Source organism: Lampetra fluviatilis, chromosome 4, assembly GCF_964198595.1.
Source record: "Lampetra fluviatilis chromosome 4, kcLamFluv1.1, whole genome shotgun sequence".
In the NCBI taxonomy this organism is placed as follows: Eukaryota; Metazoa; Chordata; class Hyperoartia; order Petromyzontiformes; family Petromyzontidae; genus Lampetra; species Lampetra fluviatilis.
This window is the reverse complement of record NC_136278.1, coordinates 30,200,446-30,344,624: the sequence shown is the minus strand read 5'-3', so window position 1 is coordinate 30,344,624 and position 144,179 is coordinate 30,200,446. Positions and strand designations below refer to the sequence as shown.

The 144,179-nt window shown below is 47.3% G+C and overlaps 3 protein-coding genes across 6 annotated transcripts; 1 reads left to right on the top strand and 2 right to left on the bottom strand.

Annotated features, from left to right (window-relative positions):
- Positions 1 to 41,884: 41,884 nt before the first annotated feature.
- LOC144931735 (uncharacterized) lies at positions 41,885 to 124,589 on the bottom strand. Of its 4 annotated transcripts, none has more exons than XM_078855968.1 (8): positions 123,555 to 124,589; positions 80,470 to 80,535; positions 64,338 to 71,128; positions 60,025 to 60,167; positions 56,660 to 56,835; positions 50,655 to 50,747; positions 45,481 to 46,631; positions 41,885 to 44,614 (listed from the first exon to the last, which is right to left on the bottom strand). In XM_078855968.1, the coding sequence occupies exons 1-8, from the start codon at positions 123,592 to 123,594 to the stop codon at positions 42,512 to 42,514; spliced, it is 10,563 nt and encodes a 3,520-aa protein (XP_078712094.1). In that variant the 5' UTR covers positions 123,595 to 124,589; the 3' UTR covers positions 41,885 to 42,511. The 4 variants fall into 4 exon arrangements, with proteins under 4 accessions (XP_078712094.1, XP_078712096.1, XP_078712095.1 ...); XM_078855970.1 differs by lacking the exon at positions 123,555 to 124,589 and adding an exon at positions 121,550 to 121,560; XM_078855969.1 differs by lacking the exon at positions 50,655 to 50,747.
- Positions 124,590 to 128,772: 4,183 nt separating this feature from the next.
- On the bottom strand, positions 128,773 to 133,515 carry LOC144931352 (androgen-induced gene 1 protein-like). The gene is made up of 6 exons (XM_078855155.1): positions 133,286 to 133,515; positions 131,191 to 131,337; positions 130,981 to 131,082; positions 130,537 to 130,652; positions 129,480 to 129,631; positions 128,773 to 129,271 (listed from the first exon to the last, which is right to left on the bottom strand). The coding sequence occupies exons 1-6, from the start codon at positions 133,445 to 133,447 to the stop codon at positions 129,231 to 129,233; spliced, it is 720 nt and encodes a 239-aa protein (XP_078711281.1). The 5' UTR covers positions 133,448 to 133,515; the 3' UTR covers positions 128,773 to 129,230.
- Positions 133,516 to 138,122: 4,607 nt separating this feature from the next.
- On the top strand, positions 138,123 to 143,725 carry LOC144931351 (androgen-induced gene 1 protein-like). The gene is made up of 6 exons (XM_078855154.1): positions 138,123 to 138,436; positions 141,756 to 141,908; positions 142,020 to 142,121; positions 142,434 to 142,549; positions 143,105 to 143,256; positions 143,444 to 143,725. The coding sequence occupies exons 1-6, from the start codon at positions 138,278 to 138,280 to the stop codon at positions 143,470 to 143,472; spliced, it is 711 nt and encodes a 236-aa protein (XP_078711280.1). The 5' UTR covers positions 138,123 to 138,277; the 3' UTR covers positions 143,473 to 143,725.
- Positions 143,726 to 144,179: the final 454 nt, after the last annotated feature.

The window sequence follows — 144,179 nt, the reverse complement described above, 5'->3', positions numbered from 1 at the left end:
ATGCCCCACCAATCGGGTTATTGTATTGTTCAATGGCATACATGCCACTTTTAATCCTTCATCTGAAATGTGCACTCTTGCAGTGACTGGGCGACATTGGTCGGTCACTTTAGAAAACTTGGCAGAGTTTCTCTTCCGCTGCTCGGATGTGAGCCACGAGACCCGGCCTCTCTTGGCTGATTCTGCTGTTTTCTCTTCCTGCCTGTACAGCTCAACCACAGAAGTACAGACGGATTCATACCAGTGATCAAACCGACTCGTGGGGATGTCTGTAAAGTGTGGTCATTGACCCAAGGCGCAAACCATCGTTTGGTGTTTTATGGGGGAAGTATGGCTCATTCCTTCTCGCTTGAGCAATTTGAAACGACGTGAAATTAATCATCTGTGTAAGAAGTGGCCGGGTGGCGCATGGGTCAGAGCACTAAGCGCGTACCACTGAGATGTTAGGCTTGAAGCTTGGGTTTCAGCTACCCGTGATGAGACCGAGTTAAACTGAACAATGTTTTATTTTCTTGGTTCTTTCGGTAAAGTCACGTAGAAGGGAAATAATAAAATAATACAAATAAAACATAATAAAATAATTCTCACGACGTTTCGGCCACAACGCAAGCAGCCGTCCTCAGGTGAAGACCAGGTCTGTCGGGGAGACAGCGTCTACGTGACTTTACCGAAAGAACCAAGAAGATGAATCCCTGCAGTCACGAAAGCTTTAAATCGAAATTTAATGTTTTATTTCATAAGGTAAGGCCCACTCAGCTATGTAGTTCTTTTTCAGAAGCGACCTGGCCACAAATGCGTTGATGGTGTCAGCCAAGCCACTACACGTGAGTTTGATTTGCTTTTATTAATTTGGGTAAATGACAGCGATGAGAATAATGCATCTATCGGTTTGACTCCCACGTGCCAAACGTTCTGTGGAGCAGAAGGTGTGAAATGTTCTCGCTAATATGTCGCTAAAAACTGGATGACCTGAATGGATTTGGATACCACAATGGCGAGATGTTAACTATCTCGCCTGGTATGCAGGAGGTCGTGGATTTGATCCCAACCCTCACGCCTCCTGTATATTTGGAATTTGCATGTTCTCCTCATGGTCGCGTGGATTTTTCTCCGGGTCCCTCGGGTTTTCCCTCTGCATTTAGAATCAACATCACGCGTTTAGAGTATGTGACTGATATACATTTCCACGTAATAAGCCACTTCGTTGAGCTATCATTTGTGGCCAGGTTGCCTCTGAAAAAGAGCTTCTTCATCCACAGGGCATATTTCCAATGTGGAGTTGCCCTGGTCTACAAGGGTTCCAATTCGACATTTCAATCCATAACAATGACTCAAAGAGCACATGTATTATGATTTATAAAGACGTCTAATCATCAGCCACGGTCGATCCACTGCTAAATAAAAACCTCCCAAACCGCCACCAATCTCCCGCGACCGTCACGATGTATCAATTCATCCAGCACATGCGTTGAATGAAATTTCTCCATCTCTTCGGTGGACAGATTTCTCTCGGGTGTTCCTCTTTCTCTCAATCTAAAATCTGAGCATTTACCTCTCTATACATCTTTGCATACTTTAAGAAGTATAGTTTAGCTAAATACACATTAAAACTGCGTGCACATTTGCCATGTACTGAATACATTTCACACTCAGTGCTCCTCTACGTTGAATTCCTACATAAACACATGCACTTAATCGGAGTGGATAAATGTCATGTTTATATTTCAGAAGTCCCTTTTTATTTGAAACCGAAAACAGCACAAAAATAATATTTTTCAAAAATCTAATGCGTATAGTTTTCATATAAACGTAAAAAATAATTCAAATCCCTAGGTATAGAATTAAATATTTTTGAAATCCCATATGCCCTACGAACACAAGTATATTTTCTTTACTGTGATTTGCAGATTACAGCATATGAAATGTAAACTGCCCACTAGGGCAAATAAATAGTTGCAGTCTCAGCATTCAAACACAACGAATTTAATCATTTATGTAGCCAATGAACGGGTCAAGTGTAAATTAATTCACCTGTGCGGCCACAGTAACCAAGATCAGACACGTGCAAAGACAAAGATAGCTTCACAGACTTTTGGGGGAAAGTACTTTTAGTGAGCACCTATGACCACACCCAGCCTTTGTCTCCCCAGCACTAATGTTTACACACCCACCGCGTACTCAATTTAGGCTGAGTGGACCTAGGGAAAGCCCAGGACCGCTTCAGATATTCGCCACCAATGTTGATGCTGAATCGATCTCGGGTCGCCGGGGTTGCAGAGGACTGCGCTAATCACTGCGCCACCGCCCCCCACGGCCGCAGTCACGAGACAAAAGACACGGGGCAGGCGTGCGGTTCACAAAACGCACGCGACGCGCATCACACAAAGAGGCAACTCGGACCCCGCCGGTTGTGTGGGAAAATCTGCGCAATGCGAGCGATGAATCACGGTGCCAGTTGGCAGGGGGGGGGTCAGTCAGTGGCGGCTGGAACTTCATGTCGCCACGCTCGTGCAACCACCGCTTTTATTCTCGCACTTTTAATTTGTGGACCGCGGCGTTCCTGTGAGCGATTTCTCGCACAGGTCGAACTGATCAAATAAGGACGTGGCTCTATGAGCTGGTTATTGACCGGCGGTTTTTGGCACGTGTTAATACGGGCGATGAGTGTTTTGGCTGCTCGGCTTGACCATGCACAGATAATTATCTGCAGTCACTAAAAATGAATAACACATGCTTGAAAGTGGAACAAAATGCAGCAGCAGCAGCATCAGCCTTTGCGGATGTAAGCTCGCCGTGCCAGTCCCATCTGTTCTCACTGGATGCAAATTGATAACTTGATTCCAGGACAAAAGAAAGTGGTGACCGACTGCATTGGATGGTACGAAAGGGAATTTTTTTTTTATGTTAAAACAAAAACAAACGGAGTGGGCGCTTGAGTTATCCACCCGTACACTGTGGGCAACATACGGTACTATGTCAACAACGTCTACGCTGCCCAACTTCTATCAACTCGTATTAACCGGCAAAGTGAAGGACCGTCAAATAATCCCCATGGGCCACGCGGCCCTCATGCGGCAGTGTATCGTTAAAGAGGCTGCACGGGCACATTTTGTACCCACTTCCACATTCATCCGGCAGCTGGCTTTGAAAATGAAAGAAGGCAGAGGGTGCAGAACGTTGTTTAACGCTTAACAGTTCGCTGCAGGGCCAGAATCACTCTTCTGTATTGTTGACTGCGGATGTTTATTGGGCTGCAATGATAAAAATGTAGAGGGAGCGAGGGTAGAAAGGGGCTGCGATGCTGTGTAACTCTAAGATCCACGAGTTAGAAGAACGTCTTCTTGGTTCTTTCGGTAAAGTCACGTAGAATGGAAATAATAAAATAATAAAGAATAGGTCTGTCGAGAAGACAGAGTCTGAATCATTCATTAGGGTTAGGGTTGAATGATTAATTCAGACTCTGTCTTCTCGACAGACCTATTCTTCACCTGAGGACGGCTGCTTGCGTTGTGGCCGAAACGTCGTGAGAATTATTTTATTATGTTTTATTTTTATTATTTTATTATTTCCATTCTACGTGACTTTACCGAAAGAACCAAGAAGATGAATCCCTGCAGTCACGAAAGCTTTACATCGAAATAGAAGAACACCGTTTATTATATAACAGAAACATTGATTTGTAAAAATGTGTTAATCCACTGCTGGATGAAGGCCTCCCCACATTGTGCTCATCATGAGGGATATTTGAATCAGCATATCTATTTATACTGGAGGAATCCGATGATTTATAAAGCTCGTTTTCACATATATTCAGTCGGGGCACGGGGTCAGAATATCACAACAATAACAACAAAGTGCTGCTGCATTCAGCTTGGTGAAAGAATCATCACCAAAATTTGAATATTTATGTATACTGGAGGAATCATCCGATGGCTATAAAGCTTTTTTTCCACAGATGTCCAGAAAGGATGGGGGAGGGGGGAGGGCCCAGCTTCGAATGTTCGAGTGCCCATTTGAACTGCGCCACATGCGTCTAACGTGGCCTCATTTGCCGAGTGAGCGGAATCGGGATAGAAGGGTAAGCGAAGCCGAGCAGTCGGACGGAGTGAGCTGACGGGCGCCCAGGTGTGACCCAGTGGCACCACGGGTCGAGTATGAGCTCCCCCTTCGCTTTTCATCCGTCAAGTCACGTACGCACGTTGAACTTCTTTCGCGCCGTACCTGGCCAAGCGCGCTAACCGGAGGTGTGGAGGGAAGGACAACAAACTAAACACGAAAAAAAACAGTTCCAATGGCGACGACAAAAAGCAGTCACGTGGCGGTCACGAACTTCTTCTTTTACGCGTTACTCTCCCTGGTCACGTAAATCGCGTCCCGTAGGCCGACGTTTTACTGCCTTGAACCCTCCTTCATGCCATCAATCCACCTCTCGCATAGATGGCCCCGACTCCTCGCTTCCACATGGCGGTACAAGGCCTTTGACGGTAAATTTTTATTCTTTCAACATGCCGATCCCATATAAGTCTGCAAGCGATCAATACGATCACAACGATCGCTTGTGAAAAGATCAAAGTGTCCCCGCTTCCAAACGTTTATCGGTGTTCATTTCCATTGCTGGTCCCGAAACAGTGGTGGAAAGGACACTTTCCGATGCCACATATATTGGACAGACTTTTTGGAAGACAACGATTGTTCAACTGCCAACAAGTGGTGTCTCATTGGGGGGTGTTTTCTTATTTTACCCACATGGATCGTAACCTCGTCCTCCTTGCAGCTGGGATTCCTCCTGCTCTAGCAACCGAGTGGTGTGCTGGCACGTGACACAAACAGTGAATTACACTATTGACTGGCATTGCATGAAACATATGGCCGATGCATTCCTCGTTGTTGCGAGATTACACTCGAGCGAGCAACAAGGTGCAGTGTTCACACTTGTCTCTGTCCTCCCTGTCTCACACGCAGTGTTGGGATCTTTGAGTTAAACAGCTTGACCCTGACCATTCAGCTGGTATGAAAATTTATTCTGCAAAATACTTTCCCCCACCCCACCCCACCCCAATTTTAGTCACGACTGATGAGCAAAGCTGAAAACGAAATTCTCCGAGAGGAAATTTAGTCTACGCGCGGCTTTATTAACCTTTGTGCATGCTTTAGGGAGTAAAAATGTTAAATAAACAATTGGGATAATTGAAGTTAATCTAGCTGGCATTTAAACAAAATATTTATCCCACCATTTTCAAACGACATTAATCCAATCGAATGTATATTTTATGTAGTACATTTATAGGCTGCTGAACTAAGAATCATAATTAAATTATTCACGATAAAAAAAAGGGGGCAGTAAAATAAACCTGACATCTTTCTGAGATCAAAAGGTTCTGTTCGTCGCATTATTTGTCAATTAAATACAATCTTCGAAACATCGATTCAGAACGTCTGTTTATTTAGAACCCACTGAATTGCTCATAATACAATCATCCACGACGGCGACAAACATGTTAAATTTCGATTTAAAGCTTTCGTGACTGCAGGGATTCATCTTCTTGGTTCTTTCGGTAAAGTCACGTAGAAGGGAAGTAATAAAATAATAAAAATAAAACATAATAAAATAATTCTCACGACGTTTCGGCCACAACGCAAATTCTTTTGTCAAGGCGCCCTTCCCCCCTTCCAACCCAGCTTAAATATACGCTCCAAGCGTGGTGCTGTTTCATTCAGACGATGTCGCCTCGACAGACCTGGTCTTCACCTGAGGACGGCTGCTTGCGTTGTGGCCGAAACGTCGTGAGAATTATTTTATTATGTTTTATTTTTATTATTTTATTACTTCCCTTCGACGTGACTTTACCGAAAGAACCAAGAAGACTAACACGTTTTTGCATAATTCGTAGCCTTTGGCTCTGAAGAGGCCTCATTGTGCCTGTGGGTAGCTCTTGCTCATAACATTTGGTTGCCGTGCAGCATTCACTGAAGACGTCAAACTCGACTCGTGAGACTCAGAAAGTCGAAACCCCTCCACGGGTTTGCCTGCTGGAACACTTTAGCCCAGGAGGCTCATGGGCTGATGGAGTCACATTATATATCACGTTAAGACAATTTTAAAAGAGGTTTTTAACAAAAAATGTTACATACATTCTCAATCTCTGAGAAAATGGAGGGGGGGGGGGGGAGAGCGGGTGGGGGGGTCCTTCTCCATGATGGGGCTGGCATGCGCGCGTGCAGAGGAATTTTAATGGTTTAAATTTTTAATGGTTTGAAATCCGAGAGGCGGGCGTCTTGAAGACAGAATCTGTTTAACGACACGGAGATGCTGCCACTCAAACCACATTTCAACAATGCCCCTCGCTCTTTCAGTCAGGTTCCAAAACACACCGCCACACCCGAACAGAATCTTTCGTTTCAGGGCCAAAGAGGGCGAGTGGCCCCGTGTCCCTCCCTTCCCAGTTTGTTTGTTTGTTGTTGTTGTTGCAGCAGCAGAGTTCGACGCGGCCCACGCTCAGTCACGTGCTGCACTTCAGGGCAACTCCACACTCACCCCTCTCTCTCTCTCTTTCTCTCTTGTTTTCTTGATAGAGAGAGCCCCCCCCCCCGCGCGCTCTCCTCGTAAATACGCAGCTGCAATTCGTCGTTTGTTTTTTGGTCCCCATTGGTACCTCATTTGTCATTAAAAATATGATAATTGGTTTTTTACCCTTTTATTTGGCAACAAAACTGACACCTTTTTTTACGAGGAGTCATGTGTAAATGCTTACCCCGAGCTCTCATACTCTGATGGTGCATTGTTTTTGAGTTGTGCGCCTTTTGGCGTCATCTGGTCCAACCCATGTGAGACTAGGCTCTAAGGAAAGCTGTCTCGGGTGTGGACCAATCAACTTCAAGGACAGTGCATACATTATCAGAGTTATGTTTTTTGTTTGCATTATGACTGCAGGTATTGTGGTCTATGCAAACATGACTCCTCGTAAAAAAGGTGTCAGTTGTGTTGCCAGATAAAGGGGTAAAAAAACAATTATCATGTTTTTTGGTGTTACGCTGCCACAGTAATGGTATTTAACGCGTGGCATCATCCTCCGCTCTGTAGCCGTACAAACAATGAATAAACAACATAAAAGGCATGGAAAGGTATTCAGTGAGTGTTCGCCGGGCACTTAATCTCAACGCAAGTGAAGTACTCAACGGGCATACCCTGAACATATATATCTATTCTAGATTTGAAGCTTTCGTGACTGCAAGGATTCATATTCTTAGGTTTTTTCGGTAAAGTCACGTAGGTAAAACATCAAAATTAATAAAAATAAAATAAAACAAAAATAAAACAAAGCAAGACCTCCCAGACTCTATGGTCTTCCCATAAGGAAGGCACCCCGCTACGACCCATCGTGTCGACGATAAACTCTCCTACGTACAAACTAGCCCGTTTTCTATCAGATACTCTGCTCCCCTTCACAGGCAAGACCTCTTCGGCAGTACTCAATTCAATCCAATTAGTCTCTATGGTTAAGGACATGGTACTATCCCCTGATGACATCATCGTCAGCTTTGATGTAGTATCTTTGTTTACCAAAGTCCCAGTACCGGACACCCTAACAATAATTGAGGACTTAGTCCAACATGGATTGAATTCTGATGCACCTGCGCTGGTTAGGCATTGCCTCACCAACACCTATTTTACCTGGAATGGCACCTTCTACAAACAGAATGAGGGTACCCCTATGGGCTCCCCCTTGTCACCAGTTATAGCCAACATGTTCATGGAAAAGTTTGAATCAGACGCCATCCAGACATCCACCCTGCGTCCTTCCCTATGGAAGAGGTATGTGGATTACACTTTCGTCATCTGGCCACATGGCCTCCCAGCATTGAACCACTTCTTGGACCACATCAATTCTAGACACCCTCCATCAGATTCACCATGGAAGTGGAGAAAGACGGTAAACTACCATTCTTGGATATTCTGTTTGAGAGGAGGCCTGACGGATTCTTGGGACATTCTGTCTACAGGAAAGCCACCCACACAGATTCCTACTTGAAACCGGATTCCCACCACCACCCATCTCAAAATAATTCTCTCATCAAAACGCTATACCATAGAGCCCATGGCATTTCTGACCAACACCACCTGACCGGTGAATTAAGACATGTACATCAGACCCTCAGGATGAACGGATACTCTGACCGTACTATCCGCCAAGCTGTCTCTCCCACCACACAGGAACAGCCACATGACACTCCGACCAAAACTATCACGTTACCATACATAGCAGGCGTGACCAAAAAGATCTCCAAAATTCTAAACAAACATAAGATCCAAGTCCGATTTAGTACAGTGAATAAAATCCGTGATCTGATTTCATCTGTGAAGGATGTCGTTCCTGACTTACATTATCCTGGAGTCTACAAATTGAGTTGCATTTGTGGTGATTGCTACATTAGAGAAACGAAACGCCATGTTTCTGATCGTGTCCGCGAGCACAAGTCAGATCTGAAACACGGCAGAACTGATTCTTCGGCCGTTGCCGATCATTGCTACAACTCGGTGGGCTCTCATGAAATTGTCTTTTCCGAGACCAAGGTTCTCTGCAAACCTCCCGGCTACCATCAAAGGTTTGTACACGAAGCCATACAAATATACAAACACAGACATAATTTCAACCGTGATGAGGGGTACAAACTTAGTAATCATTGGAAAGATGTTATCAACCACGCAAAAAAGACTTAATTACACTTTTTTGGACCATCTTATCTGACAGGCACTATCTTACTTTACTTTACCGAGTGTTAACATCCCTAGTGTTTAACAGTACTCTCTTCATTGTTCAGCCAGCACTGGTATAAACATGGGCATTTTCGTTCTTTTTTCTATCATGTGTATCAGGCCTCCCCCTCCCCCTCTCTGTCCAATGCGTTGGCGTTGTGCAACAGCAACCGCTTCCACGCAGTCGTGCATTCTTTGGCCCCGCCCCCCCTCCCCCTCCCGATGCGTTGTGCAACACCAACCGCGTCCACGCCGACGTGCATTCTTTTGGCCCCGCCCCCCCCCTCCCCCTCCCGATGCGTTCCATTCATTGGCTACCACATTCTGATGAGCCCCCCCCCTCTCCTCCCCCTCAACTTGCTTTTTAAGGGATTACATCTTGAATCATTGCCTCACTTGATGCAGCTAATTCGGCTGTGACGGTCCCACCTGATGACGGAGACTTGTGTTGCCTCCGAAACGTCGTGATTTTTGTTTTATTTTATTTTTATTAATTTTGATGTTTTACCTACGTGACTTTACCGAAAAAACCTAAGAATATATATATCTATCTTTTTTTTTTAAAGGACCATCCTTAAGGTATTTGACTTGTATATAATAGACACGTGCTATAAGCAGGCACAAGCTCGGATTTTGAATATTGGCACAGCTGTGTACAGATGTGCTTATATTCAAAGTGTGCTTCTATTAGAAGTTGTTGTCCCCCCCCCCAACAGTGTATTGTGAGCATGTGTTGTAAAACAAAGGAACGCAGCTGTGGGGAAAGATCAACATTTATTCAAATAAAAAAAATGTTCGGACACTGTCATATACAAATCTCACAAATAACCATTTACTCACATTCATTAAACAAAACAGTTATTGAAAACTGTGGTTGATATACGCGATAAACGACTTTCTTGGAAAAATATATTGTACTGCAAAAGAGCTCGTAAAAAGTCATCAAACAGTGGCATTATTTAAGCAATACAAACAGTATACGCGTTTAGGTGCACAGTACACTCATCTTTTCCAAAAGTGTCGGGCACACAAGTACAGAGGCGGCACGTTCATTTGGGTGAACTAGACGGTCGCCTAGGAAGCCAAGCTAAGTGGGGCGCCAACTTCGAGGGAAAAAAATACAAGTAAAAAAATACTACTACGATGACGAAGATGTCATTATTTCAATTCCCGTGCGTGTACAGAAGGAATATTAATTATAATGCATTTCTCAACATTTCTGAGAGTATATTGGTTGGACATATTGACGGACGGGTAGACAAACCGAATAATTATGCCTCTGTTAAAAACAAATACACAAAAAAAAACATTGAATGGAAAATAGTGGTCAAATGTTTCCCAGTTTACTAAAAACCTCAGCCGAGATCTGCCCTTAGGGTTTGGGGGGTGGAGGTGCCCATTGCTCGGTTCGCCTGGGAAGCCAGTTGCAGGCAGCAGCAGCGAGTCTAGGTCCGCCCTCTGCACAAGCACATCCCCCCTTCCAGTGGAGACAAATATTTGAATATTTGTCTCCACGGTGATCCAACGTTAACCTGCACTTATATATCATTGGAAAGCCCAGTGATTGAATTTGACCATATTTTCTCAGGTGCTACAACACGAATTTGTCCCATTTTTTTTTTTACAGAATAATGACAGAATTGTAGACTCGTTTAGGGGACAACACAGCCAAATTTGGGATGTCTGCTTTCACATGCTTGTCATTTTTGAACGACATTTGTCCTGTTTAAAATATTTTCACCACTCTTCACACCTCTACGTGGGAGACATGTTTTACCAAACGGCAGCGTTTACCTTCAGTAAAGTTCAGCTGCAATTTAACATTTTCTTTGAGCTAAATATTTTGTAACAAAATGCTGCTGTTGAGCAGAACATCAACAAAAACAACAACACGTGGTTTGCCACCAACTTGAAAACACCCAGAATGCTTTTCACAGCTGTGAAATGACTGCACACATCATTTTCCAGATGCTGCCACTACCACTCCGCAAACTTTAGGCGATCTGTCGTTTATTTACAATTATCTGAGTAAGAGACACCCAACAAAGTTCCCTGAGCTTGTGGCTCATTACTAATAATCTATAACAAATAATGCAGTGGAAGCTGGAACTTCCCACACTTACTTCGCTGGCAATCTTGAAACTCTTGATACAGTACTTAAACAAGCGTGAACCAGCAGCAACTGTCATTCCAACAACCCCCATGATGAAGGAAGATGATGACCAACTGGCAGTGTGAACTGGAAATTACATCCCACAGCTGACTCGAAACACTCAACCCACAGAGGGCACGTTTAATCATCTGGCAGTGAGCAGGAAATCGCTGCAACTCAGTTTCTAAAGAGAAATGTGCAAAGTCAGTAATGTCCTGGGAGAATGTAGTTCATTTAGAAAAATAAATATGGAATTGTACATAAAACTATGGCTCCTTTTAGTATCCAATAAAATAAAATAATTGGCAGCTGCGAGCCTGCCTTATTATCTTGCTTTGCTTAACAATGTCGTTTGCCATCCATAAGAAATGTGTTACATTGGCAAAAATCACTCAATTTGAAATAGCAAAACTCTATAAACAACACTGATGAAAGCGCACGCTTCAAAACTGTAGTTATGTCAGCAAAAGTGTGTTTGGCAGGCCGCTTCATTTAAGTGTGTTGAGGTAGATGAATCTGGACCATACTTAGGGTGGTTTACTAGGACCAATGAATGGAGGAGGACAACGATGTGGGGTCTGTGGGGTTAACCGAGAGGTGACCAGGGGTTTATGAGCTGAAGGGGCAGACGGGGTGGACAGCTTGACATCAGGTTGCTACCCAGGGTTGTTAAGTGTCCTCGCTAGAATTTGTGGACGGCAATGGGTGATTCTTTTAAAGAATTGACAACACCATCCATCTTGTAACCCAAACTGTCTTACCCCCCTCTGACTTATGCCCCAGAAATTAGGAAGACCGCCACTTGTGCTCTCACGCGAGAGGGTGACCTTATGGTTCAGAGTAAATGTGGCCTCCTTGTAGAGCCAAGCAAGAAGAAGCCGGGAAGCCATTGCTTCATAAACAAAACCTTATATTCACAAACGGGTAACTTCTACAGCACTGTTTTTTTTATATTAAACACATTTCTTTCACGTTCGACAACACGCTTCAACAGACAATAGAACATAATTAATACAATTATATACGTTTGATATAAATGTTTTTTGTACGATAGAGTATTATATATATGTATATATAGAATATACGTGGCATAAAGCTTCTTATTAGAATTGTTTCGTTTATATTTACGGAGTATAATTATGCAATTGGTCAATACACTTTTTTGAGTAATGGAAGTAATTGCTTGTAATTTAAACTTGATTTGAAGCTTTCGTGACTGCAGGAATTACTCTTTGGTTCTTTTGGTAATTTATTTGTAAATAGTTCTTTGTAAATAGTTGTATTGGGTTAACATGAAATGTCATACGTGAAATGTCATATAGACCAGGGATTGATTTCATCCGCAACCTGTCCATGGCTGAGAAAATATATTTCCCCTGGCAGGGCAGGGCAGGGGATAGTGGCTTCTGGGAAATATTTCATGAGAAGTGAAAGCATGACATGAATGGTCGGCGGATTTATTCTACCCTGTTGCTGAAACTTTTCGGCGTGGTATGTAAGGCTCGCATTTTGTTGTTGTAATAAAAAAAAAACATAATTGAAAAAAAAACATGACATTAACAAATGCTGTAACAATGTTTTTGCCCTATATATTTCTTTTAAATTAATATTTTACAACAACAATAAAATAATAACCCCTTGTTGCGAACTGGAATAACACGGGAGACGGTGGCCACGACGGTTATCAAGATGCCGTTGCTCATGGCGCTGCGATGCTCTTTGCTCTGTGGCTCCGTGGAGTGGGTGGATCTTCGTTGTGACTTCCCTTTTCGAATTCTTTCGACCACGCCCGTGGCAGCTGAAGTCTGTGCTGGCTGACGATGCGCTGCGTCGAACGTTGCTGCCAAATGCGCCATCCTCCGTCGCTTTTCCGTTCAGTGTCTCGAATCACTTTCTCCAGAAGTTTTAGCTTTCCTCCCTCTGACAATCATTTATTAAGATTCATTGCCCTGAAAAAACCCCAACATATCACCAAGTCCCACACGCAGTAAATAAGCGGACCCCCTAACAATCAGGTCGGAGTTGGGTGGGTGTGTGGGTGGGTGGTGGGAGGGGAGTGGTAATATGTAATCATTTTTTATCATCACGTTGATCACGCTGCAATTGCTTTTCTCTCTCTCTCTCTCAAAGTGGCCCACGGCAACACCCGAGCATCCCAGAAGGCAGCTCAAACTGCGATCGCTCTCCCGGGATCCCAGAATGTGCACGCATGGCCACGTGCACTAAGAGCTTGGGGGAGGCTCCTGAGTCCGGCAGAAAAGCCTGCAGGGCCTGTCGCTGCGCATGGAGCAGGCACACCTGTCAGTGGCTGCTCGGCGCTGCAGCAATGCCTCATCGTCGTCGACGCTGCCGAGGGTCGATCTCCTGTCGCGATGAGAGCCTCCGACACCGTAGGGCACAGTCCTCCTGCGACGGGGTGGGTGGGGGGGTGGTGGAATGAGTGGCGGCACGAACGGCTAAGACAGGCACTTTGGTGGAATCGGAGTTATGGCTGATATATACAGCGTGCTGCAAAACATGTTAACACTTATAACGGACTATCGGACTATCGTTTTTAATAGAAAAAAATAACGGACAATAATACACCGTAACATGATAACAAATGTAACGTTAAGAGCTTCAAAAAGTCAAAGAGTCTCCGCTTGTTCGCCATCATTGTCAACACATGGCCTGGAATCTTCTCCAGGTGGTTTCCATAGCCCGGAGGCATCACATTTCTTGTGATATTGTTGCAAATTCTCTGAAGTGTTAATATATTTTTTTAAAGCACTGGCAGCCCTGACATTTCTTGCTCATGCAACTGCTGGTGAAAGGGGCCTCCTGTTTACACGACTACTAATATGGCTATGTGTAACACCATTTCTCAAGCTACTGCTGAATGAAGGCCTCCCCCACGCTGCTCAGTGTGCGGATGGTTCCGCTGTCTCTCGCCGCCATTAGCCATTATGTGGGAATCGAATACGGGTCGCCGGGTTTATAGCGCCAATGATCTAATCACTGCGCCGCCACTCCACCCCGATGAAATAGGCGAAGGTGCAGCTCTGCAGTCACTTTCTCAAGCCACTTCCGGTGGAAGGACTGCCACTCCTACACTCTGGCCAGATGACTTGGGAGAGCTTGGATTATCCACACCTTGCCCCACCACACAGGACCTGCTGATCGATTAGCTGTGGCGTGCCCATTCATACTCCCGTGGAAAGAAACGTGCACCCGTTGTTTCAACTGCCTTTGCTTAGAGATTGAACCGGTGACCTCTATGATTGCAAGTCCGGTGTGATAAATTATTTCGATTTAAAGCTTTCGTGACTGCAGGGATTCATCTTCTTGGTTCTTTCGGTAAAGTCATGTAGAAGGGAAATAATAAAATAATAAAAATAAAACATAATGAAATACAATTCTCACGACGTTTCGGCCACAACGCAAGCAGCCGTCCCGGTGTGCTAACCATTATACCATAGCAGCATCCCTCAGCTAAACAGCAGCATTCAACTACAGAAGCGAGAGTATATTCACTGGTACATGAAATACTTCTGTCATTGACAGTGAACAGCGTCAAGAAACAATTGATGGACAAGCTCTTCGTGCATTTTAGAAGTTGTATTTCCGGATTGCATGTCGCGACAATGCACACGAGGTTTTTTTAGCGTCACAATTTAAGTTGCCTGTCAATGTCGGGTGGTGGGGGTACTGAACGACACATCACCGTGGCCAAACCCAAAAATTAATTATCAATCAACGATTATAGCGAGGACGTTATCGATAACAAACGATCACTGACGATGATGTTAATAACAACGACGTTATCGATAACAAACGATCACCCTGACGATGATGTTAATAATAGCGACGTTATCGGTAACAAACGATCACCCTGACGATGATGTTAATAATAGCGACGTTATCGATAACAAACGATCACTGACGATGATGTTAATAATAGCGACGTTATCGATAACAAACGATCACCCTGACGATGATGTTAATAACAACGACGTTATCGATAACAAACGATCACCCTGACGATGATGTTAACAGCGATGACAGCCGCTCCGTGTTGCCGCGACGCCTTACTCACTCGGGCGAGTTCACCCAGATGACTCCCAGGTGGCAGTAGTAGACGCATTCCCGGTCCAGGTAGGACTCACAGGTGCAGCGCTTGTGCCGCGTGTGCGTGCCCGTGCGCTCCTCTCCCCGGACAGCGACCCGCAGAGTTTGCTCGCCGCTCCGACTTTGCGCCCTGGCACCTGCTGACAAGTGGCACGTGGTCGCGCAGCTCGAGGCCGAGAACTTCGCACGCCGGGTAATGACACTGCTCGGTCACTTAAGGGCGCCACGATTACGAGTTGTTAACTACCTCGCCGGGTATACAGGGGGTCGTGGATTCAATTCCGAACCTGACGCCTGCATGTTTGGAGTTTGCATGTCTCTCTCCCCGTGGTCGCATGGATTTTTCTCCGGGTTCTCCGGGTGTTTTCCCTCCGCATTTCGAATCAACGTCGTGCGTTTAGAGTATTTGGCTGCTATAAATTCCCACGTGATAAGCCACTTCGTTGAGCTATCATGTGTAGCCAGGTCGCTTCTGAAAAAAGCTATTGATCTCAGTAGGCGTTACCTCGTAACATAAAAATAGTTTATAGTTCATAGTATGGACTATGTTGAACTTATTTTGCACCGTACGTAGCCAATCGGAGGTTCTAATTGAAAAAGCAGAGGCCGCTGGTGGTGGCTCTCGGACGCGGAATGGAAAATTAAGCCAACGCATCGGAGCGGCGGCGGTGTGACACACGGTGCAGTAAGCTGTCAAGGGCATTTCCATCGACTTATTTTAGCCGCGAAGTGAAAATGCGGGGACGCTGTCGTGGTGTAACGGATAGCGCACTCTGGACTTGCGTTCCAGGTCGCCGTTTCAAGTTCCCGGCGAAACAGCTGAAACAACAGACCAGATTCTTAATTTACACCCCTCTGCCTGTGGTCTGCCTGGCAATTATCGCTAAACCAAAGTGAGTTGAATTTCTATGTAAAGCTTTCGTGACTGCAGGGATTCATTTTCTTGGTTCTTTCGGTAAAGTCACATAGAAGGGAAATAATAAAATAATAATTAAACATAATAAAAGAAAATTCTCACGACGTTTCGGCCACAACACAAGCAGCCGTCCTCAGGTGAAGAACAGAGCTGTCTGAAAAAACGACGCTGTTTTTCAGACAGCTTTAATAATGTTTGATTTTTATTATTTTATTATTTCCCTTCTACGTGACTTTACCGAAAGAACCAAGAAGACAAAGTGAGTTGCTCAGCGGGTCACCTGTGTGTTGGGTAAAAGTGTGGGTGCTCTCGCCTCTTCCAGGGTGTAAACACATGAGGCCAATACCCTCTTAGAGGGGTCTCTCTAGAGCTCCCTGTGGTGGAGGCCCTTCCTCCTCCTGTATTGTCGCCAAGCGATAAGTGCGTGTCCACTTGCAGAACCCATTGAGATCCCCCAAATCGCGAAGAATTCAGGAGAACGCTACTACTGTTCAGTGAAGCAACTTGATTGTAATATTTCAGTCACAGTCTGCGTTATTTCGTTTCAAAATAAGTTACGCACAACTTTCACTTCGTGGCTTTGAATGTTTTTTTTAGTGCTGAATGGCTTCTTGACAGTTGAAATAAAATGCCATATGGATGTTAAGGTCGAGTGGTGCTTGCACTGTGCCATGAACCCGGTTACCTGAGTTCGATACCTGTCCATGGCTAACATCAGTAGTGAGTGACATCTTAATTAATCCATGACCCTCGCCTTCCTTGACATAACAACCGTCGTTCACTACTAAGTGGCGGGGACGTCACCATGGCGTTTTGTACATTGCTATGTGCATTGTGAGGCCACGTGAAGTGTCATAGGCCCGCTTGCAGGAGGTCACGGGACAGACCCATGTGCCGTGGGTCCACTGAGATGGCTGGCAGATGCACCGATTGTATTCCCCACTCTGCCAACTCTTTGCGCTTTAGCTACCCATTGCGCTGCTCGTTGTTGTGAGCTTATTCACGAGCCATATACTGACCAGCACAATTTAATTCTGGTCGAACGGTCCCCAGGGACATACATGGTGCGGGGAGATCGTCATGCAGCAGTGGGTTTAAAAAGGGGAGTAAATTATTAGTTTTAAAAACGTATTTCTTTATACTTTCAAACCGATTCTCCAGATCGTAAATGACATCAACATGTACGCGTACAAGTATCGTCTACACATGCATGTAAATCAATTTTAAACCAAGACGTTATTTTACAATTCACAGTTTCACGACAGCTTGCAAAATGTCACCAGAGTTGTTGGTATTCGATCTGCTGCTGCTGCTGCTGCTGCTTGCGGTTGCAAACTTTCTCACAGAAATCCTATCGAGTTGCAAATCGCCGTTGTAATCATCATAATTGCAAACACAAGGTATATTTTCCGCATTCCAAGTATAACTGCCATCCAATTAGTCAACAGTGACTTTTACGTACACATTTGTTTTCAAACCCTTACGATAAAATGGCATGCAATTCTCAATATTAATTTTGGGTGAATATAATATTTCTAAGTGTATCATTTCACATTAACAGGATTTGCAATTCTGTAATCATTAAATGGTTTGACCGCTCACACTCTGAAAACTTAAAAAATGTTATACAATTTGAGAGGGTGTATTTTAAAAGTGGAAATATCAATTCAAATTATACAATATATGTTTCATGGGATATCCGATAATGGACATTATCAAAGCGCATTTGTAAAAAAAAGTAACATCTGCAGCCAAATTGGTATGAAGACTTTTCTTTTTTGGTGAAGGGCCAGGAGTGGGAGTTCACAAAATGAATGATTACTGTGTAGACAAACAATATTTAAAATATGCAATACGTGATGGTAACCCTAATGAGAAGTGCTTTCCCCATAATTACCTCTAACAAGCCATGAAACATGTCCACCACGACCACGTGATGTTTGGTGACTCGGGATATGATCGATGAGGTACGCGGCTTTATAAATTGTGTCCTAATTCCGCCCATGGACATAAACATGTTGCCCCGTAGAAGCGTATCTTGCTGTGGGAGTGTGCGATTGTTTGAAGCGGCAATCCTCTGCGGGTTCTCCTTAACCATACCCCCCCCCTCTCCCCATCACCCGCCAACCATGAAACAAAAATAAACTTTAATGCTCTTGAGGCAGCGGGTAACGGCTGAGAGGTTACGGTTTGGCCTCATGGCCTGGCTATCCCTCAACGATGCCCACAAAAAAACATTGACGCCGGCTCCACATGTTCGCAAGGTTGCACAGCGTGATGGAGAGAGCCATCTCTCAAAATGGGACGCTTAGACCCATGTTGGCGCTTGTCTGCTGGAAAACCAAAGATGTTATAAAGTAGGTAATAACCATTATTTGAAAGTTACAAAAATATTTTGAGAAGTGTTTTGATTTATCCGTTTGATGCCTTTCGTGTGAGGTTACCCACAGAAACGTGCAGGCCTGTCAGGTCCATATATCACAATGTCTTAATGGAAATCGCATACTTGGGTGAAACATAAACAACATAAATTTGCAACTTATGTCAAGTCTTCTTGCAGTTTTGCAAATATGCATTCTCTTAAAAAATATATAAACATGTACAATCAAATTATAGCACTCATGACCATGACATATTTTTGTACATGGCATGTTCACACGAATTCTTTTTTTATTTTAGTAAAAAAAAAACGAGACATCTGCAATAATGCAAAGCATAATTGTAGAAAATTACTTTTAAGGCAAATTAGGCATTGCCTTAGTTGCCTACGAAACCCAAGAGCTGGGTTTCGTGTGTTACGTTTATAAGAATTACATTTTTTAAACTAAAAGGACAATAACAACGGGCGCTTTTTAAACAAAAAAACAAGTAAAAAAATCTCTGCAATTTTCTCACGCGAACAAAGGAAACACAACGCAAGAACTCGTCAACAATGCACGACCTACCGATGAACATCAGGAGCGGAGAGAGTGCAACCAGCAGAACCAGGACCACTGGCACATCCATCCTTCTGGCTTCCCCCGTCATCTTCCACGGCGCCAAGAGAGAGAAAAGAGAGAAGAGAGAGAGAGTCGGCACCTTCCCTCCTTCGATCGCTGCGCGAGGAGCGAGGTCGACTGGGCCAAAAGTCGACACCTCTCGAGGAAGTTCTTCTCCTCCTCCCTTGCAACTCGAGCGTGGGAGTGGCCGTGCAATTCGGCCCCAGGCTGACGAGGTCACCAACGCAATCACCTGGATGGACGAAGCCAGGTGTTGGGAACTTTTTTTTAATTCTACCTCTCTCTCTCTCGTGTCCGTCGACGTCCACATTGACACGCATGCGTGCCGATATGCTGTAGCTAGCAAGTGGCACCGAGCAGTTTAATACTAGCCCCCCCTCTCTCCCCAAATACCCGTCCCCCTCCCAACTCTCTGGTCCAGCCCCAACGGAGGAGGCATTTCTTCTTGTTTTTATTTAGTTTTTATTTTCGTGCATCCTCTGCACTCGGGGTGGGGGGGGGGGGGTGAGGAGTTACCACCGCACCGTGCGCATGCCAGTATTCAGACCTGTTTGCGTGCACCGATCTTCAGAGCAAGGCCGTAATTATAATAAATATTGGGGGGGGGACACACATCCCCACAACCCCCCCCCCCCAATATTTAAATATTCTCACAATATCCCCCCCCCCCCAATATATTGATATAAAACATATTTTGAAAAAAAAATTGCTATGTTACGACAGGCAACCACGCACCGCCGTCCAAAATAATAATTAGCAAATGTAATCATGATCATAATTAAACTTAAATTGCCATTATTATGACTACCGGTTCTAGTATTATGGTGTAACTGCAGTTCTGCGTGAGGTTTGTCCAAGTGGTGTTGCCGTACCCCAGCAGAAGCCGCCGCTCGACTGCTGTGGGAAGGTACAATCAATGTCAAACACTGCATTGTCTCTCCATTTCATTACTTTCAAATGTATAAAAACGTGGGAAACTAGAATGTAAGATGAGTGTCACGTAGGCTATCTCACTGTCGAGTGTAAACAAAGTTTTTGGTGAAAACGGGCCGATCTGCGATTGCTAATCAATCAACCATCACTAATGTTGGCTATCATAGCTAAGTAAGTTACTTGGAAAGTGAATTAGCCACATTCACCCAGCGACCAACAATGGAGCTCACGGGCGTATTCAGCTAACTTCAATGTCTATTACGTTATATTTGTCAGTAAGCTTGTACACATGATTGTGGTTATGGTTGTACTTTATGAATCCCTAATCTCTGCCATTACATACAATGGAACAAGAAAAGGTAAAAAAGAGAAAACAGAGCACTGTAATACAATACACTATTAGACATTATTGAAAGAAAAAAGTCCATCCCATGTGTTAGTGCATTTCTTTTATATTTTAGGCAGGAAATGGCAGGAAATGAGTTTTAAAAATTAGATTTTTTTCTGGGGACCCCCAAAGATTTGGTCCCCCCCAATGTTGACTCCATGGCAATGGCCTTGCTTCAAAGAGTCGTAATCACCGTCGGCCACGGTCAATCCACTGCTGGATAGAAAAGCTCCCCAAGCCACCGCCTGCCACCTCTCACGATCCTGGGATGTATGTACGCCGTGTAATGATTTTAACTCATAAAACGCCCTTAAACAATCCTTCTCAGGGCGCTATATAGGTATGTTGTGCGTATTTTGAACTCATTTTGCACCGCACGTAGCCGACCAACGTGCGGGGGAAGGACAACAATCTAAACACAAAAAAACTGTTTTAAAGAATTTTTTTTTTTTTCATGTAATAATACACTTAGCCCATGGATTGAAGTCGCAGACCACGCATGCATGAATAAAACATGAAGCAGTGGCGTCGTGTGGTTGGCATGGGCCCTGCTGGTGTAAGTTTAGTGACTGGCTTGTAGACGTAAGTTCCAGAGGTCGCAAATGGGTTTTGATTTCTTACCCGTACCCGTACCCGGCCGCACCAGGGTCGCAAACGGGTACCCGTACCCAGCCGGGTACGGATAGCCGGGTATCGGGTAGGGGTATCGGGTACAATACACACCCTACACCGTTACACACTCCTTTGTCTCTCGCTTATACGCAACTCTACACCAGTTGCGAGCCTACACACAACGCTAGCCGTCTGACACTCACGGCGCTGAACCGAGACAGCCAACTACCATCTGGCAGCGCAAAATATCAAGTGACGACGACACCGACGGTGGCGACGATCTTCAACAGCAACAACGACAACGGGGCTCCCACTCCAAACGACAGCCCTGAGGTCCCCTCCCGGGGCCCCTTTTATACTGGGGGGCGTGGCCTGGCCCCACCCCCGACCACGCCCCGCCTTCTGGAACCTCCGAGCGGGTTCTGGGCGTGTCCCTTCCGTAACCTTTCCCCAACATCCTTCTCTGGTCTATCACGTGACCTGCTGTCAGTCAGGGCAGCTGTAAGCTGCAGATCCCCTTCCCTTCCAGCAGCGCCATGCTACTGAGTGACCGAATCTACGTCACGACATAAGGAAGGAAATGTGGCCCCTTGTACAATTTCTCCCCCCTCTGAATAAGCTGCCATCTGGGCCTCCCTGGACTGCGGCTCCATGGCTGCAATTACATTGCCACAGCACTGACAACTATGCCATTGCCACGGAGACATAAAAATACTAATATTTTAATTAAAAAATGCGCAAAGCAGATAATTTGATGTATCCATAATTGAGGTTTTTGGGTTAGATCGTGTACCCGACACAGCCAATTAGTAAGGTTTGTCACGTAACAAACTTTACGAATTGGTTGTGGATTTAATGACACGTTTATATTAACGCGATCTAGTCCATAAAAACCTCCATTATGGATAATATTAGTCACGAAAGCATAATTGTTAAATGATGATGTAGAACGCGCATCGCACAATGAACTTGAACTCTGCTCAACATGTCAACCCCCGATGTGCCAAAACAGTTCACACTCAGCTCAATTCGTGTCTCGTGAAGCGATTTTCTAAAATAATGAATAACATGAAGAGGTTTAGGCTATAGATTGTGAAAGGTGGGCAGTGTTAGCAGATACCCAGTGAAAGCCAGTTGGTTGAACAAAGGGGAAGGGATCTAACGCTGAATCAAATCGACTGCTGCGAAAGTGCTCTTTGTTTTTTTCGGTAAAGTCACGTAGGCAATTTTTTTAAATAAATTAAATCACGACGCTTAGACATCTAAGCGGTTGTGCTTAGACATCTAGGTGGTTGTGCTTTCGCTACGTTGTCCCCACCTGAAGAAGGACGCTTGTGTTGCACCCGAAACGTCGTGATTAAAAATAAAAAAAAATTACCTACGTGACTTTACCGAAAAAACCAAAGAGTATGAAATCCTTGCAGTCACGAAAACTTCAAATCTAGAATTGCTGCGAAAGTGTCAGGCGGTTGGCGCTGCAACTTAGTAGCCCTGCAGGTGTGCTGACACCCTAACATCTTGGATCGTCCCAGCAACTTGTGCCAAGTTAGCAAGCACCGAGAGCCTTGGTCCTAAGACTAAAGCCGTCTGCCTCCTTTTTTTATTACACGCTTTTATTTAACTCACTCTGTCTGTTGTTGTATCCTCAAATATTGTAACTCAATTTTAACCTACTTCCCAATGTGGTATCGACTGCAAACTTGGTATGCTTGTGTTATACTGATGACAATACTATATTCTATCATAAAAAAAATATATATTTTTAAACATTCTTTTTTATATGTCATGTTTCGGCTTGGGTCTAATTGTCCACGGTCAACTGATGTAGCCTGTAATTGACCACGGTCTCTTACGTTCTGGCAAGCTTCGGGGCCACTTCCTGGAGTCGTGGAGTTCTTCCATTACTAGTACATTTCATAAAAGCGTGTTTAAAAAAAAGTTTTTTTAAAAATATTACTTATTTTTATACCTCCAACGTGGTAGTTCCTAGAAAAATATCGTTAGACTCAATACTGTATATAGAATAGGGTAAATCACAGTCCGCGATAATATGTGAGATGTGTATGCAGGCTGAACAAAGACTGAGGCGCGTGGGTTAGCATCTATAAGTATCCAGCAGCATCCCGCCTTGTGCGATGATGCTACGCCCAGGCAGCCGTGTGACTGCTTATCCCTACTCACGCGACGTAGTTCCGTTCAATCAATCGCGTTATATCCAATTCCCATCCACGTTATAGAAAAAAAATGTGCTCCCTAATACATTCATCGCGTTATGAAAACAAGACCGGGCGTTATTCAGGAACTGGCTGTATTCAACGAAGGCTTGGAAAGGATGTCTCTCCCTTGTCAGTACAGAGCACACGAACATTGCAGCAGTTATGCAAGTGACTAAGCAGCCTTTGGCCTTATCGCTCATGGGATGTGTAAAATATACCTCCGTAGGTATAAGTAGTTGCACAGATATACGAAGCAATATTGTTTGCTTATTTTTTTCGTTATAGTTTCTGCGACGATGCTTTGATTGTGTAATGTATAACATAGTTTTGCATTGAACTTGTAACCAAGTTTGACAGACAAGGTCCTTGCCAAAAACATCTGTAAACATCTATACACATAGATTGTGTTCATAAACATCGATACACATCTGCCAGTTGATCAGCATCGGTGACAGCAAGCCCGACTCTGCTGATGAGACACTGTGTGTTGAAACCGGTCCAGAGTTTGCTTGCATTGAACCAATACTACTGAAATTATGCAATCCCGGATTGCAATGTGTGTGTACGTATGTGTATTAAAGCTCGTTGAGGCGACTTCTGGAATTCGTCTTTTATTCAACTTATCTTACAGTTACTCCACGCTACTGCTAGGCAGCGTGAAGGGACAGATATATAGAGACGGACGCACTGCCACGTGGCAACTCGGAGCCCCGCTCCCGAGTGGCCTCCCCCCTCTGTTCGTTCCCGTTCTGACCCCGTGTCGTTCGTCTCCACCCCTATTTAATACCTGGGTCACGTGGTACGTTTCCGCCAATCCTCGTTAGCCTGCATGGAATGTTCCAGGCTCCCTCGTCATCTCCCGGGACCACGCCCCTGACTCATCTCCCCATTGGCTGTGGCCAAGGCCAGCAGAACCAATCCTCATAGCTGTCATCTTTCCATCACGTCAGGGCCACGCCCCCAGACTTCCCCCCATTGGCTGTAAACCAGGACCGGCAGAGCCAATCGCCATGACGAGTTGTGATACGTCAATGAGCCGAATATATATTCTCATATTACATATGTATCTCAAATTTCTTTCGCAACCCTACATAGCCAACCGTGCTAATCGTCGGCGGTGTGGCCCATGGGATGTGCAAAAACAAAATAAACTCAATTTCTTTTTCACGTGGAGGTGATGGACGTGGGGGGAAGGAGTACATTGTCTGCTTTATAAACGTGTTGTTGTTATTCAGGGAGGGACTGTCCTCGGCCGATCTGGGAACTGCGCTCGTGAAAGGTGGGCGAGAGGGTTCCTCGCTCTGCCCGACTATTTACGGTATCCGTGCTGGAGTCGGCGGCTCCTCTGAACTTGTTATTCATGGTATATATATGTAAATATAATGCATGAAGGCTGGGGCATTAATGCAGAGGAACACATAATTTTAATATTACAAGCACCCTCGAGCAGTCATGGACCGTGCCTTACCCTGCAGCGTTCACAAAACAGAAAAAACATATTTTTTTCGGTAAGTCAAATGCATTTTGAAGGTTTTGCGATAGCGCGATTGACACGGTCGGCCACGTACGGTGCGAAGGAAGTTCAACGTGCATACAAAGTTCAACATGTTTGTTGACTGTGATATGCTGATGATGCCGATGCTGATTGGTGGGGCACTCAACATTACAGATGGGGATGTGTTTTTTTTCCACAGTCATATCAAGTCACTTTATTTTGCAAAAATAATTATTTCATGCAAATGTACGTATCATTATGTAATGTTAAATGCATTTTACTGGAAATATGCGTGAATAATTATTGATCAGTATAATAATCAGCCCATGGATCAATTAACTGCTGTGATGAAGGCATCCCCAAAGCGTCGCAATCTCTCACGGCTCTGCAATGGAACAATCCACCCAGCACTGGCACATGCGCTGCGGCAATCCACTCCATCTCCTCTGTTGATGTTTTATCAGATGCATTCTAAACCCTCGCTGTGTATTTGACGTGACGTTTATTTTGTATGTTTTAAGTACCTTCCAGAAGCACATTATTGATTTTAGATTATATTTGATTTACGCACATGTGAGAAATACAGCAGACACAGATTAAAGTGAATGACGTGATAAGGTGAAGCTTTACAGACTTCTTAGACAAAGACCACAGGATGGGGCACACACCTGACACTTTCACATGATACTGTGCACTTTACAGACCCATTGGAATTGTACATGTATACAACATATGCATGGACACTGCTTGCAGTGCATTGGCCAGAGGTAAACACGAAAGCTGAACACAGAACCCATAGTATAAGATGTGTGGCTCCAGCTGCAGTGCATTTCACTCTAGAAAAGAAAATAAATGACCCAGACGTTGCAGGTCAAAGCCTACAAATAAATGACCCTCTGATGTTCTGTAACCAAATTCTCACAAATATTTATTCTGCTTGCGGAGTTGCTTCAAATGGAGATGAGAAGGTGAAGATCATCGAGGACAGATTGGGTGGCACGACCAGCAGTGCCGTTGCTCGGTAGCGACTCACCAGGCTATGTGCACAACGCAAAGCAATGAAATAAAAATTAATAAAAATGTAATAATAAATTATTAATTATTAATTTTAATGTAATTTTTTTCCCTACGTGACTTTACCGAAAAAACTAAGAGTCTGAATCCTTGCAGTCACGAAAGCTTCAAATCTAGAATTAAACTCGAGGTTGACTGTGCAGCTGGCACACAGAGTCAGCGCTCGGACATGCACAATCGGAAACCCCGCAAGCCCAGTGCCGGATTATCCGAGGAGCAAAAGTAGCTACATATGTAGATACTTGTGTTTCTACACATGTAGTAGCTACTACATATGATGCTACGGGCCCCGCACTTTAAAGGGCCCCGCGCTAAATGCTTTCAAGCTATCGATTCCGGTTCAGTGATTCTGCACTTGCTCTATTACTACATTAGTATACCGCCTTCAACTTTTATGAACGACTGGGTGTTTAAGGTTAGCGATATGTCGCATTATCTGGCTGTATAGCCAATTAAAACATAGATTGCTTTGCTATGCAAGTAATTTTTTAAAAATATATATTCATGTATTTTTTTAGGGCCCTTTTATAACATATGCTACAGGCCCCACACTAGCTTAATCCGGCACTGCGTAAGCCCAGAATGTAGAGTTGTTTAATGGTTCATCTGCAACATCCATTACACGTATCCCGTATTGCCTGACAATGTGCATTAAGTGCCGTCGCTTTATCACACTGAAACAAGGGCCGTGGCTTTATGTAAAAAAAAACAGAACATCTGCGCAATGAATTGCGGTGCCCCCTATTGCTGACGTGGGAGCACGCGTGTTGCACAAACCAGACCACCACCTCGACCCCGCTCCCCTCCCCGCCCGCCCGCCCGCCTCCCATTTCGGTTGAAACGGGTTTGCGTCAAGAGGAGAAATATGGGGAAGGTTGGGAGCAGTGTGTGCGATGGTTTTCCAAAGTACAAGCGCCACATGGACAAGGTTTCACGTCGTTGTTACAGGTTAGCTCACCTGCTCGCAACGCGCACATCTGTTTGCTGCTCACAGCCTTCAAACTGGGTTAACTTAGCCTCCAGCTGGTGAGAAAAATCTCGCATACCTGTTATGACTCAGGACATCAAAGTACGGAATTTCGGTTGCAATATATATAAAATAGACGAGCCTGCAACGCATTACAAAGTAGGAACAAAGTCACTGCAATGCGGTCTCCCAACCTCTCATCTCCGCCTCAACCCAGAGAACCCCCATTTTTATTTTTTTAGTGGAGGCTTTTGTGAGGGATGACAGACCCCAGTTGTAATTAGTGTGAGGATGTAAAGCATCTCTCCAAAGTGGGGAACACTCCGTTCTCATTTCCTGCGCAGGAGGCAGATGGACACCCATTCAGAAATTATTCCAGAAAGGGGACAGATGCTCGCCCATGCCCCCCCCCCCTTCACTGACCCCCCACCTCCGCCCTCTCTTATCCATCATCACCATCCTAGAACCTCCGAGAACATCGCCCAGACCCAAACATCGCACCGTCTTCACTCTGACATTCCTCCTCGAAGACTCCGGTGTAACCGTCCTCCGGCATCACAGCATCGCTTTCGTGAGTGGAAAGATTTAAAGACAAAGCCACAGTGCGACTCTGTGGCCATGGAACTTCAAAACTATTGACCGCATGGTCAACCGCTGTAGTTTGTGTTCCTTCAACGGAGGAGGGGGAAGAGGGAGGAGGAACTGCACGAACTCTCTCTCCTGAAACCCTCTCGTAGCTAGCGGACCTCTGACTTTGGCATTTAGCTTCTGAACAGTTGCCATACGCAAGAACAGAATAGAATTGCCCCAAGAATGCACCCACATCCACACTTGTAGTAAAGCCCAACATCAACAAACTGAATTAATTGCTTGTGATCGCTGGGGGGCTACGATCACGAACTATATTTAAACGACTGATGTGCAGAACAAAATACCAAAATATTAACTAAATCATGCCAAACAATAATGATTAAATAATCATAATTGCTTAGATATTTCGCAAAAAAAACACCTTCAGATACCTGAAGGCATTTCAACTGGCCACTGGTCTCATTACTTGTTCCAAAAATGCGTGTACGCTTACACACAGTCCGCAGACATCACAACCTCCACAGCGTGGCACGCACTGAATCCACAATGGCTTCAGCTGTATTAATTTCTCATTATCATAACGGTACAACCCCACGGGTATTAGCTTAACGAGAACAATATTTCTGCACCGTAGCCAATAATCACGAGCACAAATTACACAACTAAAGCCTCACTTTCGCAACACTGCATCGTCCTTGTGCAAAGACCATTTTCTCCAGATGTGGTGTTTCAGTCTCGGCCCCTTTTCCCCTGCGCCTGTGCGTCAAGTTTTACATCCACGACACATTTCCTTTCCTCGCCGCTTCATCACACATATGCAATGTACTGCGTGCATTGAAAACGCGGCGCTTACAATGTCACCGTTGAAGGTGAAAGGTTAAAAGGGGTGCGGGTCTGCGCTGGTTTTCTCACGCCACTTGCTGGCCAGCAAGGGCCTCCAGCTGGAATAACCTCGAGAGAGAGAGAGAGAACCCCCGTTTGGAGTGTATGTGGCATGATCTGTCCTCACTGGGACGGACATCTTGAAGAGGAGGGAGTGCCCACGTTTTACCCCACCACCCGCGACTCGCTTCATGACTGACTATGTGGCAGTGTTCCTCACTAAGTTTCGGAGGAGGAGGTGGGGGGGGGGCACTTTGGCCCGACAAGACATCATCGGTGCGAGGGCCGTCACACATTTGAAACTATTGGGGGGTTCGACAGCACGATGACGATGATGATGATAGGGGTGTTGTCACGTGTTGTGTTATTGTCGAGGGGCCGCGTGTCAGTGGCCGCACTAAAGGCCACCAGGGGATGCCCAGTGGCCCGCGGGCCTTGCACTGAAGAACACTGAACTTTGGTGCACTCATTTATACTGCTGGGTGGACAGAGTGGGATTTAATGAAGTTGCCCATTGTTTAACTGGCGATCTGGATTGTCAGTTCACCAAACAATGCGTTTGATGTCCGTCATTACTCAAATGAACCAGCTGAGATAGTCTGATAAATATGTTTTTGTTTGTATCGACTGCAACGTTCAAAGAGAGACTGTCTCAAGACATCTGCACGGTAACCGTCCCCCGTCCCTACCTCTGACGCCAGTGGCATTGTTGGCGATGCATCACAAGCGAGAGGGGACTGCGCAATCCATCGACTCCAGGTGCACGGGGCACAAAGCGCCAACCTTTCCAAAGAGCACCACAGCTTCAAGGCCAGCCCCGCTGCTCACCATGAGTCCAGAACCAGAGCGGGGCCGTCAATAAACCCGCAAGCCACGATGGCATTTGGGTTCACGCAACTGGGGTCAATGACACATTTGAGGCTGGCGGTCACAGTAGCTGCGAGGGTGAGGCCAGCAATGCTACATTGAGGTCAGCAATTGTGTTTATGTACCACGGATCTCCCTTGAAAATTGACTGGGTAACTGGCTAAATTGGACTTTCCATGCAAAAAATAAACAGTGAATAAACTAAACAAACTAAAAATTAGTTTACCAGGTAAAACTCACTGAGCTATGTAGCTCTTTTTCAGAAGTGACCTGGCCACAAATCATAGCTCAACGAAGTGGCTTATCGCGTGGAAATATATAGCAGTCAAATACTCTAAACGCGTGTCGATTCTGAATGTGGAGGGGAAAACCGGAGGACCCGGAGAAATATCCACGCGACCACTGGGAGAACATGCACACTCCCAATACACAGCAGGCGTCAGGGTCAGTATCGAGGAGGCTTTCACGGTTGTGCCTTGTAAGCTATCCAATGTGTTTTCGGGTTGCGCCTCGGATGTTGCTTGGCACGACGTTCAATATTTCATGGCACGTGCTGGGAACTTGTTCACAGATCATGTCTCCATCTATTAAAAACAGAATGCCTGGAGAAAATCCATCGTTTGTAGGTACGTGGTGAAACCAGAGAACCTGGAGAAAGCTCACCTCCATGAATTTGAAAGCCTGATAAACAGTTTGGTAGTTCATGCACCCACTTGCTTAACTGCTATATATATGTGTGTGTGTTTGTGTCTGCCTGTGCCTATGTGTATCTTCTTACGGCCAACAACACCAGTGACCGTTATCTGAACTGGTCCTGGGCTTCCCCTAGGTCGGCTCAACCTCAAATGAGTACCTAGTGTGGTCTGTGAATATCGCCACTAGGGAGCGTGGTGTTGTCCACTTACACACTCGTGTGCCGTGCCGGCCTTCATAGGTGCTCCCAAATAGCACTTGCCCCAACAGTCTATTAAGGCTATATAGTGGACCTTTGTCTTTGTGAGTAGGAGTGGTGGGGCAGTGATCAGTACACTGCGCTACGAACCTGGCTGATTTAAATGTCCAGCTATGTAAAGCAACACCTCCGATTATCACGGTTGGCTGCATACGGTGCGAAAGAAGTTCAACGTACATACATAGATACACCACCTCAACACCCAGCGGGTTTTAGCCATCTTATCTTAGTCGTCGCAGTTTTAATTTCTTCACAGATGACCGGATGACTTTGGTTGGTCTTGCCGCTGTTTTGAGTTCGTCAAGGTTACTTTGACCTCGCCCGCTGATGATTTATACACCGTAACTCTCTCTCTCTCTGGAGCGTATGGCAAGTGTGTGTAAATCACACGCCCATTTTTATGTCTGTGAGCCACGCGATAACTTCAGGAGTAGCGCGACTAATACCACTCATTCCACCGGAGAGCGAGCGTGGGATGCGGTTGTCCGCAACGTGGTCCATTGTCTGCTTCGGGTGTCCGCGGTCACACCGTGGGTCGTTTTTAAATCCTTTATATTAAGTTCACTTGCTTGCTTGCGCGCTTACGACCGTGCAAATCTTTCAGTCGTTTTTTAACCCACTTCCCGTGATTCAATCGAGCTGACATTTTGCACACAGACTCGTTGTGCGTGACAATTTATTTTCGTGAAAAAATTTTTCCAAAATTTTCCACTTTTTTGGAAAAAATTTTTTTTCATATTTCATTTAAAATACCAATGTCATAAAAATGGAAACTCTTACTCAAGAAAAACAGAAATGAATAATAAAATAAAACCGATGCCACGCATATAAAGGATTTATAGTGAAAAACTTTGTTTTTACGGGTTAAATTTTTAATCCTCCACTCGTGGAGGAGGTGCGTGCCTAGCGACATGTTGCTGTTCTGAAACGGTTGATGGAGCACCGTAGTTTTCTTGGCAGATCAACGCCATGCGTAGCTACAATCGTGGGGTCGTCGATGATGCTTTTATTTGGAATGTCCACAGAACTCCACGGCGTTCGCCAGCGGTCTTCATCCAATTGTCCCGCAGGATCCCAGATCGGTTTCCGGGATTTCAAACGAGTTTGTGGAGGGTCAAGTAACAGTAACTGGCGCTCATTTTAAGGCCAAGTCTACCGAAAGGGAGGCCAATGTTCAGATATTGCTCGCCACTATTCTGTTCTATTCTTCCCTACGGCATTATGTTCGGGAGCTACATGTTGATGTAGAGGTCTGCTGGCCACCAGAGGACTTACGCACAGTTCGTGTAGTTCTACTATTCCTCTTCCATTGAACCAACACAGACTAACAGGTGTTTACTCTACGGTGCATAGATTTTGGTCGCATGACCACAAATCGCACTGTGGCTTTTTTTTACAACTTCAATGTTACTAAGGAGATGCGCACATCGGCCTGTTGATGTTATGATATGACTGTTGTTTGCTGTGGCTGGGAATCGCACCCAGTTCGCTAGGTTCAAAGCACAGTCTGCTAACCACTCTAACACCACTCCCCCTTTGTTGCCATTATACACACTCTCAGACAGACAAATAGCCATCCAATAATTGTATACTCAGGCTAAATTGAAGAGCATTAGATTAATCAGCTAATGGCTGACAAAGAATAATGTTTTCCAGGAGCATTTGTTCAAACAAAACAACCTTGGATCCATGTCAGCTTCATTGAGCCTTGTAAGCAAAAGGGCTCCATAAACCAATGCCACTGGCTAAGCGGATGACACAGAGTGAAAGCTCCCACCCATCAACAATGAGGGGCCCAACGTATCAATTGCTACCATACGCAGACATTAATAATAAGAATACAAAGCTTTTCTTCAGCATCACTCGTTCGTTCGTAGCGCACAGTCAGCGAAGGGCCGTTGCACCAAACGCGTCTATCGCTGCCACATGCTGGCGTCTCGAGTGATTCGTTTGAGCCCGCGTGTCACACGGGGACGGGGCCATTCGTTTGAGGGTCGACCGCCAACTGAGGTCCGCATCAGGACGGGGCGATGTGTACAATAAAACAACAGTCGTTTTTTGTGCAAAAAAAATAATTGTCACCAAATTATTTGCCAAAATAAATTGTTTTGCTCTCAAACAAAAGCTGCATTTTTTCTTAAGATTAAAAGCTGCATTTTTTTACGCGCTTATAATCAAATCATCCCACATATGCATACTATCATCAGATCTCCTAAGGGAAACAGTATTTATGCCTGGTTAGTAATTGATGGGAAACACAAATCCGTAGGCTTTGGATTGTAAAGCAAGGCCGTAATTATAATGATTATTTTGGGGGGGATGTGTCCCCCCCAATAATCAAACATGCTCAAAATGTCCCCCCAATATATTGCTATAAAAAATATATTTTTAAAAATAATTTCGATGCTATGTAAATAAAAACAACAATTTGCTAAACCTTGGCCACAATATCTGGACTTGTCTTCATATAACAATGCATAGATTGCTGTTTATATGATTGTGGTTATGGTTGTACTTTATATCTCTGCCATTACATACAATGAAACAAGAAAAGGAATCAAAGATAAAACAGCAATGTAAAACAATGCACTATTAGACATTATTGTAAAAAATACATAAAAAGTCCATCCCATGTGTTGGTGAATTTTTTTAATATTTTAGGCAAGAAATTAGTTTTCATATTTCGATTTTTTTTTGTGGGGAGGACCCCCTGGAAGATTTGGACCCCCCCAATGTTGACTCCATGGCTACGGCCTTGTTGTAAATTGACTGGAGTTGGCAGTGAAGTAATGGATCTGTGTGGAGCCGTGTTATCATCCCCTCATTGTGGCTTTCCTCAGGTACTCTGGTTCCCTCCCACGTGCCAAACATTCCTTCATGGAATTGGCCCAAACATGCAGACCCTTTTCAGCCATTATTAACACTCAGTGAGGCTGCCTTGGATAACACATTCCAGTAATTTATAGCCCTCATGCCAATCCATTGCTGGATGAAGGCCTCCCCGTGCCCTATCAATTTTGGGAGTTCTTTCGAGCGTATATCGCCATGCTGGTCAGTGTGGGTTGGTGATAGGGGAGCAGGGTCAAGGATCAGTTCACTTGCCCACCTGTGTTTGTTGTAGCCAGCAAATAAACTATGGGTCACTGGGTTCGTAGCGTAGTGCATTAACCAATGTGCCATCGCTGCACTCCATTTAAATTGCGATCACCATTGTTATTACCATTATTATACGACCCTGCAAGAGGGAAAAAATGCGCCTTGATGATTTTAATGACGACGATGATCAAAGTACTTGGATGAGACGCGTCAAATGGGTGCCCATTTCAGAAGGAACATCAAGAGAAGAATTTCACTGGAGCGCAAAGGGGCCACGGGGACATGGCGCAATGTCCGTTAATCGTCGCATTGAGAGCCAAGCCAAAACATCGTCGACATGCTGGCACTGGTGCGTGTGGACACGCATGCACGCGTGAAGGTGGGGAGGGAGGGAGGGGAGGGAGGGGAGGGGAGGGAGGTGCCTTCGCCGCTATGGTGCTGGTAGCGCAGCAGCAGGGGATCTGGTGATGGGTTTTTGAGGGTGATTTGTTTTCTTGTTGGTGTCTATGAAGACAGTAACACACAATGAGACTAATGTTATACGGGAAACTCGCGTTATATCTTTGAAAAAAAAAATACAAACAAACGACATGATGAACGAAGTAAAGTGCCGAAAGACTGAGCATCTTTCTCGTCTGATCGTTTAAAAAAAAAGGAGGGAGGGAGGGGGAATCGGTCGCCGAGTTGTCATCTGTATGGCATAAAAACTGGGATATGACAACGTGTGATCTGTACTTCCCCATTGTCCGTGGACAATAAACCAGACGGGTTCACCTTCAGGTGCACCGGGCCCTGGCAATCTTGGCTGACAAGCATTGAGAGATGCCAGACTGGGCTCTGCAGTGTTGCACCGAAAGATAAACAGGTGGGGGGCTCAGGAAGGACTTGTACAGCGGAATTCCTGAAACGGAGGGAGCATGCCAACCAGGTGTAGTCCACTTGGGTGGTACTGTTTGTGTTAGGATACAACGTGCACATTCCACTTCAAGAGTGGCGGCATTTTTTGGGCAGACACTAAGGGGATTGACTGTTGCGGTTTACTGCACAAAAAACAACAATAATACGAGTCGTAAAACAAAAACCCGCTAGATTAAAATGACCCGTCTGGACGCCATTGAGATTGGGGGTTTTTGTTGTTGTCAAATTCGTAGCCACGAGAAGCCTTTAACATTTCTTCGCGTTAATGTCAAGCCACAACAAACTGCCACTCCTGATCACATCATCACGTTTTAAGGCTTTGGTTAGGGATTACACTTCGCGTGAATGACTGATTACCTGTACAGTAAGTTATACCACTGGTATAATAAGCAGTCATTTTTCGGGCGCTTTTTCTCATTACACCACATTGGAATTTTTGCACACAGTGTTTTAATACGTTTTTTATATTTGCTGGTTTATTCCAGGATGTCTCTGTTACGCGTCGTCGCTTTAAGATGTTCTGTGTTCATATTTTGTTTGTTGCGGTTGCACCCGACTTAAGAGCCGCATGGCTCACAGGGCTATACCTCATGAATGAAACTTGAAACTTGAGCTACTGTGCGCAGATTCTCCCAGGATACTTTCACAACATCATAATATAATTCAGTAATATAGTGCGCTGAAACAAGGGATCACAGAGCATTGTGCACAATTATTAAAAACACATCAATTAGCTTACGATCTTACATTATGAACACAATTTAGATTTTTATGAACACCAATAACAAAAAGTGATAATAATACAAATAAATGTAGATTGAAAGCTTTCGTGACTGCAGGGATTAATATTCTTGGTTCTTTCGGTAAAACTTCTCACTGAGAATTTTATTTTATTATGTTTTATTTTCATTATTTCTCTTCGACGTGATTTTACCGAAAGAACCAAGAATTAATAATACGAATAGATTTTTCTTCACAATATAATCAGCATCTACCATTTACACCCACGCATCATCCCATGCAGACAAAGGGGAATTTGAGATAATTGCTGAGTATGGAAGTGACTGTAGACCAAACGCAATTCATATAAACAATGCAGTATAGACAATATACACAACACATGAGAAAAAATAAAACCGTAAAGCTAAGAATGCTTGAGACTAATTCGTTTTTTTATCTACTTAATTTGAGTTATATACACAGAAACTGATAATGACAAGTTCCTAATTTAATCTTGACTGGATGAATTGTGGGTGCATTGACATTTCTAGGTAAGCTGGTCCATAACTTTGGTTCTGGAATAAATTTGCCAATGTCAGGCTCTGTGCTGTAAACAGCAGAAGTACCAATAATATAATTATTGCCATATGAAATCCCCAATGAGACCGGTACTCTTATTTTAACGGGAGGCCCGTGTTAAACATGAATACAGCATACTCTTTGGTTCTTTCGGTAAAGTCACGTAGATAGAAAATTAATAGATCACGACGTTTCGATCGTAACACAAGTAACCGTCAATCAGGTGAGACAATCACAGCAGGAGAAAGTGACTTTACCGAAAGAACCAAAGAGTATGGATTCCTGCAGTCACGAACGATTCAAATCAAGAATGAATACAGCACAAAGACACAACAAAGTTTGACAAAAAAAATTTAGCCACAATATTAAATAAATAAACAAAACATTCCTATTCATAGGTAATATGCAAACATGTTGAGGTACAGCAGAATTCTTCTTTCCCGCAAATGCGTACCCTCATTGTCCTTACTCGCTGTGATTGTTTGGATTTTTTTTCCCATCCTGGGATGTTGAACTGCTTCCTATAAGCTGCAATTTTTTTTTAGATGTGTGCCAACTTATTGGGATGTCTGTGATGTTTTGTGGATAAATGGAGTACATTCATAGATGACTCCCACGAACAATGATCACCCAACATATTACAATGGATACGAAGGTTAATACTGTTTTTTTTAGTTTCGAACAATTTAGAGTGTTGAAATATATTTTAAAAAACTCATTCAAGTCAAGAATTCCGAAGCTTGTATGATACTAACTGGGATAGGAGTTCATAGTGCAGACAATATATTGGGGTCAAGCTGTGATGGCCATCAAACACGAACATGAAATTTGACATATTGAACAACAACTTCAGGAACATAAGTGTCCTGAATCGTGTCTCAAGTTCTGAGTGTTTGCTTGCATGTAGAGTTAGAAAATGATTTGATGGTGGTAGTGAACTTGCATTGAGTGCGGGAGTTGTAGCACGGCTGGCATGTATGCATGTATGTGTAGTGACGTGTATGTATAGTGACAACCAAAACAGCAGCAGTCTTCAACAGGAGGCGTCTTTATTTCTTCAGGTACGAGACAGGTTTTCAAAGACTCCCCTTCTCTCGTCCCTTTCTCGAAGGTTCCTTGATCCACTGTTCCTCCAGCAAATCGCCCTTCCAGTTTCCCGAACCGATCCAAACCGACCTCCCTGTCAATCACCCTCCCTTTCTCGCCCTATCCATGTTGCATGTCTACCTTCATTCCCTCTCAATTCCCTGACTCGAATCAATCCCCTTTCAGGCCCGTTAGGTACCAATCAGAAGGGCTTGTTTCTACTTCCTGACTCTCCGTGTCACGCCGTGTTCACCACGTCAGGTGAGTTATCGTCGGCAGTGATACACCCTCCACGTGGTTCTTTCGGTAAAGTCACGTAGAATGGAAATAATAAAATAATAAAAATAAAACATAATAAAAAAATTCTCACGATGTTTCGGCCACAACGCAAGCAGCCGTCCTCAGGTGAAGAACAGGTCTGTCGAGAAGACAGACTCTCCGTCTGTCGAGAAGACAGACCTGTTCTTCACCTGAGGACGGCTGCTTGCGTTGTGGCCGAAACGTCGTGAGAATTATTTAATTATGTTTTATTTTTATTATTTTATAACCTCCACGTATGCGTGTTGACCTTTTTTCGCACCGCACGGCCATAGATCGTGGTGCAATGGAATGGGGACCCTGGTCCAGTTTCTCGACTTTTCATTGCCCTGGGGGCCCGAAGGGGGGGGGTGGGGGCTGGCGCAGTTGCACCGCCTGCACACTCTCGATCGCTGCCGCCACCGGTTCAATTTTCACTGCCACCTCAGGTCACGGGGTACAATCGCGCACGCAGCACGACGAGCGGCGCCTCGTAAACTTTGGTCAAGTCGGGGACCACCTGACCTTTGCAGGGACGTCACTCGGGGGTTCACGCGAGGACAACGCTTACCCCATGATCACTCTGGCACTGAATGGACGCCTTCGAGACTTCATTATTTGTTCATCATCGACAATGTTTCATTCCGCCGCTGCAATGAAGGCCTCCCAAAGCCGTTGCCATTTCTCATGATTCTGCGATGTAATAATAATCATCCGTCTACTACATCCACGTGAACACATTTTATCTTTCCACCTCCATATTTTCGAACGCATTCCGTTCCCTGCCAGCCACTCCATCGTGATTCTTTACCATCTGCCATCATTCCTTCTCGTGACAAGTGCTTCCCAAGCTCACCTTTTTTTTTTATTATTCCTTAATTTATTAGTCTTTTGGCTTTAAAAAACACGATTTAAGCGGCAACCCTGACAAAATACCACCTTGCTGCGCCCGGGTAAACAATGTGGCTCTGAATATATGAAGCCCTCCGACACTTTACGGCTGTGTAATTCATGCGATTGTGTCAGTTTAGAAATGTTGGCACTGGCTCGTGGAATCTTTGAAAGTTATGAAAGATATAGATTAAGTTCGGGTTATGCTGAGACCCAAAAAACAAAAAAAATACCCTGCAGGTTGTGTCATAAAATACACGTGTGAATGCCGGAGGAATTTGGAATTGTGCTGAAGAGGAAAATCCCGTGTGTGAATTTCTTTAAGCTGCCATTAATTGTTACAAAATGTAATAATTTGTGTCATTGTGGAGAATGTAAGTAATCATACAGTTAATATATCTGTCGCTCCACGTAATAAATAACATAATTTTGACACAAACCTCCGGCCTTACGGCCTTTTGGGAGTGCATAATTTCAGCAGCATTGATCCATGGCTGCTGAACGTAAGTTTGAGTGCAATGTTTGTCAAAAAACCGATCCAGGGTTTGCTTTATTGGATTCAAGTTGCTGAAATAATGCACTTCCAGAAGGCCATGGGACTGTTGATTTGTGAAACAAAAATTCTGTGTTTGATGTGCGGCGACAGATACAAATGAAGGAGACATTGCTCCCATATTTTGCCCTTGGTTTTAGTGTCTCAAGCAAATGTCGCAAGGCATAGTGGCACAGTGATTAACACACTCGTGGTGACCTGAGTTCGCTTCCTGGTAATGCCCTAACGTCGGTGGCAAGTGGCATCTAAACCCCTTCACCGAGCCGTACCGACCAGCGTAGTGAAGTATGGTCAAACAAACCCTACGATCAACATAAAGTGGGGAGATCTTAATCCAGCAAGGGTTGCACGTTATTTATTGGGGTGCCACGGTGGTGAGATGTTATCTGTCTCGCCCGGTATTGCAGGTTATGGGTTCGATCCCAACCCTGACGGCTGTGTGTTTGTAGTTTGCGTGTCTCTCTCCCCATGGTCGCGTTGATTTTTCTCCGGGTCCTCCGGTTTTTCCCTCCACATTTAGAATCAACATCACGCGTTTAGAGGATTTGGCTGCAATCAATTTCCATATGATAAGCCACTTCATTGAGCTATCATTTGTGGCCAGGTCGCTTCTGAAAAAAACAGCTATATTGCTCAGTGGGCCATAGCCTGGTAAAATTAAAAAACGTTTATTTTTATGTTTACTGTTAGATAATAAACTGTTCTTTTAACTCGTGGGTCTTGAGTTACATGAGATCACAGTCGACGTCACCCTTCTCCCCTTTACATTTTCTACAATGCTGGACTAATAAAAGCCACAGTGAACAAGCAGAGAAGCCAGCACAGCAAACAGCAGCTGTGTTATATGATCAATAAATATTAAACACTTTTTCTTTTTAACCAGCAATGTGCTGGTATGTACAAAATGTGTATGCACAAGTAGTCTATTCTATCAACACACTTGCTAAATGCAGGCCCCTACCATGCGGGTACTGGGGATGAAATGACCGTTACTTCACTTTTCTGGCAAATGCGGGAACACAGATGCTGGAGTGTAGCGCAAAACATCGGTGGCTTTTGTGGCGCTGCAGCAGCCAAGAGGGCTTTATCCAGCGCCGCTGGTCTAAAATGAGAGGGCTTTATCCTTGCAGGGGATTACGAAACGGCTGTAGAAATTATAATATTAATAAAATGAAAGAGCAAAAGTGAGGAAAGGCAAAGAGCACTTAAACCACGAATGTTGATCTCCTTTCGGCCATGTAAATATTCGGGTTGGTGATGCCACTTTAAATGTACAAACTCACCAGTTTAACACGTAGGCTTTTATGAGCAATCCAGATTTTTCTTTATAGCTCACCAGTGTATGCCTCCACAAGCACACTGGCCTGCGTTTATTATGGGAACAGCAGTGGCTGTGTTATAATCAATGTGCAAGTTAGGACGAAGCCTGCATAGGCATTCTGTAACACTCTCCAACCTGTGTTTGGTTTCATGATGGTACAGAAGCCGATGGGGTAGCTGTAAGCGCAAAAACTTTGCATATTTGTCAATAGTCATTTTCCCCCTGCTTTGAGGCTCCAAGTTTTTGGTCAACTCTTTGATTAATTGGGCTGATTTTCAACAGGACAAGTCCCAAACACCGTCACCTAATCCAGCAGTATCCCGATTTACGTCTCCCCCTTTAACGTCATCAAGCAAACGCGTCGTCACTTTATGATTAACACCGCCACCCGATTTGTGTCGCCTAAAACCCCCACACTCGCTGACGGATTCGTCCGTCCTTCCTCTCCACCACCACCACCCACCCTGTAAATCGCTTCGATTGACGTCGTTTCGATTTTCGTTGGCGTGGCACCTTTCAGGAACGCATCCCCGACGTAAACCGGGCATTGATGTACTCTACTTTGGTTCATATTGGATCATCTTAATCAGTGTTTTCATGCCCCCCCCCTCCCCATCCCCCCCCCCCCCCCCTTAATGGATGGATTGATGGACAAGAGCAACACTTTCAACCTCAGTCGCAAAGCAACAAAATGCTTGGCACAGCCACACGTCCATACGTGCAGCTTATTAACACACGCATGCTAATCAGGTCACCTTTGACACATCCCTGTGAAAGATAGTGTTGAATTAAGTGTCTCTAATGAAACACAGTGCAACCGGAGACTCACATCTCACGTCGTGTAAAATGTCAAAATGTGCGCATCTTGTTGTCGTGATGAGCGAAATTATGGATTTTCATGAAACTGACTTGAGATTTTGTGGCGTCAATGGGGGGCACTTGAACGTGTATGCTTTTTGTGGACACACTTTGTGAATGTTTTCTCACCCAAATTTGATATATATTCGTATTTAAACTAAAATTGACAGCCCTTTGTCAATGCACTGCCTGATTAAGGCCTCCCAATGCCGTATCGGTCACGGGGATCGTTGACCATACTTCACCACGCCGGTCGATGCTGGTTGCTGAATTGGGGTCTTGGACCGCGTCGTGCATCACTCACCGACGGGGTCATGGAGACACGGGCCAGGAATCAAACTCAGGTGGCCGAGGTCACAACCACTGCGCGGCCGCTCCGCCTCCCCCAAAGTCAATACCCAATAAAATGAACCAGAGGGCAGTTTTCCAGATATTTGACGCGCATTTCAGACACTTTATTATTTTTTGGGTGATCGTTAGTATAATCGTGAAGTGGACATAACTTGGGCGTAGTGTGTCAACTAATTATAGTACTGTAAAGCAGACATAATTAATTGGTCCACTTTTTTTTTATAAGAAAGTAATGATCTCAAAATACCACAATGTTGGACGTACTCAGACAAACTGAATTTGTTTTCCATCCAGCTTGGGGTGGTGATGGTGCATTCAATGTCTCGTGTGTTTCTCAAACCATTAACTTATGCTATGATTAAAGCACACTTTCTAAAACTCGACAGTACATAACCATCTTCAAAATGACACCCATTATGTGTTTGGATATTGGAAACTTTCGACTGTGAGGTTTCCCAATTCGTGGAACTGCCACTGAGCAAACCTCTTCTCACCGGCACTCAATGGGAAAACGGTCACCGATGAATAATATTGTTCTCGTCAATCACAAGAGGGCATCCGCTGCGGAGACGGAGCCATGATAACGGCTCGTGTGCTGGTGACGGGTGGATCGCTCGATCACGGCACCGTGAAGGATGACGCCGACTTCGGGAGGGCTTCCTCTAGCAGTGGATTAACCGTGGCTGACTGATGATAACGATGGTATTTGTATGGAAAATGCCCAGTTAGTGGGCAGGATTAGTCTTGATTGTGCTTGGACTTTCATGGTCATCGACCGCCGATGAGGCACCTCCATCTGCTGGTCATAAATGTGCAGTGCAATTAAGAGCCTCGATGAAGAGTACACGGGTTGTGGGTTGATGGCACAGCGCAGGAATTCTCGTGGTTTCTCGCTCTCCGATGCATGTTGTCAAGTGGTACACGATGCAACAGGCTATATAGACCCCCCCCCCTCCCCACCCCGAAACAAAACAATCCCCCATCAGAGTCGTGGGGTTGATGCTTCGGATGATGATGAATGCCTTCCTCGTGCAGACGAAGCAACCAAGATTCACTCACCCTCCGGCCAGCGATGTTGTGTCTGCCAAACGAATGGCGTCGACTTCGGTGCGTCGATGGAGATCAACGATAGGCAGGCAAGAGTTCAACTTGCGAAGTCAAAACGGTGCCGCATCACAACAACTGCCACAGGGTTTTTTTTTTTACACTGAACAAGATTTATTTACTTATTTACTGTTATCTATATAAAAATATGGACAAGTGCAGCATTGCAATTTTCAACAAGACTTCAACCTCCGTTCACAATAATAAGACCAAAAAAGTGTAAACTTTAATTTACATAAAAACCTCCATGTACGGAAACTACTTTTTTTTATATATAAAACGTTCCACAACTTCAAAGGAAACCCCGTACGCTATAATACGGTAGCTAGCAAACGACAATTACGGTTGGATTCTTCTAGAGCGAATGTAAAAAACACCACCACTGAACTCGTGACGAGAATTCACACTTCACAAGAAGTGACTCTTACTCTCTGGTGTCACGTGATAACAATGACCTCGGGGGGAAATAAATAAACACAGCTTCAAGACAACGGTGATCAAAGACGGTGTTCATGAAAAATTACTTACTATCATCGTCAGTTTTCCACCACTGTTTTTGTTATTAAATAAATATACCCCCATATTTACATACTGTCACGGCGAAACATCTTCATGTTATACAATACCAACGTCAATGGACACGCGCGTCCAGCGAATGTTGACAACGACCTACAGATACGATACAAAAACAGCTGAGAAATAGACTCGTTTTAAGTGAGCAAGGTCTTCATGACATGGCACAGCAAAATATCATTTTAAATAATCAACTTCCACATTGGTCCCCCCCACGCCCTACCACCCATCGACCTGTCCCAGCAGCATTAGCAGCAGCTAATACCCCGAGCCCTGCTCCGACTCCTTGTGGCCCTGGTGCTCCCTGAGACAAGGCGACTCCCGCCCCTCCATCTCGCTCCTCGGAAGAGCCTGGAGGCGGCCGCCGCTGCCGCCCAGGCTCTGGGAGCGCACGGAGGAGGCCGCCCCGGTCTGCATGACGGGCGGCACGACGGAGCCCGTGCCGTCGGGCCCGGCCGCCTGCGCCGCCAGGAACGTCCGAGCGCCGTGCGGCTCCGGGCTGGCGGCTGCCGGGGCACGGGCCGCGCCGGCGCCCGGGGGTGTGCGGTCCCCGGGCTCGGCGTGCGTGGCGTTCACGTGCAGCCAGAGGAGAGCCGCGCTCGGGAACAGTCGAGGGCAGCGCGAACAGGCGACCGCCGGCGTCGGGGACGTCGGCTTCGGCGGCGGCTGCGGGTGCCCGCCGTCGCCCGAGCCCGCGGGGATTGCGAGGCCGCCCGCGTATTCCCCTGCGGGGCTGACGGGCCGATCGGGCGAGGCTGCGGTCCCCTGCAGAGGCCCCTGCACGATGCCCTGGATGGGTATGAAGGTCATGGCCGGGGCGAGCGCGGAGAACTGCGTGGCCGGGAGGAGCAGCTGCACCATGGGGACTCCGAGCACGCCCTGCGCCGTGCCCAGCAGCGTCGGCAGCAGCGGCTCGGCGCCCGCCTGGCACACGAGGCCGGCGAGGGGCGGCCGGGTCGCCGCGGCGGGGAAGCCCTCTCCCGGCTGCGGCAGGAAACTCTGGAAGGGGGACGCGGCGCCGGCCGGGGAGGAGCGGTGCCCGCCGAGCGGAACCTGACCCGGCGCGTAGCACCCCTCCCTACCCTGATGAACGTGAGCGGCGAGCGATGGCTGAGCCATCGGCGGCGGCGGCGGTCCTTGGTAAGCGGGAGGAGATGAACCAGTTGCCGAGGTGACGTCTCTGCGCCGATCGACGTCGGCGAAAGGGAAAGGAAATCTGGTCTGCGAAGAGCCTTGCGTCGGCACGGGAGCTGCCATCAAACTAGCGGGTTGTTCCAAAGGTCGGAACGTCATACCGACCTGACCTTCGTGGAATTCCTTCCCAGAGGAAAACATCAACGTGGGCGAAGAAGGTGCCAGCACCCCAGCGACTGTGTTCCACCCGGCCGGGTAGGCCACGTGTAGAGGAGGAGGCATGGGAGAGTACGCGGAGGGTAACTCCACGGCGTGCGAGATGGGGGCCAAGTTGAGCGCAGATGCCTTCTGCTCCTCTGCAGGAGCCGGAAGACGAGCGCCAAAGCCCTCACGGCTCCGAGCGAGCACGTCGGGAGGGAACGGCTGCCCCGGGGCATAATGACCCGGCGGTCCAGGCTGATAGGCAATGCCCAGAGAAGGTAAATTTCGGGCGACCAAGTACGCCCCCTGACCGGCGGCGGCCGGAGCTTCGCTCAGAGCGCAGAGGCCTCCCGCCGATTGGTACACCAAGCCCGAGTGGGCGGCCGGGCCGACGTGCGGCACCAGCGGCGACGGCGGCGGGGCTTGCCCGCTCAGCAGAGCCGGACCGAGCGCCGCAAAGGAGGGGGCTGCGTCGAGAGGGAAAGTGTGCGCGGGGGCGAGGCGGCCGTACACGGACGAGTAGCCCCGCAGGGGAGACGCGCCGGTCCTGGGCAGCGTGGCGCTCCACACGGGGGGCTGCACCAGCCCGGCGAGCTGCGAGGGGCTCAGCCTCGTCGCGGCGCCGCCGGCCCGGAACCCGGCGCCTCCGAACGGCACCTCCTCGCTCGAGAGCGACGTCAGCCCCCCACCGGGGGACCGGGCGCGGTCCGGCCGGGGGGCCGCGTCGGCCCCGGCGCCCGCGTGACCGTCGGCCGTCGGCTCGGGGGTCCGACTAGCCGAGCCGCCGGGCGGCGTGGCCGTCGTCGCTTCGGCGAGGCGCGGTCTTTCAGCAGCAGGTGGCGGTGCGACGGCGCCGAGGGGAGCGACGGGAAGCAGGGAGCGGCTGGGCTGGCGGGAGTGCAGTGGCAGGTGGCTGAACACGGGGTCCTGCTTCGCCGAACCCAGCCCGGCGATGGCTCGCGATTCCGCTCTCGTGGGCAGCAGCAGGGGGATGACGTCCGCCACCAGGGTGTAGCCCGGCTGAGTCTGCGCCGCCGCACGCGCAGAGGACAAGGGGTGTGGGGGCGCGATTGACGAGACGTTATTTTGTCTGCGACTGAACACGTGTCGCGAGTTGTACCGTCGACGTCAAAAGTTAAAAGCGTTTTTTCACCCTCGATTGAGCATGGGGTAAGCCCTCGCATCTCACGCTTACGGCCCTCAGCCAGTGGGAGAAATGAATGCCACGTAAATTAAATTGGGGAAAAATAGAAAATGTTACAGTTCGTCGATCGACCGGTCGCATGTGATGGGGCAAAGTGTGGGTAGTCCCACCTCTTTCTAAGAGCTACGGCCAGTATGACAGAAAAGGCCAAAAACAACCCTCACCAACCCACACTGACTTGAGCGTTGAAGTATGGTAAAAAAAAATATCCATGGCTGACAAGGTGAGAAGGAGGCATTTTGCTCGCAGTCAATTAACAAAGAGCTGTGAATAAGCATCATGTTTGACAACGGGGGGCTCTGTTGAGCTCCCTCCAGAGACTCAATCAGCTGTCACTGTCCCTGCAGGAGGACCGCACTGGCTGGGAGACTATTTAGATTAATTTGCTGCTATAAATTTCCACATGATGAGCCACTTTGTTGAGCTATCATTTGTGGCCAGATCGCTTTTTAAAAATAAAGCAAAAGCTCAGTGGGCTTTATCTGCTAAGATAAAATTGTATTAGTCTCATTTTTTTTTGTGATTTGTTTACCTTTCCTATACTTTTCACGACTATCGTGTTTTGTGCTGTTTGATGTTGTAACGTTCTGACCCACCCCCGCCGGACATCTGTGAAAAAGAGCTTTGCAGCTCATCGGATTCCTCCAGTATAAATAAACAATTCTGATAATTCTGATTCCCATCTTACCCTGGCGTCGTCCGAATACCGAGCAGCCAGGTACGGCGCCCCAGGTGCCGGGAAAGCGGCGCCCGGCGTGACGTTGCCCTCGTCCGTCTCCAGGGGGGAGGGCGGCCCGTCCAGCGACAGCATCCTCACCACCTCGCACGGCGGCGTCCTGGGAGACATCTCCACGGGCGAGCCGTGCGCCGCGGCCTCCGCGCCTCCGAGGCCGGGCGAGCGGCACGGGACGGGCGAAGGCGGCGGCGGCGGCACCGAGTAGAGGAAGGAGCGCTCCGGCCTGGGGCAACGCGCGTACAGGGCGGCGAGCGTGGCTTCCCGTGAGGGTGCCACCCCGTAGCCGGGCGGGAGGTACTGGCCGGGCCTGCTCGGAACGTCGCCCGCGTCCGGGAAGAAGAAGGTGGCGGCGGCGGCGGACGACGGGCGAAGCACGGGCAGCAGTGGGCCTGGCAGTAGGACAGGCGACGGGGGCGAGCTCGCGAACATCGACACGGACGTCGAGGACGGCGGCGGCGGCGACATTTCGTCCGCTGGCCGAGCGTAGCGCGGGAACTGGCGGCAGCGCTCCGGCATGGCTTCCCTCGGGAATGGCGTGGCCCGACCGCTAGAGGACAAAGTTTCGAGTGGCGATGCCGATCCTCCCACGGGGAAGGAAGCGGCGGTGGCCGCGTCGGTCGTTTCGCCCGGCCGAGTCCCAGAAACGCTTCCCGCTTGGGTCAGGGTCTCCGTCGCGGGCGTGACCGACGCGTTGGCTACGGCCTGGGGTCCTCCGGACCGACCTTGGTAAGCAGAACCGGTTGCTTCGCCAGCGTCCAAGTGGAGATCGCGCGCACCTGAACTGGCGGGGGAGTGCCCGGCAGGAGACTCGCCGATGCCTGCAAACGCTTGGGACGAAAATGCGGTGGCGGTGATCGGCTTCACCGGCCGTAGCTCCTGTGCCGCTCGGGTTGGAGACTCAGAAGACCCTGCTGCTGCTGCTGTTGCTGTCCTGGAAGTGCGAACACCAGAAGGGCCTGGCTGAGGCTCGGGTTGCTCGACGGGCAGAGTGAACTGGGCTGCGTGGCGACGGCTCTCGCTGCCGCTGTCCTCCTCCTCCTCCGGCTCATCCGGCTCCTCGGCAGCGTGCTCGCTCCCTCGGTTTCCCTCGTCGCTGCCCTCTCCTAGCCCCGGAGACAAAATAAACAACGCGGCACAATAATGAGTCGATGTTAGAAAAATAGTTTAAATGCGTTCGCTTCCTTTCGTATTTTTTCGATGTAATTTAATTCCAATTGCGCTGCGGGCATCACGTCAAGGGACGATGACATTTAAACTTTACATTTAAACTTTAAACTCCAGAGGATGGAGTGCATCGCCCTGTATTAATACAGGTTGTCCTTCCCTGCACCTCCGATAAGCACCATTGGCTGCATACGGTGCGAAAGAAGTTCAACATACATATATATTTTTCGGACGTGCAATCCACATGTCCCCTAACTTATCTCCCGTCACGGCAGTTGAAGCAATGGTGCACGTTTCTTTAAAAAAATTCCACACACCTGTGACACCAGCAGCGTAAGTGGGTTCATCAACATTATTTGATGGGCAAGTAGCGTATGATGGATTAAAGTGTGGGTACCTCTCACAAGATGCCTGGCCAATGTGGAAGAGTAGCCCAAAGTGCCCTCGAGATCGGCTCTAGAAATAGTGGAGGCCCTTTCATCAGCAGTGGCATGAGCAAGGAGTTTCAGGGCTGCATCTTTACCTTTGTAATATTACACACATTACCACGCAGATTTTTTAAAACCCCAATACTCGTTATGGTTGCCCGTGCAAGTTAAATAATTTCAATGCATCAGCCCATTCCCATTCACACGCTGACTAGTGCAGTATTTCAACAAGATGAGCGCACGGGCATAACGTTCCCTTGCAAATTGGTATGGTTTATCAGCATGCATGCAGCAGCAACAGTCGACAAACTGGGCTTGCATATATATATATTTTTTAGACGCTTTTCAATTATTTTAAATTCCCCGGCACGGATGGTGGACCATGAAAAAGGCAGCTCTCTACAACAGGGTAGATGAGGTAATTTTGCAAACCCACGGCCATGAACCAGCTCCCTACCCAAGGAGACATTAGTACCGTTTAGTCTGAATCTGCTAACGAATTGAGATATCCCTAGGTTATAGTTAATTTTAAAAAACAAGAGAAGGAAGATAGAGATTCAGCCCTGCAATGTCTTGCTCGCATCACTGCTGGCAGAAGGCCTCCAGTAGACGAAGCTCGATAGGGCCCCTCGAGTAGAGAGCCCCTCTAAAGGGCCTACTCTTCCATGCTTGCCAGTCCTCTTTAGAGAATTGTGAATAACCACTGGTATTAACGTATCCATGACACCTTCAGTAGTGCTGTTTGTTGCTGACCACTGAGCACTTGGGTCTCTGAACCCTGTGATCAGCTACCATGATACAAAAAAAAAGAAAACACACACCAGCCACATTTTGTAATAGCCAAGGCGAGCATCGCTGTTGTTGTGTTTATGTAATTCCACGTGGCCTTAGAAAAATGGCTTTAGTCCGCACGCACATATGGGCCCGTAACGTGCTTGGGGTTAAGCACTCTCTGTCGCGTTCAAATTGCTTGCACTCACTGCCCCCCCCCCCCCCTGCGCCCCCCCCCCCCCGCCAGCTCATACCTCACCCCATCACTCAGAAGAGTTCGACCTGCGGGAGGCCCGGCACATTCATTATTTATTTATTGTCACACTTTTTTTCTCTCTCTCCGCCGCCGCTGCCGCAAAATCCATCCCAATTGTCCTATTCTTAGGTTTTTTCGGTAAAGTCACGTAGGTAAAAAATTAAAATTAATAAAAGTAAAATAAAATAAAAATCACGACGTTTCGGAGGCAACACAAGCTTCCGTCTTCAGGTGGAACCGTCACAGCCACGACAGCTGTATCAAGTAAATGAGAGATTACAAGAGCTACCACTCCGTATATATTTATACATTTTAATTTTAATTTTTTACCTACGTGACTTTACCGAAAAAACCTAAGAATATGAATCCTTGCAGTCACGAAAGCTTCAAATCCCCAATTGTCCTATCGGCGTCGCGTCAAGAGATGAGGAATCCGTTCACACCTCTCGCGGAGAACTGCAAAAACCCCTTCGTGCGAGCGAATGGAGCACAAGTAAGTGGATAGTACAGAGCTACAACTCTGAGATCCTTTTAAAGCGGCCGCTGGTCCAAACGGTGGAGGGCGACACTTTCGAACCCACTCTGCGTATGAGAGTAACGTTCGTCGAACGATCATTATAATCAAAGCCGATATGTTTTATTCTCGCACGTGGAATTGAGCCAGTTTGAAGTGCAGAACCAAATTGAATGTGATGAAGTTGTTTGTATCTCAGAATCTGAATATGTATTTATACTGGAGGAATATAAAGATATTTTTCACAAATGTCCAGTAGTGGTGGGTAAAAACGTCACAACAACAAACGATACAAAAACATGACAGTAGTACAAAGCACAGGAAAGGTAAATAAAACGCATACAAATGAAACTAAACCGTCCGCATCCTACCAGGCAAAGCGCACTGAGGTATTAACTTGTATTTCAGAAGCGACCTGGCCACAAATGATTAGCTCAACAAAGTGGCTTATGTGGACATTTATAGCAGCAAAATAATCTAAATAATAATAGTCATTGGTGACCCAGGACGAGACCATCAACTCGCGACACTTGAGGATTCGGTTGAGTCAAAGGAGCATGCCAGCAATTGAAGCCAGCACCTCAGCGGTGCCAGCTCATCGCCAGAGGTCGCAAACGGGTTTTGATTCCTTACCCGTACCCGTACCCAGCCGCACCAGGGTCGCAAACGGGTACCCGTACCCATACCCGGCCGTACCCGTACCCCACCTGTACCCGGCCGGGTACGGGTAGGGTACGGGTATCGGGTACCTGATTGCGACCTCTGGGATGAAGCCATGTTGCAGGCGCGGGTGGGTTGATTCTAGGAACTTGAATTGTGAGAAGAGACAAGACGTTGGGAAATGAGTGACAAACAGTTACTCACCAGTGACTCACGGCCTACCCGTACCCGCACCCGGCCGCACCAGGGTCGCAAACGGGTACCCGTACCCGTACCCGGCCGGGTACGGGTAGCCGGGTATCGGGTAGGGTACGGGTATCGGGTACCCGGTTGCGACCTCTGGGATGAAGCCATGTTGCAGGCGCGGGTGGGTTGATTCTAGGAACTTGAATTGTGAGAAGAGACAAGACGTTGGGAAATGAGTGACAAACGGTGACTCACCAGTGACTCACGGCCTACCCGTACCCGTACCCGGCCGCACCAGGGTCGCAAACGGGTACCCGTACCCGGCCGGGTACGGGTAGCCGGGTATCGGGTAGGGTACGGGTATCGGGTACCCAGTCGCGACCTCTGCTCGTCGCTTTCTCAATTACAAGATGCCAACTCAGCCTGAGAATAACTGCTCAGCGGCCAATTAATAAGAAAAATAATAACTGCCCCTGAGGTTGCATCATCAGGTTAAGGAGCAGCGGTCGCACTGGGGCCCCAGATTGTTAGGTGTGGGGATTTACCTCTACGACAAGCAGTTCACCGGCATCGATTCAAGCAAGCCTGACTCTGCTGATGAGACACCGTTTGTCAAAGCCGTCTTGAAACAATACTGATGGGTAGTGTAAGAAATGCTTTGTGGTTTTTTTTACATTGAGTGACGAATATGTGCTTGTTTATTTTGTTGATTATCAATAGGTGATGATCAGTCACTTTGGTGATGATCAAAGTCACTCCTGTGATGATCAAAGTCACTTTGGCGAAGATCAAAGTCACTCTGGTGATGATAAGTCACTCCAGGCTTATGAGAAAAAAAGACTGTCTCCTCGACAGACCTGTTCTTCACCTGAGGACGGCTGCTTGCGTTGTGGTCGAAACGTCGTGAGAATTATTTTATTATGTTTTATTTTTATTATTTTATTATTTCCATTCTACGTGACTTTACCGAAAGAACCAAGAACATGTTGAACTTCTTTCGCACCGTACGTAGCCAACCGCGCTAATCGAAGGCGCGGGGGAAGGACAACATATGTGGTATCCTTAATGTATTTCTTCAAGTCGACAAACATTTAACTAACCGAAACGATGACCATTACACGCCTGCTTAGGGTAAAGGAATGTTCACCTTCGACTGTGACCTCCTGCTCCTTGGGGGTGAGACCCAGCTCCAAACACTGCTCGCCATGCAGCTTTGACTTGATATGTTTCACTAGGTTTCCTTTGGGAAACATAAGACAACAGGACAAAAATGTAAATACAATAAGTTTACCGGGTTCCTAAGTCACTATTTAAAAATCCAAGTGTCATTCATTCGTATTTTTTTACACATTTTCGAATGAATGCATTTGAATGCAGTGAATGTTTTAATTATAAGCGGCGTGTCATGAAGTCTACCCAATTACAGTTATAATCACTGATAACAAGTAAAACAATGAAACAAAATATACACAAAAGCTCTACTGTAAAACAGTAAATTATTCAAAATATGTGTTTATATTATTTGAATTTCAAACTTATTATTCAAAACCCAGCAATATAAATTCTACCGTGATAATTTCTATGACAATCAGCTAAATCAAGACTACAATTTTAAACCTGTTTCTCAAAACGCACAGGCCCTCATTCCCATCGTTGTTGGTGTTAACCAACTGCCACCAGAAATGAGAATAGACCCATTCGCCCTCACCGATTGTTTTATTGGGAGAAAATTCACCGCGTTCGCAGGCAATTTTGCTGATGAATGCACGGACATCATTTCCAAGCTGTGTTTACAGGGTCCTTCTTGTTGCACTAATTTAAACTAAGAAACATAAAAAACAATTGCCGCTGAAACACTTATGTCAGCCACAACAAAAAAAATCCACAATTCGCCACTAAGTGGCGGTCACGTCGCCACGGCGTTTGTGCCAGGCTAAGTGCACTTTAAGGCCACCTGAAGTGTCAAACGCCCGCTTGCAGGAGGTCACGGAACAGAACCACGTGCCATGGGTTGACTGAGATGACTGGCAAATGCACCACCTCTTGCCCCGACTGTGGCCATTTCCACACAACCACGGCCCACTCGGCCACGAGCCCTCTTATCGAATTCAGGTCTTACGAGCAGAACGGAGCAGGAAGCAACAATGAGCTGACCAGCCTCGAATTCATAAATAATCACCCGTGGCCACAGCATGCCACATGCCATCTCACCTGGTAGACTGGTAGAGTTCTAGAATTGAAGCTTTCGTGACTGCAAGGATTCATATTCGTAGGTGTTTTCGGTAAAGTCACGTAGGTAAAAAATAAAAATGTATAAAAGTAAAATAAAATAAAAATTAAATAAAAATCACGACGTTTCGGAGGCAACACAAGCTTCCGTCTTCAGGTGGAACCGTCACAGCACGATAGCTGTATCAAGACTTTTAATTTTATTTTTATTTTATTTTACTTTTATTAATTTTAATTTTTTACCTACGTGATTTTACCGAAACAACCTAAGAAAAAGACTGGTAGAGCTTCCTCAAGAGCACTTTTCTTTCTCGAGAGCCACGCTCTGAACGATGTCCCCCCGGGTCACACCGTCTTCCCCCAGTATGCTAACCCCCCGATCGCAGTTCCCGAAAAAAAATCCGAGAATTTCGATGTCTCTCTTATCTTTGCTCGTGTCTCCCAATTTATGGGATTATTAGCGAACGATTTGGGCAAACATCGTGCACCCGTGGGAGCTCGCCCCACGTAGCAGTGCCCGCTCCCGGTTGACAAGACCACGGGAATCATTGCGAGATGATTTATTTCTTCGTCCTCCTCTTGTCGGTGAGCACGGCTAATAAAGATTAGAGTGCCGTGGAGAGAGAGTTATGGCCCAACGAAGGCCCGCGCGACGTTTGCACCACGTGGGCAAAGACGAAGACAAACATCTCCCGTGTAGCCTTAACAGGCTGATGGGGCAAGGGCTGTTTAGCGAGTAGCACCTATGAAGTCCGGCAGGGCACACGAGGCGATAGGTGGCCAGCAGCACGCCCGATCGCCTTTGTCTCCCCAGTGGCGATTTTTTTTACACTCCACCGCATCCGGTACTCATTTGAGGCTGAGGCGACCTAGGGGATTTCCAGGACCGGTTCAAATAATCGTCACTGGGTGTTGGTGGCCGTGAGCGGGAAAATCGAACTCGGGTCGCCGGGTTCGTCCCGCCTTTGGGGCCGTCCATAAATGACGTCACGCAATTTTGGACGATTTTTGACCCCCCCCCCTCGTCACACGGCGTCACAAAAAGTCAGACCCTCCCTCAAATGTGACGTCACAAAGCTCTGCCCCCCCCAAAAAACTATATTTCCATTTTGAAAATAAAACATGCTATAAATCGCTTTAAACTATTGTCATTGTAGTGCGTATTTATAGCAGCGCTGCACTCTGATGTTGTAGGAGTGTTGTTATAACAATTCTATATTTATTTACATTTGCTCATTTTGATGTGACGTCACATCTCTCAAACACATCTGGAGTTGAACTACACACCCCAGGGGTGCCAACTCAGCATTCTGGTCCCTTTACCTCAAGTGTATATAAAAAAATCACATTTTTAATCGATTACAACCCAAGTTGTGCTTTCAGAACCATCTGATAAAAAAAATGTACGTGATATGTCTAAAAATATATATCCTCAGAGTTGGATTTGGCTGTGTTCGGTTAAAACTGATTTCGTATGATGTTTTATGAAGCCACTGTTGGCTCAGCTAATATGGATAACTTGGTGTAAACTTGTGTGAATGACAGAAATCATTTACCAAGCCCTCAAAGTTACTGACTCGTTGCTCAGACATGGCTATTATAAACCGGAGTGGTAGGTTTTTAACTCGGATTTCAGTATGGCCTTACCTTAATCCTGGTTTAACCAAGAAGTATCAGCCTGGCTCCGAATCAGAACTTAGTGAACCCATTCTACTGCGGCAGCACAAAACACAGAACTATGCTCATTAAATGTAGTTAACTTTTACTGGTGGGAACCACCTGCTTCCACCAGCCCACAGGGGATTATTCTGTCCGTCCGTCGTGCATCCAAAAATGGGAGGGGTGGGGCTGGGTGGGGAGGGGCTGGGTGGGGAGGGGCTGGGTGTGGAGGGTGGGGCTGGGTGGGGGGTGGGGGAGGTGGGGCTGGGTGGGGAGGGGAGGGGCTGGTCACCCCGTGGTGCCCTTATAAAACTCAACGTTTAACCTATTCACGCCGGCTTGTGCCCGCCCTCACAGTCGGCCATATTTGCGGAATACACCACGCCGCCGTTGACCCTGGCCATTGACCGAACAACCCAACGTTCCTACCAGCTTCCTCCGCAGGAATGTGTTAGCACTCATAGAGGCATTCCCTCCATGTGATGGGGGCGCGGGGCAACCAATGCCACTTCCAATTTCTGAAAATAAATCTCTCTTTTAAGCCATTCATTACAAACGAATAGATCGAGGGGGTGTTTTTTTTCCACTGAACATGAAAGAAAAACAGTGAAGCGAGCAACTTTCAATGCTGTCAAGTGTCATGAAGCCACTTTAGGGAACAGCCGGCATGATGCAATTCAAACAGGCAAAGCCATGCGATGCATTCAGTGACTTTGCCGTGAAAGCATTGATTCAGAATATTTGCAAGAAGCCCGATGCAAAGTTAATATTTAATTGCCCTAATCGGCACTCTTAGGGCCTCAAAGTGGGTGAGCAAAGCGAGTAGTGAGGGCAACAAACGAATTTAATCTGCCGTCACATTTTTAGAAAGAGGCCCTCTATCAACGCCCCGAATTACGAACGGAGCATTTAACCGGCTTTCATATTTTGTAGGGGTTTTTATTTATTCATGCGATTTATAAATCCTCAATTTCCAAGGAAAAATTGACATTCCCCGTCGACCGGCTAAGTATTTTAATTTGCTCGCCGTAGGCCCAAACCGTTTTTCTTACTGCGAACAGTGCGGCAAATGTGTGACGATGCCGTACGGCCCTGACCTATTCACACTGAGCCATATTCGGACAAGCCAAGGTCAAACCACAGAATTTCAATCATTTTTGGGTTAGTGGAACAAGAGAGCAACTCGTATTGATTTTCTTGTTTATTAAAAGTGAAGCGCATCGCGGCTGCTCCTTGTGTCCTTCCCAAGGCTACAGCTACAAGTGTACAATCTCCACTACCACGTGAATCAAAGTCCGTGGGTGGTTTCATTTTCCTTTGTACAATAGATATTTGTCCTCGTGAAATTAGCGTGGGGAGCGGTGGCGCAGTGGTTAGCACACTTTTCTGTAAACCGGGCCACTTGGATTCAATTCCTGGCCAGGGCTAGTGTCAGTGACGATTGATATCTGAGCTAGTTCTGAAATCCTCGATCAGCAACACAGAGTGGTGAGGCACAGCCAAAAAACTCAGATGATCAAGGTGGTGTGGTTGGGGAGGTCTTCATCTTGTATTGAACTGACAAATGGCTGATTTTTTTAAAATTATATTACACTGTCATCAGAAAAAAAATATTGTCCAAAAATATTTGACGTGGACAGTCTAGTGCCCATAAGGAACCTCTACAATCCCTCAATAAAGCAATTGCTTAATGGATTCGCATTATCAAAAATATATATTCCTTGTACTTCAATGTCAAAGAGTGCCCATTCAAGTTCAGCAGCAACTTCGATTGACACATGCCATTACACAGGCACTCCCACACAAATTCACATTTTGGTCGTGTTTTTTTTTTTCTTGAGGCATGCCAAAACATACATTTATTTCAATTGCTACATTTTCCTGCTGCATTCTGGTCAAAAAATTAAGGGAGGCACAATCCAATGCATTGTCTTAGCATGGTTGGCACGGGCACTCGGCACAAGGAATGAAACGGTGCCCTCTGTCAAATTCCCCCCTCCCCTCTACATAACCCAGCATCTGGTGCCATCCATCCCGCGAGCCTCGGAGCAGTTGCACCGCCTGCACCCTCTCGATAGCTACGCCACGGGCCCGATGCCACTGCCACCTCATATCACGGGTGCCATCGCGCACGCAGCACGACGAGCTGCGCCTCGTAAATTTTGATCAATCGGGGACCACCTGACCTTTGCAGGGACGTCGCTTGTGAGTTCCCGCGAGGACAACGCTTACGGCAAGATTGTGCCAATGTGCAGTAAAAATGCGCTCTTCTAAAAATAAAAAATAATTCCCCCTCCCCCCCCAATTTTATCCCAATTGTGTTATCAGCATCACATCACATGAAGATGTATTCCCTCCTAGAGCAGTGTGACCCTTCATGTTGGAAAATCCCTCCAAGTGACCTCGGTTCCACACGCAGTAAAGAGCAGCCCTTCCCACCTGCTCTGTGTACGAGAGCGAGGTTCATCACATGGCAGGCAAAACCAATTTTCAACGCTGTAATTTAGCCAAATAAGTACGGAACCAAATGTAAAGCCTTTTTTGGCGCAGTCTAAAGTGCTCGGGCTGATTCCATCATCTCTTTAAAACTTGAGGATCCGGTTGAGCCAATGGAACTTGCCTGAAATGGAACCCAGAAGCTTAGTGGTGCCAGGTTTATGCTCTGACCTTCAAACCACCTGGCCACCTTCAATGAAATGCTCCCTTGGGTGACCCAGGTAATAGGCGACTGGACCAGTGAACTGGGGCTCAGATAGGATTTTCTGGAGGCTGAAGTTTTCAGGATTTTCAGGATTCAGAGGAAGTTTGTGAGGCTCATAATGCCAAATTACGCCACCAGGGGAGTGACAATGTATCCATTTGTCCTGCTCTCACGAAAATGCATAGAATCGTGTGCATGAGAACTGATGAGTGCTCATAGAGGAGTGACGCTCACAACAACGAGCAGAGCGCAGGTCGGCTAAAACGCAAAGACTTGGCACAGTGGGGAACACAGTTTTTGCAATCTGCCAGCCATCTCAGTCAGTCAACCCGTGGCACCTGGGCTTGTCACGTGACCTCCTGCCAATGGGGCTTTCGACAATTCACTTGGCCTCAAAGTGCACCTCGTATGACGCATGCGCCGTGGTGATGTCTCCACCACTTAGCGGTGTTGTTGCTCATTTCAAGTTCAGCAGTGATTTCCGTCGGTAGATGTGGTGACGACAGACCAGCCCGGTGCACCAGTTGCGGTTCTCCCAGCATCCTCGCTGTGACGCGTCTCACCGTTGCTTTTGAAGGAGACGCCGCAGACGTGGCAGTGGTGGGTCCGGGGGCACTGCGGAGAGCCCGACCGCTCGTGCAGAGCTCCGGGCTCCTGCCGATGCCCGCTGGAGTCGTCGCCGCCCGGCCTCTCACAGCCGTGGCCCCGCGGGAAACCGCGCTTCTCCGACGGAGGCAACCTGCGGCAGCGTGGGGGCAGGATAACCACGTGAACTTAAACACAAAACTAAGAGATGGGCCACCATTGGACGAGGTTGATTTCGACAACGTCGGATGCGCCGTACGCGACCTCGGCTTTCGAATGACCCTGACGTCTTTGTCACAAAGCAGTGGTCGGCGTCGATGCAGGTGATTAGCAAGATGAGGCATACCATCAAGGCGACCCTGCGCTTCGTTTAGTTTGCCTACTGGTTTGACTCCCCCCCCCCCCATCTCGGCCGAAGCTATGTGGGCCATCAAATTTGAGTGTTGGGGTCGTTTGAATATTATATAGATTTTTTACATGACCTACAACGCATTCCTTCATTGCCATTCTAAATATATAATACACACACGACCTGGACACTGGTATTGATGCCATATGGTCGCTGGCATAAGTGCTTTCAACCTTAATTGTAAAGCATTACATATTTTAATCGCCACAATGTTTATGCTTTAAATGGTATGCACAGAGACACAAATACCCGATGCATTCTGAAATTGTCCTACAGTGTTTGCTCAATCTACATGTTGTCTCAAGCTTGAGTTGAAGCTTTCGTGACTGCAGGAATCCATACTCTTTGGTTCTTTCGGTAAAGTCACGAAGCTAGAAAATACAATAAAATAGATCACGACGTTTTGGGCGCAACACAAGTGATCGCCCTCAGGCGGAAAAAATAATCCAGCAGTAGAACTGCTGAACGAGGAAGAACACATATGAGGACAATCACTTGTGTTGCGATCGAAACGTCGTGATCTATTATTTTAAATTTTTCTTTTCTTTTTCTACCTACGTGACTTTACCGAAACAACCAAAGAGTATGTTGTCTCAAGCCAAGTCTTTACAGAAAATATAATATCATAGAAAAACAAGTATCTGTTGCTCAATAAAAAAATTAAGCATGTATCTATCACTCAGATTAGCACGGTTGGTTATGTACGGTGTGAAAGAAGTTCAACATTAATACATACAATGAAAGGGATTTCTATAAAAATAAATTTTCCAGCGTCATTCATTTAAGCGGACAAACTCTGGAGAAATTTCACCTTGCTTAGTCTCATCAGCAAAGTGCGGCTTGCCAACCAATGGCGCCGAGTTGCTTAAGTTCCCAAGAATACAGCAGGCACCATTCAGCGCAGTTGGAGCAACACTGTACAAAATGTATGCACGCTGTGTTGAATTGTGGGTAATAACACATTCCTGCGGAGGGAGCTGGTAGGAACGTTGGGTTGCTCGGTCAATGGCCAGGGTCAACGGCGGCGTGGTGTATTCCGCAAATATGCCCGACTGTGAGGGCGGGCATAAGCCGGCGTGAGTAGGTTAAACGTTGAGTTTTATAAGGGCACCACGGGGTGACCAGCCCCTCCCCACCCAGCCCCACCCCTCCCACCCCCCACCCAGCCCCACCCTCCCCACCAAGCCCCTCCCCACCCTCCCCACCCAGCCCCTCCCCACCCTCCCCACCCAGCCCCTCTCCACAATCTGCTCCCCACCCAGCCCCATTCTCCCCACCCAGCCCCTCCCCACCCTCCCCTCCCCACCCAGCCCCTCCCTCCCCACCCAGCCCCTCCCCACCCTCCCCTTTCCACCCAGCCCCACCCCTCACATTTTTGGATTCACGACGGGCGGACGGACACAATAATCCCCTGTGGGCTGGTGGAACCAGGAGGTTCCTACCAGTATAATTGGAACGTAAAAAGATAGACAAGCATTCCCTTCACTCGGTTAAACACAACACTGGGCCAATGTTTTCCAGCAACATTTGTGTTTTAGGAAATGTTTTTCTTAAAAGTTTGGTTCATAAACAAATGCTGCCGGATTTGTATTTATAATTTTCTTCCAATGAGTCCATTGCCAAACTGTTACCTCGTGCTTACATGTGGTGAAATAGACCCATGCCTGTTCATTCTTGTTTTATTTTCTACGTACTGTTGCGGCAGAATTTAATTCATTTTATATGAACATACTCTTAGTTCTTTCGGTAAAGTCACGTAGGTAAAAAATGAAATAAAAATTAATAAAAATAAAAAACAAAAACAATAAAATCACGACGTTTCGGAGGCAACACAAGCTTCCGTCTTCAGGTGAAACTGTCACAGCAAAATATCTGTACGCATAAGATAGCGCGTCACTTGATACAGATATTTTGCTGTGACAGTTTCACCTGAAGACGGAAGCTTGTGTTGCCTCCGAAACGTCGTGATTTTATTGTTTTTGTTTTTTATTTTTATTAATTTTGATTTCATTTTTTACCTACGTGACTTTACCGAAAGAACTAGGAGTATGAATCATTGCAGTCACGAAAGCTTCAAATCTAGAATTATATGAACATAAACACACACTTTGGGGAGGTGAAGGTGCAGCTCATGAGGATCACCACGGCCGTGTCGGAGCCTCACTGGCTGATCGGACGGTCAATCCTCCTGGATTTGCACTCCCTCGGCGCTAGCGGACTACTGCTGTGAACCCCGCGTCAGAGCATCACAACGCAGGCCCAAGGTCACTCCAGTGTGAGTGCGGTCGACAGCTTCAAACAGCTTGACGTTATGGTGTACGCATAAGATAGTGCGTAAGAGCAAGGGAGGGTAACTGTCTTTGGGTGTTACCTTCCATTGGTCATTTCAAGCACCGCTCGCTATAAAAGCACCCTAGAAAATAATAAATGGCCAAGGGGAATATTTAACATGCGGTGTTTAGCATGAAAACGATATTAAAAAAAGACTACAACACACTTGTAGAATTGTAGACAGCATGTTTGTGCCAATTGAACATCGATTGGATATCTGTGACAAAAGCTTTATAGCTCATCAGATTCCTCCAGTATAAATCAATATTCTGATTGATGTGTGCCACTGTTCAATAATACTATCGCTACCTCTGATTAGCACGGTTGGCTCCGTATGGTGCAAACGAAATTCAACAGCCATACATACAACTTATACATGCAAAGGCCCTATTATAGAGGTAAATGCGTGCCACCAGTGGTGGAGCATGGTTGGTATTGGGCCCTGTATAAGCTTCAGATCGTGAAGGCAAATGGGGCGAAACGCTGGGACATCAACCCGAGCGACACCGGGCACAACCCGAGAACACGTCGGACAGTACGGTGCGAAAGAAGTTCAATGTGCACGCACGCGCGCGCGTGCGCGCGCGCATCGCGGGAACCAACCCTTCATCGAACACGTCCCGAGCAGACTCGCAACCCCGCGATGGAGCCTCTCCAGGAAGCGTGACCTCGACCCCGGACCCCGCCGCCCGCTCCGTGCAAGCCTGCGCGGCGTCCCCCATCTTGACCTTCATCTCTGAGCGTGGCTGAAAAAGAAAAATTAAAAAAAGGATTCATTTTAATTAGTTTGCCTTGCTCCTCAAGATAACGATGTAAGATCGTGACACGCCACGTTTATAGGCAAGTGTCCTTAATACGTCAAACCATTCTAAATATTAATTTCTGTGACAACTTGCTATAATTCTTCACGCTTGCATTTGGCAGAATGTCTTTTCACCTACCACTTACATCTCTCATCATATTCCACACGGCATTGGGTACTCATTTGCCCGAATTTGATATGCCGCTCACACCCATACTTGAAAATGCCTAATATCACAATTATACATACATATTCCATTCCGTTTTGTGAATTAAGATGGTATCTGGTGTAAAGGACATCTTTCTCTCCAAAGGACATACAATATCGATTTAGCCTTATACACCAAAAGGCTTCTGTAGAAAGCACTCCATTAATTTCAACTTTGTCATGCTTTACATTTTAATACAGTTCTTTTCGCGTGATGTTATTATCAGGGTTTTTTTCTTTCTTTCTCCGTCTCATTTTATTCTGCGCGTGTGTCCCAGCAGTACAACACCCCAGGGCAGCAGGAGTTTGAACCAACATTCTATATTCTATAGCCTACGACCAAATCACTGTAAATGCATCTGATATCGTTTTGGGTCTCAAACCCTCTGGCATGTGTCGTGACGGGCACTGCAAGATCCGAACGTGTCCGTCCGGTGCTCGCCGAGTTGCATTGGATTTCGGTTTTGGTGGCCCAACGAATAAATCACGAGGTCGCACTCATTGCACACCTAGTGCTTGCCACAAATGAACCGCAGTACCTTGCTGAGCTCGTCAAGGAGCGTAAACCATCGCCCGAACTCCGGTCTTCCTCGCAACGGCGTTTGGCTCGCCATCGAACAAGCATGGTCACCGTATCGCGCGCTTTCAGGTGCGCTTCTGCGGTCGTCTGGAATGCTCCTCCTTCCAATATTAGGAAGCCACTGGAGCTATGCACTTGTAAATAATCTAGATTGATAACTCATTTCTTTCAAACTGCTTTTTTGTGCATAGTCTGATGTCCTTCCCCAGCACCTTCGATTAGCGCGGTTGACTGCGTACTCCGACTTCCCAGGTGTTGTGGGAGTGGGGTTACGAGGTGTAGGCAGGAGCTGGCAGCGATGAGCGTTACCCCCCCCCCCCCCCCACCTTGTATACAACTTGTCGACCTTCTCCGGGTCCTCCAGTTTCTCCCCACGTGAAGCCAAACACGTGGACAAAAACATCCCAATGTTACTCAGGACCCTCCTGAAAAGGTACTGAGACCGGGTCATCAGCAAACTGTTCATTGTAAATGTTATTTCCAGTACGTCAATGGTACGGTTGATATGTTTAATAAATTAGAGCAAGTAAGCACGCACGTACACCATATGCTGTACGTATTCATGATAAACCGACGACCAAATCAATTAGAATGTTCCCGGAACCCGTCAAATCCCAGAAGCTGAGCAGGCTTTTTAGTCTGCATTGTGCCTGGAAGTGTCCCCCCTGTGCGTGCAGCAGGTTGTGCACGTTCCCGCAGGGCTACGTTGTCAACAGAGGGCAGTGCAACAAAGTCCATTGTACCGTGCTATGCTCCCCACCACTGACCAGCGTGCTGAAGTTTTGTCAAATGACCCCCCGCGACCTACACAGACGGCACGGCGAGGCCCTCGTCCAGCGACGGATTGACGTGCACGCGATGAACACGTGGACGCTCAACTCTGCACGTGTACACGAAACACCGCACTTAACGCGCGTTGATTTGGTGCGTGCTTTATTCCCGCACGTACGCACCACGCTGTATTAGGTTTGTAACATAGCAATGTACTTTATTCTTTAAATTTCGATTTAAAGCTTTCGTGACTGCAGGGATTCATCTTCTTGGTTCTTTCAGTCTTATCGACAGACCTGTTCTTCGCCTGAGGACGGCTGCTTGCGTTGTGGCCGAAACATCGTGATAATTATTTTATTATGTTTTATTTTTATTATTTTATTATTTCCATTCTACTTTATTCTTGTATTTTTTTTTGGAGCAGACAGGGAAATGCAATCGGGAGATCTGCCTACAGGTGGCTCCCAATGGCAAATGTTGATTCATGATCGTGTGCGGCAGGCAACAGAGCACAGAAGAGATTGGCGTGACCGGGCCACTGAATGTTTCCAGCCAAATCTTGCGAATGTGAAGTGAACGCCCACGACAACAATGTGTTTTCCCACCTTCACCTTGCATCCATCTGCTGTTGATAAAAACCCACCACTATCATTACACCGCGATGAGTATATATGTGTATATATACACGTATGTGTATATATATACATATATGCGTCTCGGCCACCTCATTATTGAAACGTGAGCCACCGACGCTTAACGATTCGTAGCCCGCTGAACGAAACGTGACCTTCATCGTTGCGATCCGGGGATGCACCGTTAGTTAATGCGTAATCCCCCTTGCAATCACCGCACAGACTCGGTGGGGGAGCTTTGGTAGGCAGAGCTCTCCTGCCATTGCCGCTGCCCAGGGGATGCAATCAGTCCGATGACGACGGGATGCATTGATACGCAAATGCGACCGTGCTAGTTTCCGAGGCGAGTGACGGGCAACCCCCGTTTAATTTTTTTTTGGCGCTCCGCACGCGCACACACACACGCGCACACACACACGCGCACGCACACACACACACACGCGCACGCACACACGCGCACGCACACACGCGCATGCGCACACACACACGCGCACGCACACACACACACACGCGCGCACAAAAAAATGTCACCACATGGGAACCGGGGCGCCCGGAATAAATCACACGCTGCCACGGCCGTTTTAATTCATCAGGTGCAAGATTCCTCCCCGGTCACTGGGGGACCGCGGGTGGCCTCAACCTTTGATCCGCTATACGCGTGCGTGCGTGCGTGCACACGTGCGCTTGATCCCCCCCCGCCCCCTTGGCCCTTTGGGGAACTCGATCCACTTAATGTTGCCAAAGAGAAAGAGAAAAAAGAAACCCACCCTCTCAGCTGTTGACTTCAACCGGCCCGGGAGGGAGGAGGGAGGGAGGACACTTCCGCTCGCAGCTAGCACCTTTCTTTTCCCCTCTTGCTCATTACCGGATTACTCCGCGAACCCAGAAGCGTAATTTAAATGCAGCGTGAGGCGTTTTGGGGGGCGGGGTGGAGATGAGCAATTTGGAGCCGCAAAGGGAATTCCGGGAAGGGGGGGGGGGGCTCGCTGGTCAGGCCCCCCCCCCCCCCCCCCCGTGAGCTTCAGCGCTGCCGGCTCAATTAGCGGGTGCCGCGCGTGGCCCACGTGGGCTGCAAAAAAACGCATCGCCGCCGACTACCTCCAAACCTCGCCGCCTTTGTTGAAATCATCTTTTGAGATGATAACGATTCGCGTTAGATCTCCGCCGTGCTTTCATACGGTGGCGGTGGTGGTGGCTGTGGCGGTGGCGGTGGTGGCTGTGGCGGTGGTGGTGGTGGTGGTGGCGGTGGTGGCGGTGGTGGTGGTGCCGTGCGCCGTTCGGCCTCACCCTCATCGACAGTTTCTGCTCCGTCTGCCGAGAAGCTTCGTGGGGGAACTGAAGCAGCTCGTGGACTTAAACGTCGGAAATGCATGCCAACCGACAACACTTTTGTATGACCCACAAACTCTTACGTCGGGGGAACGAGAGAGCACAACCGATCTCAAAACTGAATATTTCTCCATCAATTATGACATACATCCTTGGCCATGCTTGGCCATCAAAATGTTAAATTTGTTTTTGTTGTGCACTCCTGCGCATGGATATGTATCTGCTTGTATTAATATATTAGCATATTTAATTGCTTATGTTTCTGTTTAGGTATTTATTTACCATTTAAACTACTAATGTACAAATATTTTGACAATGTCTTATACTGCGTAAAAAAAATCGTAGATTAAAGAACGGCAAGATGTGGATTGTAATTTGCAAGCATTCTACAACGAGGGCTGAAGACTCCATTCTAGTGGAACAACATCTCCGCGACTAAAAACTAAATTATTTATGCAGCCCACCCGACCGCTTCAGTCTCCCAACACAACCCTCATTACCATTCTCCCATCCACCCTCATTAGACAGTCGCGGTCCCTTGACGTCAAGTGGAACGACCGAGCTGCGGGCAAAGCCCCCCCCCCTGTCTCCCCACCTGTCCACACGGAGACCTCCAAGAGCCAGAGTGGACCAGCCGCCGCTGTCCGGGTGCTGAAATCGCCGCCGTCGTGTACGCCCGGTTGCCCCTCGCTCTGCACCGCACCAGCGACAGCCCCAGCGTGCTGGCGCCGCAGCCGCCCAGCGCCCAGTGGCTGTAGGAGGAGGCGCCCCTGCTGGTGTGCGCCGCTCGGCAGGGCTGCGTCCGGTGCAGGTAGCACCAGAACACGGTGGTGTCCGTCTGCAGACTGGAGCTCTGGCCTCCGGGCGGAGCGGCGCTCTCCGGGTGCGACGCGGCGGTGACCTCTTCGCTCATTTGGCTCGGCAGTCTGGCGCGCGCCTGAGCGGCCGCTCCTTGACGTGTCTCCGGCGAAGTCGGGATGATGCTGCCGCCGCCGCCGCCGACAATGCCCGAGCCTTCGCAGGACGGCTGAATCTGTTCACTGGGGCCCGCTTGCTTGGACTTGTGCTGTCTCAGCTGCTCCGCTTCTGCGTGGATGCTGCGTTTCGCGTACTCCTCCTTGCGCGTGGCGCTCGTGGTCTGTGCCGCCGCCCGCGACGGACCTGGCATCGGGCGCTCTTGCCACGACGCTGGCTGCTCCACCCACCTTGACGTTCCAGCCACTTGGTCGGCAGTGGGAGTGCCGGGGACCTCGACCGGTATCTGTCGGACCAGCACGGGCTTGTAGGCCTTGCCGAAGTCGTGCTCCTGCGTGTGGACGTGCAGCATTCCCGACACCCGCTCGGCCAGACTCGTCTCCTCCCTCACGCGTTTCTGCTGCTGCTTCTCCACCGTGATGTCGAGGCTGCTGGCGGGTGACAGCAGCCTCTTTCCCGCGGCGGAGATGGGTCCCAACGGGGGAGGGCTCATCTGCTGCAGAGGGGTGGTGGGCCTCTGCGGAGGACACATGGTGGGGCTTGCCGGGCGGACGGGCATTTCGATGTTGGGAGACAATGAACTCTGCAGGGGGCCCATGAGCACGGGCTTGCTGCCCATCAACGCCGCCTGCACCAGAGCCCCGGGGAATTGAATCTGGTCAATCTGCGGAGTGGCTCTGAACTCCTCCGGCTCTCCGGCCAAATATTCCACGCGCGACAGGTTTGCGAACGACGCCGTCCCTTGAAACGGCTGCGCCGACTGTCCCGCTGATTGCCTTCCCTGAGAGGGAGACATCAAAAATATCCTCGGCCTCTCGGTCGCGCTGCACGGCGCGGTGACCGGCACCTGCTCGAGCGCCGCGTTTCCCGCGGACTCCGGCGGGGACCGCGTCGACGGCGCCGTCTCCGCCGGTGCCGCGTAGCACTCGTGCGCCGGCGTCCCCGGCCGCGGGGGAGAGAGCGCGGCGGCGCCGGGGTGCTGGGCTCCCACGCCCGTGGGCAGCGCGTAGCACGGGTGCAGCCGCCCCTCTGCCGGGGAACTCGAGCCGGGTCTCCGAACGTCCGCGCCAGGCTGCGGCTCCCGCTGCCTGGCCCCTTCCGGCGGCTGCCCGCCCTCGCCGAGTGGCAGCGGAGGCGCGGGTTGCGCGTGCGGCTTCCTCGCCGGAGGCTCGCCCGAGAAGATCATGGAAATGGGTTGCGTCGACGAACTTGGTCCTGGGACTTCAGAATCGCCAGCAGCAGGAGGAGCAGCAGCGACAGGTGCCGGAGCGCAGGGCGGATTCGGAACGGGCACGGCGGCTCCACCGGCGGAAGGCGTCGTGTCGAAATGCAGAGTTTGCGGCAGCGTGCCGTGAATGACGCCTTCCTCCAGCCGGCAGAAGACCAGCGCCGGCTGCGCGTTGAGCGTAGACGTCATGAAAATCTGCGGCAGGGTGGCGGCGTAAATGGCGTAGCCCATGGACGAGCCACTCGTCTGGACTCTGATTGGCACGAGGACGGAAGCCATCGGTTGCAGGAACGCGGGCGTGTGTGACAACACGAAGGTGTCGAGCTGCTGAGCGGGGGGAAACGCCGGAGAGGCCATCACAGGGATCCCCAAAGAGCTGGACGCCTCTTGCGCTTGCAACGAGTAGGCCACGGGGCTGCTTGGGGAGAGCACGTACTGCGACTGCTCCTGCGGCTGGTATCCAGGCACGTACTGTGGCTGTGGGTGCAGAGCTTGTATCACGTGCTGGGCGGACGGAGGTGGAGACAAGATCTGAGCTGCTTGTAGCCTCTGCTCCACCGGATGGGCCCTCGGCATCGGGTACTGGTGCCATTGCTGTTGAAGTGCAGGTGACGGCAGGTGCATGCCCTGCTGTGCCAGCTGCTGCCGCTGCTGCTGTTCGACGGAAGACTGCCTCGGCACCGGTTGCTGCAAGTGCAGCTCCGCCGCCTGGTGGAACTGCGGCACTTGCAGTGGAAGCTGTATCACCTGCTGCCCGTGCAGGGGTCTGGCCACCTGTTGAATGGACAGCACTTGGGGCAGGGCCTCTGGGAGAAGGGATCCACGCTGAGACCAGACTTGAGGATACCCCGTTTGCATCGGCAACGGACTCGGTGCCGGCGACCCGTAGCGATAAACCATTTCGGCTGGCGGCTGGGTAGCGGGCTGCTGCGGTCGTGGCTGAGAATGCTCCGCTAAGCCTGCGTGGTGATGTTCCTGGGCTTCGGTGGATGCCGAGAGCGAAGCCTGTCGGGTCAGCGGGCTCCTCCTCGGCTCCTCCTCGGCGGGAGACGCAGCCGCTTGCCGATGCATGACCGACATCGCACCGATGTCCAGCGATTTGCTCCGGATCTCCGTCGTGAACTGGGAGGTGCCAGGAGAACCCACGGCCTGTTCTGACACGGCCCTCCGGAGCTCGGAGTGGACGCTCGGCACCATGAGCCTGTGGCTGCAAGTCGGGACAGTGAGATAGTGGGTGGATTTGCTGGTGAAGTCTTGCTTTGAAGGCAGCCCGCTCGACGTCATGGCCTCCTCTCGGTCTATGGAAGTGGACAAGCCGGAGCAATGCGACAGAGAACTCTCTCTGCTTAGGCTCCGGCCGACTGAGGAATCGGTGCTCGACTCCAGCGACGATAGTCCCATCTCTGCGAGCCGGAGCCTCTTCTTCTTTGGCGGAAGCTTTTCGGCTGGAAGTTGAGACAGAGTTTCACTGCGCATTGGCCAGCAAGACTCCTCCTGCGCTTTCTCCTGCTGCTTCGCCTCCTCCTCCTGCTCCTTCTCCTCCGTGACAAGTATCTCGGGCACCTGAATGTTCGGCTGCCTCACCAGCTTGTGCAGCTGGTGCTGGGGTGACGTCGGGTAGACGAGCGGCCTGCCGGGGTCGAGCGGGGGAGCCTCTTTGTGCTGCGCTGTGGCCGAGGAAACCACTTCGCTCTCTGTGGACTCCATGGCTTCCAGCGAGCTCGGCCTGCTGAGCGACTTCGTGTGCTGAATAACAGAAATCTGCCCGCCGCCGCTGCTGCCCTCGTGCTGAGACGACCCTTCGGAGCTCGCTCTCTCGAAGCCCCCGCTTGTCTCCGCGACGGGCGGCTGGGCTTGGGCCCCGGCCTCAACGGCGGCGGTTCCCCGAGGCTCGGAGGCCGACTCGAAGCTCATTTGCGTCTCGACTTGCGGCGGCGCCTTCGCAGGCTGGGGGGGGGCCCTCGCCGGGCCGGCGGCGGCCGTGGCCGGGCAGCGCGCCGCGTGGCCGGGGCGTGCGCCCCGCGCGGGCGCCTCGGAGTGCGACGCGGGTTCGCTTGTCGCGGGGCCGAGCTCGGGGCCGAGCGCGTTCTTGCCGGTGTCTTCCGCCGCCAGGGCGTCCTCCTCGCTGCCCAGGCTCTTCTCCTTGCGGCGCTTCCTGATGAGGTGCGCGCGCTTGAGCACCGTGCCCGGGTACGACACCTTGTAGTGCATCATCTGCGGCTGCTCGCGGCCCTGCTGGGTGACGGACGGCCGCCTCCGCGGGGCGTGCAGCTCCGAGCAGTAGTACTTCTTGTGCGCTTCGAACTTCTCCAGCTTCCTGTACCTGGCCCGGCACGTCTCGCACTCGTACATGAGACCCTTGCCTCGCGGCAGCCTCTGCAGCCGCCGTGCGGCCTCGCTCGTGCCCGGCGTCTGTGGCGGCTCTTGCTCCAGCGACCTGCTCTTGGTGGCGGAGAGCTGGCCGGCGCCGCAGGAGCCCCCCTCCTGCACGCTCTCCTCGGCGGACAGAGTCTTTTTAACGCGCGTGGCAGTTCTTGCCGGGAGCTCGAACGCTTTCTGCCTGACCAGTGGACGGTGGTGCGAGGCCATGGCCGAGAGATTGGGATCGGAGACGAACACGTCGTCGTACTGGGAAGCAGACATCCGCTCGTCGAACGAGTGGCTCTCCCTCGTCATGCTCGACGCCCGGGGCTCGAAGAAGCCCGCCGTCGAGTAGCCCGCCACGGCCGGCATGGAGTTGCTGCGCGTCACGGACAGGCCCTCGGTCGCGCCGTAGCTCTGCGGCACGTTGAGCAGGCATATGGTCGACTTGGACACGTCCGCGGACATGGACTGCCGCTGCGACTCCAGGCCCGAGCCGGCGCTCGGCTCGCCGGCGCCGAGCGGCCGCAGGTCGAACTGGAACGAGTCCTTGAAGGTGTATGGCCTCGGCGAATCGATGCTGCCCTTACGAGTCAGCGAAGTCCTCCTGGGCTTCACGCTGTCCAACTCAGTGTTGTCGATGACGGCCTCGTTTCGGGAGATCAGCTTGTTGATGTGCTCTTCGAGGCTGTCACCCGTGGGTCCCTTGGAGGACGCGGTGAGGACCAGCGAGTGCTTCTGCGGCGGCATCAGGGGGCTGGGTGCAAGGAGGCTCGACCTCGTGCTCACGTTCTTGCCCAGCACAATCTCCTTGTACGACTGGGGGTTGGCGCTGCCGGGCTGCTGGTCCGCGCTCTCCGACCGGGAGAAGTACCCCGAGTCCGTGCTGCCCTTGCTCAGCGAGCTCGGCAGGTCGGAGCCCTTGCCGTGGCACTGCTGCAGCGCCAGCTCCATGTCCCGCCTCTTGCGGTCCGGCGAGCGTATCGCCAGGGCGAGCTTCATCTTCACCAGCTGGTGCGCCTCGGACCTTTGCGACGACGACGACGTCGGCGGCGGCTCCTGCTGCCTGGGCTCGGCGAACTCGACGATGCTCTCGGGTGCCTTCGCATGCTCGATGATGACGGTGGGCAGAGGGGAAGACACGCTGGGCGCGGACTCGAGCGAGTAGCTGCCGCCGTGCCTCGCGGAGTCCAGCGACCCTTGGGAGGACATCGACCGCAGGAGGTTGGGGCAAGAGGAGAGCAGGGCGGCTCTCCCCTGCTCCTCCTCCGTGTCCGTGCTCTCGCCGGCCTCGGACCGGACCTCGGTGTCAGATCTGCTGAAGGAGGTGCCGGCTTCGGACAGGCTGCCGGAGTGCTCCGCGCTGCTCGTCAGGCGAGCCTTCAGCGCGTGCGTGTGCGACTTCATGTGCTTGTAGAGGTTGCTCTTCGTTTTGAAGGAGAACCCGCACGTGACGCAGGGGTATGGCCGCTCTCCTGTGTGCGACCTGATGTGCTTCTCCAGCACACTCGGTTTTGCGCACGCCCTGCTGCAAAAAGGGCATATGTATTTTCCTGGCTTTTTTGGCTTCTTTTCCTTCTGCTGCTGTTGTTGTTGCTGTTGTTGTTGCTGTTGCTGCTGCTGCTGTTGTTGCTGCTGCTGTTGTTGCTGCTGCTGCTGCTGTTGTTGCTGCTGCTGTTGCTGCTGCTGCGCTGGCTCTGAAGGCCCGGGTGGCGGCGACTGAATCACACATGACGGCACGGCAAATTGTCCATACAGAGGAACTACGATGTGGGCTGCGGTAGGAACGTCTTGAGCTTGCGAGGAAGTGCAGGGCTGCGGCAGAGATTCGGACAAGACCTGCAGCTGAGGCTGTGGCTGGTGTGCCAAGACGAGCGACGTTTGCTGAAAAGAGGTGTGCTTCTGCTGAGGCTGTTGTTGTTGTTGCTGTTGCTGCTGCTGCGTAGCTTCTCTCGTCGACATATGTGCTACATTCGAAAAGCTACTTTGTCCTGGTAACGCAGGCTGCAGGAAAGCCATTTGGGGCTGAGCCTTAGCTGCTGGGAGCTGACCGGTGTCCCTTGTTTCTTGGCCTTGCGATGGATCTCTCGATGAGAGTTCAGAGAGCACGGCGGTGGTGGCGGCTGCGGCGGCTGCATCGGTGGTGGTGGTGGCAGCGGCGGTGGCGGTGGAAGGGTCTCTCTGGTTGGGATCAGACTCCATGGCTGTTAACAAGGCCTCGAGGGGAGCGGCCTTCGATAAATCTGCGTTGACTTCCACTACGTTGCACAGGGGGGGTTTACAGTTCTCGGCCACCTTGGCCTGCGCGTCTGGACTGGCAGGAAAGTGTAGCGGCGGCGGCAGTGCAGCATCCCTCGGAGGCTCGGGCGGTAACTCTTCCCCATCACACACCGGCTCCCCTGTTGCAGCGTTCTCGTTACCGACCGACTCCGCCTCGCTCTCCACGCGCGGCCAGGCCTGCCGTAAAACAGCGCGTCGCTCCTCGCTTATTTCGGTCGCAGGCTCATCGCTCACGCAGCCCCGGCGAGCCGGCAGGCCGGTCTCTGCTAAAACAGATTGCTTTTTGGCTTCGCTTTCCACGTTTCCATTTTGCACCGAGGCGGCAGCAGGAGCGTGGCTTTCCTTGGGATCGGTGGCCGGCTCACTCCCACGTTCTCTATCATCCTCACCCACTCCCTGTCCCCTTAAAGCTGATGACCTTTCCTTGATGAGATGTTGCTTGCTCTGCCTTTGCACTGCGACTTCACTCCTCCGGTCCTTTTTCTGGTGCTTCTTACACGCTGTCCCTTTCGTGTCCTTTGAAACGTTCACGCTGTCATTTCCTGCGAAGACACCAAAGGACACGTAAATCAACCGGCAGGATCTTTAAGCCATTGACAATTATTGACACACTGCACGTCACCGGGGTACAATTAGCCAGCTACACAGCGTACGCGGATATTATAATGCAATGACAGGCTGTGTAACAGACAGAAAGGAGCAAGAATCACTGTGGTCTCAAATTGATGTGGTCTCAAAATGATTCCCTGTACAAGTGACATTCAATTCAGCGCATGATGTGTATCAATTATTAAAAAAACAGGATAAATAATTTAAAAATATGAATTACACTATTAAAGAATGGACATGAAAAAAGGTCACTCGCAGCAAGTAGGTCATCGGTTAACAGGAAAATATAACAGTTGACTTTTCATTTTCAATTGCAGAGCCCGAAATTGACGTTTTTAAATGCGCGAGTATTTTTGTACCACCGCGCACACAACAAGAACGACAACAAAAAACGCCAACCGCCGTGTGGCGTTTAACTGAAGGATTCCGACAGCGTTGCTTTCGCGTTCTGCCTCCCTGCACGTCGACGCGAAGCTAAAGCCACGTGGCAGCACGCGTCACAACGGTAAAGACCCCCCCCCAACTCCCCAGTTCATTTATTTATTTATTTATTACCCCCTCTCCCCCCCTCCCCCCTTGCCTTGCCACAAACAAAACACACGGGGCCGTTTCACTTAACACTGACCGTGGCGTGCGGAAAATATTTTTTTTTCAAGCGGGCTTTGTGACGGCTCCGTGCAACACCCCTTTGGGACAGAACCGTTGAACGCGAAATGATTTGAGTTTCTTTTGGTTTTGGCACGCGGTTTATTTTTCATTGCCCGCGTTTACGTGACGGCATCCCCATTGTGAAATATCGGCACGTTCCAATAATTAGGATATGTATGCGGAGCTCTTTGATTCCATGCGCGTTCTAGGATCGATTGAGTCAGTAGGCGTGTGGATCTTAATCAATCCGATAATGTGTGTGTGTTTTTCTGGCACGGATGTCTCACATTAATAATAATTAAGAGAATAAACCATTACGGATGGTACTTAACTCAAACAATTAACTTAAAGCCCTACGTCAATCCGCTTTCCGGTGTTTACCTTTCAATAGTAAAGTGGTGTTGGGGTAAATTTATCACCCCGTCCCTACTGGACATCTGCGAAAAAGAGCTTTACAGCCCATCGGATTCCTCCAGAGTGCATTCACGGACGTGTAATAGAGAGTGCAATGGGTCTTGCGCATCGTGAAATCGGCGAGGCTGCCGAAATGACGTGGCTGGTTAGAAGGGGGGGCAATGTTGTCTCCTGCCTGCCACCAGCAGACAATCACCACCGTCAACCACTCCGCGCTTGAACGAGAACAAATCCTCGTAATTGCCTCCACTCAGCGGTCACACCGACGTAAAGGAACAACTGAGACAAAGGACACGAAAGCACGACGCGTAAATCGAAAGCAATTATACAGTCCCTGAAAATAGCCAACCGATTCGCTGATTGCTGCTTCTGAAGTTGCCAAGGGGATCTCGCTCGGGACGATTTGGCTTCCAGCGGTGGTGGCTTTTCATTCGCGGGATTTCTCCCTCGCGGTTCGCGCAGACGGCGGGAGCAGCAGACGCGTCACCAATGAGGCGCCCTCGCCGGAATACCACGTGCAGCACTTTGCCAGTCTGCACAAAGCCATTAAGCGTTCTCCTTCACCCACGAGCGCGTGCTTACACTCGGCGGCAGCATTAGCTCAGGTGTCGCAGACGCCACGGCCTTTAGGATGCTTTGCACCAAATTGTCTGTTGTGTAACGCTGCACTCGGAGACCCGCCCGCCTGCCCCCCCCCTACACGGCAACCCCTGCGGTGCCCTAAGAAGTACATTTACAATCTTCTTGGTTCTTTCGGTAAAGTCACGTAGAATGGAAATAGTAAAATAATAAAAATAAAACATAATAAAATAATTCTCACGACGTTTCGGCCACAACGCAAGCAGCCGTCCTCAGGTGAAGAACAGGTCTGTCGAGAGAATTATTTTATTATGTTTTATTTTTTTTATTTTATTATTTACATTTACAATGTTTCCTTGAACAACAGAAGCTATGCGGATAGTTGGCAAGTGTGTGTCCCTTACTTCACAAAACTGAGGTTCGCTGGAACTCATCTCGGCCTCTCGATCGCCACGTTTGAGGCCACGGCACCGCTTACCGACACCGCTACCGTGAAGGAACTGATGTCCTTTTGACAGGCCTGGCCAATTTACTGCGGCAGCTTGCGCGAAAACCCTGCTGTTACCCACCACAGGGTGAGAGGCAATGCGTGCGTGGGCGCGTCAGCTCCGCGAAAACACAAAATGAGATCAGCTCGCGCATGTAACGCCGTACACGTAAAAAAGAGAGATAAAGGTGCAGCCCTGCAGTTGCTTGCTCGCGCCAGTGCTGCTGGAAGGTGCCTGCCCTAAAAGAAAGCTCTACGTAATCCCCGTCTGGAGCGTCTATTTTGGCCTACTCTTCCACGATGGACAGACGCCTTGGCAGAGGTGACGGCACCCGTCCGTGTTTTTGCTCCTCCACACGCAACTTGCTCATCGGCTAACTGCGGTGACCCCATCCAGACTGCTGCTGCTGCTGCTGCTGCTGGGTGGACAGAGGCGGGGGGTTGGTTTCAGCTGGCACAGCAGGAGATTGAACTCGTGACCTCTGCAGTCCAGTGCGTTAACCATCACACCGTGGCAGCATCCCTACATTGTAGCAATTATAGATGTATTATAGATGTATACGCAGCGCAAACCGTAATCCTAAGCACGATACAGCCATGCATATGTTCCATAATTTATAGTTGCGATCGGAGCTGGGATGATTCAACGATTAAGTCAAATAATCAATCAAAAATTATATTTGCCTATAACCTACCGGCCAGCGGCACATGTGGGACAGAGGTGGTGACATTCCCCCAATTATGTTAGCCTTTCCGATTAGTTGAACCATCAACTCGGTCGAAAAATCGAATACTTAAATAGTCAGATAGTCCATCTCTTGGTCATCATATACCCACCCCCCTCTGTCATAGCGGGTGGCCCTCTCCCGTGCGGCCCTGCTGAAGCGTCAAACAACAATTTGGGGCACTATGGTGGCAGGATGTTAACTATCTCACCTGGTATACAGGAGGTTGTGGGTTCTATCCAGACCCTGACGGCTGTATATATTTGGAGTTGTACGTGTTCTCTCTGCCCGTGGTGACGTGGATTTTTATCTGGGTCCTCTGCTTTTTCCCTCTAAGTTTAGAAATACGCGTTTAGAGTATTTGGCTGCTATAAATTTCCACGCGATAAGCCACTTCGTTGAGCTATCATTTGTGGTGGCCAGGCCGCTTCTGAAAAAAAGAGCTAAACAGCTCAGTGGGCCTTATCTGGTGAAATAAAAAATAGTAAATGCTTTTAGACTCAACAGGGCTCGCCGATATTCCCTTGAACCACGGAGACTTACAGCGTAGCACGGAGGGGGGGATGTCCAGCATGGACATGCCCAATGAGGTCCCATCAGTGCCATAGTAAGGGTGGGGCGGGCGGCATGAGCATCTCTCTCGAAGGGTGCGCAGCCTGAATCTGTAGTCGAATTGTAAGCAGTGGCGGCTGGGGTAGTTTAAATTTTTTGGTGGGAGGAGGGTGGTGGTGGTAGTGGTGCTGCTGCTGCTGCTGGGAAAGCGTGATAGTGGCACCTGGTACCTTGCCCAGGGAACTAAGGTGTCTACCTACGGCTCTTAAGTTCCAGAAGGCAGCTCTCCTCGAGGCATCGTTAACATGATAAATGTCTATATCGCAACAATGAGATTTATTGATTGCAGCTCAGCGTAGCAGCCAGTGATTAATTTCAGCCAGGTACAGTCTGGAACGCTGTTTGGGAATTGTTTATAAACCTGTTTATAGGATTTGTATGAACTTGTTCAGGAGATCTATAGTACAGGTGTTTTGTATTAGATCGTAATCTAACCGAAACAAAACCTGTATTATGCATAATATTGATCGCGAAAGCCTACGTGTTAAATTGTTTATAACAGTATATAAATATAGGGTATAATAATGTAGGATTATTATGGATACGTATACCTTGTACGCTAGTAATAGTGCCTTATGGCGATAGTCGCTACTCCAAGCCAGCCTGTGAGCATTACAAAAATACCGAGTGAGTGATTAAGCTCTGGTGGCTGCACGACGTATGAATGTGATTGATTGGCGAGGAAGACAGGGATGGTGGATCACACAGAAATGGGGCGTTCATGTGCACGAGACACCGAGCCACAAGACGTGGCCGGGTGGCTCAGAAGTCAGAGCACAAAGCCGGCACTGTTGAGACCTGTGTTCGAATCCAGCTCTCAGCGACTGATGATTAAAGTGGGTAATTAATCGTAGCGGACTAATGGGTCTAGGTCCTGTTACCAATGACTGCAAAAAACAAACCATCACCTCCAATTAGTTTTTTTTTACTTAATCTTGCTAAGTTGTGGCTTTGAGATATACACATATAGATATAACATCAGTTTGACTTCCACATAAGAAGCATTTGCTGCCTAGCAGGATGTGTGGGAAGTGTGACCTGTGGAAATATTTTTCCATGGGCTGTTCTCGAACGCACGGGGGTGTTCTGTGAGTGTTCCAAGTGGGTTCTTACTTGACATCACCCTCGCAGAACAACTGGATGAACGTGTGTTTGGTATTGCACATATTTTACAATGATACAGTACCTGAATGTTGGACCAAAATTATTTCTACTAACCAAATTTGGTGGGCGATACGGAGATAAGTTGTCTGCCACAATGTTTTTTGGGGCAAATCTTGATCAAAGGAAAGCAATGTGTGATACAAAAAAAATCAATTCAGCACTCATGCCATAGGGTTCCAAAAATATTGACTTATCCATCGACCGTTGCTTGCCTTCCAGCTCAGCAAGAGTCCATGTCAAATGACCAACTAATCAACACCAATAAAGTCATCTTCTTTGACTCCTGAAGCAAAGTAACACAGGAGTTTCAACTTTCGCATTATAATTCCCGTGCGTGAGACGCTCACACCAAGATAAGTTAATTACCGCCCCAATACTCGTTCAATAATGACCACAATTAGCTTGTTTTGGAGATGATTTAATTTACAACAAAAATGATTTACTGCGCTTCAGCTGTAATGAAAACGGTGTAATTATAATGTCTTATTATTAGAAATGGAGCTTTTATGGAAATACTCAAGTGTTTTGCTTGAAAAAAAAACTTTGACCATTACTATAGGTTTAGGCAATTCACTATAAAATATGTATCCAGCAGTAAATTGCTAGTATATGGCAATACATTCAGATTTACTTCATTTGTAACGAAAACATGAAATTGATGACAATGATGAAAAAAACATGAACGTTAACGAGAAAATGAACACCAATGCAGCAGTACAACTTATGGAGCTAAAAAAACAACTTTGTTGGATAAAACCTATAGAGAATTGTACCAGTTATATAATTTCCGGGCCTACCATCCACCAAAAAACACTGACAAGTATGGTGAAGTAAGGTCAAACAGCACCCACGGCCAACACAGTAGGGAAGGCCTTTATACAAGAGTAGAATTTGACAAAGGGGCTGTACTTTGAAAAAAAAATATTACATGCATCAGAATGTGATAGAAGACAGCATTTACTTATGTTTCAATGTAGTGTATGAATGCACCTAAATGCGGCTCATATTGTTGAACATCAAATTATATGTATTGATGTTCTTTATTTATTCACAGGTAAGACCCCCTTGAAAATGAATGACCTCTGTTGCCAAAGAGGCTTGGATAATTGGGTAGTAATTAACACGCACAATGGAGTTAAAGGTGTGTGTGTTTTTTTGTCACATATAGAATCATTTTTGTCGCTATGACTCTGGCTCAGGATGTGCCTACCGTCATTAATTCTCAGAGGCGCTTTAAGATTTCACTGCAACGCTTAACAGCGTGATGCCTTGGTAATTCCCGCAACAAAAAAAAAACATTCCAACAGGTTTAAGGGTTCAAAATAGCTGCGCGACATGACTGGTAACGAACGAGAAACGAATTGGATTTTTAAAAGAAATCCAACCCCATTACGCGCGCGCGCACGCACGCCACAAACACACGCGCGTTCACATTCTCAGGCATCCCGTGCCTGCCGCTCAGAAAGAGAATATCGCCTCATTTGGGCTTCCGGCGGAAAGATATAAAAAAAATGTGGGCTATTGAAGAGCAGCACATCGCGCCGGGGAGTCAGATGACTCAGCGCGCGAGAAGCCAAGCGCGTGGGCTGTGCCACGACGGGCGCCAATGAAAAGGGCATTCTGTTATCTGTGCAGGGGAGCGGGGGAGTGCGTCTCGGCGAGGCGACAACTCGTTGCCTCTCTACGAGGCGTGCGCGCGGAATGGGGGATTCTACCTCCGTGAATAATTAAGTCCTCCCCCCCACCCCGCCAGATCGCACGCGCGCGCATGACGCGGTGGGCTTTTCCACCCACGCAACGGAGTTATTTTGAGGCACGGCCCCTGTTGCCCCCTCTTGCTCCTCCATCCACCCACCAGCCCTCACTCCTCCCCACGCTCCCCGCCAACCCCACCATCTCCCCCCACCCCAACCACCACCACCACCACTACTCAACAAACCAGCGAGGCAACCTGCCCTCCCAGATGGTGTGAACCTCTTTCCTCCTCCGCTCGAGGCTGTAAAATTGGACTATTCATTTATTTAGCCATTGTACACAAATATAGTAAATACACGCGGGTAAAGGCGCGGCCCTGGAAATTCCCTGATCTCACCACTGCTGGCGGAAAGGCCTCCGTTAGAAGGAGTTCCAGAGGAGAGGGTATTTTGGCCTATTATTCCCCCATTGGACAGACGCCTTTGAAAAGGTGAAAGTACCCATAATTGACTCCTGCACATGTGACCTACCGATCGACTGAACAGCGGTGAACCCATTTATATTTCTGAGTGGACAGAGATTGAGGGGGCGGGCGGGCGGGCGGGGGGGGGGAGGTTAGGAAACTTGCCCCATTGTCTCAAGTGCTGCACTGGGAGATTGAACCGGTGACCTCCAAATCGCAAGTCAATGGTTGATAGCCATTACAAAATTGCAGCATCTCACATACAGAGGGTGGCCCAAAAGTCAGGACACATAGGGCTCGTATATTTATTTAAATATAAAAAAATCGCATGGTGTTATTTTATTTATTTTAACACATGTCGAAACTGACCCTCATTAACATTAACGCATGCGTGAATGCTCTTCAGAAATTCATTTTTAGAACTTTTTGGGTAAGGTTCACCAAATGTGTTTTGACAACCCCCACAGGAAGAAGACGAAGATACATTCGTGATGATAATAGATGAAGTGTTAGCTTCAAGAATAAACAATAAATTTTGTTTAATGCCTGTGTTGAAATAAATTACATAACCCCCATGGGTCCTGATTTTTGGCTCACCCTGTTTACCCATTAAAATAGTTGCCTAGGGAGAAAAAAACAACAAAAAATGTAATGGTACTCTTCTGTGCATCCTTTATCGAGTGCAAACTAACACAATTAAAACCACTTTTATTAAATCTACACGGACTCGTCAATAGTACACTTACTTAACGCTCACATAGAGTACGTTTATTTATAAAGAATCAGGTGAGGGCCCATTACCTGTCCGTGTAATGGGCCCTCAATTTATCACTTGCACATTTTTAATAGCCTTTCAATGCAGGTAATTGAAGCCACAACGATCGGTAATTGCACTCTCTAAAATGAAAAAAAATATGGAGCAATCAATTTCCCCAAATCATATTTGTGGACATTTATCACCGTTTGGTGGCGACTTGAGTAAGCCGCGGCAATTGGCGAATACGGCTGTAATGGGCCCTTAACGGGGCAGTCAAGTGGCCCATTTTATTTTGACGTTCGAGAAGAAACACGGGGACCACTTTCTGGAAGGATTGCGAGCAAGTGGCCAAGCGTAGGAAAGTGTTGGCTGGGAGACAGCCCTGGACGAAGTAAACAAATGTAAATTACAGAGACAAAGACCCGCCCACCTTCCGATAGCCGTTAACAGACTGTTGGAGCGAGTGCCATCAATGATCAACTGCGAAGGTCAACACCACGCCCGGCCGCCTCTGTCTCCCCAGTGCAGATGTTTAGTGTTGCACAACGGATGGGGAGGGCAAGGACCGATCCAAATTATCGCCACAAGTTATTGGTCGTGTGCAGGAATCGAACTCGGGTCGACGGGTGCGCTAACCGCCACGCCACCGCTCCCCCCCCCCCCCCCCCACTTGTAAGTAAGTAACAAGTGCTCGCTGACAATCGCAAACGCGGCAAAGGCAAGCCATTGGCACTGCCTTGGGATCTTCAAAATCAATCTGTGGGTCGGGTGTTGAGTGATTGCGAATAAGTGCGCCACATCAATCAACATCTCCGGCATAGGACACATTATCGGCGCATTACAGCTGCAGACCTAATAATTATTGTCTGCGTTGGAAGCGCCGCGACGGAGTGCCGCACGTGTGGGACTAGCAGAATAAGAAGATGAGGAGACAGAACGGACACCGCAGAGTGCGCGGCTTAGAGATGATCACGGCTGCTGTAATTGCAGATGTAACGTATGAAGGAATTTCATGGGTAAATCCACTTGCTTGTTATCGGGCATATTTTTTATACGTATCGAGATGGATAAATAAACCATAGCAATATTTCATGCCTTTAGACGCTTTAAAATTATATATTTTTTCAATAATAACGAACTGCAATTGCCCTAAAACTTAGTGTGGATTTTTCATGTATGTACATGAGCGTGTTACACTTCGATCTTGATTTGAAGCTTTCGTGACTGCAGGGATTCCACACTCTTTGGTTCTTTCGGTAAAGTCACGTAGGTATAAAAAATAAAATAAAATAAATCACGACGTTTCGGGCGCAACACAAGCGTCCGTCATCAAGTGGGAAAGCATGGCCTGCTGCTGATGCATAAAAAATACCAGCTTTAAGTTTACATGCGTTGCTTTATTTCATTCATTCATTGTTTAAGGCCCCAATATTAAATATGTTTGGCAGAGGAGAGTGGTGGAGCTGTAGTTAGCTGTCAACCCGGTGATCAAAATTTTATTTCCAGCCACAGCTAACATCAGTAGCAAGTGATATCTGACCCAAATATTCCATTCCCACCCCACACCCCTCCTCCCACGTCTCTCTTTTCAGCAACCTACACTGACCAGCACAGTGAAGTATCGTCAAACAACCTCCACAACCAACGCAGCACGGGGAGAGCCTTCATCCAGCAGTGGACTGAAAAAGGACTGCCAATTTTTGTCGACACAGAGGAGATTGTTTCGTTACCTGTGCCGCTTGTGTTGATCTGGTTGTCGGGATCCTGCAGTTCCTTTTTGGCCTCTTCAATTTTATCTAAGCAAGAAAAATTCCAGAGTCAGAGGACAAAGTGGGCCACATTGCAGCCATTCCGACAGGCAGGCCTCCGTTGGAAAAGGCATCGGCGCGGGGGATGAGACATTGCGGAACGAAGTATTTTTCTCACGCGGAAAGAAAAACACGGATAAATCATCTCCCGGCCCTCGAGCACCGCTGTAGGGATGAAGAATAAGGTAGGCAGCTCTCCAAGAACATTCCTACACCTCAATTGTGCAAGCAATGAAAAACAATCAATAGCCCTTTCCAGAGCCATCTGGGAGCCGCGAAGGCCACAGGAAGCTGCTCACCGCCCTTGGCAAAAGGGGGGGGGAGGAGGGGGGCAGCCTTTGGTTGCTGCTGCACCTCGTGGGGGGGGGGGGGGCGAATGTGATAAACCTGAAGGTCAAGGTCACGTAATCAGCATCGCAAGCTGCCTTGGGGTCGGCGGTGAAAAATACCTTTGAGACAACCCCGCCGGGAGCCGATCGCTCCAGCTGCCCCCCCCCCCCCCCGCAGATGCGTGCTCACTATCCTGTGATCCGAGTTTTGAGTCGAGGCCTGCTCGGGCCAGAGCTGGATAATTGAGTCTGAAGGGTGCGCCGCCGCAGAGCGTTGGAAGCGGGATGCAGCTTGCGTGCATCGGCCGTGACGTTTACATCGTCGGACGCGGGCAAACGACGAGTCCCATTGACAGACACCGCCAGATATATATATGGAATATTCAGGTCCCATTGCCAAACACAGCCAGATACAGTTCCACTGATTGCTATAGGCAACCCGATATAGGCAGATACATATCATATTGCCAGACACAGTACATTGGGCTAATGTATGGAGATACGGGACCAATTGCCAGATATCGCCAGACATATTCCATACGTACGCAGATACAGGTCCTATTGCCATACATAGCTAGACATAGTCCAATTGATTGATATACGTATGCAGATATAGGTCCCATTGCTATACACAGCTTCCACCAGACACAGCCAAACACAGTCCAATTCGCAGATATAGCCAAACATAACATTCACTGCAAGATACAGCCTTCCACTCCCTCGTCAATGCCCTCTACAGAGTCAGAGCACAAACTGACTGCGCCAAGTGCGGTGTTCTGGGTTAGGCTGCGTGTTCAGCGCGGACTTCAGAATCAGAATGTTTATTTATTCTGGAGAAATCCGATGAACTATGAAGCTCTTTTTCCACAGACGACTTATGAGTGTCTGCAGAAATCTTGTTACGATCAATTAAAGCCATCCTACAATTTTAACACTTAAAACAACGGGTCGTTATGCTTCAACATGTACTATCAGGTACAAAGTATTTGTATGTAGACCTGAGAACAATTAACACGCCAACGATATGCAAGTTCGGTGAGCATTTGAAATTGTCTATTTGTAACACAAAGTTAAACTACGAAAAAATATTTTACCAGGTAAGGCCCACTGAGCTATACTAGATATTTTTCAGAATTGACCCGGCCACAATTGATAGGTCTGTAAGAAAGGTCGTGGAAGCGACTTCTGGAATCCGGTCTTTATTTGTCTTTCTTTTACAACACTCCTTCACGCTGCTGACAGACAGCGTGAGAGAGATAGAGAGAGAGAGACACGCGCGGCCACGTGGCAGCCTGGACCCCGCTCCAGTGTGGCCTCACCCTCCGTTCGTTCCAGATCTGACCACGTGTTGTCGAAACGTCGTGATATATTATTTTTATTTTGTTTTATTTTTCTACCTACGTGACTTTACCAAAAGAACCAAATAGTATGGATTCCTGCAGTCACGAAAGCTTCAAATCAAGGCATGTTTCTAAATGTGGGCAATAAGAGAACATTCAAACTCCAAATATACAGCAGCAGGCGTCCGGGTCTGGATCGAACCCACGACCTCCTGCACACAAGGCGAGGGGGTTATCGCAGCGCCCAATTTGAATCACCTTATCTTAGACGAACCTTACTTTAAAACTTCAGTTAAACAGCACCCATTAGTCCTGAGTCGAACACGCAGAGATGTTGCAGCTAACAGTGGCTGCAATGCGTAGGCTTCTGACGAAGAGCACTTAGCCAGATCGTGTGACCTATTTATTTATTTATTGCAACCCACATTAATTAAAAGGTTTTTTAAAAATATTTTATGGGTCTTTCGGTAAAGCCACGTAGATAGAAAAATAATAAAAGACGATTGCTTGCGTAGCGATCGAAACGTCGTGATATGTTTTTATTTATTTGTCTATCTTACGTGGCTTTACCAAAAGACTCATAGAATATGCATTCCTGCAGTCACGAAAGCTTTAAGTAAAGTTTCTTTTTTAATGTGTTTTAGCGCAATTAATTTGACTTTTTGTGCCCTGTCAACAAGGAATTAGCTTTAATGAATATGGCCGCAGGAGTACGCAACGAATATTGACGAACGTAATTAATTTAAAACAAACAAAAAAACACCGTGTTACCTCCGCAAACAAGCACATCGAAAACTTGATTAATTCTCGTGAATGAAAATGGTAAATAGCTGGTTCAGCTAAGTCAATTGATGAGGATGGAACTAATCATAGAGTGGAGTCAGACGAGAAACTATGGCGTTAATTTGACTGTTGATAGGTTCCCAAACTCATTGCTCAGTGAATGTACGTTGAACTTCTTTTGCACCGTACACAGCCAACCGTACTACTCGGAGGTGCCGGGGAAGGACAACAAACTAAACACAAAAAGTAGTTCGAGAAAAATGAGTTTTCAATCTAGATTTAAAGTACATAGCTCCAGTGGCTTCCTAATTTCGGATGGAAGAGCGTTCCAGACGGCCGCAGAAGCGCACATCTGAATGAACGCGTGCGATGCGGTGACCGACGTCAATTTGTCGTGCAACTTCTGTGACTAGTGGCAAGCGACGATGCCCGTCACAGGACATCGCTCAGAAACAGAGGCTGCTCGCTCCACCGGAGAATCTTTAACGGGTGCGAATCACCTGCTGACGACGCGTGGTTCAGAAACGTGATCGTTAACGCAGACAAAATGTAACGGAGGAATAACAAAGTGCACAGAGGAGCCTGGAGGGACGCACGTGTTTGGAATTACACCGAGACGCTTAAAGAAGAACGCGTGGAGCAGAGGAAACACCCAGACACGGTTGGCTACGTACGGCGCGAAAAGAAGTTCAACATTTTTCCATAATTCAAAACACCCGTTGGGAAAATTAAGTGGGCTTTTTGCGCAGGATCATACCCCGAGAAGAGATGATGGCGGACGGTCAAAAATAATCACAATGTGGCAGCCAAGGAATGGAACGCGTCCGAATGGAGACGAAGTGTTGAAGTCAGCTCGGGTGCAGGTGCTCGGTGGATGAATACATCGCAGGACCACGAGAGGTGGTGACACCTTGGGGAGGCTTTCGTATCGCAGTGGATTGATGATGTCCCTTTGCACAAACAACTGCTTACGTAGCAGCCAATATAAAAATGGCTCTACTGTACTCCAGGCTTATACAACAATGACTGTAGCCGTAGTAGTGAAAAAAGACCGGTAAGCAATTGGATGGTGGACATAGGTGCACTGGCTGTCACGGGCATGTTGCTCCAATTAAAACTTTGAAAATGGATCCTGCCATAATGCGATGGTGAGCACACTGCATTGGCAACCCAGTGGCTGCCAGTTGGTTCTCCCATGGCGGCAGTTGAAACAATGGTGCAGATGTCTTACATCTCCCCTCCTCTATTCACCCATGTTTTGTTTTTTGTTTGTTGCGGTTGCACCCGATTCAAGAGCCGAATGGCTCACAGGGCTATACCAAATAAATGAAACTGAAAACCCAGCAGTATAAATGAATGGCATGTGGTTGTCCCACCTGATGACGATTGCTTGTGTTGCGATCGAAACGTCGTGATCTATTATTTTTCTACCTACGTGACTTTACCGAATGAACCAAAGAGTATGGATTCCTGCAGTCACGAAAGCTTCAAATCAAGAATGCTATAGTCAGTTGATCGGCAACTCGTGTGTGGTGGGTTACAGTGTGGTTACTCCCACCTCTTCCAAATCATCTAGCCAGTGTGGAAGAGTAGGCCAAATACCCATGGAGAGGCTCTCTCTAGAGCTCCCTCTGATGGTGGCCCATCTGCCAGCAGTGGCATGAGAGAGAGAGAAAGTGCAAGGCTGCAACTCAAAAAACGTGAATTTAAAGGAACGCAGTGAACGCGTGCGCTCAGAACTTAGGTGTTCGGCCGAGGCACTTCTCACTCCGAACATTTGGAACAACAACTAAAAATAACCCCCTCCAGGCACCATCACTCCAAGCCAAGTTTCCTGCGAACAGGCCCATGGCTGCAATGCTACAAAATCACCGACGCGTACGTCCCTTATTCGAAGAGGCAGGTGCGTGCGTCAGGCGGTTACTTCACTAAACTTTCTTTTTATTTCACTGGGTAAGGGCCACTGAGCTATGTAGCTCTTTTTTCCAGAAGCGACCTGGCCACGAATGATTGCTCAAACGAAGTGACTTATCACGTGGACATTTATATCAGCTAAATACTCTACACGCGTGATGTTGATTCGATATGTGGAGGGAAAAATCGGAGGACCCGGAGACAAATCCACGCGACCACGGGGAGAGAAAGAGACACGCAGACTCCAAAGACACAGCAGGCATCGTTAGGGTCGGGATCGAACCCCCGACCTCCTGTATACCAGGCGAGGTAGTTAACATCTCCGAGCCACCGCGGCACCCTACATATATACCGCACACATAATGAAATTGTGACCTTTCAGACGTACACACTTTTTGGTTCTTTTCGGAGTGTAAAAAAAAACATTCCTTGAGAGGTTGTCTGCTCGGGGAAGGGCATGTTGAATAATTGAACGAGAGCAATCTGCGCTCGCCGCTCAGACCCTCTCGGGCACTTCAACATCGGCGTGGCGATGAGCCGCGTGCTCACCGGGGTGGCTGTTGCCCCGCGCGCTTGCGAGCCGCCCACGAATTGCTCAGCCCACGTGCAGCGCCACCCCTTCAACGAGGACAACCGCGATCCCACGTGCGTGCACGCAAACGCGCGCGCGTGCACGCAAACGCGCGCGCGTGCACGCAAACGCGCGCGCGTGCACGCAAACGCGCGCGCGTGCACGCAAACGCGCGCGCGTGCACGCAAACGCGCGCGCGTGCGCACGGTGTGTTCTCCGACAACTTGTGTGTTTTCATAATTGGATGTGTAACGCGTTGAATGTATTCGGGAACGCATTTTTTTGTTTTTTTTAAAACGCGGACGCGAATTGGATACGACGCGATCGATCGAACGGAGCTTACGTCGCGTGAGTCGTAACAAGCGGTCGTACGGGACGGGATGCTGCTGGATGCTTTTCGAGATGCTACCCGCGCGCCTCGGCCGTTGTTCAGCCCGCGGACTGTGCGTTACCCTATACTACATATTATTTATTGGAACGCGATTGATCCCTAACGCGGTGTTCTCCAGGAACGCAAACTACCGCGTTACAGGATCACATACTGCACTCGCGCACCCACACGGCCACAACTTTGCGCCCCAAAATGCATCGGGACGACGGAGCAAAGCGCGCCCCCCCCCCCCGCACCACCCCGCGCGCACATCCAGGAGACATCGGTCTATTAGAGGAGGAGGAGGAGGAGGTGCACACTCATTCACACAGCCCGCGCACGTCGCATACATCCATCCACATTCACCGGCGCACATAAACAACCCCCGAAATAGAGGTGGACGAAACTCGCGCGCGCGCGCGCAGCCGAATGCACGGATACACACGCACGCGCACGCGCACACGTCTCTACGCTCACATTGCTCGCGTTGTCGCAACGTAGAGAGAAAGAGAGTTTTTGCCGATTCGAGAACTGGTAGTCTTATTAATTTTCACTCGGGGAATTTTCTCATAACTGCCCGGGGCTCTTTACGACAGCGAATGCCCTTCACTATATTTGGTTCTCCTTTCTATATATTTTTTTATTATTTCAAAAAAATGTAAGTGTCTTAAATTGCACCCCCTACTATAAACGAGTCCATCGCAGTTACTCCATCGCCAGGTCACGTGTGGTGGGGTAAGGTGTGAGTACTCCCAACTCTCCCAAGAGGGAAGAGTAGGCCAAAATACACTCTCTAAGGGCTCTATTAAGCTCCCTCTAGTGGAGGCCCTTCCACTAGCAATGCTGTGAGTGAGTCATTGCAGGCCTGCACTTTTACCTATGTTTCATGTTGAGCTTCTTTCGCGCCGTACGTAGCCAACCGTGCTAATCGGAGGCGCGACGTCAAAACTTTTACACGAGACGATTATTTTCTCGTTGGGTGACACGCACGCATCTGAATTTTCACGAAAAATAAGGGAAAGCGGTTCAATCTACACAGCATTCCGTTGACAAAGGAACTTAAAGTATCACGTGCATGAATCAGTCAAACTGCTCTTGAGAGCGTTTCTCAAGAGTGGTGGCAGAGGACAGTTGCTGAAGAGAGAGGCAAAGACGTCCCAGCACGACGGCAGCTGCCCTGTGACAGAATCGAAGAGTTCCAATTCGAGTCGGCGATGACGAAAATCGTTGGCCGAGGACTTTAGGGGAGCCTGAAAATCCGCCGTTTGCGAACGCTCGCGGGCGGTCGAAACTTTTTAAAGCAATCTCAAGTGCAGTTCAATTTGTGTCATCTACGCTCAGGATCCAAGAGGGGTTGGGTGGGGTTGATCGCCCCCCTTTAAATAGGGCCCTATTTAAAAAAGAAAATCAAAACATTTCAGGAGTTTCTGCCCCGTCCCATCGGGGGAATTTTCCTTGATCCGCCTCTTGTAAACGCCCCAGTTTTTTTTTCATCCCTCCGCTAAGTTCTGCCTCGGAAGCCCTCTGAGACAGCTGGCTTGAGACACGGACCCGAAGTGACAATTTACTCCCTCCGGCATCGGCGGAGAACAACTCCGTTCGTGCAGGTGAGTGCTCCCATGCAGCTGTCCCGATAGATTCAAGATTTTTGTTGTTGTTTTGTTCGAAGCGATGGGAATGCTCCTGTGGTGGAACGGTTGGAGCGCTGGACGCGTCACTCAGAGGTCGGCGGTCCAGTCTCCCGGCGGGAGAGTTGAAACAGCGGTGCAAAAGTTTCTTAAAACCCCTCCGTCTCATCATGAGACCTCCTTTGCCAGTATTAAATAGTAAACTATAACAGGGTTTTCCCCTTTCTGGTAATAAAACAGCTGTGTCAAGATGTTAAAAAACCAAACTGAAACCTTTGCAAGGAATCATGTCTGCATTCCCCACATATACTTGTGGTGAACATGCAAACGTGTTCACCACAAGTCTGGTGAACACGTTTGACCCCTCCGCCTCCGTCCACGTGGCAGTATAAATGTAAACACCGCAGTTGGTCAATCGGCAAGTGGCGTGTGGTGAGGTCAAGTGCTGGGCACTGCCACCTCCTTCACACATCTCCAAGCCGGCCAAGTGGAGAAGAGAGGTGGCCAAATGCCTGGCGAGGCGTCTTCCAGAGCCCCCTGGAACGGAAGCCCTTGAGCCAGCAGTGACACGAGCACGCAATTGCAGGGCTGCACCTTTACCATAGAAAACAACAACTTACAAAAATAACTAACCAATCTTAATTTTGGAGCTTTCGTGACTGCAGGAATTATTCTTTGGTTCTTTCGGTAAAGTCACGTATAAAGATAAAATAATAAATTAAATAATAGCATACGACGTTTCGATTGCAACACCTGATGATGATTGCTTGTGTTGCAATCGAAACGTCGTATGCTATTATTTAATTATTATTTAATTTATTATTTTATCTTTATACGTGACTTTACTGAAAGAACCAAAGAATAACTAACCAGGCCAGCGAGCTACGCTGCCCTTCATGACAACAATTAACGTCGTTAAAATATGCAATCGGGATAAAAAAAAGCGTGTCAGCAAGCTCCCAAAGTCATCTTACGTAACGATTCGCCAGGGGTCGGCAAACCTGCGGTTCTGAAGCCGCATGCGGCTCTTTCAGCACCGCTGCTTCGTTGACGTTATTTATTAAGCACGACCGTCTCGTATTCACCGCATGCATTACGGCTCTTGAAATATCGATTTTTTTTAATCATCAAAAAAAAATGTCTCTTCTTGTTATTTCAGTAGCCGAGCCCTGCTCTTTACAGGAACGTGAAATCAGTAAAAAAAACAAATACATCGCTCAGATGGCTATCCCAAAACCTGGCTGAAAGTGACTCTCTGTAAGGCATGAAGACAACGGTAACCCATAATGCATTAACAGACTGTAGGAGCAATTGCTGTCAGAGAAAACCTACGAAGGCTGATGACCACCTGTCCATCATGGTGGTCACTCGTCCAAGCACTATTCAACTCTCCAGGCTCAAACCTGCTTAGCTGCTGAGATCTGATAATATTGTTCACAGCGTCATTAATATTCATGAGTTACAATTATACATGAGTAACTTATTAAGAAACTTACTCATTACCTGCTATAATCACCCAGAAATGTCTGTCCGTCCCGCGCGCGTGACGTCACTCCACATGAGGCCCACCCCCCGCGTGACGTCACTCCACATGGGGCAACCCCCCCACCCCTCATTAATAATCATGAGCTGAACAATTTTTCTATTGAATATTTCAAATTTACTGCAATATACACCCGTCCTTGGACGAGCAACAATGCTAGTGTCCCTTTCTATTAGTCTGCGAGGTTCATGCATGTGCATGCATGTTTGCGCTGGCTGCTGTCACCAGCAAACAGCGTTGATTTTTTTAAACGTTTCAGATAACTTACTCAAAGTTCAGGTCAATAGTTTATAACATCGAACAGTAATTACGCAGCAGCTGTTCCTTAACGACTTGAGCAGAATTTGCCAATGATATTTTGAGAACACGACGATGAATCGGGCATCCAGCCTTCAAAGCTTTCAAGAAGAAGTGTGTTACAATTTTGTGAATTACTGGTAATTCACAACGTTGGCCATTGGTTATGACACCAGGTCACATTTGCTTTCTACGTTAGAAAGCTTTACCATTTGATAAACAACCAAAATGTGTGAATTATTGACAATGTTGATTTAAAACAATGTAATGTTTAACACGTAGGCTTTCGCGACCAATATTATTAATAATCAAAGTTTTTGGGTTTAGATCGCGTTATTTATAAATGTGTCGTAACCCTCCACCACCCGACACGGCCAATCAGTAAAAAAGTGTCACGTTGACAAAAGACAAATAGTTCACTGCTTTAGCCCACCGATGTGTTGAAGCGTGAAACCACAAACTGTTTTCTATTGTTTATTACAGAGGGAAGGTTTGATTTGAACTGATGAACTTCAATGACATAAGTGGACCACCCACACTGGGTGGTGCTGGGCACAAGTCCCAAGCAGCTGATTCATGAGAAAAAATAGGCGTGCTTCCAATGTCAGCTGAAATGCAAATGCGAATAAATATAACACACTAACATAAATATCTTCTCTCATCTTATTGTAGCTCTATGTTTTTCAACTTTTCTTGTTCAAATATCTCCATTCCATCGATAGCCTTAGTCAGCATCTCTAAGAAATCTCAACTCACTCGCATTTTATGAATTGCTTAAGGCTCTCAAATGGGCCAACACCACACCTGACCACTCTACACACATTGTTTTTCAAAATGAACATTAGAACGACGACACACCCGTGTCTGTACGTGAACCTCGCCCGTGGACGGTCGCTATATACATCGGATTATTATTCAAAGATAACGAGAGAGCAACGCGTTTCTTATTCTTATTATTCTTCTTCCAAAAACACAATTACATGAATAATTATCAATACAGAATTACAAAACAACAACACAAACCCCACACATTCTGATTGCAAACGCAACAACAACAACGAAGACGAATTGCCCCTTTATTAGGATTTTTTTAAATGACCAAAAAATGAAAGGGCCCGAGTCAATCCGTGGCAGGCAAGGGCCCACGGTGCTGTCGCTACCACGCAGGGCTGCCTGCTGCTGCTGCCTGCTGCTGCTGCCTGTTACTGCTGCTTGCTGCTGCTGCTGTTGCTGCTGCCTGCTGCTGCTTGCTGCTGCTGCTTGCTACTGCTGCCTGCTGCTTGCTGCTACTGCTGCCTTCTGCTGCTTGCTGCTGCTTGCTACTGCTGCTGCCTGCTGCTGTTGCTGCTGCTGCTGTTGTTGCTGCTGCTTGCTGCTGCTGCCTGCTGCTGCTACTGCTGCTTGCTACTGCTGCTTGCTGCTGCTGCTGCATCCTCGGCGCGCTCGGGAGTGCGGGAGGGAGATAGGCGGGGGCGGCATGGGGAGAGCGGAGACGCAAACCGCGAATCAGAAGCCGCCGCGTTACGTAAGAGCGCGGTGCTCGCGGTGCCGCGCACGTGCAAGGGACCAGCAGCAGCAGCCTCCTCCTCCTCATCCCTCTCATCCCCCTCGCGCCCCCCGGAGTCTCCACGGCGACCGGGCTGGCGGACACATGCGGTGGAGGAGGAGGGGGGTAGAGGCTGGCCGTCACTCAAGTGCGGTCAATTATTTTGTTTTTTGTGCAGGTAGGGGAACATCACGTATGTGTAAGCGCGTGTGTGTGTGTTGAACTTATACTCTAAGATTTTTTCGGTAAAGTCACGTAGGTAAAAAATAAAAATAATTAATAAAAGTAATACAAATAAAATAAAAAATCACGACGTTTCGGAGGCAACACAAGCTTCCGTCTTCAATTTTATTTTTTACCTACGTGACTTTACCGAAACAACCTAAGAGTATGAATCATTGCAGTCACGAAAGCTTCAAATCTAGAATGTGTTGAACTTCTTTCGCAACCGCAAGTCGCCGACCGCGCTAATCGAAAGATGCCGGGGGGGACGATGGCGACGACGCGAACCCAGAAAAGCAGCTCTGAAGAAACGAGTTTCATCATCGAGATGATGTTAAAGTGCATCGCTCCCAGTGTCCTCCTCGTATCGCAAGACAGAGGGTTCCAGACGCGGTTGTTGACCGCCCTTTGTTCGATGGCTACCCAAAAATAAATCCGCCGATGCGAAGTCGACCGGAGTTTCCTCCTCGACGAGACCAGCGAGGGATCTCGGTTCGCCCGTGACAAGCGCGTTGTGTGTCATCACCACCACCTCACAATTGGGAGGTGGCCGTGGCCAGAAATGCCCGCGTGTCGAATCTCTCTCTGTCTCTCTCCACCACGCTCGCACGCTCCGACTTGGGCGCTTTACATCACGGTTCACTGCGTCGCTTTGAAGCGAGCGAGCGGGTCACGCCGACTGACCGGTCATGCAGCGTCTGCATTGCTGTTATAAGCCCCATCGTTACCATCATCATCATCAGCTGCATTGCTGTTATAAGCCCCATCGTTACCATCATCATCATCAGCTGCATTGTTGTTAGAAGCCTCATCGTCACCATCATCATCATCAGCTGCATTGCTGTTATAAGCCCCATCGTTACCATCATCATCAGCTGCATTGCTGTTAGAAGCCTCATCGTCACCATCATCATCATCATCAGCTGCATTGCTGTTATAAGCCCCATCTTGATCTTCATCATCGTCTGTGGATTTCTGTGAAAACTCCTGAACGCCTGTGAAAAAAGAGCTTCCTAGCTCATCGGATTTCTCCACGATAAATAAAATAATTCTGATTATGTTTTCAATTTATGACCGCCACCGTCACCGGCATCGTCTTCGTTGTTTTTTTTCCCCCTCGTGGAACCCGCGTGGGTGAATCGGAAGGTCCCCCGGCCGGGTGACCTCATTAAACGTTACATAAACGAGCAGCCATCGTGCCCATCAAATCCCTCGAGAAAACGACCGCGCGCCTCCGCTAAATAATGTCACTGCAGGACACTGCCCATGCAGTCGCTTCATATTTTACGGGCCAATTTTACGGTTACGTAAACGGCGACGGCTGCGTAACGACGTGGGTGCAGTTGCTGGAACGTGAACCAGGAATGACAGCGACTCCCGTAGTGGGAAATACAAAGTCTGGTGCAATTACTCGGCGCGGGACTGATTTGCATCAGTTAAATTGCTGGTTTATATCCAGGATGTTTCTGTTGCGCGTCGTCGCTTCAAGATGCTCTCTGTTCATATTTAGTTTGTTGCGGTTGCACCCGACTCAAGAGCCGCATGGCTCACAGGGCTATATACCTAATAAATTTAACTTGAAACTTGAACATGAGACCATTGTCCCACACCCCCACCTCCCCCGTAAATAAACACAGATTTGAGCTGAAGATGCGACAAACCGACTGACAATCAGGACATGAACAATGCCAATGTACATCTTGGAGATCTGACAATGATTTCCGTAATATTTGACGTTAAGCTGTTGAGGTATATGCTTAGAATCGCTTGTATGAGAACAGAAGTTTAGCCATTCATGTCTGTTGCACGTGCGAGTTCACGCGGACCCCTGCATCGATTCGAGACTGCGACATTCATCGCAATGGAAAAAAAACATCTCTTCGAATGAATCTCCATAAACTCGCTATCCTCGTTCATTTCTCGAATTGATACGTGAATCGTGACCCTTAATCGTGATGAGTTAAGAGATGCCTCTAGGTGTGTGTGTGTGTGTGTTACTCTCCGGCTGCCTGGGTGAACAAACGTGAGCAACGTCTTTTTGCCGAGTCCTGGCCGGCTGGCTCAAAACTTAAGTAAGAAATGAAATGGGTGAGTCAGAACACCACGATTGCATTCGCGATTTTTGAGTCGTAGTCAAAGATTATGAAAATGAGACCCTAAAACACATTCCTGCGGAGGGAGCTGGTAGGAACGTTGGGTTACTCGGTCAATGGCCAGGGTCAACGGCGGCGTGGTGTATTCCGCAAATATGGCCGACTGTGAGGGCGGGCACAAGCCGGCGTGAGTAGGTTAAACGTTGAGTTTTATAAGGGAACCACGGGGTGACCAGCCCCTCCTCACCCAGCCCCATCCTCATCACCCAGCCCCTCCCCACCCTCCCCACCCAGCCCCACCCTCCCTACCCAGCCCCTCCCCACCCTCCCCACCCAGCCCCACCCTCCCCACCCAGCCCCTCCCCACCCTCCCCACCCAGCTCCACCCAGCCCCTCCCCACCCTCCCCACCCAGCCCCTCCCCACCCTCCCCACCCAGCCCCACCCTCCCTACCCAGCCCCTCCCAGCCCCTCCCTGCACGACGGACGGACGGACACAATAATCCCCTGTGGGTTGGTGTAACCAGGAGGTTCCTAGCAGTAATAATCGAGAGGCCAGTAAATAATTACGCCGCTTCATTCGTCACTGGTTATATTTACATTTCCGAGTGTTGATCCAGCACATTTATCCGGATGAACACAAAACGCATGGAAAACTCAAATGGAAATAGGAATAATTTGCAGACCTTTTGCTGTTGTGCTAATCTCAGATGTACACGAAACCTTAACACACATTATAAACTTACATTTGCCAGCGAATGCAAATAATTTTTGCTTTGTTTCTGTTGCTTACATTCAATTAACAAAAATAATTCTGCACGCGAAGAGCAACCGCGTAGCTTTTGCTGGATTTCAGATGCGCGCAAGAGCCAATTGACTTATTTGCTACGGGGATGCAATAGTTAGCGCACCGTCATCGCACTTGAAGGTCGCTGGTTCAATCATCCGCCGTCGCAGTTGAAACAATGGGGCAAGTTTCATAAATGCCCCCGCCTCTGTCCACTCAGCAGTTCACAAGGACGAAGCGACAGTGAGTCGATCGGCAGGCCACGCTTATGGTGGAGTAAAGTGTGGGTACGGATACCTCTTCAGCAATGTCTGACCAGCGTGGAAAAGTAGGCCAATGTATCCTCGAGGGCAGGGGTGGGGAACGTCCGGCCCGCGGGCCGTATAAGGCCCGCAAAATCATTTGGGTCTGGCCCTGCCATGGCAACCTTAGGCGGGACTCGAAATTCAATAAATCTAGGAGCAAACCTGGAAAAGCAGTTGCGAGTAGCAACATCATCAATACTAGCTAACATCACACGCCTCACCAAAGAGAAGCAGTTCCAGCCATCGCATTAGGGGTGAGTTAATTAAATATTTGACCAAATATAACGGGCTAATTTTTTACTTGATAATTTTGTATGGCCCGCGAATGATGTTATAAATATCCAAATGGCCCTTGCCAGAAAAAATGTTCCCCACCCCTGCTCTAGGGGGACATCTGCTGTGCTTCGTCTAGTTAAGACCCTTCCTCCAGCAGTGGCACAAGCATTGACCTTGCAAGGCTGCACCTGTACTATTACATTACCTCTTATATAAACATGAAAAAAACATCGCCAATCTTCTTCTTGGTTCTTTCGGTAAAGTCACGTAGAAGGGAAATAATAAAATAATAAAAATTGTGAGAATTGTTTTTTATTATGTTTTATTTGTATTATTTTATTATTTCCCTTGTACGTGACTTTACCGAAAGAACCAAGAAGATGAATCCCTGCAGTCACGAAAGCTTTAAATCGAAACATCGCCAATGTCAGATTTATACACATAGTATTGTTTCCTTTAATATGCCAAGGATGAAATGGAATTAAGCTTCATGAAAGTATAATAATTAAACACAGTATGTTAAATAATGTGAATCAGCCCTTATCCAATTTCCCCTTGCCCTTTAATTTTATTGTCCCAAAATGTATATTCCGAAAATTCTATGAAACCCACAACGGTTCTTGCTATTGTCCGCACTTGCCTGTGGATAAAAGGACTCACCGGGAAGTAGGAGGGAAATTATTCCTATAAAGCACATTCAATAGTGCTTGTAACACGTGCCAAATTACGTGTGCTTCTAACAGGAGTCAAATTATATGTGCTTCTAACAGGAGTCAAGTTGCACGAGTTGGCGCAAATAACAACATGATCTCACGCCGCGTGTCTCCACGTCACCAGCACAGGTCAGCAGATTCACAATGCACTGGGTCATCTGCACCTCCCACTTTACAGAATAAATGTGTGTATCGGTGACCAGGAAATAAACGACCATAATCGGCTCTGCTCCACTCTACCGCGTAGCACTGTGCTCCAGTCTGGAGTTCCAGCTCTCACACAAACCTCATCGATACCGAAATCAACACTGCACCTCCTATCATCATCATCATCAGCGGCGGCGGCCTGAGGTGCACTCCAGTCCCGCGGCTTCCTGTGCTGGTGAACATCTCCCCATACTCTTAGTTTTTTCGGTAAAGTCACGTAGGTAAAAAAAAATGAAATTAAAATGAATAAGAAATAAAATAATAAAAATCACGACGTTTCGGAGGCAACACAAGTCTCCGTCATCAGGTGGGACCGTCACAGCCAGATTTGCTGTATCAAGTGAGGCAGGGATTCCAAGATGCAAGTTCTTAAATTTCATTTTTTTTACCTACGTGACTTTACCGAAACAACTAAGAGTATGAATCCTTGCAGTCACGAAAGCTTCAAATCTAGAATTAACATCTCCCCAGCCAACGTCCCACACACGCGACGCCGAGACGACCCGGCGGCACCACAATATGATGGAGATCGTCGCTCCGTCGCTCCGACGAGAGCTGAGAGAAGCCCCACGCCATCGGCCGAATTCCAAGAAAACCTTTCTCGATGGGTGCCTCCGCTCTAGCAGCCCTTCCAAAAAAATATAAACATCAGCACTCGGTTGTTTGAATCGTAGGCGGCTATGTACGTGGCAATAAACATGAACCTCTCCATTGAAAACTAATTTTTTCAGAACAGCTCTTCGTGTTTGGTTTGTTGTCCTTCCACCGCACCTCCGATGAGTACAATTGGCTACGTACGGTGCAACAGAAGTTCAACATGCGTACACACATTGAGGACCCGACGGCAACTATGGGGCTCACTAAACCGCGCTCGGACGCAGCGTGGGAGATGCGCGGACACCTTCCACAAACGGAGGATCAAAGAATCACCGAACAGCGACAGTGGTGACGTTAAAACCATCAAACGCTTCACCGACGACGAACGCGCCATCCTGTAACATCCTGGCGGTGTCGCTGCGATCCACACAGTGTCCTACTGCTGCCGCCTGGGATTGGTTGAACAAAAATAAACAATTACTTTGAATTCAACCATCCTGTGATACGAAATAAGGAGGAGAATCGCCAATGGAGCATTATGTTATTCAATAATGACTATGAGTAAACTGAACAACATCATGCATAACGATCACGACGACTACCCACCAACGATCAGCGGAAATTAACTCATTTGAATGAAGACTGAGACGATGATAACATTATTATTTAGTAAGTTTGTCAGAGGCAGTAGTGCATTGAGGTAGACGAAACATTAAATTTGGCTATATATGCATATTTGAAGTTTTTGCTGAGTGGCTGATCTGATAATATTAATTGGAGATTGTGTACCCCTCACCCCAACATCTTACAACTATGAGCGGACTCAAACTTTTTAGTCGACCGTACCTAGAGAATAACGAATACATGAAATACACAGACTGAGGCCTGACTAAAATTCCGTAGGTTACCGCTGAATAGACTTAAGACGATGACTAAAGTATTTTTGTTATATTTCGATTTAAAGCTTTCGTGACTGCAGGGATTCATCTACTTGGTTCTTTCGGTAAAGCCACGTAGAATGGAAATAATAAAATAATAATAATAAAACATAATAAAATTATTCTCACGACGTTTCGGCCACAACGCAAGTAGCCGTCCTCAGGTGGAAAACAGGTCTGTCGAGGAGACAGAGTCTCGACAGACCTGTTTTCCACCTGAGGACGGCTACTTGCGTTGTGGCCGAAACGTCGTGAGAATTATTTTATTATGTTTTATTTTTATTATTTTAGTTTTTGTTATGCCGACTAAAATTATGCTGACAGTGACAGAGGTCCCATGATGCAGTGCAGCAACGTGAAGACACACACACACGATGAAGATCATCCCCAATTGCCTGAGCAGACTGTCGGTACAAGTGCCGTTAGCAAGCACCGATGAAGACCGGCACGATACACGAGTGGGGTCGGTTGGCTCACACCACGCCTGGCCGCCTCCGTCTCTCCACAGCCGACGTTACACACCGCACTGGGAACTCGTTTGAAGCCTCGGGACTGGTTCAGATGATCGTCACCGGTGTTGGCCGTGAGCGAGATTGACCTCAGGTCACCGTTGTTTGTCGAGCAGCGCGAAAACCCCCTACACATTACCGCTACACACGAAGACAAAGATCCCCCCGTGTAGCCTTCACGAACTGTTGTGGGCAAGTGCTGTTCGCGAACACCTATGAAGGCCGACACGGCACACGAGGGGGTGGGTGGCCAGCACAACGCCCGGCCACCTTTGTCTCCCCAGTGGCGATGTTTACTACACACCGCACCAGGTACTCATTTGAGGCCGAGTCGACCTAGGGGGGCCCAGGACCGCTTCAGATAATCGTCACTGGCGTTTTCCATGAGCGGGTATCGAACTCGGTGTCTACAGGTTCGTAGCGCCACGCGCTAACCGCTGCACCACCACTCCCCCACAACAAAGACACACACACAGACACCACACTGAACGTCACGTGAGTGCAACACCCACAAGGCCAGCGCGATTTGCCAGGGCGGGCTTTGGGACCAGCGGCCGATGCCCTCCAACTTGTGATCACGTGGCGCAGACGTTTCACTCTTCCCTGCAATCCTTTCTCGTGTCTGTGTGTGGCTCAAGGAGCTCAATCAAGGGTTGGGTCCTTGCCCAACGAGCGTCCTCTGTTCACGAATCGTGCTAATTGTGATGTGCCGAGCATGCACACTGGAACCGGACACTGCCCCACTTTGGGTTGCATGCAGGCTGTGCCACCCCAATTACTCTTCAAATAATGCTCCACAAGTGAAAAGTACCCCCCTGTAAAAGCACAACAAGCTAAATGTGATTACAATCTAACGTGGTAATTAATGTCATTTAATTAATATTATTTAATTTATGTAATTTAATTAAAAATCATTTACTTGCCATCCGTTTGTATTACATGTGGAAAATTTATATTTGAGTGGGGGAGGGGGCGTTAATATGTTTAATCCACAATGTTGGGGTTTTTACAAATTTAAGGTGGTTCATGATCATTTTGGGGCAATGTTTAATCGCGTACGTTGATGCAATTTCCCGTCTGAATTTCTGTAAATGCAGCTGCTCGCGTTGCATGAGACCAAGTGAACTTGGCCCAACATTGGCATCTAAATTAAATCGGGTCTTCCGCATTTACAATCACCCTCAGCTGCACATGTGATACTACTTGTGACATCGTTGTTTTTTTGTGTGTATACCTATGTTCTTGTAACAAAGCACACGCTTCTGTTTTTTTAATAAAAATGCGCCGCTTTAAAAAACACACTCACACACAACAAGCCTCACTACCTCTGTCGTTACCCGTGTCGCGCGTGTCGCACTGCGATTTAATGGCGAGTTGCGTTGTTAAAAGGAAACAAGCTGGCAGAAAAAAATCACTTCACAAATGATCGCGATGCACACGTGAGCACAAGCATGACAAGGCGCGTTAGGGCCCCCCGTATAATCCCTGCAGCAACAGCATGGACGGTGTGACACCCACACATCACAATCGGGCACCACACACAATCTGGCGCAGGATAAATTAATGTTTTATATCTGAAACATGCAAAATACATATTGGATGTAAGATAAAAAAGATTTGAAACCCATGATACGTAATACATTTCCCATTCTTAAAATACAGCATATCAATTAGCATTCATTTATGCAATCATTTCATCTTCACAACTGTGGTGTAATTAAGAAAATGACTAACATATGAAGAGGACATTGGATGAACATAAATAGCGCACGACACTTTATTTTTTATTTCAAACACACACTACCATATGTTACAACATCAATGGGAAGCGAACATAAGCAGGTTACATAAGCAATGTGACAGCTCCCTGCAATACAAAGACAAAGATCTCCCATATAGCCTTAACAGGATTTTTGGTGCAAGTGCTGTTAGCGAACACCTTTGAACACCGGCACGGTACACGAGAGGGTGGGTGGCCAGCACCACACTCAGACGCCTTTGTCTTCCTTGTGGCGATGTTTAGACACCGCACCAAAGGCAAATGTCCCCCATATAGCCTTTACAGACGTTTGGGACAAGTGCTTTGAGCGAGCACTCACCTATGAGGTCCGGCAGGGCACACGAGGGGGTGGGTGGTCAGCACCACGCCTGGCCGCATTTTTCTTCTGAGTGACGATGTTTACACACCGCACCAGGGACTCATCTGAGGCTAAGTCGACCTCGGGGAGGCCCAGGAACGGTTTAGATAATCGTCACTGGTGTTGGCCGTGAGCGGGAATCGAACTCGGTTCGCCGGATTTCGTAGCGCAGCGTGGCGCTAACCGCTGCACGACCGCACCAGCAACTCGCGCACACACACCCCGAGATGCACAGATATTCTTTAAGTGCGACAGCAAGGATATTTCTTATCGGGAAGTATTCGTCGGCACGACTCTTGACGCCCGATCAGGAAGATGCGGCTCCGCGCGTCATGGGGGGGGGGGGGGAGCGGTACGAATCCAGCACTCGCTGAGCAATGCCTCTGTTGGTTTATTTTTTGTGCAGCTCAAAAACAATGCCAGACAAACGCCGGCCTGCGGACGAAAGAACAAACATTAGGCTTGGCCAGAATTATACTCAAATATATATAGATTAAACAAATTATAAATATATTTACGTTTACTCCGGCTGGGAGCTCTCTCTTTTCTTTCGGTGAAGTCACGTAGAAATAAAATAAATTAGATAATAGAATACAAAGTTACGATTGCAACACAAAGCAGTCGTCATCAGGTAGAAATTAATTTGAGAGACAAAACACAGACACGGAGACACACAGACAGACACACAAGCAGTGTCTTTCTCTCTCTTTGTGTCTCTGTGTTGTCTCTCTCTGCTTGTGTGTCTGACTGTGTGTCTCCGTGTCCGTGTTTTGTCTCTTAAATTTAGTTCTACCTGATGACGATTGCTTGTGTTGCAATCGAAACGTCGTATTCTATTATTTAATTTATTTTATCTCAACGTGACTTTACCGAAAGAACCAAAGAGTAATCCCTGCAGTCACGAAAGCTTCAAATCAAATTATAGAAATGGAGCCTTTCTGTGGGTTTTGGGAGTTGGTTCGACCATACCTCACCACGCTAGAAGTCAGTGATGATTGGCGAAAGGGGCAGATAAAGTTAGCTGTGACCGGAAATCGAACTGAGGTGGCTGGTTTCAGAGCACAGTCGTAACGCTAACCATTGTGCCAGCACTCGCTGCAACTTCTACACGAGGGTTAAATACTATTTCAAAAGCATAAAAAGGCACAAAAAACGAAAGTCGTATAACACCTGATGCCCCAAAAGGCTGAGAATTCCCCAGGCACAAGCTTCATGTTGTGTTTCTCACACGTGCATTCCAAACAATAATTTTCACCCAACTACGTACAATGGAATTACGTGCTACCCTCGACAGATTTGTCTCAGATCCAAGTGCCGAGCTCCGTCACCACGGCAGTTCCACAGTGACTACACGAGCAGACACGGGGTGGTGGGGTGGTGGGGTGGTGGGGTGGTGGGGTGGTGGGGTGGTGGGGTGGTGGGGTGGTGGGGTGGTGGGGTGGTGGGGTGGTGGGGTGGTGGGGTGTGTGGATTTGAATGGGAGCGGTGTTGTATAGGGCCTCTTGGTAGCAGAGGCTGGGTGGCAGTGGCTATTAACGGACGATGCTCTGCCGGGCAAAATTTACAGGAGCAATTGGGGCAGCAGAGGCAGCGATCATGTGGCGATTGAGGGCTGTGCCCGTGGGTCAAACCCCACTGCCGTTCGGGTCACTCCCTGCAGCGAAAGCTGGGCCTCCCCTCCGAATGCAGGAGTGTCACCATCTGGAGTGATGAAAATGCGGGCCCCACATTTAATGATAGCTTGTTGCATTGTAAAATCATTTACGCGTAAGTGGAACATTTAAGTAGTACATTTTTACAATTATTTATGAGTGCATATACGCACTCATAAATATACTGTATTGCTTTGCCAGATGCAGATAAAAAAAAAATTCTAATGCATTTACTCGGGTTTCAGCCTATAATTTCAAAGCATCTTTGCTCACGTTCGAGTGCTCATGAATGTCCAATGTTATTCACATTTGCTCAGCCCGCACAATTTAACAATGTTCGCCAAATTGAAGGCACCGGCCATGGGATAACCTGCTCCAAATGTCAGCCCATCAGACGGGCGGCGACCTTTCATTCACCACCGAATAGCCGAGGGTGGAGAACGGGGCCGCAACTTTCCACATCATTCCATCGTCAGAGTTACTCAATGTGGGGCTCTATTTGGCCGGTGTCTGCAGAAGCGCCCTCGAGAGCGCCCACTTACAAAGCTCTCCCCATTCACCTCGGCGAACAGGATTGACTGCGGACGTGCGCAGACAAAGCCACGGAGTTCCACCCGGTGGCATCTGCGCCAATTGCCGCACGTTACGAAAGATGTTCAACAATACACACGTAAATACAAGGAAGTGTTTTTTTTACCTCCTCCAATGTAATACGACGACAGCACAACTTCTGAACCAGTTCGCAAACTTCACCTGCCGCGGAAATTTGCTATTATCGATTTAAAGCTTTCGTGACTGCAGGGATTCATCTTCTTGGTTCTTTCGGTAAAGTCACGTAGAAGGGAAATAATAAAATATTAAAATTAAACATAATAAAATACAATTCTCACGACGTTACGGTCACAATGCAAGTAGTCGTCCTCAGGTGAAGACATTGAGACCCCCCACCACCACCTACGCATTCCACAAGTAGTGACTAATCCCATATCTGCATTTACCATACATATGCTAAATTCCTCTTGATATGCAAATTCCTTTGTCAAGGCGCCCTTCCCCCTCTAACCCAGCTTAAATATACGCTGCCAAGCTTGGTGGTGCTCATTCAGACGCTGTCTTTCCGACAGACCTGTTCTTGACGGCTACTTGCGTTGTGGCCGAAACGTCGTGAGAATTGTATTTTATTATGTTTTATTTTTATTATTTTATTATTTCCCTTCTACGTGACTTTACCGAAAGAACCAAGAAGATTTGCTATTATCGTCGCACAGACCACAAAGGGCTCTCCAATGAAGGCCAACATTTATACACGACGCGGACATTTAGCTTCACTCACTGGGGCAGTGAGACCAATCTGCTCCCTCCTCGAAGTTCTGGAGCGCAGTGTTTGGGAATTATGTCCGCGAGAATTTCTGTACCCCCTCGCCTACGTTGCGGCTTGTGCTCGGTATCGGGCTTCTCCTGAAATATAATAAAAGCAATTTTTTTTCTTAAAAGCTCATCTCCTCCGAGAAAGTGGCGGAAACTCCGCTTTCCGACAGTGGGACTCGATTTGCGCACAGGGTAACCGCTCTTCAATAGGCATAGAAAAAACGAGTTCATATCGGACTGTGATGGTACATTAGTGAAACCATTCTAAGCACCAATAACAAGTGAAAAACAATTACGACATCATTCTGTCATCTCTAGGGGGTGCCCGGTAGCTCCAGACCTCCCCCCCCCATCCCACAGCCCCTCCTCTCCCGCCCCCCCACGAAGTCAACACTGAGACTGAGGCGGCTGTGTGAAAGAATGCAGATTACGTAAACACCACGTGGAGGAACGGAGCGCATGCGACTGGAAAGTCACAGCCAAAGGGCAAATTCCTTGCACAGTCAAGTCCAAGAAATCCCTTTTTGGGAGAACGCGCGCATCCAGAGAACACGAGCGGAGCAAGAGAGGGAGCAAAGGCGCTACCCTGGAATCCTCGCTCATGGCATTGCTGGTGAAAGGGCCTCAAATAGAACAAGCTCCAGTGGGAGAGAACCCTGAATTGCCTATTGACTAACTTTGGTGGCACCCATTTACACTGATGGGTGGGCAGAGTCTGGGGGAGGGTGGGGGGGTGGACGTGGAAGAAACTTGCACCGTCGTTTCATCTGCTGTGCCTGGAAATCGAACTGGCCTCCTCTGGATCGCCAAGCGCAGGGTGATAACCACGACACCGCAGCAGTAGCAGAAGCAGCAGCATTCATTCTCCAATATTGACCAATAAATAAATTCGGAGTGGGCCGGATGGATGGGGGGGGGAGGGTGCGTATCCATAGATACCGCGAACGACGATACAACCGAAATACAAAGACCGTGGGGCAATCGGCGTGGCTGAGTTCCCCGTTTAAAATGTCAAAGTTAGAGACCCCGGGGGGAGGGGGGGGAGAGAAATGCACAGCAGCCGACGGCGCTGTAGGCCAATGTAACCGCTGCCACCCCGAGTGGCCCTTACAACGCTTTTGCTTTCACCTTTCGAGCGATCGCGATTTCAAATTAACAAATAAATTCGTACCAACATCGCAGCTTGATCTCGGAATGACACAAATGTCGTTTTCCTTTCAAAGCCAGTGTCTGCTATTCGCTCGCGACAACTGTGACCGCGTGTTGTCAATAACAGTCACCGTCTTCATCATCGGCCACCGTCAATCCGCTGCTGGATGAACGCCTCCCAAAGCCGGTGTCATCTCTCACGGTCCTGCAATGTGACGATCCAACTAGCACCTGCGCATGAGCTGATTTCGTGGCTCCATCTCCCCGTGTTGTCTTGTATAATTGACCTTTGGGGTCATCATCACTTATAGCCACGTGTCCTGCCCAAGCACACTTACTTTACCTAACGAGTGAACCACAACACGTGGTTGTGGATCCCGTCAAGGAGCGTCCACCATCGCGTGAACTCTGGTCGGCTTCGCAGAAGTCGCTTTTTCGCTGACCATCGAACAAAGACGGTCACCGCATCGCACGCTTTCAGGTGCTCTTCTGCGGCCGTCTAGAACGCTCCTCCTTCCGATATTAGGATGCCACAGGAGCTATGCACTTTTAAATCATCTAGATTGAAAACTCATTTATTTATAACTGTTTTTTTGTGCTTAGTTTGTTGTCCTTCCCCCGCACCTTCGATTAGCGCGGTTGGCTACGTACGGTGCGAAAGAAGTTCCACACACTGTACATACATATCAGATAAAACGGTGTCATTGCCCTGTGTGTGTTCTCTAATCCACGTGTTCCTATTTCAGTCTTCCATTGTAATTCCCAGAATGCATCGCTCCACGTGTCTTTACGCACTGTTCTGTGGTGTGTTTATTTGTGCCCTCTTCATGAGTGTGTCTCTGAACCACGTCAAAGCAGGTGATACGGACCCATTCGAAATAATAAAGCGCTGAACTGTTAATTCGCGAGTAACAGTACAGTACTTTATTATTCTTAAATTAAAATAGCCTTCTTTGAGGGGTTTCTGTCATGGTTAACCATTACGGCTCTTTCCATAATTAAAACCGCCAGGATGGTAATTAAGAGGGTGAAGACTGTTTTCTTAATATCCAGCCTTGACACCCCGCTGTTTGGCTAAACGATCCAGCACACAACAAATAAACTTGAAATGTGCGACAGTAGAAACATTGTTTTTCTATCTCCACAACACTAAATAACATGAATACGAAGATAACGATTAATAATTTAAAAGCGATAACCCATCGGTTGTTCAGGGAGAATCTGTATGTTTAATGGTCGGTATAGAATATAAATCCAATCTACAATTACCAAATGAACCAGAATGCACCTCCATCTGCTCAGATCTCAGAATTCCAGCAGGACTCATTCTGGACAACGCGTGGATGGGCAACCTCCATGCATAACAGGTGCTATAGGCTGATGTGTGGATAGAGAACGGGTGCAGCAAAATACATGATACAGGTGTGTTTTTGGGGGGGGTTAGAGCGCATAAATATATAAATGTGTCGTTAAACCCGCCACCACCCGACACAGCCAATTAGTAAGGTTTGTCACGGAAACAGAACGTGGCCAATCCGTTAACAGTACAGCACACCGGTGTGTTGGAGAGTAAACCCGATCTGATCCAAAAACCTCTGCTATGGATCCTATTGGTCGCGAGAACCTACTCGTTACGCTGCAGCAACATCCACTGCTGATCTTTACTGTTCTACGTCTGCGTCTATGCTTCAGCAACCCGCACTGATCAGGACGGTGAAGTATGGTCAAATAATCCGCATGACTCGCACGGCGTGGGGAGTTCCTCATCCAGCAGTGGGTTGACAAAAACAAGGGCCTGCGCATGTGCGTGTTGAAACAAAAAACGAAAGCGACAATTTAAACGCAACATGCTTGGACGGCCGCTACGACACGCTCAGTATTTTATGATCGATCAATCGACTGCTGAATGAACACCTCTCAAATCCCTCGGTGAGGTGAGGAGGAAAGGGCATACACAGCCTTCCAAGCTTGTCAAGAGTCACGGTTATTTACTTTCTATTTAAAGCGGCCATCCGTCGCATGCACGCACACGCACACGCACGGTGTCTCTGAATCTTTCATTCGACTGCGAAAATGGAGCGCAGATTGCTCCACGCGGCGATTTGCCCACGGTGTGTGTGTGTGTGTGGTACACACAGTGAGTCACTCCGAGTGTCCACCTCGGGTGTTATCAATGCGGCTAATAGAGCGATTGTTCTCCGTGCGAGTCGCTTTAGATTGGTCCGGCCAAACCTGAAGCCGACACCCGGACAATCTTGCACTCAGCCCACAGTGCGCCCAGTCTCAACGAAGCTGTGGTACACAGATATGCACCCTTGCGCCGTATAATAATACCTACACAAGTTATTCAAATTACTAAAACGCTTGTTCAACGAGGAGAGACTCACAGAGTAACAATACTCTTTTTCAAAATGGTCCTGATAAGTTTTCGCAGGAACCAAACGATGCAAACACTGAATTGCTTGCTTTGAGGATCGGTGCCTATCGAATAGTGCATGTTGCATATAATGGGTTTACATGACCCCTGCAGCCACTAGAAGCCGCTACATTTACCATCACCTCCGATTGGCACGGTTGGCTATGTGCGGTGAGAAAGAAGTTCAACATGCATGATGTTTAAAAGAGGAAATGGATTGCTGAATAGGATTGTGAAATCGCCAAGGTAAGGTGATTTTTACAGCCTTATTTAACACTGTATTTAAATCATTAGGGGCCGTCCATAAATGACGTCACGCACCTAGGGGGGGGGGGGTCAGACATTTGTGACGATGTGTGACGAGGGGGCGGTTTGAGAAATGTGACGTCACATCAAAATGCGCAACTTTAAATAAATATAGACAACACGTTCTACTTAATTAAATATACTTTTAAATAAATGCTTTCTCCTACAACATCAGAGTGCAGCGCCACATTAAATAAGACTACAATGACCATCGTTTAAAGCGATTTGAAGCAAGTTTTATTTTTTTTGGGGGGGGGGAGCTTTGTAACGTCATATTTGAGGGGGGGGGGGATCTGACTTTTCGTGGCGCCGTGTGACGAAGGGGGGGGGGGTCAAAAACCGTCCAAAATCGCGTGACGTCATTTACGGACGGCCTCTTACTGTAATGTATTAGTCTGTATATACCGTGTAATAATAGTCATGAAAATCTACAATCCACTGTTTGGTGATGCTGTCTCAGTGTGGGTTGGTGAAGGGGATGCCCAGCACCGGTTCAGGTGTCGCTCATCAGTGACATACATTAGCGATGGCCATGAGTTGAACTTGGGTGCCCGGTTTCACCGCACACTGACGCAGCACGCACGCTGAACAGGTCTGACCATGAACCCCGGTGCCTGCTGACATAGTGTGGGGGAGGCCATCATCCAGTAGCAGATGTACAAGGGCTGTAAAATAAAATAAAAGATAAAATTCACGAATATTTGTCTATACCTTCCAGGCTATTTATAGATGTTCAAGGGCTTATTTTTGAACAAGAAAAAAAATATTCTGTGGCTCCTATGGCGAATAGAATAAATAAAGTACTACGTGGGTCCTATGTGTCTGATATACACCGGGGGCCATGCGATATTTTACCCAACCTTTCCTCCCTATAACAATTATGAGCTTCCTCGCTGCTGACGATGAAACGCCGCGCTGCTTTTCAAATCACATCTTGGTCCCGTTAAAAACAGAGGCCGCTGTAATAAGCGCGCATAGAGTGAGGCATTCACTTGCGGCCTGAGACGGTCCATTCTAAATGAGGCTGCTGTTCATAGCCTGCCGTGACAGCCTGCGGTTATTGGCAAATGTGTGGGTTTTTTTCTTTGCGATCCAAAAATACACCATGAATCACCACCAACATTTTTCTCGGTGCTTTTTTTGGGGGGTGGAGATAATTGGAAACATTATATTGGCTTTATTTTTTTTATAAATGTTTTATGCCACCGAGCTGCGTGACTAAGGCTGGCTTTGTGTCTTTCATAATTAAATATATGCTGGATAAAGCACATCAATGTGTCCGGCTTTCATAAAAAAAAAACTCAAATAATAATCATCATCATCATTGTGCCAATTTACATTTTTCTTTTTTAAACCTAAGAACTAAACAATTCAAAATGGCCACCAACAGGCGTTAAATAAGAGGTGCGTTGTCCTTAAATGACCTCATCGTGGAAGTTTTTAAGCGGCAGATTACGCCTAAATCCGCCCACTTATCTAGTCGGCTCATTATCTGCCTCCTGCTGTTGATCCCCGTGGGCCCTCGGCGGCACCGTGGGTGCGAACGCCGACCCTCGTTCTGCCAGGGGACCGCGATGCACGGTGGGAGCTGTGGTCGAGACCCAAGGTTCTAGATTTGAAGCTTTCGTGACTGCAAGGATTCATATTCTTAGGTTTTTTTCGGTAAAGTCGCGTAGGTAAAAAATGTTAAATTAAAATTTATAAAAGTAAAATTAAAATAAAATAAAAATCACGACGTTTCGGAGGCAACACAAGCTTCCGTCTTCAGGTGGAACCGTCACAGATCACAGCACGATTGCTGTATCAAGTAAGCAATTGTGCTGTGACGGTTCCACCTGAAGACGGAAGCTTGTGTTGCCTCCGAAACGTCGTGATTTTTATTTTATATTTATTTTACTTCTATTAATTTTATTTTTTTTTACCCACGTGACTTTACCGAAAAAAACCTAAGAATAAGAATATAGGGACCCAAGGTTGCCTACCGCTGCTCACAACGACTCGCTTGCGAGTTCTCTGCTTGTTACCGGCGTGTTGTTCGGCACGGCGTTCGACGTTTCGGACACTCAACGTTCGGTTTCTTCTGAAGCTGTCATCGGCGTGGGCCGGGGGGGGGGAAGGAAATTAAACAGCGTGGAAACCCGTTTCATTTTTTGCACCGGGGGCTCACGCCAGCCACACGCTACATCACAACGTCTGTAGTTGTGCTCCGATACACGCACGTGATTGATGATGAGTCAAAGCAGCAAAGGCTTAAGTTCTCACTGAATAGTCAGGCCATGTAGAAGAAGAGACACCCCACACGTGGAGTGAATGTTTAGCTCCGGTGGAGGAAGCTCCGACTACACGAAGAGAAAAATATTGGACATTGATGACAAACAAAAAATGGTAAAACCCGAAAAGACATCAAAGAACTATGCAGATACAAACCGCAAAAAAGATACGCAGTAGGACTTTCACAAATCATCCAATGTGAATGCGGGGTTTGGCTTTCCACGAACATAAAATCCTGTTTCTCAAATATGTTGAGAATTCAAGACACCCAGAAACAATATCAATTGGTCAATCGTCAGTTATAATTATCAGCTGGCAATCGGTAATCAGCATCAGCTGGTTTGTTATTGAAGGATTGTCCTGTAACGGGTCTCAAGGTTAAGATAACGCCTAGATTCCCGCAAATCAATCTTAACGAGATCTACCCACAATGCTGTCATCCACGTTGCTGTTTCTCCCTTTGATTCACCGGGTTGACCACAATAATTCTCCCGCTTGGAATTCCGAAGATACGACCCAATCTACACACATTCACACTCCCTGAATTATCACGTCGTTCCCCTTGATCTATTGGAGGGCTCATAATCAGATTTTTGGTTCCGTTACAACGTTTTATTGTGAAAGCAAACCACAAATATTGCACCCACTTCCAATGCACCATTTTTTCACAATAATGTCTTATTCTGTCCGACTCTTACATCACACTACACTTCTGATAATAACGGAAATGTTCTTACCTTTAGCCCAGGCAATGATGCTTTCTATAAACGTTCAATCAATAACAACAGGTACACTATTTTTCCGGGCCTCTCTTTTCAAACGCACATCCTACCCCACGCTGATTTATAATACAACAGCGATGCCATCCCCCTCTCGGAATATCACCGCCATTTGAAACGACCGATTCTGAAAAAATCCCCAGCCACAATCAACCCTCACGAGTGCGCCGCCACTGCAGTGAGGTTGAGGACGCAGGGCCGACAATCTGTTGCTTCATTCACGTCTCTGTACGTGTGGGGGCATATGCGATTTGCAAAAAAAACTTCGTAATCGGTCATATGATGCCGGCTCTGCTTGGAATCCCACTCCTGCTGAGCGTGAGTCTTCTCCCGGGGTGTGGGTGACGCTGCCACCCACACCCCCCTTAAAAAAAAAACCAAAAGGGAACATTAACCACAAATCCGCCACACTCGGCAGCCCACCACTCAACGCCTTCTCTCGCCGAGATGGCGATGGTTTACTGTAGACGTTAAGAGAAACATTGTGAAAGCGAGTGGAACATCGGGTTGGCGTAAATTTGCCAGCACGAGAGTGCCGTGCCGTATTTTTATATTTGAGAAGTTCGGTGAAATACATCGCCGAGTTAAACAAAAAAAAAAACCAACGCATACGAGCGTGGAGGAGTCTTGATACATCTTACTGGGGGTTCTCTCGCATTTTTTTTTATAAAATAAAATGGTTGCAGGACCAGATGGACAATATATCGAAATGCTGTAAAAATATACATCGTTTTTTATAGAATACATTTCACGAGAATGTTTGGATAATGTCCACAAGTAAAACATTTTAAAAGAAAACTTTAGGCCCCAAAAAAATTCTGATAGTTTATCCCACAAAGTCATTTTAACAGCTATACTCTGTGTATCCCATTATTACAAACAATCTTTTACAATTTGGATTTACCACAGTGTCCAAGCGCAGCTGCATTTCACAGTGAGCGCACGACCCACCGGAGGCGTAGCGACCGAGCGTGCACGCGGAGCCACTGTCAATGTCGCGGTTGTCCGAACACTCGTGACACCCACTACTGCCGTCTGGCACACGCGTGTCCACCGCTGATCAAGGATCACGTCACCTGGTGGGAGCGACCGTAGGCTAGCCCCACGTGTACACGTGTGTGTCCCTCCCCCCCGCCACCGCCACCCCCGGAGTCCCCGACAAGACATCGTGACCGCACGCAAAATGAATTCACGTGCCCTCCATGGTCCGACAAATTCAAATGCCGTCACAACTCGCCACGCGACCGCCGCTCTGCTTGCACTCTCGACCAATCAGGGAGAGTCAACGAGGAGTGAGGGCCCAGCCACCACGAGGAGTGAGCACCCAGCCACCACGAGAAGTGAGCACCCAGCCACCGTGAGGAGTGAGCACCCAGCCACTGTGAGGCGCTACCACCCAGCCACCACGAGCCTCACCCCCAGCCACCACGAGCCTCACCCCCAGCCACCGCGAGCCTCACCCCCAACCACCCCACGCGGCAACAACAACAATAACAAAAAAATCCACGGTGGGGACTGCACCTCGACAATAATAATTATAATAATAATAATTTTCGAAGTGCTGCCACGCTGCGACTTCACGGCGCAGTTCGGCGGAGCGTGAAATGTGTCAGTGCCCGAGCTCAGGGGAGAATCATCCAGCGCGAGATGACGGTGGGGGGAGCGGAGGGGCTGGTGGTGATGGTGGCACCTCGCCACCAGTTCCAAGAGGCGTGCGACGTGGGCACATTTCCCGTGTTCGCACTGCGTTTTGCGTTGAGTGTTACGTGTGCGCACGCCTTAATTTCACCCGTCTTCTGAAGGGATCGGTGACCCAGAAACATTGTTACACCGCCAGAACACCGCATCCAGTGTACCTTTTGCTAGTGCTGTTGGTCGCTAGTCGCATGCCTACTTAAATATTCCAACTATAATTCCCGACAGCTGTGTATTCGGTTTAAGTAACAGCATCATAGGTTTTGCGAACAGAAAAAAAACCCATCTCTGTGTGGTGGTATCCCCATTGAGTCCCCAAATGCCACTCCTCCCCTGAACGATCACTTCCCCAGGGAACTTGGCGTGCAAAGCGGCCACTGTCAAACCCGCATTGCTCGACGAATGAACACCTCCCCGTGCCATTGCCACCCACCCCACGTGGTCCAGCGGTGCTGCCACCCCACGTGGTCCAGCGGTGCTGCCACCCCACGTGGTCCAGCGGTGCTGCCACCCCACGTGGTCCAGCGGTGCTGCCACCCCACGTGGCCCAGCGGTGCTGCCACCCATCCATGCACCTTGTCGTACAACGGCCGCCTCCGCGACGCTCGTGCGAATCTCGTGCAAAAAAAAAAGACGCAAAAGTGTCTCCTCGACGCCCACCCTCCGCTTCACGTGATGAGTGTCGGGCACGGCCTGTGGGCAAGGCCGATTGGCACGACGGCCACAACGGCGCACACAGTACGTGGAGGAAGCCTGCGGGGTCCGATTCGCGATTCGCGGCGGTTGGATACGTACGGTGCGAAAGAAGTTTCCGCGTACAGGGTGACACCACCGAAAAGCCCGACGGCCGGATTAATCGTGGCTGCTTTTGCAAGTAGAAAATTTCCAAGATCACAGCTCTTATGAAGTGTGTTAATAGGTGCTATGCAACAACAACAACAACAGCCTAAAACACGTGCACTAAACCAGTTTGTTAAGAATGCTTGCTGTGCTGTTTCCCCAAAATAGACAACCTTTACTTCATCATCGTCACGTTTCACCGTTGTCTATCCACCGATGGGCGAAGGTCTCCCCATGCCATCACCATCGTCCGTGGTGCAGTGGGTGCTGTACCATTCGTCTCACCCCTGCCCACCAACTCATCACGTCGCTCCTTCTCCGCGATGTCCGTCCTCTCGGACGCATTCTGTCCCCTGGCTGCCGTTCTGTCACCAGTGTCGTCTCTCGGTCATCATGCCGTCGTCTCAATGTGATGTTTCTTTTTGTGTCCGTCCCCCGATTCAACTCATACTGGGCACACGTCAATCAACAGAAACTCCACGTCAGGTCATTGTGATCGCTCCAGTATTACTGCCCTGTCTTAACCAGTACTCCCTGCAAAGGCAGTCACAAGCAAAAGTCTGCCCAGCGCGAATACAATTTCACCCAGACACCCAAATCCGTCCCCCGATTCAACTCATACGGGGCCCCCACACGTCGATCAACAGAAACTCCACGTCAGGTCATTGTGATCGCTCCAGTATTACTGCCCTGTCTTAACCAGTACTCCCTGTAAAGGCAGTCACAAGCAAAAGTCTGTCCAGAGCGAATACAATTTCACCCAGACAACCAAAATCCGGCACTAAATTTGTAAATCCCCTGTCTTGTCTGCAATGGCTCACTGCACAGTAATTCTCCAAGCGGTCCATCCGCTTGTATTCCAGCTCAGAGAATTATCCCGCCTCTCCATAGAGCCTCTCCCCATAAACACAAATAGAGGGCACGGTGTACTTTCACAAAGTGTCCTCGGAGCTGACAGCCACACAGACGAAGGCCGTGTACTTTCAAGTACAGCAGTACGCGTTAATGAACTCGCTCTGCTGCTCCGTCCGCGAACGCTGAGCAGAGAGGCAACCATGCTGTGAAAAGAACGGGGGGTTGATGGTAGGAGGGGGGGGGATACAAAAATAAGCGATTCACTGACCGCAAGCCTCCACGCCAAAACGTGGCGTCTCACTTTGTGAAAATGGGGCTCCCCGCTGAGGCATTGGACGGAGGGTGAAGACGTCTCGTCGAGAAATCTCGGCAGCATGCATATTCACCCTCACCCACCTCGACCCCCCCCCCCCCCCCCAGGTCTCTGTCTCAGCGCTAACGCATCTGTCAATGCCTCCCGGGTTTAAGGGGACGCCGAGACTCAAGCAGCGTTCCCGTGGAACGCCGTGTACCCTACTCTATTATTCAAAACAGATCCACAGTGTAAAGTCCGTGCCGAGTGCTCACGTACTACTTACTACACGTGCATCGAAACACGTTTGTCCACACGCTTTGCGGAAAGCAGATGTTTGCTTTTTGAGCATATGTAATATTCTCAAAAGCATGTAATATGCAATATGCTCAAAATCATATTACATGTGTAATATGTAATATGCTCAAAATAATATGCTCAACAGCAATGCGAGTAAACCATAGCGATTATAACGTGATGTAGGTTTGTTTTCTGAAACAAATTCAGCATCAGGTCAATTAAGTATGAGCTGAAGTTATGTCTATAAGCAGAAAGATTCCCAATTGAAATCGTGCATTTTAACCTAACTATAGTCAAATAATTTAGTTATTTTTGATAAATGGAATTCTAGAACATTGTCGTGTTAAGACAGTAGTTTTGAAAAGCAGAAATGCGTGTATTTATAGGTATGATAATGCGATTTAGGTTTAATTTGTAACACACAAATTCAGTATGAGCTAAAATTGCATCTAAAAAACACTCACAGAGATGCAACATTGATTGAGACAGTTTCCATGAATATATATTGTCACAAAATGTTTTCATTTTTGGGATGTATGAAATTCTAGAGCAGTACGGGACGTGAATTCATTGCCGGCGGTATTTCAATTCCTTTGGCCTCCCAGGACAGGCTGCAGAGAGTTGGCAATGTGTCATTTCATTATTAAAAATGATTTGCATCTTGTCCCAGTGCTAGGTCAATAAAGACCGATTTCTCTTGCCCTATACATATTCTACCGTCCGTCCCCATCGCCACAGTCGTCTGTTCCCCCCACACAATCACATGCACACTGCTCACCCTCCACTCCGATACAACCAGCCTAGAGGTAGTCAAAGAAAAACTAAGCCAATAAATTTCGATTTAAAGCTTTCGTGACTGCAGGGATTCATCTTCTTGGTTCTTTCGGTAAAGTCACGTAGAAGGGAAATAATAAAATAAAACATAATAAAATACAATTCTGTTCTTCACCTGAGGACGGCTGCTTGCGTTGTGGCCGAAACGTCGTGAGAATTGTATTTTATTATGTTTTATTTTTATTATTTTATTATTTCCCTTCTACGTGACTTTACCGAAAGAACCGAGAAGGACTAAGCCAATATTTGTATGGATGTATGTTGAACTTCTGTCGCACCGTACGTAGCTAACCGTGCTAATCAGAGGTTGTCGAGGAAGGACAACAACAACAAAAAGAACACAACAACACAAAAGGCTTCCTATGCTTATACAAATTATCTCAATGTGTCCCCCAGATCCATGGAAAAATATGGGTGCACGAACTCCGAACGTTATACGGTAAACACAAAAAAAAGAAACCCTCTACATTTGAACACTGTAACAACATTACGAATAATTGTAATTATTCTATCATCTTAATTATTACCCACAACTACGATATAATTAAGTTACATGGTTGTCCGTCATATCATAATTGCAGACAGATGACTGCGCCCGAAGCTAATGCATGCTTCGGGTCACCAGCATCACCACCGGACACACACATCTTCTTGGTTCTTTCGGTAAAGTCACGTAGAATGGAAATAATAAAATAATAAAAATAAAACATAATAATATAATTTTCACGACGTTTCGGCCACAACGCAAGCAGTCGTCCTCAGGTGAAGAACAGGGACAGACCTGTTCTTCACCTGAGGAAGGCTGCTTGCGTTGTGGCCGAAACGTCGTGAGAATTATGTATTATTTTTATTATTTTCATTCTACGTGACTTTACCAAAAGAACCAAGAAGACGGACACACACAATCACGTGATCCGCTCTCTCTCTCTCCACCGACAAGCAGGGGCCGTCCCACGTGAGCACACAGGTGATTAGCCCAAGACATCGTAATAAGCAAGCGAGCGAATACGTTTAAGCACACGTGTGCGCGTGTGGCTGATTTGATCAAAGGCACGCCCGCGAAATCTCCCCGTGAAGAACAGCCCGCGGTCAATTGTGACGTTGCGAGAAACTTACCAGCGGGTGATTTTAAGCATTCCAATAATTATTATTTTTTATGCTGTGTGGGTTTGTGGTCTGCCACGACGATGTTTTCACTTATATATTTTTTTTAAAAAGGCACGGCGTGTTTCGTGACAATGCCACGTGCAAGTCCCACCCCCCCCCAACCAAACACGCAACTGTGTACATGACATCACCGCCTAAGTGCAGAGAAGCTTAGTCCATTCTCCAAGACAGGAGGCCGAATTAAAACCACAGGAATCGCTGACCACCTGAAAATTATTTAATTAACCTGAAGTTAAACACACACACACACGCACGCGCGCACTAGGACCTGGCTTACCTTTTATTCTGCACACAGAATTCCTTCACTGTGGCAAAATGGAGGCATTTGCAGTAAGCAGTTGCAAGATCTCTGTGCTGTAATGCCTTGTGGCAGCCAGTAGTGGAATCCAGATACAGCCATTTAACCATTTAAAACCCACACCTGTGTCCATCGTTGGCCGTGCAACATGTTATTTCTGCCATAATACAGGTTTTGTTTGGGTTAGATCGCGTAAATATAAATGTGTCGTTAAACCCGCCACCACCCGACACAGCCAATTAGTAAGGTTTGTCACGTAAACAGAACGTGCCAATTCGTTGCTAGTACAGCACACCGGTGTGTTGGAGAGCAAATCCACAACATTTACAATCTGAGTACGACGTTTCGCCAGTAATTACAACTAGCATCATCAGGCGGACATCCAGATTTGTGATGCCTTCCATATACATAGACGTGGAAAAGTATGGTGATCCTGGTGGTTGCACAGGGCTACATTACATTACAGATGAATTAATATTAATGTATTCTCTTCACAATTTAACTGCATTTCCCAAGCTCACTATCGCATGTAACCCTTGTGATGCCCATTATCGCTGCTGCTGCTGCTGCTTGTAATGCCGCTTTAGAATTCAACAGATAACGCAGATGCAGAAGACTCACAAATCCGTGTGAAGGTATTTAGTAAGGCAGAGTCCAAGATGTATTATGATAATACTAATCAAGACACTACAATAGTCGAAATATGGTATAAGAAAATGTAGAGGCTATTACCAACCCACACTGATCAGCACGATAAAGTATTGTAAAAAAAACTGCTTATAACTGACACGACATGGGGAGGCCTTCATCTATCAGTGGATTGATAAAGGGATGTGTAGTATCATTATTATTATGTGACATTACAGCAGAAATTACCGTCATTGGGCTGCAATGTGTCAAGACGGCAGGACAGCAAGACATTGGATTAAATCCACTGCTCGATTGCTTTGAGTGATATCCGGTCACACGCATTACATTTCTCCAGGTACTGTTTCCGACCACATGCCAGAGAAACATACATGGAAATTTCCAAACATCGCAATGCAGGAACTCTCCTGAATAGAAATGTTATGACACAGTAAGACTTTCCGGGGGAAATTCAATCATTGTTATTATGCTACTACTGCTGGTATATCAGGATGCTTACAGAACGACCACTGCAAAGCTGGAAGGACCACACATTCCCGGCTAGCTAGGAGAGAGTCTCGTCGCTTATTCTATCGGAGGGATTGTGGGCTAAATAATTGATCCACCTGATATCAGCAGTGATGGTTGTGACCTTCTCTACAGGGCATCTTCAGAGCACAGATCAGACAGAAATTGAACAGCACTTGTTTAATCAGAGATGGTGGTGTTGGTGCTGTCCCAAAATCGCATGCGCACGCACCCCCAATTCGCTCTAAAATAATATCAACATCGATCAGCCTCTTTGGTCGTCACAGCACATTTTGATTTCAACCCCACCGACGCATGCGGTGGACGCCCCTGGGTAAAGCTAAGATAAATTAATTATGAATAATAATAATATAAAAAAAATAGCCTGCAAGTACAGAGAGGGTATTAACATGAAATTTCACTTTTTTTTCATCTCGAGCCAAACTATTGAGTGGACAAGCATCCATGAGCAGTGGCTAGTGCAGTGGTGAGTAATATCTAAACCAGTTCTGGACTCCACCCGCCCCCCCTCCACGTTCTTCATCATATTGGTTCACGTGGGTTGGTAAAGAGGGGATACATAGCCACGTAAGTTATTACCTGCCACTGATGTTCGTCCTGGCCAGGAATACAACTGAGGTCACCGGGGTGAAAACGCAGTGCGCTAACCACTGAACCACCAATACTAATATTATTTTAAAATATTATTCCAAGACAGTTAGCCAGCAAGGAAGAATAGGCCAAAAATACACTGCAGAGGGGCCCTCTCCCTCTAGAGCTATCTCTCGTGGAGGCGTCTCGACAGGCAGTGGCATGAGCAGGCAATAACAGGACTGCACCTTAAATAAAGTGCTTATTAATTATTTTATGTATCCGCAAAGACTGTCTCTGACTTTCTGAAGGAAGGGCAAACACGCTGGCGAGCCACACAAGCACATAACGAACGAATAGCAATTCCATTAGTTGAGGCTACTCGAGTAAGGCAGTAAGAACCCTGGCACCTAATATACGATCCATCATCTTGATATGGGTCTTGAAATTCCTTGCTGTCAAAATGTGCAATGTAGTGCAAATTAGAGAGTATTAAAGATCAGAAACACTTTATGGTCAAATCAACACACAAGTCCTGTAAAGCCACCAGCGGCCACTGTGTTTTATGAATGCCCTGAAAAATGGGGCACACGCTAAGTAAATTTCAGATTTAATAAGTAATATTGCGCTATAAAGGGTGCACACCTTGTAAAGGAAAATACGGCAAATAACCGCCCGCTACTGCAGTCCATTGTTGTGTAGGCAATCATCGAATGTGAAATTGTTTAATATTGAATATTACATGAAGTTGTCGATCTTGGTTAAATAATAATTAATATATATATATATTTCCATTATTGGAGAAGGCGAAGATACATCATTAATTTTCCATCTGGGCCTCGGAGCCAAGTGTTCATCTTTATGTAAATGAGTTAACCTAATTGCGTTAAATGTTAATGCTGCTACTTTGTTAACAATACGAAATATTGTAACAACAGCAACTACTGCAGCTCACAATATAGGGACCACAAGCGCATTGATGTACTGTACAACATAACTCCATCACAGCATTCAAGCACGGACCGAATGATTAAAGAAACCCACCCTGAATATACCCATTTCGCCAAATCTCACATGCTAACCCGAATTAAGCCTGCGTAGTACTTGGATGGGAGACTTCCTGGGAACGAATATGCCTGCTCGTTATTGTTGGCTTGTGCTGCCAGGTGCCGAGTAGATGGTAGAAGAGCGACGGATTCTTGAATGCATTTGTACGGATATTTGAACGTTTTCCTCTCATATTGGGGTGGGAGGGGGCGAGGTTACATTTTCTCTGGGTATTCCAGTTTCACAACCACACGGTCTCACACTCATTTATGGGATGAAACACGCATCCCAATGTAGCAGGACCCTTTTGACAGACAAAACATATCTTGAGACTCCACGAATATTTTGCTGGATAAATAAATCACATTAATAACAAATTAATGCATTCATAATAATCCCCCTCTCATTACCTGGCGAATTGGTAGCACCTACGTGGTAGAGGCGCGCGTTAATTGCGAGATGTACCGGCGGTGATCCATTTCTAGATAACGCCGCTGAATTTGAATGAATGTACGGCCCTTGTATATATATATTTTTTGATATTAACAGAGCAGCTATGTTGGACAAAGTGTACCGGAAGAGTGTTGAGACTATTTTTTTTAAAGATGTGATAGACATGTAAAGGATTTCAAATTAAATGTTTTCTCTTCCCCCTAATACAGTGCTGGAATGTCTCCCTATTATTGAAGTGCGGTAGCTGTATATTGATCGGCCTGCATTCAGTCAGCGGAAAAGCGCCCTCTGTTGTCCGATTGAAAACAATTACCCGGTGATAGTAGCCGCCTCTTCTTCTTTTTATCACAGTTAGCAACTGCGTTGTGACGGAATGCCATATTAGTATTTTGCACGTGTTGGCTATGATATAGAACAGAGATCTGTAAGTTAAACATTGTTATTCTCACGACTGATCAGGGCAGCATTCGTGCGCGCGTATAACAAGCGCATATAGGACATTTGCAATTTTTCACAATTTCTCACGGGGTAATATTTTGGTACAATGCATAGAGGTAACACAATAACTCTACCATACCAGCAATGTGACGTTGCAATGTATTGCGGCGTGGATAGCCGAGGTTTCCATTCACGATTCCAATTACTTTTGAGTGCTTTCGTTAAATTTGGCGACGCCGTGATGGGACACCGTGGGAATTCGTGGTCGTGCCGGGTTCCTGGGCTGATTACGTTAATTAACTTAATTGTTATTAAACCACAGCGGCGACTTTTACCGCACGTGTTGCACGTTTACAGAAACCTCCGATTCGCACGGACATACAGCCTGGCCCGCATGCACACACACACACAACGACACAGATTGTTGAGGCAAGCGGTGTTTGCGAGTAATCATTAAGGCAAGGCACGACACATAACGGAGTGGGTAAGTAGCCAGCATCAAGTTCGACACACACAAGCACGCACGCACGCACACACAGGCACGATCAGGGGGGTTTAATTTCTCATTGAGTATTTTTTGCGGGATTCTCCACAACCCCGGGAGATAATTTATTTTCAGAAGCTCAAACCCGGACGGCTCAAATTGAACCCGAGATATGATGATACATTGGTGACACGTCCGAGTGTGCACGCGTGTGCCACGAAAGCAGGTACACAGTGTACCTGCGTGCGATGGGTCTCGTACACGAGCAGAGTGGCCAGCCCTTCGTAATGCGCAGACTTCTAATCACATGAGAACATAATAGGTGTTTTTTTTGTTAGATCGCGTTCTAACACCCCCTCCCCCCGCCGCCTCTTATGGATAATATTTGTCGCGAAAGCCCAAATGTTAAACCGCATGAGAACAATCGATCCGTTGATTTATTTAAGCCGTTTATTTAAGCCAGGTGAGATGCCCGTGGACATGAAGTGCCTCTCTTATGCGTGGGCGACAGAGGCTGGCACAACACCGATGTTGTGTTTGTTCTTGTGCTGATGCACCACGGATATCTCGAACAATCGAGCTGGGTAACTGGCTAAACGGGATTTTTCCGTGCAACTACTAAATACCGAATTGAAATTCCCGATGGAGGCGTTAAACGCGACGCGATATAATTGCCGTGCACGGCAGTAAACAGCTGTGCAACAATTCATGGATTGCGTGGAATTCAATAAACACGATGAGTGGAGTGAACGGTGGCGCTGCGGTGAGCGCGCTGCGCCGCTGACCCGGGTTCGACTCCCCGCTCGGGCGAACATCAGTGGCGAGTGATATCTGAACCGGTCCTGTCACCAATACCCGCACTGACCAGCATGGTGAAGTATGGTCAAACAACCCTGATGGCACGACACGCCGTGGGGAGGCTTTCATCAGCAGTGGGTTAACAAAGAACGCGGTTATTATCAATTAATAACCGAACATGCCATTTACGTGACATAAAATCACAGCCGCAAAAAACCAGCAGCCAATATACTGTATCCCTAAAGGCGTATTCAACAGGGCAACGTTGAACACAAAGTTAATACGGAGCAATTAAGTGACAATCTTACCAACTTGCCGAATTCTCACGCAAGATAAGGGGCATTATAATTAATGCGCGTTAAATGATCTCGTTCAGACACCCCCACCCCGACTACGTACCCGTTCACTGCCCGGCCAACCAACCTGAACACAATGCACACGTGCTCGGAGCAAAGGCACACGACCACCGACATTAGATCTCTTAATGGAAACTTGCTGCTACCGTGCACGCTGCACACACATTCACACGCGGGGGGGTAGCGGGGGGGTGGCGGGGGGGGTGGGCTTAGAGGTTCGCATCACAATCACCGCCAGTCTCTCTCCCTCGTCTCGACGTGCACAGCACAAAGATGACACACAACACCGTTGCACGGATGGACAACGACGCACGCACACACACACACACGCGCGCACACACACACACCCTTACCTTCAGCGCATTCCCATTACGATCCGGAGGGAGGGGTCCTGGTCAGTGTGTATATGTTGCAGCACCTTTTTTGTCAATCCACTGCTGGATGAAGGCCATCCCGAAGCCGTACGGGTTGTATGGTGAGGGGTGGGGGGGTGCTATTTGGCCATACCTCACCACGTCTGGCAGTTTGGGTTGACGGAGCCCGGTTGCTATAGACTCTGTTCCTTGTGACAGCTACATTTGACGTGCACACGAACGGCTCGGAAACATGACATGACCTGCTTGCAAATGAATATCGCAGTACGTACTGCGCGCTGGGCTGGGCTGACTTCACCACTGCACCCACCCACACCCACCGCCCTCCACAAACATTGCACGGAAGCAGTGTATTATTGGTAGCAGTAGCATCAATTGCAGTGCGCATATATGTGCGTGTGTGTGTAGAGAAAACGCCATTCCTAGCTGATGCGCTGCTTTTCTTGCGACATTTCCTGCCGACTTCCAGCAAACACAGAGACACGTGCATAAATATTACATTAAGATAAATCAACCAACCAATGAAGAGCTCGCTATTGTAAACATCCAGTTCACACTCTAGACGACTGCAATGACAGCAGCAGCAGCAGCAACCACAAAAGAAGGCCCTTCGTGACGCCGTGACGGTGAAAACCACACGGGGCATTGGGAGATTGAACTCGAGCCCAACGAGTCGCACATGCGCAAAACCAGCCGCGGCTCTGGGCTGGTCCACGCATTCTCTCTCTCTCACTGGCGGTGCGTGCATCGTGGTACAAGCCTCGTGGTGTCGAGCTGAGCCAACAGCGGCAGAAGCAGTAGCAGCAGAGCTTGGCCATATCACACACGCAGCAGTAGCAGCTATACTGCCAAATATTTCAAAAACACAACAGCCAGAGCAGCTATATACTGCCAAATATTTCAAAAACACAACAGCCAGAGCAGCTATATACTGCCAAATATTTCAAAAACACAGCAGCAAGAGCGGCTACATTGTACTGACACATATTTTAAAAAAACAGCAGTAAGAGAAGCTATCCTGACCATGTGAATTTCACACACACACCAACAGTACCCACACAGCAATATGTGCTATTTTTCAATGTACCGTACACTGGATAAAATAAATAGCACAGATCCAATAATCTATACCATATACAGCTATATAGACGACATCTAACACACAGGAAGGCACGCAGACATATATATCGTCCCAAAAATATACAGCGTATTTTAAATACAGAAATATATACTGTACTGTGTAAAACACAAAGCAATGGCACATACACAGCAGTTAATACTATACCGCAAACGTGTATTACGCACACATATCAACAGCACATCTACGGCAATCTCTACCGTACATCAATACATACAGCAGAGTATTAAACGTAAACGGGTAGGCGGCACACGTCAATACATACCAATATTAACAACATTGCAATATACAGCATACGGCAGGGTACGCTTCATAACACATCGGCAGACATCCAGGCAGTCACACACAAGGGCAGAGGCGGGGCACACACCAATATGTTATACCTGACAACAATTACATGCCATAGACATGTAACAACACGGCATTGTATTACCATGCAGCAAATACACTACATCTGTGATCCACGTGGACAGACAGCACATATGATGGTGTATGGGTTGCCACACACACACACAGAGGCATACACACAGCAATTAAATCACAAGGGATGTAATGCACACATAAAAAGGCACACATGAAGCAGGGGATGTACATGGGACGGGCACACGCTAATAAATTATCGTGTGTGTGCTGTCACAAAGCCATCAATACAGTCTCTCTATCTCACAAGACAGACACACATCAAGCAAAGACTGGCGTCACACACAGCGAGATGGGCTGGCTTAGAGGCAAATAGACAGGCAGGTAAGGCATCGTACAAGCAAGCAAGCAGGCAGGCAGGGATGATGATGATGGTGGTGGTGGTGTTTGTGTTGTTGCGGTGCGCGCTGCGTTGTAGCTACTCACAGCTCAGAGGCTTCGGATTTCGCTGTTTGGTCCTGGGCATCGCTGCTGCTGCTGCTGCCGCTGTGATCTGCGCTCGCTCGCATCTATGCGCACGCAGCTCCTCTCCTCCCTCCTTGCGAGAGCTGCTGCTGCTGCCGCCGCCGCCGCATTAATTGTGCCTTCATATTTGCCCACCGCTCACATAATCATCATCATCGTGATAGCAATAATAACAATGATATTACCGTGCGTGCTTTTCTGTTTTTATTTCACACGTACCGCGCAGATAGATTTGTTTTTATTCTCCGTTATCCATTACATCGCAATCGGGTGGACGCGCGTTACAGGCAGAAGACAGCCACCCATTGTTTGGGTTCGCCCGTCCAAAGATAACGGTGATAACGCGGCCGTAATGGTAATGATTGCAATGGCTACTGTTATTCTAACGGCGCTGTTGATGACGATGATGATAAGGAAGATGCTGCTGCTGCTGTGGCTGCAGCAGTGACATGTCTCGATTGCGGAGTGACAAAAATGAGAACGTGCTTGTTCCTTCAACGCTTGTTGCATTGTGCTGTGCGCATTCGACGAAGCGAGAAGCATATGACGATGCCGATGATGGTTTGGCAGATGATGATGATGATGACGACCACGCTGGAGGTGATGATTCGAATGATGATGCTGGAGATGATGGTGATCCTCCTGCTCCTGCTGCTGATGCTGTAGTAGTTTGGTGTTGGTGGTGGTGACGATACAGATGACGCTGAGACGGCTGCTCGCCGCCAGGCTGTCCGAACTGCATTCCCGTGCCCGGGATTTCCATCCGAGCAAATGCAGCGCGGGCATGACGTCATCGGAACTCCCTCTCAGCTCTCGGAAGGCGGCTCAGGAAATCCCCGCGGGAATGGGAAGGGGAGGGCGAGGCGCGCTCCCCTCTCTCTCTCTCTCACTCGCCTCCAACCACACAACCACCACCACCAACCTCTCCTCGTCTCTGCTGCTCTCTATCGCACGCAGCTAAACAAACCCCGCTGTTGGGTTCGCAGGCAAAACGTCTGACCGACTTGACGTTGACGAGACACCGAATTCTAGATTTGAAGCTTTCGTGACTGCAAGGATTCATATTCTTAGGTTGTTTCGATAAAGTCACGTAGGTAAAAAATTCAAATGAATACGTGACTTTACCGAAAAAACCTAAGAATATGAGACACCGAATGTGGAAACGCGCTGCCGCTGATATTGTGCGCTCCCCGAAGGCAGTGGTCGGCTTTTTAAAAAAAAATGTTTTTGTGATTAGTTTGTTGTCCGATTACCTATGGCTACGTACGGTGCGAAATAAATGCAACATAGTCACTTTAAGATGTTTTCTTGTTCATGTTTTTGTTTTTTGTTTGTTGCGGTTGCACCCGATTCACAGGGCTATACAAAATAAATTAAAATGAAAAAAAATGAAAAACAAATACCTATTGGCGCCACTGGGCCGAGATGTTTACTTCCTTGCCAACTATGAAGGAGATCGTGGGTTCGATTCTGACCCTGACGCCTGCTGCTGTATATTTGGAGTTTGCGTGCCTCTCTTCCCGTGGTCGCGTGGATTTTTTTCCGGGTCCGCCGGTTTTCCCCTCTACATTTTGAAACACGCGTCTAGAGTATTTGGCTGCTATACATTTCCACATGATAAGCCACTTCGTTGAACTATCATTTGTGGCCAGGTCGCTTCTAAGAAAGCTACATAGCTCAGTGGGCCTTACCTGGTCAAATAAAGAAAAAGTGTTTATATATAGGACAGATATATGAAAACGATGTATTTTCAGCGTATTCTCTTCGGAATCAAACGACGAATTGCCATCTCCACCATGGAAACACTCTGACCAAGTGTTAAACGCGAAAGGGAATGAGCGATGACAGCATCTATTTGAGTCCATTGTGTCCTCTGTTCTGCCCCGTGTGCACACGTGGAAAGACTGCGACGTCCATGGCTTTAATTGTTCTCACGTTCAACCCCGAGTATTGCTGCCAGTTTGTACTCGGGCTTAGTTCAGTACGAGTGTAGTACCCCCCCCCCCCCCTCTCGTGGCTGCGGGCAAGCAGATGAGCGTACGCGGATTCACTGAACTTATGCAGACACGAACCGGCATATTTATGTTGTAGTTTGGACGTTCTCTGAACTGCTTAAATTAAACTCCTGGAGGATCGATAACCATTTCATTTATTTCCTTCCAGTAATCTACTGCTGAATCAAGGACTCGTGCATCATTGCTCATTTAGAGTTATTTGACCACACTTCATCACGCTGGTCAGTGCGTTGTTTTGGTCAAGGTTGGCAGGACCGATTCAAATATCACTGGCCGCTGACTGTGGCCATAAATCGGTGGAGAGCTGATCAGGTAGCCAGATAAGTGCGTGAACCACTTCGAGACTGCTTTCGCCAAGAATAATTCATGCCAATTTGCTAAATCCATCCCTCCTATGCCATGCATGCCATACAGACTATCCCACGTGTTCTGGTCATTAACAAAAGGTGGCGTGACATAGCAGTGAAATGTTTCGTGTGAATCTCTGCATGGAGATTGTATGAGAAGTGGTTTGGGCTGTCGTTCGATGATTCCACTGGGCACATGAGGCTGCCCAAACAGACCCTGACGAAGTGGCGTGCCATCAAAGTGGATGGTTGTATAAAACCCCTTAAGCGCTGTGTTTTTATCTTCAAATGACAAACTAATCGAAAAAGCCAACTTCATGTGTTTTATGCCACCGCGCCTACGTGTTCTGCACAGAGTGTGGGTGGATCATTTTGGATAAGTATCACAGCTGTTTTCTTTGTCCACTGTCGATGCTTGTTATATGTTGAGGTTGTGTTTGTTTCCGTGAAGTGCTTGGAACTGAATTGTTCATCCCCATTCTGGCCATGAAGAGGTCCATTATAACGGAGTGTCTCTTTATACAAGTCGTTGCTTTTCTCCAAACGGAAAAAAGGTCACGTTTAACAGAAATCTCTGATACTAAAACTGATTATGTTTACCGGTGTGTGCAAATATGACATTTTCTAAGACAGTTTGTTGTTGTTTGTAAATGCTAGCAGGTCTAGCATAGTGCCCGTGTCATTTTGTATTCTAACAAGGCTTTACCAAGGGAACATGCAACAGTTGTTTCCAGGTAAATTATTTCTGATTTAAATGGGTTTTATAAAACGAATCTAGCATACAGTAGTAAGGAACCATGATCAGATATTCTCTTTCAGAATGTTTAGATGAAACCCAACATGATTATAAGCACACGTGGAAGGCTGCACACCACCTAAATGGCATTGGCTACTGCAGATCAATGTGTTATGATAATCAAAAGATTGATTAGCTAAAGCACCTTCCCTTAAGCGATGATTGTGTATTGAAGTCATCTCTGATGCGAGGGTTATTTGTTTTGTAACCATTTTTAATGCGTCTTCATCACAGCAAGCTTAACATTTTCAATTAACCTGTTGCAGCATTTTTGTATGTTTTTTTTTCCAGTGTTTCTACGCATCAGTTTAACACGTAGGCTTTTGCGACCAATATTATTCATAATCAACGTTTTTGGGTTTAGATCGCGTTATTTATAAATGTGTCGTAACCCTCCACCACCCGACACGGCCAATCAGCATGTCCACAATCCAGTATTTAAAGATTTGTTTTATTTTATTTCTAACTATGTGACTTTAACGAAAGAACCAAATAGTATGGATTCCTGCCGTCACGAAAGCTTCAAATCAATACTGCAATTTACTCACTGAAGATCAGTGTTTGTCACTGCAAGGCCCGTGGCCCCCTGGCGGCCCCTGGTGGCCTTTAGTGCGGCCCCTGACGTGCGGCCCCCGACAATACACAACACGTGACAACACCCCCCATCATCATCATCAACATCATTGTGCTGCTGTCAACCCCCCAATTGTTTCAAATGTGTGGCAGCCCTCACACTGGTGTCTTATTGGGCGAAAGTGGCCCCCTTAAAAAAACTAGTGAAGAACACTGCTGCAGATTGTTCCTATATTACACTTGTCCCCCCCCCACCCCCCAATAAAATGGGTGTTACTTTGCACGTGTTACTAGATGCATGTTCCGAGTCACCAATCTCACGTGATCACATTGTCCTTGGCACCACATCCTGCCGTGTAAATAGGAATTGTCAAAGGTTCTGACCTTTGCGTTAAAAACTCTGTTGGACACTTTGATCAGGTGTGGCACAATTGGAGGGTCCCACTTTACAAAACACATTCCTGCGGAGGGAGCTGGTAGGAACGTTGGGTTGCTCGGTCAATGGCCAAGGTCAACGGCGGCGTGGTGGATTCCGAAAATATGGCCGACTGTGAGGGCGGGCACAAGCCGGCGTGAGTAGGTTAAACGTTGCGTTTAATAAGGGCACCACGGGGTGACCAGCCCCTCCCCACCCAGCCCCACCCCTCCCACCCCCTCCAGTCCCTCCCCACCCTCTCCACCCAGCCCCACCCCTCCCATTTTTGGATGCACGGCGGACGGACGGACACAATAATCCCCTGTGGGCTGGTGGAACCAGGTGGTTCCTACCAGTATTATACTGAGTTTCTTTGAAGGATCTGTGTGTGTGTACATCCCTTCTGTCAAACACTGGCTAAGGCCCTCCCCACACTGGGAAACGCGAGGGTGTTTTAGCCATACTTCACCACGTTGGCCAGTGAAGGCGGGGGAGGGGAGTCTAGATGTTGGGGCATAGTACAATGGATACTCTGACACTGCTCCTTGCTGACAATGTAGCCCCGTTACATGTGCACAGTTGTGTAATACGAACAAGCTATTTTCAAGTGGCAGAGTGCATTTGTTACGAAGCCAGTCAGTACATAGAGAGAGAGGAATGCAACATTTTAGTGATAGTAATAAAAAAACTATGTTGGGCTTTATTCCATCAAACATTTCAAATTCTTATCATATACAATAATAAGTAATATTAAAAAAATACTTTTTTTTTTAAACATGCTTTAATGAAATGTACCGTACTTTTTTTTAAAAACATGCTTTAATGAAATGTACCGTACGAGTAGTGGCAGAACTCCACGACTCCAGGAAGTGGCCCCAATGCTTTCCATAACGTAAGGGGCCATGGTGATTTACAGGCAACGTGAGTTGAGCGTGGACAATTAAATACAAGGCGAAACATAACACATAAAAAATATGGTAAAAAAAAATGTAATGATAGAATATAGTATTGTCATTAGTATGACATTAGTATACCAAGTTTGCAGTCGATGCCACATTGGGAAGTGGGTTAAAGTTGAGTTACAAGATTTGAGTGTACGACAACAACAGACGGAGTGAGTTAATAGAAAGCGTGTAAAAAGATTGTTAAAAAATATTTTTTTTTTATGATAGAATATAGTATTGTCATCAGTAAGACATAAGTATACAAAGTTTGCAGTCGATACCACATTGGGAAGTGGGTTAAAATTGAGTTACAAGATTTGAGGATACGACAACAACAGAGTGAGTTAAATAAAAGCGTGTAAAATAAAAATAAATATTTCTGATACCATCGTGTTGGCGATGGTAATGTGATTCAGTGTGCATTGTTGAAATGATGTGTCCCTGCAGTCCACTGTGTTGCACACACGTGGTTGTGTGGTTACTGTTGCCTCCTCGTCCATTGCTTTACCGTTACCAGCAGACATTGATTGCTGATTATGAAAGCTGGTTAGCCTTTGTATTCATCTTCCTTGCATATTTTCTCCACAACTTTTAGGAATACAAAAAAATCAAGTTATTTTATTTATTACATTACACCAATATGAGCTTTCGGTCTCACTTTCCACCACTTGCATTCATAACGTCTTAATCCAGAATAAAAATGTGAATGTTTTAATACAGGTTAATTGAAATGTGCAAAGACAGCAGTTGTTTATGGTGTATATGTTAACGGCGTGGCGTTCTAAAATTCACTCACCCCAAAATACATTGTTTAACTTCTCTCCCACGATGTAAAATCCAATCACAAGCATGAAGGAAGAAGAGAAAAACATGACCCTGGATTCGAAGCTCATTTCATTCAGAAATGGGTACGCCCAGATGTTAGAGTAATGTTTAACCCAGAGAATCCTGAAAACAAAGTGCATCAGGTTGTTGAGGAGATGTTACACTTATTACATGTAAAATGAACATACACGCATTCAGGACATTTGCTTTACCCTCAGAGTCATAGTGGATTTATACTGGTAGGAACCTCCTGGTTACACCAGCCCACAGGTGATTATTGTGTCCGTCGTGCAGCGAGGGGCTGGGTAGGGAGGGGAGGGTTGGGAGGGGCAGGGTGGGGAGGGTGGGGCTGGGTGGGGAGGGGAGAGTGGGGAGGGGCTGGGTGGGGAGGGTGGGGCTGGGTGGGGGGTGGGAGCGGTGAGGCTGGGTGGGGAGGGGCTGGTCACCCCGTGGTTCCCTTATAAAACTCAACGTTTAACCTACTCACGCCGGCTTGTGCAAGCTCTCACAGTCGGGCATACTTGCGGAATACCCCATGCCGCCGTTGACCCTGGCCATTGACCGAGCAACCCAACGTTCCTACCAGCTCCCTCCGCAGGAATGTGTTATACATCTCCCGAGCAAAGTTACAACGAAATACTCGTTTAATGTCGATCCAAAGTGCTGGGCAGCCAGGACATATCTGCGGTCAGAATTGGTTTCATCAGTCAAATCCAAACCCATTCACTTTCCATTAAATCGTTTTGCACACGCCAGGAACCATTATTATTTCGATGTGATGGCCATTACATTTGCATATTTAATTATGTTAATTCATGCATTCAAATCTGAGGTGCGTTTTGACGTTAGAACTGTCACGGCACATTTCATTTTGAACTTGTGAAACAATATACATTCTTAAAATGCGACTTGTGGCCATAAAATGTGTTGCGTTTGGTCACCATGATCTTGGTAGGTTTGCCTGCTAAGTGTAAATTTTACATCGGTGAACTCACCAAATAATTTTAAATATCCCTAACCACACTTACCATGACACATAGGTGATGAAGAAAGCCGCAAGAGTCGCTATGCCTGCCTTCTTGGAAGCATACACGTGTCGTGTTACATACATCTCCACCAGCACTATTGGTACAATGGTGGTGTGCTGTGAAATAAAGGGACAGATTTAAATATTGCTGTTCACTGTGGACGAACACCTCTTAGCAAATATTTGAAACTATACTTGTAGGTACACATGTGCTTATAAATGCGATCTAATTGTAGGTTATGATTCTGTGACAAAACGCACACGAGCAGATAAAACGTCACATTGATTGGGTTTTACACAATGATTCACTGAGGTGTATTAACATCAAAGTACTGTTAGCAGCAAACGCCGACTGCGTTCAGTGTATCTCCAATTAGCATAGTTGGCTACGTACGGTGGTAAAGAAGTTCAATATACATCTTAAGTCAAAATCTCAGCACATTACCATCGCGTGATCGTGCCACTGCTGTACGACAACGTTCAGTTTCTTCGGGTACACCAGCTTATGTTCGTTGCCATAAATTGTCCAGATTGAGGTCATTACAAACTGGTAAGAAAAAAAAAGAACAACCGTGAAGGTATTCATATATTTTTGAGTTTAACAACAATAAGTGTTAAGACACTGCGGGAGAAATACGTGTGCCTCTTAACTCACCACTGCCAGAGGGAAGGCCAGGGTGGCAAAAATGTTGTCTCGAAGTTGCGTCAATGTTTGCAAGACCTTCATCTTTTTTCCTTTTCCTTGGATGAGTGCCAACATATCGACCAACATGCAAAGACCAAAGTAGACCAACTGTAGAATCTGTGATATTAGAAACACAGCATTGTAATATTTGCAATACAAATTAATATTTTTTTCACATTATACAAAAGCCAAAATATGGGATGTTTTACTGGTAGGAACCACCTGGTTCCACCAGCCCACACGGTATTGTGTCCGTCCGTCGTGCATCCAAAAATGGGAGGGGTGGGGCTGGGTGGAGAGGGGAGGGTGGGGAGGGGCTGGGTGGGGAGGGTGGGGCTGGGTGGGGGGTGTGGCTGGGTGGGGAGGGGCTGGTCACCCCGTGGCGCCCTTATAAAACTCAACGTTTAACCTACTCACGCCGGCTTGTGCCCACCCTCACAGTCGGGCATATTTGCGGAATACACCACGCCGCCGTTGACCCTGGCCATTGACCGATCAACTCTGTTGTATGGAGGGTGTGTACGTATATAGACCTACGCGGGGGTAAATATTTTTCTGAGAGGGGAGGGGGGGCGACAATTTTTGATAACCTTTAAATCAACTAAAACAAAATAAAAAACAATAAAATAAAACAAATTAACAAACTCAACTGTTTACCCTCCACTTTCTATACCTTTTGGGCCTCTTATTATGTTGTTTGTGGATAAATGGACAAACGGCCCACCGGGCTTTCACATTTGCTTGCTATCTGTGTGTATATGTTAGATTTTTAAGAATAGTTTTGAAATATATATTTTTTGCCCGAGCAACGCCGGGTACTTCCCGCTAGTACATTATAAAGGGGGTAACACTTGGCGGGGAGGATCCGTGCTGCTGCAGTCAATAAATGCTCCACAACCGCCGCCAGTCATCACCACGGCCCTTGTGCCAGGCTAGGTGCACTTCGAGGCCACGTGGAAGTGTGGAGGGCTCTCTTGCTGACAGTTTCTCGGGACAGATCCTGGTGCCCGTGGCTCCAAATGAGACGACTGGCAGATGGGCCACCTGTTGCTACCTCCTGTGAATGAATGCACTTCAAAGACAAAGACAACGACACCCCGTGTAACCTTTCACGGACTGTCGGGGCAAGTTTGCTGTTGGCGAGTAGAACCTTTGAAGGTCGGCACGGCACACGAGCGGGTGGGTGGTCAAAACCACCCACGGCCGCCTTTGTCTCCCCAGTGTCGATGTTTGTTTTTATTCGACCTAGGGGAGGCCCATGACCGTTTCAGATTATAATCGTCGCTTGTGATGGTGACGGTGGTCGAGAATCAAACTCGGGACACCGGGTTCGTAACGCAGACCAATAATCGCTACACTCGGTAAAGTCACGTAGAAGGGAAATAATAAAATAATGAAAATAAAACATAATAAAATACTATTTATTATGTTTTATTTGTATTATTATTAAACATAATAAAATACAATTTATTATGTTGTATTTTTATTATTATTTTATTATTTCCCTTCTACGTGACTTTACCGAAAAAACCAAGAAGATGAATCCCTGCAGTCACGAAAGCTTCCAATCGAAATTTAATCGCTACACTCCCACTTACCCACAACACTTTACACAAAGACCACACCCCCCAACTCTATGTAGCCTAAACAGACTCTCAGTGGCGTGGAGATGGGGGGCACGTGCTTGTTGGCGAGTAGCACCTGTGAAAGCCACAAAGACAAAGATCCCCCGTCTAGCCTTAACAGACTGTAGGGGCAAGTGCTGTTAGCGAGCACCTATGAAGGCCGGAACGGTACACGAGGGGGTGGGTGGCCAGCACCACGCCCGACCGCCTTTGTCTCCCAGTGGCAGTGTTTACATACCGCACTAGGTACTCATTTGAGGCTGAGTCGACCTAGGGGAGGCCCGGGACCGGTTCAGATAATCGTCACCGGTGTTGGCCGTGAGCGGGAATCGAACCCGGGTCGCCAGGTTCATAGCGCAGCGCGCTAACCGCTACACTACAGCTCCCCACACACACACATGGACAGACACACGCACACACTGACACACGCACACACTGACCAAGTCGATGAAGGTCAGGTACTTCCATTGGCCTCCGTAGCTCAGCGAGCCGCCTGGCAGCGTGGCGGTGTTGTCCACGTGGAGGGCCACGGTGGTGCCGTACCACCCCGTGACGGCTGCGTGCAGCGCTAGGAGCCACAAGGTGTTCAAGCGGCCAGCCATGGCTTCTTTATGTCCCTCTTGTTCCTCTTCACGGCTTCCTGGGTGCTCGGTTGAAAAAAATGCAAATACGCCGGCACGGTTAATCCCACGCCACCCTAATGCGTAACTAGGGATGTACCATGTTCGGCTTTTTGAACGATAATTTTGGACCCCGGGTTTGCTCGCAACGTGTAAGTGCAAATTGATCGCTTTGCTTTGCTGACTTGTTTTTTTTTTAAGTATATGATGCGTTCTATGAGCCTAGTATTTTTTTGTCATGTTAATGAACGACCTTGCCGTTTGAAACATGCATGTTATTGATGTTGCTGCAAACAGGTTTCTATGGTATGACCAGGTGCACCACCTTCCCCCCATAGAAAATGAGCATTGCCCAATATGCTTTTCCTGTGCCAACGTAAACCTATAACCTGAAAACTCACTTCCTTCTGTGCAAAAGTGCGTTGCAGCTCATCGGATTCAACGAGTATTGATACAGATTCTGTTTTAATTTTGATCAGCACCAGGATACGGTAGCCATTGAGCCTATGAATTGTATTGTGTCAAACATGATTACTATTCTTAAATGTCAGCGGATGGGGGAAAAAAATATATTGATACCAATAAAACCCTGACCCACCTACCAATTGACATTAGTAAAGCAGACGATAGTGATTCAGCTACATTCGCAAGTAAGCCAAAGTGAACGTAAACACAATGCACAATTTAAATATACTGTATTGTAAAATGTACTACATGTGCTGGCTATAATCGTGTAGTTATGCATAGTGTAGTATGGTGCTTGTGAATCTTAACCGTGATGGCACATAAAGCAGGCTATGTTTGTGTAGAGTTTAAAATAAACACATACAAGTGTATGTGTTTTTTTCCAGCAGTATGGACCACGAAAAATTGCTGGATAGAGTATTGCTTTTCGCATTGGCAATCCAATAGCAGTGGTTTAACAGGTCCTGCCTACTGATGAGAGACCATTTAGAAACTCAAAACCTGTCCAGAGTATACAGCACTTGCTTCAACAAATGTGTTTGGAAAAGTATTATTCACAGTTGTTTACCCAGCAAAGGCTCCACTGACTTCACGTCTCTCCTTAATAAGGAGGTTCCTGCCAAGTCATCGCAGTAGCTGGAGCAATGATTGACAATCACACTCCCAATGAGAGTATTTTGCGGGTAACTTTTAAAATGTGGAAACTGTTGTAACCGTGACGCCGACACGCAATAGCCAAACTCTTCGAATGAGATGACAGAATACTTTTAATTTCCTCTGCAAAGCAGACAGCGCGTACGTAATTGTTACTACAGCCGCAGTAGTAACCAGGGCGTCCGCGAGATTCGAACCGTGGACTAAAAATATTGTAATCTGTATGTGGTAATACAGAACGGGGACCTGTTTATTTGCTGTAACTAAATATATCGCAGTCACCACATTATTCAGCACTGTTGCTTTAGCGATGAAGGGGGAAACAATGGTTATTGTATTACATGGAGTGGCGACTAAACAATGACATGTAGGAGACCCGTCTTATGTATTAGACCAGCAGTACCCCGCGTATTTCCCGTGATATTAAAATTCGTGAGACGCAAACGACACGGACTCCCGTCCCACCGACATTTCGGCTCAACATAAACACCAAACATCAACGTAAACGTGCGGTGACGAGCGTTATCAATCGATGCCGATTATTGCTAACTTTCTCAAGTGCATTTGGATGCGAAACGTGATCTCAACAATGCGCGTTAAGTAACGGGGCATAAATGCAACAAAATATAATATTCATGCACAATGAGGGCGAACTACGGAGTGCGTAGCAGACGCGAAAAGGCATTTGCCCACCTCATGTGGACTGTTCCAACTGAGTCCGAACGCCGGGGGGGTGGTGGGAATAGCCACTTGGAAATCGTCGAATCGTTAATTGGCTTAGATTGCATATTGCAAGCGCGTGTAATGAAACAACGAGGGCTGCTATTCGCGTAACTCTCAAACGTTGCCCGTTGTTGCTATCATCAAGTGCGTTCCACAACGGCACATGGCCTCCTTGACATCCGCAATTGTGGGCCGTTCGCAAGAGTTAGGTCTTCGTGTTGTCTGCAACGTAGGATCTTGTGTTTTTATTTAGTGTGCTGATCTTTAAAGGTGCATTTAAAAAAATGTGATACTCCTACTGATGCTCCTGCTGTTGTGGAGTGACTCATGCAGCCAGCAATGGCTACAGGGTTTGGTGGTACATGTTGTTTATGTCGTTTATTGTGAAAATTCGGTCACAGTACCTATGATCACTGTTACATTGCTTATGGCTTTATTTTGGTGATTTCGAAAAGTTTTTTGGTTTGGCCATGTTTGTTTGTTGTAGTACGGAGTTAGAATGATGGCTTTAATCTAAGTTGTCTTGTGGTTGTTGTTGTTGTTTGACTTGCATCCCACTGGGATTTTTACACAGCGTTGGTGTACGGTGCTTTTTTTCTGGAAGGCTTTGCAGTTTTTTCCTGGATTTTTCTGTTTGCGCATAGTCACTTTAAGATGTTTTCTTGTTCATGTTTTTGTTTGTTGCGGTTGCACCCGATTCAAGAGCCGAATGGCTCACAGGGCTATACCAAATAAATGAAACTGAAAACTGAAACTGCATCTTGGTTCCAAATATTTAGCAAATGTAAATAAAAAAAATTACTCGCGAATTTACTCCAATTGTGAGTGCGAAAAGCAATCATCATTCCCTACTGCGATAAGCTGGCAGGACCCTTCTAAAAAGAGTCAGTGAGGCTTTCCTGGGTGTAATGATAACAATGGAGTTCATTTCCATTCACATTTGTTTGAACTCTGAACTGGTTTCGACTTTGTGGGTCTCAGCAGTCAGCCCGTTAATGCTATCGACTTCCTGAACAGATGTATCACTTCATTCATTAAATGAATGGTTGCAAAAAGCGATCCAGTATTGTACATCCGGCAATATTTAGTTTCCATGAAGCAAAAAGCATCAGCTTTATCGGTGTGTTCCATACTGCTGGTAATAAAGCACAAACTATTTGTACAGTACGTGTACGTGTTTATTTAAAAGTTTGCACATACATAGCCTGGTTTAAGTGCCATTGCGGTTAAATGTTTACAAACACTGCATTGCACTACACTGCCCATACCTACATCCACAATTATAGTCAACACATGCAATCCATTTGTTTAAATTGTGCATTGTAGGTACATTCACTCGTGGTTTACTTGTGAATTGTAACTTTATCACCGTCATCAATTGGTACGGTAGGGGTGGGGAGTCAGATTTGTATAAAACATTATTTCTATCTGCTGACATTTAAGAATACTGTAAAAATGTTTTCCATAACCAAGGGTTTTTTTGGGTTCGATCGCGTAAATATAAATGTGTCGTAAAACCCGCCACCTGACAGGTATGTAGTGTATAGTGTAGTATATCGTAGCGTCGTGGATAGTAGAATATCTATAATCAAATACGGTTTACCCTGTATTCTTGTACAGGGAAATTGGGTTTTGAGGTCCATACGGCGTACAGCCGTTTCAATACGGGCATATATTTATTTGTTTGTGTTTCTCCCTTGTGATGGGACTTTGTATGATGAACTTTGAGATGTTTATAGGCACGGGATGGTCTGTATTAAGGTAGGGCACTGATGCGGGGTTGGCAGGTATAGGTTTGCCACGTAAACAAAACGTGCCAATCGTTTACGATACATTTATATTTACGTGATCGAACCAAAAAAAAACCTTTGTTATGGAAAACATTTTTACAGTATAGTTTTACGACTTCAGAACACCGGTGTGTGTTGGAGAGTAAACCCACTACAACATTTTACAATTTGAGTACTGTGACGTTTACGCTGGTGATTACAACAACAAGCTTCATCAGGCGATTTGCCAGAATTGTCAAGACGTCTTCCTTCTTTCGATCTTATTAAATAGAGTAAAGGTAATGTCACCACTGTGAGCCTATCAGGTGCGAACGGCCAGAGGGGTGGTGAACAAAACACATTCGTGGATAATATTGGTAGCGAACGCCTCCACGTTAAACTGTACTAATGTTTGACATACAATTAATGGGTTTCTGTCTGTCCATACTGGCAAGCTGATCTAACGTTAACATCTCGCCACCGTGGCGAGATGTTAACTACCTCGCCTGGTATACAGTAGGTCGTGGGTTTGATCAAGACCCTGACGACGCCTGCTGTGTATGTGTAGTTTGCGTGTCTCTCTCATCGCCATCATCTCGGTGGCTAGGAGATGTTAACTACCTCGCCTGGTATACAGGAGGTCGTGGGTTTGATCCCGACCCTGACGACGCCTGCTGCTGTATGTGGACTTTGCGTGTCTCTCTCGTCATCACGGTGGTGAGATGTTAACTACCTCGCCTGGTATACAGGAGTTCGTGGGTTCAATCCTGACCCTGACGACGCCTGCTGCTGTAGATGTGGACTTTGCGCGTCTCTCTCCCCGTGGTTGCGTGGATTTTTCTCGGGGTCCTCCGGTTTTTTTTTACTTACGGGGGAAAATGTCCACATGATGATAAGCCACTTCCGTTGAATTTATAATTTAGTGTCCAGGTCGCTTCTGCAAAAAGAGCCACATAGCTCGGCGGGGCTTTACCTGGCAAAACCCCAAAAATAGTTTAAATATTTTTTGTTTAAAATGAAACCCCCACACCCCCCCCTATTTTTTAAAGGAAGTGAACATGGTACATCCCGAGTAACGCACCGGCGTAGCGCCGTAGCCGTATCAGCTGCTATTTTGATCTTTTCAACAGAGCACCCAGGAAGCAGCGAAGACGAAGAAGAAGAAACGGAACAAGAGGAACAATAAGAAGAATAATAATCCATGGCTGGCCGCTTGAGCACCACGTGGCTACTGGCGCTGCACGCAGCCACAACGACGTGGTACGGCACCACCGTAGCCCTCCACGTGGACAACACCGCCACGCTGCCCGGCTCGCTGAGCTACGGAGGCCACTGGAAGTACCTGACCTTCATCGACTTGGTAAGCGTCGACCGTGCGAAGTGTTGGTCCCGGGCCTCCCGTGGGTTGACTGAGCCTTAAATGAGTGCACGTTGCGGTGTGCAAACATCGCCACTTGGGAGACAAAGGGTGGCCGGGCGTGGTGCTGGCAATTCGTGCGCTGTTCCGGCCACGATTCTAGTTCGTCAAGGCCACCAATGCCCAGTGAAGATTATTCGAAACCGGTCCTGGGCCTCCCCTAGGTCGACTCGGCCTCAAATGAGTACCTGGTGTGGTGTGTGCAATTATCGCTACGGGGGAGACAAAGGCGGCCTTGATAATAGGTGCTCGCTAACAGCACTTGCCCCCAGCATTCTGTGAAGGCTACACGGGGGATCTTTCTCTTTGAAGTGCATTCACAGTAGGGAGCACATATGGCGCACCTGTGTCTATCCCGTGACCCCTGTCCTCCCTTCCACACTTCACGTGGCCTCAAAGTGCACCTAGCCTGGCACGAGCGCCGCTGTGAGAACGTTACCGCCACTTAGTGTGGCCGAATGGGGATGCGGTGGTGGTTGTTGTTGCTGCTGTGCATTCATTTGTAGCAATTCGCCCAGAGCACATACTCAAAGAGTATGTGTTGTTGCAAACTCTTTGATTCTTTCGGTGAAGTCACGTAGGTGAAAATAAAAATAACTAAAATCACGACGTGTCGGAGGCAACACAAGCTTCCATCATCAGGTGGGACAACCACAGCAAAAAAAACAATTACTGTGGTTGTCCCACCTGATGACGGAAGCTTGTGTTACTTCCAAAACGTCGTGATTTAATTAAGTTATAATTGGGTTTTTTACCCTTTTATCTGGCAACAAAACGGACACCTTTTTTTACAAGGAGTCATGTTTGCATTGACCACAATACCTGCGGTCGGAATGCAAAAAAAAACACAACTCTGATAATGTATGAACTGTCCTTGAAATTGATTGGTCCACACCCGAGACAGCTTTCCTTAGAGCCTAGTCTCACATGGTGTTGGACCAGATGACGCCAAAAGGCGCACAACTCAAAGACATCAATTATCATATTTTGCTACTGGCAAAGGAGGTTCCAATGATGTTAATAAGTTATTTTTATTTACACCCACGTGACTTTACCGAAATAATCAAAGAGTATGGATTCCTGAAGTCACGAAAGCTTCAAATCAAGATTGTGTCTTCTGGTTTTGTTTTTATATAAGCCAGCCTCTGCCTCCCCTATTCATACCGCAGTACACACGCTTCTAATCATACCTGTAAACCCATAGGGTTTACTTAAATGTGATGCCTTCAAAGGGTATATTAATTCGCGGTTATATTCGAATCAGTATGATTATGCATGCCTGGAAACTTGTTACAGACCAATTTAAACCTTATTAATCACCCCGTGCCCTTATAAAACTCAACGTCCTTGCTACAAAGTGCAATCACAAGGGAGAAACACAAAGAGAATACATATTCTTTGGGTCTTTCGGTAAAGTCACGTAGATAGGTACAAATTAAACAAATATAAAATGATCAATATAATTTTTTGCCCGTATTAAAACGGCTGTACGCCGTATGGATCTTCATGGGTTGACAATCCTTACTAATTGGCTGTGTCGGGTGGTGGTGGCTTAACGACACATTCATATTTACGAGATCTAACCCCCCAAAAACCTTTGGATATTGGTCGCGAAAGTCCACGTGTTAAACAGAATACAAGTGCCCTTACATAGACGTGTGTGGAACAACGTTCACATGTATAAATATGCGGTGTTTAAATGTTGTCAATGTGTTTAACTGCTTGACAATATACGAAAGACAGATTATTTTCTACAAGTCAAATTCTGGTCGGATCGTGTGGGTGGGATGTATTGCTCTGGTCTGGCGGGCACAGGCAGAGAGGAGACTTCAGTCAGCCGAGCAGGCCACTCCAAATCCGGGTAATAATTCAGGAAAACGGGCTGCAAATGTAGGCCTAAATTAAAACCACCAGCATTAAACAAATGAAGCATTATTTTTGTGACTTTACCGAAAGACCCAAAGAAAATGACGCAATGCAACTGGAATGTTTCGTTGAGTTCCCAAAACAAACGTTATTTGCCCATTAACACGTCCGAATGCGTGTTAAGGATTTAGTTTTTCATGCCCACGTTGCCAATTCCAAGATAACGCCCCGATTTATGGAGAGAAGCCGATTCTCTTTTTTTTTTAACTCGATAACCTTTCGCAATTCACAGAAATCCTTGATTAATTTTACAATTAATGTTCACGTATGAATTACACGTCTCATTAGCGGAGCCTGGACCGATTAAACATCGCAATGTGATTGTAAACCCGGAAGTGAATGTCCGGGTGGCTCACTCCCACGTGGCTTGTAGCCCCAAGATCAAAGCAAGGAATCCCACCACCACTGCAACCAGAAATGTGTAAATTGTACGGACACTACTGTCGATTCAGTAGACACAAGGTGTACAAAATGTACAGCGTTTAAATGCAGATTATTTGTATAAATGTTTGATAATTGAGACATTTTGTTCATATGCACTATTGCGAATACTCGAGCAAATTATGTATATTCTTAATAATCAAACGTTATTTAAATCCATAGTCAATGTTTTTTTTTGGGTTAGATCGTTAAAGCCGTCACAGCCAATTTGTAAGGTTTGTAACGTAAACAGAACATGCCAATTCGTAACGTAATCTACACTGACAATCTGATTACGACGTTTCGACAGTAATTACAACTAGCTTCATCAGGCGACAGCCAGATTTGTGGATAAATCCTCTTGTTCCTTAAAGAGCGGGATAGATATAATGACGTCACGTGTTAGCCCTCCTGAAAAGGGGGGGGGGGAGGTGGGGTTAATGAATATGTAAATAAATTGCAATGGGTATCCATTGCTTGTTGGGTTATTAAATCAACGTACAGTATACATACACTGTTTTTGTACCTTCTGTGGTTTGCGTATAATAGCAGTACCTGTTGTGTCCTTACAGGTAATCCCCATTGATGTATGGTGACCTGTATAGGCATGCATTTAAACAATGTATTATTTGATTATGTTATTTAAACGCGTTATTGAATTTTGTCGATTATTGAGGATATATTTAATGCATTTAAGGAATGCTATTGAATATCAAACAAACAATTAAACATAGCAACAAATATGCCATGTATGCGATATGAATAGCTCACGGTAATTCAATGTCCCCTTGAACAAAGCACTTGTTTGATGACATTTAAGCAATGCATGGTCTAAACATGATTTAACTTTACGTGAAAAATATTAACGTTTTATTGCAATTATTCAAATGTACGCTGCGTGTTTCTCATATCACAGATTCTACAGTTGGTCTACTTCGGTATTTGCGTGTTGGTCGATATTTTGGCACTCACCCAAGGAAAAGCAAAGGCAAAAGGGAGAAATGCCCTGCAAACATTGACGCAACTGCGAGACAAAGTTTTTGCCACACTGGCTTTCCCTCTGGCAGCGGTGAGTTAAGAGGCACGCATGATTCTCCACCAGTCTTAATATTTTTTTTGTAAATCTCGAAAACGCGTGATTGCATTCATGTTTGTTTTTCTTGTGTTTTTTTTTTACCAGTTTGTAATGACCTCATTCTGGACCATTTATGCTGTTGACCGTGAGTTGGTGTACCCGAAGCAACTGGATGGGATTATCCCAAAATGGCAAAATCACGCAATGGTAATGTGCTGAATTGAAGCCTTAAGATGCAATGAACATTGTCGGCATTTTTTCTTAACTGTAATTAGTAGTTACCGTAATACACTTCAGTTTATGATTGTGCAAAAGACTAGCATTTTTACGTATTATCTGCTGCAGTGAAGTTTACTAAGAAATAACTATTATATTTAGATTGTATTTATGAACACATAAGTGTACCTGCATTTATAATTTTGCAATATGTTCGTACCTACAAGTATAGTTTGAAATATTTGCTAAGAGGTGTCTGTCCACAATGAACAGCAATATAAAAATGTCCCTTTCTTTTCACAGCACACCACAATTGTACCAATAGTGCTGGCAGAGATGTATGCAACACGACACGTGTACCCTTCCAAGAAGGCAGGCATAGCAATTCTTGCAGCTTTCAGCATCACCTATGTGTCATGGTAAGCCCACTCGGTAGTAAATGTATTATTTTTAAATGATTGGTGACTTCACCAATTTTGATTTTACACTTACCACGCAGACCTACAAAGAGCATGGTAACCAAGAGCAACGAATTGTATGGCCACAAGTTGCATTAGATAAATGAGTATTTTTGTTTGACGGGTTCAAAATGAAACAAACGTGCCATGAAATTTTGATTGACAGTTCAAACATCAAACGATCTCACATTTGAATGCACAGATGATCATAATCAGATATACAAATGTGATGGGCATCACACGTACATAATAATGGTTTCTGGTGAATCCAAAACGATTGAAGGGAAAGCGAATGGGTTTGGATTTGACTGACGAAATCAATCCTGGCTGTAGACATTTCCTGGATGCACAGCACTTTGTACAGACATGAACCGAGTATTATTGCATTTAACTTTGCTTGGGAGATTCCTACAAATGTACTATGACTGAAGGGATAAAGAAACCTACTTTCTATAGCTAATGCTTGTGTATGTTCATTTTATTTCTTCCCAACAACCTGGCGCACTTTATTTTCAGGATTATCTGGGTTAAACATTATGCTGACATCTGGGCATATCCATTGCTGAATGAAATGAACTTCGAAGCCATGGTCATATTTTTCTCTTCTTCCTTCATCATTGTGATTGGATTTTACATCCTGGAAGAGAAGTTAAACAATCAATTTTGGGGTGAGTGAATTTTAGAACACCACGACTGTAAAATATATTGTCAACTGCTGTCTGTTCACATTTCTATTCACCTGTATTAAAATTATTTAAGACGTTATAAATGCAAATGATGGAAAATTCTACTGCAAGCTCATTGGTGTAAATTAATGTAATCAATAAAGGAATCATCTTTTTGTATTCCTGAAAGGTGTGGAGAGAAAAAAGAAAGGAAGATAAATACAAAGGCTAACCAGCTTCATAATCAGCCATCAGTATCTACTGGTGACAATAAAACAATGAATGAGGATGCAACAATAACCACACAACCACATGCACAATACAATGGACTGCAAGAAAACCACTGTAACAGTACACACTGAATCATATAATTATAGCCAACACTGGCATTCTTAGAAAATAATTGTGTGCGGTAAGAATTTGAAATGACTGAATTATTGTCCAATATTGTATTTTTTATCAATAAATGTCTTTGTGGGTGTACTGGCTGGCTTCATGACAAATGTATAGGCAACTTTGAGCTACCTTGTTAGTATTACACAACACATTCCTGCGGAGGGAGCCGGTAGGAACGTTGGGTTGCTTGGTCAATGGCCAGGGTCAACGGCGGCGTGGTGTATTCCGAAAATATGGCCGACTGTGAGGGTCGGCACAAGCCGGCGTGAGTAGGTTAAACGTTGAGTTTTATAAAGGCACCACGGGGTGACCAGCCCCTCCCCATCCAGCCCTACCCCTCCACCCCCCACCCACCCAGCCCCACCCCCCACCCACCCAGCCCTCCCCTCTCCACCCAGCCCCACCCCTCCCATTTTTGATGCACGACGGACGGACACAATAATCCCGTGGGCTGGTGTAACCAGGAGGTTCCTACCAGTAAGTGTGTGTATATAATCTGGCTACAGTGTCAGCAAGGGGCAGTACCAGAG

Coding starts and splice junctions, on each gene's coding strand:
- LOC144931735 (XM_078855968.1), bottom strand. CDS start 123,594: ATGCCCAGGACCAAACAGCGAAATCCGAAGCCTCTGAGCT. Junction 46,632..50,654: donor GCAGGAGGTCACAGTCGAAG/GTGAACATTCCT, acceptor CTCCGGGGCTAG/GAGAGGGCAGCGACGAGGGA. Junction 44,615..45,480: donor GGTATTCGGACGACGCCAGG/GTAAGATGGGAA, acceptor GCGGCGGCGCAG/ACTCAGCCGGGCTACACCCT.
- LOC144931352 (XM_078855155.1), bottom strand. CDS start 133,447: ATGGCTGGCCGCTTGAACACCTTGTGGCTCCTAGCGCTGCACGCAGCC. Junction 131,083..131,190: donor TGGCCTTCCCTCTGGCAGTG/GTGAGTTAAGAG, acceptor TTTTCTTACCAG/TTTGTAATGACCTCAATCTG. Junction 130,653..130,980: donor AGTGGCACGATCACGCGATG/GTAATGTGCTGA, acceptor TTTATTTCACAG/CACACCACCATTGTACCAAT.
- LOC144931351 (XM_078855154.1), top strand. CDS start 138,278: ATGGCTGGCCGCTTGAGCACCACGTGGCTACTGGCGCTGCACGCAGCC. Junction 141,909..142,019: donor TGGCTTTCCCTCTGGCAGCG/GTGAGTTAAGAG, acceptor TTTTTTTACCAG/TTTGTAATGACCTCATTCTG. Junction 142,550..143,104: donor AGCATCACCTATGTGTCATG/GTAAGCCCACTC, acceptor CTTTATTTTCAG/GATTATCTGGGTTAAACATT.